Genomic DNA, 129477 nt, shown 5'->3' on the forward strand with positions numbered 1-129477 from the left:
CTTGGACCAGACAAACCCTTTTCTGCTGTATGCAAAGTCTATTGTGAAGCTGTAAAAGCTATTTACCCTAAAAATGCAGTACCATCTGAGATACAAAACTGGAATCTGTAGTTGAGGTTTTCACAGTCGCTTAATGGATTTAGACCTTTATGTCTTACATTGCAACAAATAGAGTGAGGGGTGCCAACTCCTGTGCCTTGATTATTAGTCTCTTGCTATTTGGTGTCTCCTAGGAGCCAAGCAAACGTGAGAAGATAAGCTTTCATCTAAATTTACAATTATATATTATATATAGGTACTTACAGCCAAGAGGGCCACAGATTTAAATGTGAATAAAACCTTGAAAGGGGAAACCCACATCTATCATTTAGGTAGACAGAGAACATTTGGTGAGATAACCGTCTTAATGCTGAATTGTGTTTTGCATTGGTTTTATTGTATGCCTTCCTTGCTGTCTTAGTAGAGAAAGCTAATCTGCTCTGAGCTCTGTCCTGCCACGTCTAGACCATCATTGGTAGCTACATTTTCTACTTGTAACAATACCTTGAATATCTTTATCTTCTGGTATGGTTTCTTCCGTGACTCCAGTGTCTACATCAGCTGTTCCTCATTGACAGTCCCCTCTCTAGGTGTTACTATTTGGTACCATCGTGCCTCCCAGAAACAGGGGAGCTCTCAGAAGTTTTAATGCAGGATTTGTTTTCCAGCAAAATCACTGAGTGCTCAAGTACCTTCAGGTACAGGAAGGAATTTGTTCTTTTTCTGCCCTTTTTTCAGATAAACAAAGACCCCAGTGAGAACCATTGTCTCTCTCTGGAACTGTTCTTTCATGATCCAGAATTTCTCTATTTTCTGCAAATGAAAGCTTTTACTTATCAAACCCCCCAAAATCTCTAAGGATAGGACCCAGGTAAAACAATTCAGAAATGTCTGAGTTTTCAGTGAGCCTAATGCAATAGCTTAAAGTATAGACAGCCCAGTTTATTTTCAGTGAAGTTTCTTTTAATCTTTAAAAATATCCTGTGCATTGTGTGACCCCTATTGAGTATAAACTCAAAGGAGTTGAATGCACTACTCTGGTATCACAAATCTGGCTGATTATCACAAACCCAATTATAACCAACAGCTGACCTGACAGTCAAGATGAACACTAGTCTGACCAGCAAAGCCTCAGAATATCCACTTACTGACAGTGCACGTTGATGTCTAAATAAATGTGATGCTGCGACGTGGTCAGATGACACTAAAGCATCTTAAACTCAGATATCCTGGTAAGTGCTCCCAGGGAGGCTTGAAGTGGCTAAAAGGGAAAAAGATGTAAGTAAGTAGGCAGAAGAGAACTGTTCCCTAGATAGTGGTTTTTTTCAATGCAATGCTACTTGGAAAGCATCATGGATAGATTAAAGTGAACCTTTCAAAACCACTCTCCTCCTGTTTTCCATCTAAGAATAAAGTTGAACTCGTGAAAGATGCTAACTTGCAGGTGAACGCTCAGCTGTAAGTCAGCATCAGCAGTCCTGACTGCCAACCAGCTGCTCTACTGGCTTGCAGGGAAATGCTTCTAGCAAGGGGCCTTATCCCAAATCATGCAAGAGGCAACATGAAGTAGGTTATAGGGAATATTGATTCTATTACCATCATGAGGAAGTTGAGTGCTTTACTGTTAAATCTCAGCAAAACTTGATTGAGCAGCTTACTCATCTAAAAATTAGTCAGGGAAATTCCTGTGGTGCATACTGAGAGTGAGAATTGGGGATTCCTGTTGCAAAGAGCTCTCGTGACATATATTTTGATACTACATTTATTGCCATTGTTGACTGTGGGATGGGAGTAAAAGGAACAGTGAGGAGTTGCTTAATTATAATTAATGAATACATGACTAATGTCATACAATCGTGTTACGTTCTCATTAATTCCTTGGTTAAAATTATTTCTTCCACTGGAAATTACCAAGGATAAGATATGAGTCACAATCAGCACAGCAGAAATAAACTAAGGAGAAAATACCCATTGCTGCAATGGCCTTTTGCCTACACAAACAAGAATAATATGGTATTTCTGTGCATCAGTTGTTCCCAGAACAGCAAACCTTGCTGCCTGAAGATGCACACTCCGCACCTGATACGCTGTGCCCGCGTACCACCCAAACTTTGAAGTTCTCCTCATCCGGTGCGCTCAGAGCATGAGAAGAAAGGGTCATTTTCCTCATTGACTGGTAACGTTGTGCCCTTGTCACGAACTGAACCCCCAGGACGGGGACGCACCTGCCGGGGGAAGGGCGGGAAAGGGGCAGCGATGCTCCCCGGCCGCTCCCGTTACATGGCGGGGGCCGGTCCTCGGGCAGGAGCCGGAGAAAGCAAATCCGTCCCCCTGGTAGCGAAACGCAGCCACATAAACAAGGAGAACACCCCCGAGGCGAGGCCCTTCCTTCCCATCCGTTACCACTGACAGAAGCGGTGGCGCTAACGCCTTCTCCCTACTAAGGACGCGCACGGATACAGCGTCCCGCCGGGCCCTCAGCGCGGGGCGGCGGGGGAAACCGCCGGTTACATAACGCCTGCAGGGGAAGCGCAAGAGCGCGGAGCCGCGGCCGCCACAGCGGAAAACTCCGCCGGTCCCCACTCGGTCACGTCTTCCCCCCTCTCTGACGCTGTGGGAGCGGGGGGCGGCGGGTTAGCTTCGGGAAGCTCGGCTCGGCCCGGCCGCCTCCCGCTCCCACAGCGTCCCCGCCTCCGGCGGGAGGCGAGGGCAGAGAACGGGCAGCGGCTTGGCGCCAGCCTCGCCGCCTCAATGGGCATGCGCAGCCGCAGGGAGCGCATGCGCCCCCCGGGCCCCCGCCAGAGCGCCGAGCATGCGCAGAGGCGCCGGGCAGCGTCTGAGGGAGGGCGGTTGGCGGCGGCGGGCGCTGGCGGAGCCCGTGGGGCGGCGGGCGGGTGGCGGGGCGCCCCGTGCCCCGCCGCGGCGCAGCCCAGCGGGGGCTCCAGCGGCGGCCGAAGCGGTGTCTGGGGCCGCCGCGCGGCCGGGCCGGCAGCGCCCGAGCCAGGCTGTGCCCCAGTTTGTGTCCAATCAGAGAGTGAAGTGCGTGCACCGAGCGGGGCGGCAATGCGTAAACAAGCCCCGGGAAACTCCTCCGCCCCCCGCTCTCCCCTCCGCGCCGCTCCCGCCCGCTCCCCGCGCCGCCCCGCAGCCTCCCCCGCCGCCCGCCAACAACTCCGGCGAGGCGCGCGCTCCCGCCGCCTCAACCGCCCTCCCCTCCCCCCGCCCGCCCGCCCGCCCAGCCGGCGCCGCCCGCGCTGCCACACGCACCCCACTCCCGCACACGCCCGCGGGTGCCCGTGGCCTCTCGAGGGGGAAGGTAAGGGGCCCGCCGAGCCGGCCGGCGGCAGGGGCGGGCGGGGGCCGCCGAGCAGGCAAGGCGGCGGCGGGGTGTGGATGCGTGCGGGAGGGGGGGGGAATCATGTGTCATAACAAGTTGTTGAACGTGACATTGCTCTTGAACTGCGCTGCGGCGGCGGCGGCGATCGGGGCCGCGAGGGGCAGGGGCCGCCGAGTAACTTTCTCCTCAAATTTGCCGCTAAGGAGGGAGGCGGCTGCGGCGCGGGCAGGGCGGCGGTGCTGGCTGCCGGCGGGGACCGCGGAATGCGCTCGGGAGAGGCTGATGCCGTTCGCGATGCTTGTAGCTTCCTGAGGGGGACGGCGCGCAGCGCGGCTGGGTGACGAGCGCTTCGCGTCTGGCTGCTGCGGGAGCCGTTTCCACCCCTGCGAGGATTTTTCTAGCAAGGCGCCTGGGCGGCTAGTTAGCGAGGAGTAGGTTCTGGTCCAAGGCGTCTGTTCCTGCGGGTAATTAGCTCTGGCTAATGCTCCGTGGCAGTTTGGCTCGCTTCCGTCGTGATTAGCTTGGCTTATTACATAAGATGTCACCGGAGGAGGAGAGGCACAAGTCCTCTGCGTGGCGGGGGCGGGGGACACACCGGTCCGCCGTGCCTTCCCCGCACCAGGTACCGGAGGAGAGGGAGCAGCCCTGGCCCGGAGCGGGCGGCCCGGGCAGGGCGGGGAGCTCACCTCGCATCCCGCCGGTGAAATACGGCAGCTCGTTTTACACGTGGGTTGGGTGTGTTTCCCAAACCTTGCCTTTGAGCAGAAACATAACCTGTTCTGGTTCCCCTCCGCATGTTTGATTTCTTCTTTTCTCTCTCAAAAAAAAATGAACATTTGAGCATAACAAAGTTTAAGAACTCGATTTTTGCTTCCTTTATGTGCACGTTTAGTATGTTAACGTGATCTGGAGACGATTGAATGAATCATCAGTTCCATGGAATAAAAGCAAGTGAATCATCTCTCATACACACACACACAACTGTGAGGGAGCATAGTTGTTACTGTAGACAGCGAAAGGTTAGTGTCGGTTTCTGATATGCAGTGGGACGTAAGAAGTATAGACAGTGCTCAGAAACCCAGCAGGTTTCCTGGGGCTAGTTTGTGAACTGTGAAAGTTTTGCAACACTCAATTGCAGTTTTTCTGGCTCAGTGGTTGAATAGTAACCTCTTTCTGTATCAACTTGCTACCCTTTACTTTAGCCAAATTCTCAAAAGGGGGATGTTAATGGTAAGATTTAAGTAACTGTGTTATTCAAAGTGTATTAATTTTAAAATAAAATTTAAACACACCCACCCCCCACCCCCCCAAATGGTATTGCACTATGTCCATACCCTGAAGCCAGAGACAGATCCCAGATGCTTTTAATCTGGGATTTGTTTTGCTTAGTTTTGTTAAGCAAAAAGAGTTAGTGTCTGTTAGAGTACAAATATATAAATACATATTTGGAAAACAAGTTAAGCCAGTTTATTTAATAAACACATTAGAGTTGTACCTAGATAGACCTCTGTTCCTGATCTTCTTGCCTGTTGCTGTTTTAAATGGGATTGAGGCTGGGCCCTATATATAGGTTTTCTTTCAACTCAACTTGGTTCCAAAGTGGAATTTCCATCCTCCACGGTTTCTTGACACGTCTCTCCCTGTACAGAGGCAGAACTATGAATTTTACAAGATTAATTCCTCTTTTTTTCTCAGCATACCTGCCACTGTCGAGAAATGAAGTCACTGTTTACAACAGGGAGGTAGTGCTTTACACATACAAGCACTTAGTTGTACGTTATAAAAGTACGGGAAGATCTTTGTATGTCTTACTGGTAAACCATTCTGTCTCCTTTGGCATCAGGTATCCTTTATCTCTCTGCCCATGTTTTGTACCTCTGGTCATTCTCCAAACAGGAATGGAGGAATAAATCAGTCATGGAAAGGGTTGGTTTGGGTATTTGTTACTGTTGGGGAGAAAGGCCATGTTACCATTTTTGTTTGTCTGGAACCGAGTGCACTGGCACTTCAAAAACAATTTTATAGCCTTAATTACAGGATTGGAGCAGCTAAGTGTGGGAAAACTGTATTATTTCAGGGTTCATTGTGGGGTTTTTAACACCTCACTATCAGAAGATTCTGAAGTTAACCAAGTTAAGACTGCATGTGACTGTGAACACACTGTTTGTAATAGAGATTCTCTTAAGTTAGGTATATTGGGTGGTCAAGTTAACAAACAGGAAAAAATACTATTTTATTTGTGCATTTAAATCAACAGTCAAATAGCATTCACCCTTTTTTATTTAATTTCCTTACGAAGAAGATAGAAACATACAGTGTGTATGGCATTCTATGTGCCCAGAGCTCAGCTGAAAGCAGTAAAGCAAATAGTACTGAACGTGGACTCACCACTCTGCTCCAGCCGTTTTCCCCTGCTCTATGTGCGCTCTAGGCTTCAAAGTAGAAATGAAAAATTCTAGGTTTCACTTTCAAGCCTGCAGAATGTGCAAAATAAAGCGAGATAAAATGGATTGGTTTAAGGTTGCTTCTGTGCAGTTCCATTTTTAGGATTGATAAACAGATTACTGTAGGATGCACAGCAGAACTTTGAGAACAGCGGAGGGCAATGCAGGTAAAAGTGGAGTGTCTGAACTTTGTATCTTGGTTTTTGCTATGTTGGGATACATAGGCCTTGTTCTTAACATGATAAATTTATGGATATATATCAATTCTTACATTGCCTTTTATCAAAAAGAAAAAAAAAGAGATGAAGTTATAATGTTTATTTGAAATGAAGAGTACTTTGCTCAAAAAATAGTTCAAGTTATCACCTGCTCTGCAGATTCTGTGCTCTGAAAGACTGGTGCCAACAGCACCTTCATATGTCGTTCCAGCTATCTCAACTGGAAACGAATGGTTAACATCCCAATGGAAAAAAAAAAAGAAAAAAAAGATTCTTTCCTTTTTGCAGTTTTTGCTTTAAAGACCCTTTCTAGGCAGATGCAGCAGTCGCAAGCAAAGTTTTGAACTATTCCTGTAGAAGACATACTGCTGGTGTTGAAAAAGAGAATCCTTTCTTCAACTATTGAAAACTTTGCACCAAGTGCGCATTGGCCTGGGGGTCGTTTGCTCCCCAAATCCTCAGTTAAAAACATTTGTTGCAGTTGTCTGGGAAGAAGTTTAATTTCTATTACTAGTCTCAATATTTAAAATGTTAAGAAAATAGTTAGAAAAAGTTGTACTATACCAAGGTGTATCACTTTCTATCGCTTTGTATATTAGAGTTGTAGCTAATCTGTTCTTGAATGTTGGCAGATAGTGCATTAGACATTTCCTACAATGAAGCTTATTTCCCTGATTATTGTGTTTTTCTCTTTACATTTTTCCAGTAAGTGTAGTGCCACGAAAAGTAACAGCTTGACAGACTTTGAGACTGAAGCCCATAATGAGCAGAGCAGGTGTAGCACTGGCAGCAAGCTCCACCACGCTATGACAAGACTGTGTATATCTAGCTGCATGCGTGCATGAGGAAGTATCAGTGTTACTGTCTCTATCTTAACTATTGCTTATAAAATAATTTTTTTCTGCTGCCAAGTGTAGGACACTTCTGGAATGAAAGATATATAGTGTTACTTGAGCACTATGGTCTCAAGAATTGTCACTATTAGTTCTTACATGTGAAACAAATAATTTTGACTGGTCACCTAAAGCTGAAACCACTTATCCTATTATTAATAGTTGAATTCATGTGTGTGTCAGCAGTTTTCCTAACGTCTGGCCAAACTGTTCATTTGCTACTGTGCATTGGTCATTTCTTTCCTGTTATGGAATAATTTTCTTCCTTTGTTTGTCATTGTTTTATATGTGTTGTGAGGTTTGGCTGAAATTAAAAAAATAGCCTGCTGATTTGCCATAATAATCCTATTTTCATAAAAGACCTAACTAGGAAAAAATGAGAAGACTTACTTTCTCAGAAGAGGTTAAAGATGAGAGTAAAAGTTATTGGGAGGATCTTCACTTCCTTAAGATACTGGTTTTTATATATATATATATATATACACACACACACACACACTGACTGATGCATGGCAAAGAGGGATGAAGCAGCAGGCTTCAAGTTGTTGCAGTCTGTTATGGTTCAAGAACTGCTTTCCCACGTTGAATCTTCACTGGCAGTTGAGTTTGCACTAGTTGTTTTAAAGAGTATACCACATGGACATGGAGCAATGACTGCTGAAGAACCAGGTATCCACACTGCAAATGGGGTGCCTTTGGTGACCCCTTGTGCACAGCTTCAGTATTGGTTCTTCTACAAGGAGGAAAACCACTTTGTAGTTATACCACTTCTATTCAAAGCAAATTCTTATCAAAAAGAACCCCTCCTACACACTAAATCACTAACGGAGATGTACCAAGAAATAGTGTTGGGACCTAAATGGTGAAGCTGTGGGTTTTTTCCTGATTCATGGGCATGATTCATTCTATGCATATTATTGATGGCAGTGTTACAAAATTATTTTCTGACAAAGATACATTGTTTCTGGCAACTTTCTGGCAATTCTCTGCTTCCTCAGAAAAATCTATGGCTCTGTGCTTATGGGTAGCAGACAGCTGAATCAGTGAGGTCAGTCTGATTCCAGCAGGGAGGGTCGTAGTTTGCAATTGCCGTAGAATTGCTTGCAGCCAATTTATTATTCCCATCTTCCAAACTCCACCCTGCCCACTTGTTTAGCTCACCTGTTACAGATTAGTTTTTGTATTATGAGCTCTTGGGGAACACTTTGTCATTCATTCTGTATTTGTAAAATTTGCAGCACTTCAGTATCCTGGCTGATTTGGCTTCAGGTCTCTATGGAAATAAGTAATAAATAATAGCTTTCATTTTAGATGTTTTTGCCTGAATCTTTACTGTGTTTCTATCCCAGTGCAAAGAAAAACCAAAACAATTCTTCTGCAGTTTTAATAGAACATCTGTCCACAGACCAACACTATAAGTAAAATATGACAACAGTACGAATGAAAGAGAATAACAAATCTAAATCCGCATTTTTGTGACTCCTGTGAAGCTCCAGTGAGGGAGACCATGAATACCACCAAGAGCAAAATTAAGCCCTAAGAAAAAAGTAAGACTTCAGTTTTGTTTTAATATAGTTCAGCAGGAAGAATCTCACAGGAATTTTCAAATGTGATGAACTTCTGCAAGGGGCAGATTGGTTGTAATTTTCATAGTATCTTCTTGTCCTTCTTAAAAAAATAAATAAATTATTTGTGATTTTTCTCATGTAGCCAAAACACCCTGTGGTACCCTGAGTAGAGGTTTGTTCAGTTATGGACTTGGAATCACAAAGTTCTTCTTGTACCTGAGCTATCCTGGTTCCCTTCACAGAGATGTGGAGTTAGAGACTGCTTACACTGATTATATACAGATGAAATTGCTACAATTGACTTCTTCCATGAGGAACCAAGTGCTGTGGTTATAACTTGATGACAGAGAGGCAATTTATCTTCACCTTGTAATTACAAGGGTGATTTCACATTGGCGGTGTGTCAGAATATAGGAAATATATGGATTTTCAAGGTAGTGTTACCTGGTACATTTATATTAATTTCTCTTTGCAGTGGTCTTTAAAAGTGTTAATGTTCATGGATTGCTTTTTCAGGACTAATATAATTGTTCTGTAGCAGTTTCAGTCAGTACTAATGAATTCCATTTTACCAAACAAAACAAGAAAATACTCAACTTGGTTTGCAACAACTGTGAACTCTAGTAGTTGTATGATCATATAGATGATTTTATGACTTTTTATGAGACAGTAACATAAATTTCCCAGTGGCTGCAGCTGACAAACTAATTTGCAGAAGTAGAATATCCGAGATTTCTCTTCAGAACTATAAACCGGAACATGTTGCTATACATTAACATTTACATTTTTTGAAAGAGTTTCTACCATCATATAAGAAATCAAAGTATTTTAATATGTATTGATACAGATAGTGCGGATGTATGAGAACACTTGGATTAATTCTTATGTTTTCATCTGTCTATAGATGTTTCATTTTTGTTTTCAATCATTTTAAAATGGGGATAATTTATGTAAATAAGACCTTTAAAAAAAAAGCCCTAAAATAAGACAAGAACATAGGCTGTAATGTGTATTGTGCCCCAGTTGTTTTGTAGCTTTCACGGGGCATCCTAACCCACAAAAAAAGTTCCTGTCATGGAACAGGCTCAATTTCCAGTCTTGGCATACTCCACTGCATTTTTTGTAGTCTGTGAATTTGTGATGCAGAAAGGAGGTACCTGCAGACTGAAATTACTTGTATGGTCATAATTCCCATTTTAGCTTTGCCAGTACAGTGATAGCGCTTACTGGCCTTGATCAATAGCAGGGCTTGATTCATAGAAGCAGCTCTCCAAGACTTAACACTGAGTCTCCTTAGCAGTTGCTGACGTAATAGTACAATGTAAAACTGATGATATGACCTATAACAAGATATTAATTTCCTGAATCTGAAGCTCTGTGTAGAAGAAAGAAAAAGCACTGGAGTCCCTTTCAGTAGCAGAAGACTTCGCATTGTGCTTCCTAGTTCTGGTTCTTCTTTTTATCGATACTGGTAAAATATTATAGCCTTATTAATTTAATTTGGATTGGAAAGTCTGTCTGTTAGATTATTCCAGTATGTGTTCAAAGTCCCCGGAAGAGAAATTACCACTTTTCTTTGGGATGTAAAATGTGCCAGGATTATCTGTTTACATAAGTTTCTTAGATAGAATTTTTCAGATGACTTTTTGCATTGTGTTACATCTATTAAAATCTTTGTGTACTAACAAAGCACATTAAAGTAATAGAATCCACAATTAAATATTTTGAAGATAGATTTCAGTGCTAGTTACTACTGATCAGATCTGACAGACAGATAAATTCTCTCTGCCACAAAAAGTAGTTGATCTTGAGATAAAAGTCTTGAGTGATTCTTAGAGAAGCATCACCACTAATTAAAGCAAATGCAATTATATTCATTTTCTCCCTCAAGAAGAAGAATGGAATATGTAAGAAACCAGGCTCTTGATTAATTTCATAATGAAAACACAGTTCTTTTTTCAGATGGAAGATCAGCTCTTAAATAGCCAATGTGTGGATTGAATGAAGTTAAAGATGTTTCTTTCTTTCATGGTTTTATAAAATTGTTATTTACTTTTTTGAAGAATCATCAGTACTAGCTGCAGAGACAAAAGATCCTTTATATGATATAAATGATATTTTGTCTAAGTACTCTTGCTTGATTCTGGCTGTAGAATTTCCCTGCATACAAAGTGATTTTGAAGAGCTGCTTAATCAAACCAATATTTTTCAGCTTTCCATCTTAACTCTTTTAATATATCATAGATAAAGTAAATTTTCATGCTTTCATCCCAAATACATATTTACCAAATTTGCAAGTGTTTTGTGCGGACAGTGATCACAGAATGCAAGTGGATTTATTTGAAATAATGTACTCGGCGACAGTTGGTGCCTCATACAGGCAAGTGTTTAAAATCTACTATTAATGTGTAACTTTTGTGTATTCATTGCTGAAAATTTAGAACGTAAATTTACGTGGGATTAGTCTACAATTCAAGATTTCCATTAATTGCAGAGGAGCTTTTCCAGTGAATTCAGTGTGAAGCTGGATGAAACCAGTGACAAACTTGTAACAGAGGAGCTTTTCTATAACATCTGGCTTCTCAAGGTATAATAGCTCTTATTACATCAACTAATACAATAGGGAAAACCACACAAACTATTGGGGATACAAGCCCTTCTTCAAGTCTCAAACAATAGCAGCAAACCTTGAACTAAGGGTGCGGTTCCAGAAGCCATCTACAGGCACTGCTATTGAATGAGGGAAGTGCTGCTGATACTATCTCTTATGCTGTCTGAGCCCTGGCAGTCATTGAACCCCCAAATAAATTAAGTTTAACTAACCCAGCAAGAAACTAATAAAAACAAGTTTTCTGCTGGGCTAGTGTGAAATGGACTTACAGGTGGATCAACAAGCTCCAGAGTGGTGCTTCCCTTTTTTGGTACAACTGGTCCATTAGATCAGCTCTGCTGTTCAGTTAACTGTAGATTTAGGACAAGCTGGGAATAGTTGCTTTGAGTTTATTGTAATTATGGCAATGAAATAGCTAATTTGAGGGAAAAGCGTGGTTATCACCTGTAAAACAAAGAGGATATTAGTGTAGGGAGAAATTGTGTGGTAGTGCTCCATCATGGGCAGAAAAAAAACGGGTCGTTACCACCAGAACACCGAAGGCTTTAGCTGGAGTGTCATCATGTGGTAGAGGCAGCATCTCCAGTAAGTCTGTCATTTTTGATATCTATAAGATCTATGAATCCTCGTTTCCAGGTTTGACTTGGTGATCAAGACTGAGAAGTGAGAGGTGGAATTTTCTGATGAAAAACGTTCTCATGGAATTCGTTCTGGCACCTGGAGGTCTTGCTAATATGTGTGTAATTACATTGACAGAAGAACAGCGTGAATAGAACAGCATTCCTTAAGAAATTAGTTCTTTAATATTTATTTAAGGTAATCTCTGGTCTTCCTTTCCTGGATACTCACTAGGCTGCTGCACTAGAAGTGGGTTTGGGTCACATAGACATGAGTTGCTGGAGCAAGTTCAATGTTCTCTGGTTCTGGACTACTAGGTGCAGACTCTGCATCTAACTTCTTTCTTGGCAGTGGAGAACCCTCCCCGCTTCCCCCATCTAGCTGTCCTATACCTAGATTTCTCAAGCACCTCTGATACATAAAGAATATTTGCAAAGATCTGCCAAACACTGGGCCTTTGGATTTACAGTTTCCATCTTTTTTTGGGGGTAATATGTGATAACATTGAGAGGTGATGTGCTGACTGAAATTTCCTGTATTTCCTACCAGTGATGATAGCTGCTTACCGTGTCATTTTTACTGTATGATTTCAAAGGAAGTGTCTTGGGTCTCATGAATCCAAGGTAGAATCCATAAAAACACAAACAATTTAGAACTTTAGCCTTAGCTGATGAAAACTGCTGTAACTTAAACTTCAGTTGATCCATTTGACTTTATGCCAATATTGAATATGCCTGTAGATAGAGGAAAGCCTAACCACAAGTACTGCTTGTACTTACCATAGTTAAGTTACCATAGACCTTGCCTTGAATTGCTTATAAAATTGTCAGTTATTAAATAATTCCAAGAACAAGATTAGGGAAAAGTTGTCATTTTGCCCAGTTAAACAAATTTTTGTAACCTTTTCATTAAGCCAGGACTTCAAATTTGGCTTAATTATTGCCCTTCTATTATTAATGTATTTTTTTCCTGTTCTTGTGAAAATAGAACAGTGTTTGATCTAAGTATAAGCCTTTGAAAAAAAAAAAAAATCTAAGTTTATATATGTTCTTAGAAGAGGCTGGTGAGAGTTTGGCAGCAACATTTTCCAATGACAGCATCTGCAGCCAAGTAGTTGAGTAGAACTTTCCCTGTCATTGTTCCTCCTTGAATCCCAATGTAGACTCCGATACAAGTATTAAAAAGGAGGAGATTAACTCTGCTTTGACTGTTAGAGGCACAGACACATGAAGGAGAAAGAAGAGGTGACTGCTCTGCAGAGGAGTGAGAATTGCAAGTGGCTTCTGTTTGCAAGTATCAGAGGGTAAAGGAAGTTAGAAAACCATTAGGAGGGTCTAGGCACAGGGAAATGTGGAGATGCATGTTGAGTGATCTGGAAGAGTCCCCTGCTCAGGGGAGGGTAGGGGGTCCAAAACCAGTAGAAAGCATATTTCCTAAGCCTCCTCTTTCCTCTGCTATCGGCAAATAGCAGAGAGAACAACAGGCAAAGAATGTCTCTTTCCTTCAGTGCTTGCTGGTTTGGTATCAATTCTGTTTATTTATACACGTGAGGCCTGTTCGGCGGGTGCAGAAGTCAAGCTGCTGACAAGTCACACTGCATGAAGTGGTTCATCTTGAGGGTGCTCACAAGGCATGTGCGGGACAACCAGGGGATCGGGCCCATCCAGCACGAGTTCATGAGAGGCAGGTCCTGCTTGACCAACCTGATCTCCTTCTATGACCAGGTGACCCGCTTAGTGGATGAGGGAAAGGCTGTGGATGTGGTCTACCTAGACTTTAATAAAGCCTTTGACACCATTTCCCACAGCATTCTCGTGGAGAAACTGGCTGCTCATGGCTTAGACAGGTGGACTCTGCGCTGGGTCAAAAACTGGCTGGACGGCCGGGCCCAGAGAGTTGTGGTGAATGGAGTTCAATCCAGTTGGCGGCCGGTCACGAGCGGTGTTCCCCAGGGCTCGGTTTTGGGGCCGGTCTTGTTCAATATCTTTATCAATGATCTGGATGAGGGGATCGAGTGCACCCTCAGTCAGTTTGCAGACGACACCAAGTTGGGCGGGAGTGTTGATCTGCTCGAGGGTAGGAAGGCTCTGCAGAGGGACCTGGACAGGCTGGATCGATGGGCCCAGGCCAACTGTATGAGGTTCAACAAGGCCAAGTGCCGGGTCCTGCACTTTGGCCACAACAACCCCATGTAGCGCTACAGGCTTGGGGAAGAGTGGCTGGAAAGCTGCCTGTCGGAAAAGGACCTGGGGGTGCTGGTCGACAGCCGGCTGAACATGAGCCGGCAGTGTGCCCAGGCGGCCAAGAAGGCCAATGGCATCCTGGTCTGTATCAGAAATCGTGTGGCCAGCAGGAGTAGGGAAGTGATCGTGCCCCTGTGCTCGGCCCTGGTGAGGCCGCACCTCGAATACTGTGTTCAGTTTTGGGCCCCTCACTACAAGAAGGACACTGAGGTGCTGGAGCATGTCCAGAGAAGGGCAATGAGGCTGGTGAGGGGTCTGGAGAACAAGTCTTATGAGGAGCGGCTGAGGGAACTGGGGTTGTTCAGCCTGGAGAAGAGGACGCTCAGGGGAAACCTCATCGCTCTCTACAACTCCCTGAAAGGAGGTTGTAGCGAGGTGGGTGTCGGTCTCTTCTCCCAAGTAACAAGCGACAGGACGAGAGGAAATGGCCTCAAGTTGCGCCAGGGGAGGTTTAGGTTGGACATGAGGAAAAATGTCTTTACTGAAAGAGTGGTTAAACATTGGAAGAGGCTGCCCAGGGAAGTGGTGGAGTCCCCATCCCTGGAGGTATTTAAAAGACAAGTAGATGAGGCACTTAGGGACATGGTTTAGTGGGCATGGTGGTGTTGGGTTGATGGTTGGACTTGATGATCTTAGAGGTCTTTTCCAACCTTAATGATTCTATGATTCTATGAGTCATACTGACTGCAGTAGAATTCCTGTATTTTGGGCATGGTTAAGTATAAAAATTAGACTGTTCCAATATAGCTATTTTAAGGATAAAGGGCTAAAATGTTAGGACATTTCTTATTTTAGGCTGTTGGTGTGATCATAATTTATCCATTGTAGTGCTCTTCAATTCTGTTCTTAAAAGGCTTTCTCCCCAGCACCCCCTTATTCACTGCAGAGTTGTAAAGTGTTTGGGGATTTATCAGTAGGAGTTGTCTGCAGTAGAGTGTGGAATGGGCACAGAGGAATACGGGAAGACAAAGAATGGTCTCAGCTTAGGGAAGTTGAATGCTGGCTTGGAGGACTGGTTTCTTCCCATCTTGGATGCTAAATGACTATTTTATGCTGGGTAGGTAATATAGGTCAGGGGTTCACAGGTGGCCATTCATTTTTTAACATTTGTGAGACACATAGCCAAATTTGTTGGTGTTCTGACATCACCAGTACAGCTAAAATCATGTGAAACTGAGCTGTTCACTGAGCACTGAGTCCCGAGTGTCCTGAAAAATTGAACCTTGAAACTTATATCAGCTGTATGGAACTAAAGAGTACTTGGGACAGTTTGACCTAGACTTCTGTGCCTCCTGTTTCTGTATCTGTAAATTATGGCTAGCAGTGTTGTCTTGTTGAATAGGTTGTGGAGAAGATTCTTTTTTTTACTGTTTGGGGAGCATTGAAGTACTAGAGGAATGAGTGGGTATGCATGTGTATGATATCAAACACCTGGGAGTAAGATTATAAAAAAAGCATAACTACCTTTTCTACTGGGTTGTTTGGTAGGAAATGTACATTCATAGTATTAAAACCAGTGTTACAGTTCATATATGCAAAGGCACAGATTTTTTTTCTTCAACTCTTTTGGAGTCTGTAATTTTTACTGACGTTATACTAATCTTGGAAGGCCCCATCTAGATATGGAGTTCTGTTGAGTTTGGTTTCACGGAGATGTATAAGAGATTGTTTTTGCCTAAAGGTTGTGTATTTAGACAAAGGAATGTAATAGACATATTGGGTTCAGGGAGAGGCACTAGTCATACAGATATATTGTTCCATAACGTACTTGGGTGTGCTGCTTGGAGGTACAGAGGTGCTATTTTATTCCTTAAACTAAATATGCACTGGGGCACATCTATGTGATATTAAGTATTTGTAAACTCCTGCTGCCTGAGCTTGAAGAAACTGAGAAAATACCTGCCTATGGTTAGTGTAATATCAAGACAGAGTATATTAGCTGTGGCTCAGTGCCATGGTAACACCAGAACATGGTTTCTAGTCAGCTTACAATACAGACATATCTGACTGCTAGTAGACCCAGCTTGCAACTTTTCTTGTCATTAAAACAAACAAAATTCATAAAACAAACAAACTGTTTTTTAGGAAGCTGTGACAGTGATCTTATGGATGAGTTCTGGATGTGGTATTTGCAGGAAGAGACAGGCAGAGTTTAGGAAAGAACTAGTGTAGCTGTAGAATAATAGAGAAGCCCACAATACTTAAACGTGGACAATGCAGAACCTTCTCTTCTTTTATACCTCAGTGAGTGGGATGTTATTGATCCTGCTTATTGGAGTGGGTGAGATTTACCTTGTTCACAGCAATAAACCTACGCATTCCTTCAAAGTGGCGGTTGACAGTTAAATGTTGATTCCTGTGCTTTCCTACCAGTAAGAAAAGCATAAACACTGCTGAGCGTCCTGTATTGATAGATGTCTCAGGAGCTTGTGCTGCAGGAGCTCTTTGTAGATCAGAGTAGACCAGACAACTTAGTGTGGTATTGCTCTAAAAGTGAGTGGTAAAACGTTGGCCTTAATGATTGTGACTGTTCAGTCAATATCTGACAGGAGTGTTAAATGAAGTGTTACATTGCATCCCATATGTTAATTTAGCTGCTGAACTATAGTAACTCTTACTTTTAATCACTCATTTCTATGTATCTAGTAGGCTGCACAGGTTTTAAATAGTGGCTAAAAAACCTGATACTCCATCATTGCTCATTTTATCATGTTATCATGAGCAACACTCATTTGGAAGTCATCAGCTCTGCATGGATCAGTCCCTGGACCTATACCAAATACAGGAAAGCAGTGATTCCATATAAGCTATATAGCTAAACAGGGCAGGGAAATCCAACTGCTGACTGTGCAGTTGCTGCTCTTGTCTCACCATGTACCAAAATTAATATACCCAGAAACAGAGCATAGAGCAGGAGCTCCAGAACTTTTTTGAGTGCTACTAACACAGAAAGAGAACTCTGTGATAGAATAGTTGCTTTAGCAGCTTGTACTTTTTTTTGGACCATGCACAGATGCAGGAGGAGATGTTTAGGCTGTATTCCTTCTCTAGAGGAAAGGCAGTAGATCAGATCTGTGCGGGATATCAGTTTGAAGTACCTTCATAGTTAGGAGGTCCCTGCAGGAGTGAACTGCATTTCAATTACCTGCACTACTGGGCTTAACGACTTAAGAGTCTTTTTCAAAGTTGTTTTCCTGTGAGCAAGTAGGTGCTAAATATTTTCTGTTTGGGGGGCTGGAGTTGCTGTCTATGTAAACATACATTTGCATTCTTTTGGTTTTTAGGTCTTATGCTTTTTTCTGCAACACTTCTGTTTCTGAGTTAGCAAGGTTTCCTATTCAGGGTTTTATTTCTTTCATTGTCTCTTTTTTTTTTTTTTCCTTTGCATGTTCCTGCTTATCTCACAAGCACAAGGAAGTGATTGAAACTCCAGGTAGAAGATAAATTTCAGAATAAGAAGAAACTTGCATACACTGAAAAGAAATCACAGAAGGATTGTGGAGAAGAATCTAGAGTACAAGTTCTGGTATGAAATTCTAAATATTTTCCTTGGACTTCAGGTCACTTGTCTGCTCTGGAAGACAAACCTCACTTAATATAGAGTATAGCATGTAAAATAGTTCCACTGAGTCTGTGCTGGCCAGGCAAAGCTTACTTCTTACCAGTAAAACTATGTTTAAATGGATTCAGACTAGCATAGTTCCTACTCTGTTGTATATGGTATCCACTAAGATATTTTTCATGCTTTATCCAAATGTTGAAGTGTCTTATATGTAAGAAAACTTGTTTGTATGAAAACTAGCCACAAAGTCAGGACAACTTTCTAGTACTAGATTTTTTTGCCACTGTTAAAAATGTTTTGAGTATGATTTTTTTCCTCCTTAAGATATCAGAAGGAAAACCATATGTAAATACTCTTGATATGCATTCTTCCATCTCCACAATATGAAATCAAAAGGCAATTCATTTTCTTAACACTGAAAATGTTGAAATCTTCCACGCATTTAAATAATGCTGTATCAGTATTCACCTAGAGAATACCTTGGTCTATTTCTGACTCCATATTTCCACTGAAGGCACTGGCAAGCATTCCTGCTAATTTAAGGGGCCACAATTTGAATCCTTTGTACTTATTGTGGAAATTCTGAATTTAGACCTGTGAATTTGCACAAAGCAAGAAAAAAAAGGTCTTTCCCTTGAAATCAGATTATGTTTAAAACCCAAGAAAGCTTATTTAAATTTAGAAAACCTTAATTGCTCTTTTTTCACTTCTGTAGCATTAAATTTGCATTTTTTTTGACAAGTAATTATTTCCAGAATTTGGCTGTGTAAAAGCTTGTCAGGCTAAAACCAGGTATACTTGCATTACAAGTTGACTGGCTGGAATCAGTCACCTAATCCTAGAGAAATGGCTTGATTATTTTTAGTCTTATGTAGATGGACTTACTGGTACAATTTCAAAAGCTTTCTCTTTGTAAGTGCAAGACAGAAGCCTGGAAGGTTGCCATGTATGTTTTCTAGGCCCATATCCTAGGTGCTGTTATATAAAAACACCCATTTAGTGCCCACTGAACTGAAATTCAAGTTATGATCTCACTGTTGCTAAGTACCGACTTCAGCTGGTATAAAATGCTGCAGCTAGAAGTTCGTTAGTTCTATGTTCAGGGCGACCAGAAGAAAGGACAGGGAGCAGAGAGAGGAGAAACTCATTACAAAAGTAGTTTAACTAGCTGACACAAGACCTTGAATAAGGACCAGTGCATCAGCAGAAATGAAATGGAGATATAATCTGGCAATATTCTTAAGGTAATATAATCATGATTTCCCTACGATAGACATTTGATTCAAATGTTAGATTAGAGTACAGCTTAACTGTGAATCAGAAAAGCACCACAAAGGAGATGGAAGCCAAAGAATGAATATGGGGGGGCTAGGCATTCATATCCTACTAACTCTTTCCTTGCTTGAAACTGCAGCAATAAGTATGCAGTGTTTAGGTGTTCATGAGGGAAACAGCAGAAGAAAACCCTTGGGGGTAATTCTAAAATCGATATATTCCATATAAATGTAATAAAGCTCCCTGACATTAGATGAGTTCAAATAGAAGTCTCATACACTTCCATGGGCATATTCCAGATCTCTTGAAGATCTGAGATAGTAAAATAGAAGAATAGGATAAATAGCAAAAGAGAAATCACTATGTAGAAACTATTTGTAGGTTCTATTTACAGAGTGCCTTATTCCTCCCACACAAAGCACAGACTTCTAAAAGAGTTTTGAAGGGTCATGGTATAATCAGCTGCCAGTGTCAAGGGGAGACAAAAGAATGAAGGTAGTCTTGGATGAATGGGCAAGGGGAATATCAAGCAGTTGTCAAATTACATTGCTTCTGTGGTTGTTAATGCTGTGATCACTACTCAAATACGGATCTTGGTTCTGGCAATTGCACTTCAAGGAGGATGCAGAAGAATTGAAAAGGGTATATAGAAGACCTAAAAGAATGATACAGGGCTTGGGACACATGCTTTATTATGAAAGACCGGAGGCACAGCTTAGTAAAAGTAAAGCTAAGGTGGCGCTTCCAGCCAGTAATCAAACCATACCTTAATATTATCTTTGGTAAACTAAATGGAAACATTTGAGATAAAGTAACTGATATTCAAAACCAGATTGTTCAGTCTTGCAGATTAAAAGAAAATCAAATGACTGTAGCTTAGCAAATGAGGTAATAAAAACCAGACTAATTCAGACTACAATTAAGGATTTTTTTTTTTTTTTTTTTTACTAATTGGAACTACTAATGATTGTGGTAGATTCCTCGGCGCTGGTAATCTTGAAAATTAAGAAAGATGATTTAGTCAAAGTAATCTGTTGAACTTCAGATGGGAATTAATAGAAGTAAGTCCTATGGTTTGTGGGGTTTTTTAATGCAGCTCAGACTAGATGATCACAGTGGTCTTTTTTGACTTAATATGTATTACCGTAAAGGTTGTGCAGTCAGTCTTAACATCCAAATGTTACAGTAATATGCAGCCCTGGCAGAGAAAGTTCTGCATGCGATTACCTGAAATTCTCCAGAATTCAGATTGCTAATTCAGTAAAAACAGAATAGAGGGACATGTATATCGAGAAGGCGGTAGGATGCTATTAGACAGACGAGACGTTTTAAAAAACAGCATATCTAGTGTGGTTTGTCAGCACTTTATAAAGGCATGACAGGGTCCCTTGTAAAATGCCTGGCTATTTAAATTTTAAATGACCTTTTATCTTCCTTTGTGGTGGGTAGTATTCAAAAAGTATATGGAAAGTAAAGCAACAGCTAGCCCTGTAGCTCTGCAAAAGATAGCCCTTGGATACAAGGGAGAGCTATGTACTGTATTTGCATAATGTTAGTCTCAAAGTAGGTTAGATATCTGCTTGGCCATTTGGTTTTCTGTAAAAATACTGTTCCCTATTTGTTCTGTATTAAACCCTTCTCCATTTGTATTTTTATGTTCTTTAAAAATAAACATAGAAAAGATGTGTTGTTTTAACAACTGGTAAAAGCAAACCAGCTAAGGTGCAGAATGGTCCAATATCAGCGTTCCAGAAGAGTTCTTTATGAAAGAAGAAAGCCAGACTTGAGTGAAGGTCTCATATTTATTTTGCAAATAATAAGGTTAGAGAAAATAAATACGGTGTGGAAGAGTATGCCCGAGCTTCCCTGAGGTAATACAGGGGTGTATGTTGTGTAAGTAGAACTAACAGATGCTTAGGAATCCTAACAAATCAGGATTCCTATCTTTCAGGCTTCTTGCCTTCATTTCGGCAGATTTTTTCATACCACTGCTAGAAAATAAATATTTTGTTATCATTGATAAACATCCTTGTTAATAACCACATTCTTTAAGTCATCTTTGTACTATATTCCAGTGGTGTGCAAGAAAGAGCTTTGCTTCAGATGTACAGTAATCTTTAAGCCCCTGTAAGAGATATTCAGTTTGCTATAACAAGTAGATGACACTAGTTCTGCAGTACACTTCAGTGTTCATAGCATTTTTTGTATGTGTGACAGTGATGCAGTGTTTATTTTAAGAGTCAAAAGCCCCTAAAGTCAATAGGGAAAATTGTTTGCAATGACTTCTAACTTATAGCCCATACATTTTGATTTCTATTTTACCCATAAAATTTCTGTATGAAAATCTACTGCTAAGAGGTTTTTTATTTTTGATGTAATACAGCATTTCGTGCTCAGTGAGAGGACGTTAAGAATATTCGGTAATACAAATGGTGCTTTACTATGAATGCAGTAAAAGTAACAAGTATCAGAGAGATGGCACCCAAAAATACTGTCATGTGTATCTAGTATATTCCCATTCTAAAAAAAAAGGTCAATATCTTGATATAAATATGTATCTGTTATGAGATGATGCCAGTATTCTGTAGGGCTTCTTACACTGTGTTTATTGCCATATAAATGAAACATCTTCCAGCAGTGTATTAAACAATGTGCCTAACGTCTGTCACATGCTTTTAATACAGCCTCTCCCCAAGGAGAGAAGCACATGCAGTAGATGGCCATGTTTTGGTAGACTTTTTGTGTTTATTTTGGGGTGTATGTTGAAACATTTATGTTGACAACATATAACCAATGTATAGCGTTACACAAAATTATTCTTATATAGCTGATTGACCTATAGGCAAACTACAGGCTGAGCTGGATACTGCCTGGGTAAGTAGTTCATCTGGCACCCAGCCCACTCCCACATTCTTTCCATCACTCAGAGGTGTTGGTCATGTCATACAATGCACATCTGTATCTGGCCATGGAGAAATGGGACAGCATACATCTGGTTGTAACACAAATACAGGCTTAGTCATGTCACAAATGTGCATAAACCCTCAATACCTACTCACACATCACCAGACAACACAACACAAAGGTTGGATGTCACTAATTTTGTCGATTATTTTATTTTTGTGGGTTAACCCCAGTAGGCAGCTAAGCACCACGAGCTGCTTGCTCACTCACCCCCCGACCCCTTGTGTGACGGGGGAAGAGTAAAAGCAAGAAAACTTGGGGGTTGAGATAAAAAAAAAAAATAATTGTTTAATAAGTGAAGGATAAGTGGAAGATGAGAGAAAGGAAAGAAAACAAAACAAGTGAGGCAAAGGCAACCACTCTCCACCTCCCACAGGCAGACTGATGCCCAGCCAGTTCCCAAGAAAAAGAGAGCTAACCTCCCTAAACCCCCCTCTCTTCCCTTTTTAATCACCAAGCATGACGTTATAAGGTGTGGAATATCTCTTTGGTTAGTTCAGGTCATCTGCCTGGTTGTGTCCTCTCCCAACCTATTGTGCACCCCCCAATCTTCATTTCAGTGTGTAGTGAGAAAGATAGAAGGCCTTGATGCTGTGCAAACACTGTTCAGCAATAGCTAGAACATTAATGTGTTATCAGACTCAATTCTTTCTGGGGTGCCATGTCGCCATAGGACTTGCTTTTCAAGGCCCAGGATAGTGTTCCGGGCAGTGGCATAGGGCACGGGATATGTTTCCAGCCATCCAGTGGTTGCCTCCACCATTGTAAGCACGTGGCGCTTGCCTTGGCGAGTTTGTGGGAGTGTGATATAATCAATCTGCCAGGCCTCACCGTATTTGTATTTCAGCCATCGTCCTCCATACCACAGAGGCTTTAACCGCTTGGCTTGCTTGATTGCAGCGCATGTTTCACATTCATGGATAACCTGTGCAATAGTGTCCATGGTCAAGTCCACCCCTTGATCACGAGCCCATCTGTATGTTGCATCTCTTCCTTGGTGACCTGAGGTGTCATGGGCCCACCGAGCTAGAAATAATTCACCCTTATGTTGCCAGTCCAGATCCACCTGAGCCACTTCAATCTTAGCAGCCTGATCCACCCGCTGGTTGTTTTGATGTTCTTCAGTGGCCCGACTCTTGGGTACGTGAGCATCTACGTGACGGACTTTTACAACCAGGTTCTCCACCCGGGCAGCAATATCTTGCCACAATGTGGCAGCTCAGATGGGTTTGCCTCTGCACTGCCAATTGCTCCGCTTCCATTGCTGTAACCGCCCCCACAGGGCATTTGCCACCATCCATGAGTCAGTCTAGAGATAGAGCACTGGCCACTTTTCTCAGTCAGCAATGTCTAAAGCCAGCTGGATGGCCTTTACTTCTGCAAATCAGCTTGATTCACCTTCTCCTTCAGCAGTTTCTACAACTTGTCGCGTAGGACTCCATACAGCAGCTTTCCACCTCCGATGCTTTCCCACAATACGACAGGATCCATCAGTGAACAGGGCATATTGCTTTTCATTTTCTGGTAGTTTATTATACATTGGGGCCTCCTCAGCACGTGTCGCCTCCTCCTCTGCTACTTAGACCATGGGACTCGCTTTGAGAAACCTGGTCTACTGGGGGCTGACGGGGTCCATCTGTCAGAGAAGGGGAAGAGCATCTTCGGTCATAGGCTTGCCAAGCTGGTGAAGAGGGCTTTAAACTAGAGATGCCAGGGGAGGGGAACCTCAATCCATCCCACTCCTACCAGTTTGATGCCAGGGCCAGCAATAGATGCCCAGAGCCTGGAGAAGGAACACAGGTCAGAAAGAGAGTGCCTGAAGAGCAGCACAAAGGAACTCCAGCCAGTAAGACAGCTTCATCGGGGGCCCAACTTAAATGCCTCTATGCAAACGCACGTGGCATGGGGAATAAACAAGAGGAGTTAGAGACGTGCACACACCTGCAGGGCTACGACCTTATTGGCATCACAGAGACGTGGTGGGATGGAGGGATACAGGCTCTTTAGGAAGGACAGGCAGGGGAGACGAGGAGGGGGTGTCACCCTCTATGTCAATGACCAGCTGGAGTGCATGGAGCTCTGCCTGGGGATGGATGAGGAGCCGACCGAGAGCTTATAGGTCAGAATTAATGTCACCCGTCCCTGCCTTCCCTTTACGGTCGGGGTCTGCTACAGGCCACCTGACCAGGAAGATGGAGCAGATGAGGCCCTCTGTAGACAGATAGGAGCAGCCTCACGCTCACAAGCCCTGGTCCTCATGGGGGACTTCAACCACCCCGATATCTGTTGGAGGGACAACATGGCAGGGCATAAGCAATCCGGGAGGTTCCTGGAGAAAGAGCAGACTTTGGCCTCTTCAGGGATCTGCTTGGTAGAGTGCCATGGGACAAAGCCCTGGAGGGAAGAGGGGCCCAGGAAAGCTGGGTAATATTCAAGGATCACCTCCTTCAAGCTCAGGAGCGATGCGTCCCAACAAAGAGGAAGTCAGGCAAAAACGCCAGGAGGCCTCCATGGATGAACAAGGAGCTCCTGGACAAACTCCAACACAAAAAGGAAGCCTACAGAGGGTAGAAGCAAGGACAGGTAGCCTGGGAGGAATACAGAGAAATTGGAGAGACTGGTAGAATGAGGAGCCACCCACTGTGGGAGAAGATCAGGTTTGAGGCCATCTAAGGCACCTGAAGGTGCACAAGTCCATGGGACCCGATGAGATCCATCCGCGGGTCCTGAAGGAACTGGCGGATGAAGTTGCTAAGCCACTATCCATCGTATTTGAGAAGTCGTGGCAGTCCAGTGAAGTTCCCACTGACTGGAAAAGGGGAAACATAACCCCTATTTTTAAAAAGGGAAAACAGGAAGACCCGGGGAACTACAGGCCAGTCAGTCTCACCTCTGTGCCTGGGAAGATCATGGAACAGATCCTCCTGGAAGCTATGCTAAGGCACATGGAGGACAGGGAGGTGATTCGAGACAGCCAGCATGGCTTCGCCAAGGGCAAGTCCTGCCTGACTAACCTCGTGGCCTTCTATGACGGAGTGACTACATCAGTGGATATGGGAAGGGCTACAGATGTCGTCTATCTGGACCTCTGTAAGGCCTTTGACACGGTCCCCCACAACATCCTTCTCTCTAAACTGGAGAGGTATGGATTTGATGGGTGGACTGTCTGGAGGGTGAAGAATTGGTTAGATGGTCGCATCCAGAGGGTAGTGCTCAACGGCTCAATGTCCAGATGGAGATTGGTGATGAGTGGCGTCCCGCAGAGGTTCATATTGGGACCGGTACTGTTTAATATCTTCATCAATGACATAGACAGTGGGATCGAGTGCACCCTCAGCAAGTTTGCAGATGACACCAAGCCGAGTGGTGCAGTCGACACGCCAGAGGGATGGGATGCCATCCAGAGGGACCTGGACAAGCTGGAGAAGTGGGCCTGTGTGAACCTCATGGGGTTTAAGAAGGCCAAGTGCAAGGTCCTGCACCTGGGTCAGGGCAACCCCCGGTATCAGTAGAGGCTGGGGGATGAAGGGATTGAGAGCAGCCCTGCCGAGAAGGACTCGGGGGTACTGGTGGATGAAAAGCTGGACATGAGCCAGCAATGTGCGCTCACAGCCCAGAAGGCCAATCGTATCCTGGGCTGCATCCAAAGAAGCGTGGCCAGCAGGTCGAGGGAGGTGATTCTGCCCCTTTGCTCTGCTCTGGTGAGACCCCACCTGGAGTACTGCGTCCAGCTCTGGAGCCCTCAGCATAAGAAAGACATGGACCTGTTGGAGCAGGTCCAGAGGAGGGTCACAAAAATGATCAGGGGGATTGTACACCTCTCCTATGAAGAAAGACTGAGAGAGTCGGGGCTTCGGGGAGACCTTCTTGCAGCCTATCAGTACTTAAAGGGGGCTTATAAAAAAGATGGCAGCAAACGTTTTAGCAGGGCCTGTTGCGACAGGACAAGGGGGAATGGCTTTAAACTAAAAGAGGGTAGATTTAGACTAGATATAAGGAAGAAATTTTTTACGCTGTGGGTGGTGAAACACTGGCACAGGTTGCCCAGAGAGGTGGTGGATGCCCCATCCCTGGAAACATTCAAGGTCAGGCTGGACAGGGCTCTGAGCAACCTGATCTGGTTGAAGATGTCCCTGCCCACGGCAGGGGGGTTGGACTAGATGACCTTTAGAGGTTCCTTCCAACCCAAACTATTCTATGATATTCAAGGTAGTATTTAAGCAGTGTCCCACTGAAGTTGTTGAAGATTTGAATGAGTTGAAAAATAAGAATTTAGGTTTGTCTTGGACACAAATTTGTACTTAGGTCAGTAAGTGTTCTGTGTTGTTCCTTTTACTGCCGAAAACGGACTACTTATATAGTTATGTGTCTTGCATAATGCTCAACTTTCTCAAACTAGAGTGTTTATTTTCTTGTGCAGGAGTCTTTTGGATGTTTTGCCTAAATGTCTTATGTTTCCACCTACTCCTGTCTAACATAATGCATTCCTTTTATAGAGAAATGAGATCTGAAAGATCATATTTGGCATTAGTCTCTAGTGAAACTGAAATTTTTGCTGGAATCTACTGAGAGTTTTGCAGGTTTACTAGCAATGCTGTTTTGGGAATAAAGCAGAAAGGTTGCTGTTATTTTTGTTGACATAGAGTCTGTAGGGATGTAAGCAGTCTAGCATTCCTCATGTGAGCGGTTTTCTTTCCATAACAATGTTTGAATATTGTGTGAAAACGTTATTCTTTCCTCATCTCTGCTCACATGTCATTAGTGAAATGAGTCACTGACTCCACTGTGAAGTAAAGAGCTCACTCGAATGCTTATAAAGTATGGAAGTACTTTAGAGAGCGTAGAAGGTACTTATAGTATCTAACCATCCTGGGTTTGGGAGGTGTGAGGAAGAGACTAGAAAAAAGAATGGAAATTTGGCATTTTCATATGACCAGTTTCTGCCTGTGCAGTGGTCATCACAACCTAACCAAAGATAACAAAACATCTATGGGATTATAATGCAGTCTTTGTGGCTTCAAGGCTAAGAGGTGTAACAGAGCAGTAGACCAGAGGACTGCTCCAGTTCTTAATAGTGTCCACATGCTTCCAGCACATTTTTTTATTAGATACTGTAGTGCTGGAATTTTCTCATATAGGAATGCTTACAGGAGTTAGAAGGAGAACTTTGTTCTCCCAGAGTTATCAATGCACTGTGGACACCGGTGGTATCCTTTATTTGACATCTTCCCTCCCAGTTATTGGGAGATTGTGGTATTTATGCATGTGTGGAATAAGAGTAGTTTACAAGTACACTTCTAACCGTGCTGCAAGGAGTGCAGTGAAGGAGATGTTATCTTTAAACCTCGCTGCAGAGTATAATATGTGTGTGCGCTTGAATCTGTAATGACATTCTTTTATTTGCAACCAAAAATACTTTCAGTTAATTACAAATATAAAGTGAGACAGTATTTCTGTTTCAGCGATTGTTATATTAACTGTTGCCTTGGAAATTAGCATAACTGTGCATTTTTATTTCCTTTTTAATAATGAATGTGTAGCTGTAAAACACTCTATCAGTACTAGATGTGTATTAACCAACAACATCTTCATCACAGCAGAGGTAAAAGTACATTTAATTACAACATAGAGACATAAAAATAACTTGTTTCAGGAAGTCATGGAGGTATTGTGTGGGATTAGGCTCTGTAAACAGTGATATTCACATTCATGAGATATTTGTTAATATGAAAAAGAAAGATGAGTCGATGGGTCTGATTCTTTGTCATCTTAAGTGGTCATTTACTCTTGCTTAAAACTGGATGCAAAAATGCAATTAAAACGCAATGTTCTGTTTCACTCCCATTTTGCAAGTGTGTAAAATTATATATCTATAAATACACAGACACATACTATATAAGGTGTGAAAGTCTGAAGAATCCAGCTTTTTATCTTCAAATGTTTTAGCTTGCAAAATGTTATACTTGCCTCCATATGCTGAAAATTTGAGACTTACCTTTTAATTCCTTACCAATCCTGTTCTAAAACTAACTGCACATATCTTGATTGTTTTCAGGAGCTAGTATCAATAGCAATATGAGGCAATATGTAGGTTAAGGGTTCAACATGGCTATTTTTTTCAAAATAAAATCTCTCACCTCAGAGGTTAGGTGTCTGGCTTAAATGCATGTCAAATGAACATTCAGATAAAGAATAATGTGGTGATCAACACATTGTCTTGGAATTTGAGAGTTGGAAGTTTAATTCCCAGGCAGTCATGTCTCTCTGTGTGGCTGACATCAGAAATTTATTAGGAAACCAGCTAGAAATATTTTACTCTTTGTGTAAAACAGGCTCAGTAATGCATTCTTTTCTTTACACAGTTTAGACTGGAGATTCTTTAGACCAGATGGACTCTCAAAGGGTATGTTTCCACTGAGTGTAATCTAGCCAGCTTTGTTAAATAGCAGTAAAAATAGTGTCAGGTGTTTCAGTAAATGGGACCCAGCTTGCCCTGGACCCTTGTGTGGCTAGGTTATGCTGATGTACGTTCTATATGTTCACTTCCATAATTACTGCAGTTAGCTAGATTAAAGAGTAGATCTGCTTTTCCCTTTCAAAAATTTTGTTTTATTTTGATCAGCTTTTGTTTTACTCCTTTACTAAATTCTGCAGTCAACCTTTAGATTTTCGTCTGATTTATTCTCCTGTAGAAGCAAGCTTTTTCCATCCTCTATCTTCCCTTGGCCCTCCCTGCCCCATAATACACAGATTCTTCCTTTACCCACAGAAGACCAGAAGGCATGCCTCTGTGGCTGCTTTGCTCAACAAAGCTGTTTTGCTGGGGAATACTAGTTGACAGTTGCCCCAGAATTCCCAAGAAGTATGATTTCCTTGGTGCTTGAAGAAAAGCAAGAAATAAACATAATTAAAGCTTGAGTCAATACAGATTTGCACAGGTTTCCCTAGGGCTGGATAGTGGTAATACATAGCCCAGACCCTAAATGTAGTTACCCTCATTCTCGTCCTGAACCACCTCTAACAGAGAGCCCATTTCCTGCATGAATTACCCACTTCTGAAATTACGTTCTCCTCTATGACAATTGGGCGATAGGTGTTCAAAAGCCAAGTAGTGCACTGAATATAAAACTTAGTTGATTGAATAGATTTCTATACTATGGAAGGGCATATTCTACAGTTTGAGATTGTTGAGTTTTCCTCTTCAAGAAGGATTTAGACTCCTGTTACATAAGTAACATGGAGTAACACCTCTACCCCAAAGCTATAATATTTTGAAAACACAATTATTTTTCTGGAAGCTAACAGGTAAATTTGTTCATCAGATTTTGAGTTAAAATTTGGTGCCTCTAAGAAACGTAGCAACCCATAGAAGCAGAGGAATGCAGAAGGGACGAGAGAAAGGGAAAAACTTAAATGAAGGGAAAGAAGAGGGAAGTTGGGACATGGGAAGCAGCTATTAACCCAGTTTAACAGGGCTGTGTATTTTGCTGTTATGCACTATTCCAGGAAGCTTGCTATAATGGTAAATCTGTCCTTAAATTATTTAGCATGTACAGTAGCTTCTTCATAACTTGAAGTTTTTAGACATGTCGTGGAGCAAATGAGAATGGACACAGAGCTGCTGTGTAATATAATGATACTGATATGTAATGATTTTTAGGAAAACCCAGTAGCTTTTGTTTAGTTTACATTATGGTGCTCACCGCAGTGGATCCCATAGGAAATGAAGACAAGGAGGTGACAGAGCCAGTGCATGCTTGGGTGTATCCCTAGTATCCATGCTGCACACTCACGAGGGACCAATGTCATGGCTGTGAGACAAGACCCCAGCATTCACCATGGCATACACCTCTGATACAGTTCAGACTCAACTGGAATGACTAACACTTTCTGTTCACAGGTTGCCTAGAACTGCATGTAGTGAGCATATTCCAAACCTTTTGAGTAATTCTGGTTAGTATTTCACAGAATCACAGAATCATTGAGGTTGGAAAGGATCTCTAGAGGTCATCTATTCCACTGCCCCTGCTTAAAGCAGGGTCAACTAGAGCAGGTTGCTTAGGACCTTATCCGGTTGGGTTTTGAAAATCTCTGAGGATGGAGACTCCACAACCTTTCTGGGCAAACAATTCCAGTGTTCAACCAACCTCACAGTAAAAAAAAAATTTTTCTGATGTTTAAATGGAATTTCCTGTGTTTCAATATGTGTCCATTGCCTCTTGTCCTTTCACTGGGCACCACTAAGAATACTCTTGCTCAGTGTTCTTTACTTCTCCCTCCGTCCTCCATCAAGAATTTATAGATAATGATAAGATCTCCCCTAAGCCTTCTTTCCTGCAGGCTAAACACTCCCAGCTCTCTCAGTCTGTCCTCATGTGATAGATGTCAATCCCCCAGTCATCTTTGTGGCTCTTCACCAAACTCACTCCAATATGTCCATGCCTCTCTTACTGGGGAATCCACAACTGGACATAGCATTCCAGATGTGTCTCACCACCTCTCATGACCTGCTGGTAATACACTTCATAATGCAGCCCAGGTGGCTGTTGGCCTTCTTTACTGTGAGGATGCATTGCTGGCTCATGTTTAATTTCATGTCCACCAGGACACCCAGGTCCTCTTCTGCAAACCTGCTTTCAAGCCTGTCAGTCCCCAGCATGTACTCATGCAGGGGCCATTCCTTGCAAGTACAAGACTTTGCATTTCCCTTTGTTGAACTTCATAAGACTCCTGTAGGCCCATTTCTCAAGCCTTTTGTGGTCCCTGCGGGTGGTGGCACAACCATCTGGTGTATTAACTACTCCTCTCAGTTTTGCATCACCTGAAAAATTGCTGAGTGTGCACTCTGTCCCATCACCAGCTCATTAATGGTGATGTTAAGCAGTATTGGCCCCACTATCAACCCTTGGGGTACTCCAGTAGTGACTGACCTCCAGCGGGACTTTGTGTTGCTGATCATAACCTTTTGAGACTGGCAGTTCAGCCAGTTTTCAGTCTACCTCATTGTCTGTTTGTCTAGTCCAGCCCCTGTATTCAAAGCAGGGTCAACTAGACAAATTGCCAAGGGTGGAGACTCCACAGCCTCACCAAGCAAACAATTCCAGCGTTTGTCCACCTTCACAGTGGATTTTTTTTCCTTATGTTTAAATGGGATTTCCCATGTTTCAATTTGTGTCCACTGCCTCTTGTCCTGGCACTGGACAATATTGAGAAGTCTCTTGCTCTGTCTTATTTACTTCCCCCGTCAGGTACTTATACACATTGATAAGAACTCCCCTGAGCAAGGCTAAAAAACCTCAGTTCTCTCAGCCTCTTCTCATATGACAGATGCTCCAATCCCTAATCATCTTAGTGGCTTTTCAGGCACTTTGTATGGTAAAATTGTAAACAGAGGGAGAAAATTATGTGGTAGAGTAGCAGTTACCTTTCACTCTTTATTGTCAATATTTGCATCTTTTCTGATTAACGTTACTGTATTCTGTGGCTCTGAAGAAGAGACACTTGTCAAAGAAGTAGGGGTTGTCATCATCTTTTGTCTATGCTAAATAAATTACTTACAGTATTCTTGTAAGTGGTTACAAGTTTATTATTCTTTGGGCACTAAGTACCATTTAAATTGGCTCCTGTTTACATCAGTGCCAGTGGTTTGGACAATAATATAATTGAGAGGTCGTGTTCACAGTGAGGATATTTGCTCTAAAATTAATATTATTAACCTTGTGACTAAGTAAAAATCATGTTTCTAAAGATTTGGACAGGTGGTCCTAGACTCTAGACAAACTATGGAGCTACTTCTTCCTTCATCGAAAAAGTGACTATGTAATCTATCTGCAGCAAAACAGTATACTTTCCATTTCTCTTCTTGATAACAATCTTTGTTATGTGGTTTTGTTAGCACCACATTAATTGTACCAAAAATCGTAGTTTTCAGGAATATTATTGAGTCTCTCTGTAGTAAAATTCATTAGTTTGTCCTTATTGAATGAGGGACACTAATATAAAATAGCATTATTAGGAAGCAGTTTCAATACCTCACCTTGAGGGTTTTCAACTGTTCTTGCATTTTTTACACTCTTCACTGATTTTTTTTTTAAAAAGAAGCAAGGGGTGGAATTGCTTCACTGGTACAAATGTGGAGACCAACAGATGCAATGAAGAAATTTATACAATAGATGTAAAATATATTGGATAAAAGTGTGAATTGGCAGTCTGTGTTTGAAGGTATCTCTTTTTGATGTATTTTGTAACAATGGTTTCCTCTCATGATTTTGGTAAGTTGCTGCTTAGTGGAAGACATAGCCCCGAAATACATATTTTAGTTCCTGACTGATGGAGGGTTATGATGGCACCAGTGTTTCTGACAAGTTTAAAAGACACAAGGATAAAACACTAGACAGCATTCCAGATTTCTCAGCAGGAAAATGTAAATCTCCTTAATTTTATTCCTACTGAGCTGTGGCAACTAAGGTCTTGTATTTAAGTATGAATTATTAAATAGACAGCATGATGATGATAGGAGCAGGCTATGTGTTATTTGTATCAACAAGTTCTCATAAGCCAAATACCTTGTCAAAAATTCATATTCCCATCTATGCATTTGAGATAAAGGGAAATAATTTTAAGAGTATTATGCCTTTTATTCTTAAAAGCCTACCAAGGATATTAGATTAGGGAATGGAGTGAGATTTACCATGTAAATTGACAGGTGAAACCTTCTAGCTTTAAGCCGCTAGAACCTAAACTTATCACAGTGCTGAAGAAAATAGTCACATCTAAAAAAACTCAGCGCTGAAGAAAATAGTCACATCTAAAAAAACTCAGCAAAGTGTATACAGGATGTAGTAATGTAGAAAGGTCAGATATTGTATGATAACTTTAGCATAGTTTATCATTTACTTTAGAAAAACATTGTGGAAGTGTATTTAACGGGCAGCTCGGTTCATTACCAATTGTGAAAAATTTTGAAAGTGAAAAGGTTTTAGGTTTGTTTTGGTTTTTTTTTAAAAATGTGTTGATACTATAAAAAAAAAAAGGCAGCTGGCAACCTCAAGCTGAGGCATTACATCTGAGATTCTCTTAGAATCTCTTAGTGTTTGACAGCGACTATAGGATTTGGAACTCTTGCAATACAGATTAGAAATAGCAGTGAGGTATGAAACAATAGTGAAGAATGATGCATGCTCTCTGCTGATTTTATACACCTTTGTAAAATATAAGGAGGTGACTGTTACATATATATGTACACTGCTGCATGGACTTACATACTAAGCTTGATGCAAGTGAATAGTCACCCAGTTTAATGAGCGGGACTCTAGACTTGCATGGACTATGGGCACGCATAGTGAAGCATGAATGGTAGTGTTTATAGAATCAGGGCCTAAATATGAAATATAAACATAGTTCACTTGCCATTTAAGTATAGATACCCCTGCAGGAGAATGTAGTGAATTTAGCAAGAATGTGATTCTTGCTGAATGATGGCTTTTTGAAGAGGAAATAAAGATCTGTTTTTCTAAATATAAAGCAAGAATCTTAATAGAATGATCCAATCTTGAGTATTTGTCAGACCTTTTCAGTAAGTGCCATTAGATATTTAAGGACCAAAACAGACATTATTTTGTTTTATTCAAACAACTGCATCTCTAGAAGGGCTTTGCCTGCACTAGCGTGCTTAAGAACTGATTTCTTAGACTCAAAAGCATGTAATCTCCTGAAGTATTACCTACATTTCTTCCCATCATTTTCTTCCTACAGAATTTTCTAGCAAAGTAGTTCATGATCCTGTCTAGTTGATGAGATTGGACAAGTTAGTAATGTGAGAATGAACTTCTGCAGACAGTACAGCTTTTTAAAAGCAGGATTGTGTATATTCTTTGTATTCTGGGAAGGACTCAGCCGTGCTCTGTCCAGAGCCTAAAAAGAGAGTCGAAACTGCCATAGCCTACTCAGCTAAAAGCCACGTGATCTCATTAGCACGGTGCTGAACCCAAACTTCCAAGCATTACAAAAAGGAAGCTCAAGATGCAGGGATGGTAAACATAGTCTCACAGCTTTTGGTTGATTTTGTGCTCAATCTGATTAAATGCACATTCAACCCAGAATATGCTGTTTACATGTAGGCAGAGTCTGAAGGCCATGATTTTGTAATTGCAAAAAAAATTCAAACATTTCTTTGCATACTTGAGAATTGTTTTAGACACCTTTTCTTTAGAAAACTCAGTGATGATAATGTCAGACATAGACACCACTTATGCAAACTTTTCTGCTTTACTGCAGTCATGGGACTAAAGTTGGGAAACCAGCACTGTCAACTTCCTAAGCTAATGTGACTGCAGAACTGGCACATGATGCCAAGTTATGGGCTGAGGAGTGATTGCTCACTTGAGAATAGCTTCTGGCTAGAATCCTGAGCTTGTCTCTCCCTAAAACTGAAGAATCAATTAAAAGTATCAGTTTTGCTTAATCTTTTTCCATTAGTATATTGGATAAAAATTATTAATATTTCAAGATAATGCTTTCAGTAAAATGTTATTTGGAGTGACTCTCATTTGTTAATGTGAACTGTAACAAACGTCCCAAATACGTAAAGGACTTCTATTTTTGCTTGTTCTTAGGGAAAGGCGGAGATAATGTATTTTATCTCAGTAGGCTAAATTCAGCTGTGACTATGGTCATATGATTGATGGACTGGATCACGTGGAACACGTTGCTGCACAGAGTTTGACTCTATATATATGCTAAATTGCTGTCAAAAAGGATCATAGGAGGATGGATGTGAAGCTAAGGTTGGAGTATCTTGGTCTGCCTGCTATTTTCTCTTAATTTATCCAGAAAAAACATTCTCTCTTTATTTTACAAGTTAAAAATGAAATTCACAAGTATCTCTATTAGGTTTCCTCCAATGAAGCCTACTGTTTTAATTGGCAGACAAAGTGACGGTTCCCATGAATGAGAGTCTTCCCATGCAGTTCAAATGAAATAGAGTCCATCCAACGTTGTGTTGTTAAGTTAAAGGTTTTATTCTTGAGAGAGCTGGAAACAGAACTCCTGTTGAAAATTGATTGAAGTATGGTAGTTAACTCCCTAAGACACTGTGAATGTCATTAATTTGTCTTGTAAAAGATGAGGCAATGCGGTTGCTACTTCTCTATTTCCTTTCAAGCCTCTTTGTTTGCTGGTTCTGCCATCATAACAGGCATGAGTAGATTTCTTGAGGATTGCTTTTGCTGAGCTTATTGGAGTTTTAAATTTGTTTTGACTTAAGATCTAGTAGCAAGTCTTGTTTTTAATTTGCAGTGCAAGTTGATTGCATAATTATGAAGCTGTTTGACATGTGTGATACAATTTGATTTGCATTCCTGCCAGTTTTTGACTGTAAGAAACAAAATCTGTTAGTAACAATTTTAGCAGGAGTCATTGGAGGGTTCTTACAGTTTACTTTCCATTTCCCAGAGATTGAAAGATGACACTCTTATAAAACTATTTGAACACTTCACATTATTGTTCAGCTGAACTCTCTATGTTGATGTTAAGTGGCTTTGATATTTTCAGGGAAAAAAGAGTGAAAAAAAAATATATAATATATTTATATTATACATATATAAAACGCAGTATAGAATGGAAGAAGCAATATAATGCTGACAGAAACAAGGATTTAAAAAAAAAAAAGTAATTTAATTATAGCAAATAGCCATTAGGATGTCTTGTGGAAAAGCATAGACTTCATTGAGACCCGACTAGAAACTTGAAACCTGTGATTATACTGGTATAGAGGTACTTTTCCCCTGGAAGGATACATGCATAGAGTTGGCAAAGTGTTTGCCCCATGACCAACAGATCCTGGAAATCTATGAAGGAGACATAGTCTTGCCCATGCAGACAACAGCTATATTCAGGCTGGCCTGTGCATGTTACACCACTGGAGTTTTTCTGATAATGTGGCTCTGATTGTCACTGATTGATTTATTTTTTTCCATTGTGCAGTAGCAGGGAGACTTGAAATAGCATTAATTCCCAAGTAGATTTTCTCTGGAAAAACCACAGAATAAGCAGGTGATACTATTGTAGAGAGCAGAGTAAAAGGAAACTGAACTGGCAGAAGCATATAATCAGATAGCAATACAGGTAAAGTAGTTAAGAAGTATTAGAGATTATACAATAATAGAAATGGCAACACAGGTGTGATTTCCATGAGTTCAGAGGAAGTCTAACAAACTATGCAGTGGAAGTGAAGTAACTGGCCAGAGACCAAAAAAGTAATTCTGAAGATGCAAGATCTTTGTGGTGCGTGGAGAGCAGCTGATTTAGAGCCAAGGTGGGTTGTTTCAAATTATGCATCTTCTTTAAGCTGTTACCAAAATGTGTAACCGTTCCTTGCTCTATGTACTTATACAGAATTGCTATAAATTTACATAAAACATAGGACTGTAAAAGACTACTTTGGTCATTCTCTGTGGTTCCCCACAATTGCAGGCAACTGTGAAATAATGCCTACTCCATTTCAGCCTACAGAACATACCATGAACCACAATGTTGTTTTCAATACCGTATAAAAAACTAAAGACAATATAGTACAGGAGACCAAAGTTCATGGAAACTACAGTGTGCCATAAGACAAAACCAGGAGAGGTTGAGGATACCACCAGTATTTTAGTTGCCTACAGATCCTAACTCCACCGCAGATCATTGTTTTGAAACCAAACACACAGGCAAATGGAGGCACAGAAGCCTCTGGATTGCACGTCTTGTATACTTCCTGCTGTTTCATCACTCCCTGTGAGCGATCTCTGATGCTTCAAAGGCAAACCCCTTTTCACCATGTCACCAAAAATCAACTGCGTATGAAGAAAAGAAAAAAAAATTGTTGTGGCACAATGCAAGGCTCTATACCATAATGAAGAATTTTTGCCTTTGAAGCCAAAATAATGTCAATTAGGTCATTCTCACATGAGGAACCAGCTTGGCTACATGGCAGCTTATACTGTACCTTTACTGTGCTTAAAAAACCAAAACAAAACAGAAAGCAACAGCTGATCACAGTTCGCACAGTTGGACACTAGAGTAACTGAATAGAGAATTTGGTCACTAATATTTTGGAAGTTTGTCCCACTTTCTCTGGGAAGTTTCTGGAGATGTTTGTGTCTGATGTGTACAATCATGCTTATTAAAACTATTCTTCAAAAGAAAAATACAAAGCAGTGACAAAATAATCAAGGCAACACAAGGAAAAGACTTTTTAAAAATATGTCCATCATGCTTAATTCTTAAATCTACAGCTGCTTTCAGCTGAATAGTTTGAATTCTGCTGCGATAGATTGGTATTTTTAAATTTGCAATAGCCCTGAAGACTGTAACCACAGTTCTTAAATCTGTTATTTACAGGGAGGTATGTCAAGCTGGTCACAAGATCTTCCCTCAGTGTGTTTAATGGTCAGCTAATAATATGTTCAAAACCAGGTATTTTTTCACTTCAACCTCTGCGTACAAGTGGCTAAAGTTAAATTGTCTCCTTCATGCTAGTGACAATTTCTAGTCAATTTTATTTCACAGTTGTGGTTTTGTTTTTTTTTTTTTCCTTGCAGTGGCAATCTCCCTCTCCCACTGCTATGGCCTTGTTCTTTACTTGTTTTCTGTGTTTCTCTAGCTGGGAAGAGACTGTGTGTGCTATGGCTGATCAGCATTTTAGTGTGCCAAGGAAATGTTTAACAGTACAGATCTGCTCATCTTTCCCTTGGTAGAGTCACTAATTTGAATCCCTCTCCTTTACTAGCAGCCAATTATTATAAAATCTGTAGGAACTTACTTTACAATTTCTCTTACTTTTTAAAATTTGCTTGAAATTAGTTCAACAAAGTTGGGACACGTTGTGACACAATTTTACCTTACTCTTGAAATGTATCTTGAATGCATTTGTCTTGTTTACTTATTTGTCAATGACATAATAATACAGATGTTAGCATTTTGCAACCTGCTTTGCTACTTTACACTATAAAAGAAGAGTAAGCATAAGGAAAGAAATGTTATAGGTATCCCAGAAGTGCTATTATGTGCTAATATACAGCATCTCATATAGAGCTCAGTAGGAATGAAGAAAAGCCCTCACTGTAGAAATGCAAAACCTCATTGCTGATCATTTTCGCGAATAAGAGATGGGATAAGAATAGCCTAATTCCTATCGTTTCCTATCAGATCAAAGTGAGTCTTCATACTGAGCATGGTAATATTGTTTATACGATAAACAATGTTACTACTCTTTGCCTAAAAAGCAAAGAAATATGATGCATGATCCCAGGATAATGGCAAAGACAGTGATAATGACAGTAAGTGTTAAGTTTACTTGCTGCTAGTAAATTATTCATATATATGGGAAAGTACACAAGATGCAGCAAGGAAAATTCCAACTGGACCTAAGGAAAAAAATCCACAATGAGGACTGCCAAGGGTTGCGACAGGTTGCCCAGAGAGGCTGTAGAATTGCCATCGTTGGATATATTCAAACTTTATTTGGATAAAGCCCTGAGCAATCTGATTTAACTTTAACGTTAGACCTGCTTTGAGCAGGGGCATTGGACCAGATGGTGTCCAAAGGTCCCTCCAACCCAATTAGTGTATGGTTCTATTCCGGATACTGTTCTAGTGGATAGGGAATTTAACACTGGAAATAAAAGATCCAAAAGTGGTTATATTTGGTCTGTTTTTCATACCTGAATAAATATGCAGTAATTTCAGGTAAGTTGCCAGCAGTTTGAGGGAGGTGATCTTCCTCACTAGTCAGCACTGATGAGGTGACATCTGGAGTGCTGTGTCCAGTTCTGGGCTTCTCAGTACAAGAAAGATATGAAGCGAGTCCAGCACAGGGCCACAAAGATGATTAAGGGACTGGAGCATCGTTCATATGAGGAGAGGCTGAGAGTGCGGGGACTGCTCAGCTGGGAGACAAGAAGGCTCGAGGGGATCTTGCCAGCATGTATAAATACTGGATGGGAGTGAATGAAGATGAGGAAGTCAAACTGTTCTCAGTAGCGCACACTGACAGGACAAGAGGTAATGGGCACAAATTGAAAGACATGAAACCCCATCTAATCACCAGAAAACATTTTTTTACTATGAGGGTGGTCAAAACTGGAACAGATTGCCCAGAGAGGTGGTGCAGTCCCCATCTGTGGAGATACTCAAAACCCAACTGGACACTGTCATGGATAACCTGCTCTAGCTGGCCCTGCTTGAGCAGAGGGGTTGGACTAGATCATCTCAGGAGGTCTCTTCCAGCCTAAGCAATTCTGTGAAGTTTTCAAGATTTTAAAAGCCATAAAATGGCATTTCCATCAGATGTCTAGAGACTCAGTATTCAGTGAAGGTGAATGCTGTGGCTTCCCTCTAAATATCATTCAGATTGTTCCACAATGTCTATTAAGAAAAGTAGGGATTTTTTTTCATTTTTTTCCCAGTCCAGATGTGTCCCGGTAATTCTTCCATCTACAAAATACAAGTAACTCTTAGGATAACTGGAGGGTAATTGGAGACTTGCCTAGAAACAGACTCCAGTGTAGCTCTATAGGGATATAAGGTTGTACTCATGTGGATCTACTTGCAGAATTAGAATTATTCACTCATTTCAAATGTTACTGAGAACTTGGCTGTATTGACCAATATTTATTTTCTCTCTGGAATTTACTTGAGAACTGACATCAAACACTGGTATTTTTAAAAAATGTTGGAGCTGCATTAATGAGTAAAATTAATGAAATGCGTGGAGTTCACAAGTTCTTATGTGTCCTGGCTGTTCCTTTAAAAAGATACATTTTATTCGTATTAAATGTAAAGAATTACTCTGTTTCCCATTAGGATGATCCAGTAGTTCTTCAGGGATTTCAACAAACTGCTCCTCTGCTTTGATAATGCTTAGAAAGCAGTCTTTATTTTCTGTGTATTAAATGAGCTCATATATGTAAAAAAGGACTTAGTTTTAAAAAGATGTAAGTACTGTGTTAGAGGATACTCTGAGAACTGCTGAGTACAAGTCATTCGATAGGAGAGTCAGAAGTTTAAGAAACATGGCAAAATGAGAGCAGCTGTATTTTCATCACTGAGTTGAGGGCTATAATCACCCTCTCTGTAATACCACGTTTGCTGTCACTAATTCACGATATATATTTACTCTGACTAGCTCAGTTTATTTTGTTAATTCTGTTTCTCTCACAATATGAAAATGACCGCCTTGTTTGATTCAAACACTATTCCTCTGTTACCTTTTAACTGCTATAAGTAAATCAAAATGCTCACATCACTTATATGGCCCTATATTTTTAAATAAACCTGTTGTATGCAATGCTAGGGGTTAACTACCTTTGAAATTATAATTAATTCATAAGCATTTATTAACATAATTTGCTTCCTCATGATATAAAGTAGGAGTAAGTATTTAAGGATCTTTGTTATACTACTGTCCTCTGATAATGAAAGGAGAGCTGCTTCTGCGCTGCTTCTCATTTGTTCCTTATGTTGTGGTCTTGAAAGGTGCTGAATGCCTCAACTTTCATCGTGTTCAGTGAGAGTTAAGGGCACTCAGCATCTCATAAAGACAGCTTGGTTCCAGCAGGACCCAGCTCCTACATTGTGGAGAGATGAGGCGAGAATTTGTCATGTACGCTGTCACTTACCCGGCGTGGGGCTGGTAGTTCTTAACAGAGGGACTTCAGTATGGCTTGTGGGAATCTACACCCGTTGCGCATGTTTGCAAGTATCACTACTGCTATGCAATTATTACTGTATGGGGCTACGCAGTATAATAAATGATGTAACTGTGTTTTTAATGTGCTTGAATAGAACGTTGTGTATCCATTATTGTGTAAACTTGAGCCTAGCTGATAAATTTGTTTAGAAAATGTTTTGGGGTTTGGGGTTTTTTTCCCCCAATAGGGACACTTGATAAACTATGCTTTGAAATCTCGCTTAGAATCCAGTTTATTTTTAAAACAAATCTTACCAGACGCAGTCATTTTGAAACAGCCAGGAGAGCATCAGCAGTTGCTTGTTTTAAATACATGTATGTAAGTTTAATACCGCTGTATCATGCTTAGTCTACATTCAAGCAGGGCCACTCTCACGCTCATTCTGAAAAACATCGACTTCTGCTAAACTGACAGAATGTGACTATCTCACGGGACTATTTTAATTAGTATATATAGTCTATGTTGTCTACTTTCTCTGTTAGAGTTTAGTGTTCTCTAACCTTTGACTCGGCAGTGTGTGCTTTGTGGTATAATAATGCAAACAACGGTTAACAACAGAAGGCCAAAACCATCAAAACACAACTTTTTGTTAAACTATACCACATGCTGCTTCGAAAGATTTTTAGCTTTATAAACTTTTGTTCATGTTGTGGAGAAATAACCTCATACAAGAGGAACACTTCGTCAGGAAAAATTATGTGCATTCTGTTGAATTACGAATTCATATGAATTCTATGTCAGGTTTACCATGCATTCACCACTGCACTGTAACTTTAATTGTAATAGTTTTTAATGCACCTGAGTCAGCCTGGCCATTGAATTGATGTAAATGGAGATCTACTGGAGGGGAAATATTCTGGAAGTAGGAATGGATGGCAGAAGCAGGCCTCAGTTATTAAAGCCTCCTGCTGTTGCAGCACATACCCAAAGGGAGACTGCACTGGAGGCCCAATGCAAAATGAGAATTTATTTCAAATGCAGAATGGAAAAGCAAAGACCTAGCGCAGTCACAGGTAATGTGCAGCTAATATAGGAAATGCCTCCTTATATTTTTGTTATTATTGTTAAAAGGAGTATAGAAGAAACTTTCTAGAAATAGCGCAATTGAAAACTACCATTAAGAGAGCTTTAGTTTTATGGATCCTTTCCTGGTAATACGGCGCATTTCTGTGAATAGGGGAGCAATAAGCAGCTGCGCTGAACCACGGAGACAGCCTTCACTCCTGCTTAATGGCTCTCCAGCTAGTTGGTCCCGGTTAGAGGGAAGCACATGTATAACATGTGTAACTGTTTACAGGATTTGGGCCTAACTTAGTCCAGCGGTTTAGTATTTCCTCTTGAGGGATGGAAAAATGGGGTTCAGCTTCACCCTTCCACGGGCAGAAGCTGAAGTTATTTTTAAGAAACGGTGTAAGGGCCGAAGTGGGGCGATGGGGCGAGCGACGTGCCGCTGGCAGCGGGCTAGGGGCGCGGGCTGCGCTGCGGCCGCTCCCGCGCTTACCTGTGGCCGGCAGCGCCTCCGCTCCGCTCCCCTCCCGCCCGCGCCCGCCCTCCACCTCACCTCCGCGGCCACCCGCTCCCAATCCCCTCCGCCCGCCCCGGTGCCCGGGCGGCGGGGCCGCTCAGGGGCGCCCGGCGGCTCGCCCCGAAGCGGCGCTGCGGGCCCTGGCGCAGCAGGGCTCGGCCGGGGAGCAGCGCCTGCGCGCCCGTCCCGCCCGCCCTGGGACCGGCCGCGGCAGCCTGGCGGGGAGGGGAGGAGGGAGGGCTCGAAGGGGGTGGGAGGTGCGCGCCGTTTCCCTTTCTCTTTCGCTGGGCGGCCGCCCGCCCGAGGCCGCTGGGCTGCGCCAGGTACGGCGGGGGGCCGAGGCGGGGGCGGGAGGCGCCGCAGGTGCGCGGGGGGGGGGGGGAGGGACGGGAGGCAGGCGGGCGAGGGGAGAGCCCGGCCGCCGCCGCGCTGCCCCGCCCGCCGCCCTCTCCTGCCGGCGGGCTCCCGCGGGGCTGGGGCGGTGGGGAGGGCTCTTCCCTGCGGGGGCCCTGCGAGGCCTGCGAACCGCGGCGCGCCTCGGCGGGGGTGTGCCGGGCGAGCAGCGGGGCGCCCGCGGACCCCGCCGGGGCTGGCCAGCGGCCCCCGCACCTGTCACCGCTGCCCCGCGGCGCCCGGCAACTTGTCCCGCTGGCGGCCGGAGCCTGGCGGGGGCAGGGGTAGGGGCAGGGGCGCTGCCTCGGAGCTCGGCTGCCGAGCGCCGGGCACACAGCTGCTGTTATGTAAATAATAACCCGGGTGGCCTTGCCAAGTTTATGGCGACACTTGTCCTCCGGGGCACAGTCACCGGTGTTGTGCTGCCAGGCTTACACACCTTTCTCTTTCCACGTGTGTTACAGGTAGGAAAATGACTCGCCTGGCACAGGAGCAGGCGTTACGAGCCATGTCTCTGTGAGACCTCCAGAATTAAGAGCAAATGCCTGGAGAAGTCCAGTTGCGCAGAGCAGCGCCGCAGCTCTTGTGAACCGCGGGCATCGACGCCTCTCAGACTTGCTCCTCTGGCCCGAGCTCTCTGCCAGCGTTTCCTACCCCACGAATGGCTACTCAGAGGAAGCACTTGGTGAAAGATTTCAATCCTCATATCACCTGCTATATCTGTAAAGGCTATCTCATCAAGCCAACTACAGTAACTGAGTGCCTCCATACCTGTAAGTAGTGCTTTGCAAAATATCCCCCCTTCGTAAGTGATAACTTCCTTGAAGTGTAACGTGTTTAATATGATCTGTGTGCCGGTTTTTGTTTATTTCTGAAGTGTTGCATGAAATGCTATCCAGTTTCTGGTGGGGTTTCCTAGACACTGGTCTGCCATTTGGGCCATCTTGAGGGCATGTCGACTCTGCTTAACACCTTGCAGAGTAAAGATATCCCTTTTCTTTCCCCCAAGCTAGTGGTGGTTGTGCAGGCTCTAGCACCAAACATTTATCGCTGTTGCCTGGCTGATCTAAAGTAAGATGATTAGGTTGGGTGTGGTATTTTGATAATACAACTATGCTTTTGAAACTTAAGCAAGTGTGTCTGTTGGCAGTGTGCATGATGGATACACCAGTTTGGTCAATACTGGCTCACATCTCTCTGTAATGTGTTCCATGGCACAATGCAAAGAAACACTTGAAAGTTGGCAAAATATTTATTTAGGGAGTAGATCTCTTTGAATGAAACTCACTCGGGAAAAATTATTCAGGTTGTCTTACGCTCCTAATACTTCTAAAACATTGGTGTATATGAATTATATTAAACATATGAATGGTCCTATCAAACTCAGTTGTCTTCCACAAGCTAAATTACTTACACACTTGATTTTTTTACATTTATTCCTGAATAGAAGATAGTTTGTGTGGACCTTCTTGAGAATTTGGCATCTTTCCAAATAAAATTTGAATTCTTCTAAAAGAGAGTAAGGGGAACTATATGTTTTTTGGTAGATTTCCCATTTTTAAACCTTTAATAAATATCAGTTAAAAGCCTTGTCTTAGCATTTCCTGTCACTTCTGTGCGGTGGTGTTCTTGCAGTTGTTATTGTCTTCACTGTTAATTTTTACCTTATGGTGTTACGTCCCTAGAATATCAAGCACATAGAGAATTAAAACATCTCATTCCCATATGTTGTTCATAGTACAAAGATAATATTGTTTACCATTATAATAATATTATTTTTAGTTTAGTTTTTGAGAAAAAATAATGTCGAATGAAAACCCACTCCATGTGGATACCAGTCTCTTGATTTAGGTGTAACACATCCCTCTTTTAAGCCTGTGGGGAACAACATGGGGAGCTGGTGTGTTTTTACAGAAGAGCAGTGATGACCAAGGGAGTCACAGCCCCCTTATATTAGACTTTTTCCAAGTCTAATATCAGCTAAGGATTATAATGTGTTTTGTGGTATTATTCTTCTGGTTTGGGTTACTTGGTAAAGGAATTTAAGTTCAGGAGGAGAGAAGTTAAGCAAAGTGTCCTTATAAGAACTTGAAATAAAACGGGAGGGAGAGAGGTATATTAGCTATTATTAAATTATCCTTCCCTTTAAAGAAAATGGAAAAGTTCCAACATTAGTTAATTTTTTTATGGTTGAAGATTAATGAACAGTAGTAACTTTTAAAAGGTTGGGGTGAGGGGGAAAAAAAGTTGCATCAGAAATCAGCTCAGACTTAGAAGAAAAAATTGGTTTTATTATGGTATCTTTCTGTTTAGATAATTTATTTGTTTATTTACTTTCGCTCCCATTACAAAACAATGATGGCAGAAGGAGCATTTCTTTCTCAGCAGCACCTGTTTCTTTTGTTCACTTGTAGATTGTGAGCTCTTCACTGACACAGCTCTGTTACTGCCTAGTCCCCAGATGAGCGCACGTGAATTTTACTGAGCTTCCACATAGTTGCACAGGTCTCCTCACAGAAAAGCTGCCACGTGTTTGGGTCATTAAGTAGAACTGCAGGAAAGAAGGTGGTGTTTCTTTAAAGCAAAGTTTAGTTGCCAAAATATGAAGCTTACAGTGATGGAAAGGAAAACAAAAAACTTCAAGTGGTGATATGGAAGCCTTATGTCTGTAGAGGAAAAGGTGATCTGTATGTGGCAGAATTCAGGAAGGTACTCTGATAAATTATTTTACGCTTTGGCTTTTCGAAAATATTTAATAATTTTTTTTTTTTTTAAAGTACAGGTATGGTTCTTCAGTCATATCCAAATAGTTACTGCAAACTACAACAATTTTAACTGTCCTTTGGTATTTGTTTTGTACTACTAATTGCCGTAATTCAAAAGTGTTGCACAAATCATCAAAATCTGCAGATATTAACGGTTTAAGAAGCAGCATAAATTCATTAGATACTGGGAATACAGTGTATTGCTCCGGACAAGAGGAAAAGCGTGCATTGACATAGATGTTCTCCAGTGATCATAGAGGAACTAACGTGATCAATAATAACTAAATCAGTTAGTGGTTAATTCACATCATCTGTGTTTGCTGAAAAATGTTAAGTAGTAAAGTTCTGCTCTGAGAAATGTGTGCCTTTTTAATAAGATGTGTTTCTGGTGGGGTTTTGGAAATGTTGGACAGACAACTCCATCATTTACTGAGAAGAGTAAGTGCAACTTGGGCATCAGCAGTACAAACTTTCCTATCTCTGTTGGGAAGGAAATGCTTATATTACTGCAAAATAATTATTCTGCAAATTCAGTACTTCATTTCTTTTTTGCTACTTGCAACAGAATGGTTTTGTCTTATGGACTGAGACCTTTCTTTCTAGTCTGTTACACAGTTGTCAAGGATGTTTAAGAACTACCAGTTGAGGCAGGCTAGATGTGAGATAAAGGGTATGTCCCATTATCTGTCTCCTGAGTCCCTCCGTTGTTTAGTACAGTGTGCGCTTACAAAACTTGGAAAATAAACTTTCCTCAGGAACATTCTTTAGTGTCCTAAAAATATCAGACTGTTTACACAATCCTAGAAATGTTGGTTGGAAGGGACATCTGCAGGTTGTCTAGGCCAACTTCATGCATGAGGCAGGTTAGTTGCCAACACTATACCAGGTCAAGCCATGGCTCTGTAAAGCTGAGCTGTGAATTTCCAGCCTCTCTCAATAACCATTTCCAGTGCTATGCTATTTACCTAGTGAAGACGTTTCTCTGAATGTCCTACCAAACAACAACTTGTGACCATTGCTCCTTGTGGTACTATTTGCCACTACCAAGAAGAGCTGGGCTCCGTCACTCCTGTAACTGCTGTTCAAATCATATAGGCTGTTCTTAGATCACCTGTTAGCCTCAACCATAATTCGCTTTTCGTAAATCGATATTGCCTATTCCTGATTACGTTTTTGTCCCTCACGTAGTTGGAAATTGATTCCAAGGGACACGGCGTGATCTGCCATCTTTCCAGGGAGCTAGGGGAAACTGTTTAGCTACAGTTACCTGGGTCATCCTTCTTAAAGGTGGGCATAACACACTACCTTTTTCCAGTCATCAGGCACCTCCCATAATCACCATGATTATGGTGATAAGCTTTCAGCTTAGTGAATCCTACCTGGCCTATAGATTTGAATACATCCAGCTTTTCTCAGTAGGCCCTAACCTGCTGCTCCCTGGCTGCTGGTCATCCCTCTCCTTCCCAAATCATGCTGGTATGCATGGAGATCTGGGATCAGGCTCTGCCTGTGAAGACCAAGGCAAAAAAGATATTGAGGACTTCAAACCTTTCTATATAATCTATTCCTAAGTTGTTTCCCTCATTCATTAACAGACCCGCGTTTTGTCTGGACTTCCTTCAGCTACTAGCCTACTTGGACAATCTCCTTATGTCCCTCATCAGTTTTAGCTACAGCTGGGCTTTGGCCTTCCTAATTTTGTCCCTACGTGCCAGAGCAATGATTTTATTTTTTTGTTTTCCATCCTTGTTTCCACGTCTAATATGCTCCGGTTTTGCATATTAGTTAGGAAGCTTGTGCACCAAGCAGTTGTTCTGACAAAATTCCCTGTACAATGGGCTGGTTAGCTCTTGAGGTCTAAATAAATTTTCTTAAAAAAAAAAAAAAAAAAACCAGCCAGCTCTCCTAAGTACCTTTCTTTCCTTGGCAAATCTGACTAGCAGTTGGTTAAACAAGCTGAAGTCCCATCTCCTGAAGTTCAGAATCCTAACTCTGCTGTTTAACTTTGTATCCTTCCTCGAGATCCTGAACTCAGTCATCCTGTGGTCACTGCAAGGTAAGCTGCCATCTGCGGCTGTATTCATCACCAGTTTTTCCCTGTTTATGCACAGGAGATCAAGTGGTGCATTACTCCTAGTTGGTCTCTCTAGTATTTGCCTTAAGAAATTGTCAACCAATGCAGTCTAGGAACTTTCAGAGATGTCCTTCCATGCAGGAAAACGGCCAGAGATGTAATTTTCAATATCAAACCAATAATCTTGCAACCAGAGTGTTTTTCAGATTTTGCTAAAAACTTATGCTCTCACCAGGAGATCCCAAAAGAACTTTACTGCAGCAAAATTTCCCACCCTCAGACAAGCGAGCTGAGCTGCTTTCATACTCCTCCTCCTACAGAAGCTTCAGTCAATGGCATGTAGCAGGTCTTAAAGGTTAGCAGATCTGTCTTATTTTGAAATAGAAGATTTCAACCCAAAAAGTCTTTCTTGATCACCACATACTGAAATTATCTCTCCCTTTTAACAGAAGGGAATCCAGTCTGTCTGTGTCTGGTAATTGTAATTAACAGTGGAGTAGTCTCACATGTATAGTTTCTGAGAAGGGTGGTTAAGTACATTAAAGTTTTCTGTCCTGTTTTTATGCAGACACTTTCCCTAAAAGTAAGTGCTTTTAAAGCAGGTTTAAGGTAGCTAATTAAATACTTCATTAAACACACCAAATGACTTGTTACATCTCTGTGCCATCACTGAGATGGGTTTGATGTTCCACGAGCTGTGCGTATCCTGTGCCCCTCCTTTGCTCACTGGATCAAAGAGTGATTAACTTTGAGAAAGGAGATCCATGGAAGAATTCAAAGGATGAGTTCTGACAAAGAATTTGTCCCACAATTAACTAATTAAACTTTCTCTTGTAGAATATTTTGTTTGAAAAATGCAGTATGAAGTTTTATTTAGGCATCTTGTTAATCAGCATTTAAAAAAATAACCTACAAAGAGTCTTCTCATTGAACAGTATGTGTGCAGATACGCATAAGATATGTACTTTTTTTGTTTGCATAAGATGACATACAGCACAGTCCTGACAATTGTATCTGTATTTTTCTGCTGCTTACAAAGATCTGAAAGAATGTGTGAACCAGATATCTCTGTATTGGAAAACGTAGCATTGTGTAGTATGTTATGGTTGCCAGCCAATTAGCATATGTCACACAAGTACTTTTATCAGCTGTAGTAAATCATCTTATGTGAGTTTAACTTTTATTGTGGCTCATATGAAGTGTCATAGTACAACCATGAAATTCAGGTCCTCATTTCACTGGCATGTGTAGCGCATACCTCAAAATTCTGCAGACTGTGTACATTTTGGTTAAGCTGTTTTCTTTAGCCAGTTTGCTGCCACACCGTGACCTACAGTAAAGCAAGTGAAACCATGTCATTTTGTTAACCTGTACTGGAAGCATTAAAAGTTTTTGGTTTTGTTTTGGGTTTGGGTTTTTTTTCCTCTAAGGTGATGAATTAAATATAACCGTAATTTAATTGTGGTTAAAGATTCCCTTTTTCCCTACCCTTTTCACCCAATACTTAGACTTCATCCCATTCTCTGAAACGTCAAAGTGATAGGCTTTGAAAAATGTTCAGTGTTTTATGTTGAGAATAACAGAGGATGATTATACCTATCATACCTGAAAATACTGGTTGATGATCCTACTCCTACTAGAAGTATCACGTCAGTTCATTGAGTGCTAGAATTTATGTGTATTTTTTACATTGCCATCAGTAAATCACATTTAGTTTTGACAGGCAAATCCTCATAGCACCATAGCTTTACATGAGAAAAAGCAGAAGTTGTTTTAGATTACTGCAGTATTGATTTACAATTTCAGGGTTTTTTTCATGGTATAAGATGACCTCGTGATTTGAGCTGGCTGCACAAAGACTTGATCCAGATCTGTATGTTTGTTGGGGTAGGGAATACATCCATATAGGACTGGCTTAAGATTCTTGGTTCAAAACATTATGATGTTTTGTCTGTATATAGTCTACTCAAAGACCTCTCTTACACTGGAGATTAAGCTCTTCATTAATCATTAGTCCCTTTCTTGGACCATGCATGGTTTCCAAGGGTGCCATCTTCTCTCAAAAAAAGGTATAAAGAGAGCACATAAATATATTCAGACTGAGGAATTCAGTTCCTTTCCATAGATTGGTTTATATTATAAATATTTCTTCAAGTTACATTATTGTGGACTTTAGCAGGCTTTATGTTTAGCAGTTTTTAGTATTTGGAGGTTTTAGGGAGTCAATTGATCTGACTGTGTCTTGGTTATCTATCAAGCGGCGTAGAGTTCTTCTGAACAGTAATAATTTCAAATTTCTTCTAGGTGTAAATGAAAGCCATAGCTCAGGTAGGTCCTATTTGTCTTTAGTTTGGAAAACAAACAAAAAGGCTAGCAAAGCCAAGTTTAAAATATCTTTACAAGACAAATCAATGAGTCCTTTTCAAAGCAGTCAGATCAGTGTCATCTCATCACAGACTTCAAGAACTCTGACGTGAAGGGAGCAAAGATCCCAAGAGCAAGTGAAGGGAATTAAATACTCTTCACAGAATATCAGACATAGCTTTCTTAAAACACAGGGAAATGCTTTCTGAAGGAAGCTTGTACTAATTGCTTACAGAAAAAAAGAAACCACTCTGGTATTGATGTGAAGCCACTGGTGACCCTTTTGAAGAGTTTGGTGCTATTCGTCTTGGAGTCTCCATTGCTAAAAATTTCCCAAATAAGAGAAGGTTAGGGGTTAGGCTTATCAGTTCCAAAATTAATATTGACCAATACCAATTACATTTATACCATTTTTTCCAATTTTTTATTCTTTATCAATCATTTAAAATTGGTGTCAGTTACGAAGACTGACTCCATAGAGATGCTGCTGTTTCTACCAGACAGGAGGCTTACAAAAAAAAAAATTAAAGACCGACCCCTTCCTTTATTATAGGAGTTAGCAGAAGAGGAACTCCATCTCACTTGCAGTTCTCCATTGAAAAAGAGTTATCCCTAAGCTGCGTTTCTGTGAAGTCAAGTCAGAAAAGGTCTAAAGTAAACCAAACCCATATGTTACTTACCTCAGCGACTTTCAGCTGAATTTCCATATGGCCATTATTCACAACTGTGTTAGACTTCACAATTTCATGATCATACTGGCTTCTCAGCCTTTTTTTCCCCACACTCTTTAAATTGAGGTTCTCCAACTAATGGAATTTCTGAGGTAGCAGATGATTAACCTTGCAGTTCTCGTCAGTATTGTCATCACCCGCCACTAATCTGTACGCTGTCTCCTGACAGAAGTAGTGTATCATCTCCACCTTCAGCACAATACAGATACCAGGATTATGAGATATCAGGTGCTGCAGTTGACAAGCTCAATTGACAGTAGCATATTTCACAGATTCCTTGAGAAGCTTGTGCAGAATATGGTTATTTTCATTCTCACTGAAGTCATTCAAGAAGCGCTTATTCTAGGACTCGTTTCAGACTTTTTCCATATCTGACATCTGATTTAATAGGTTAATCCTACTTAGTCCTTTGGTTTACTTCACGCAGACCTAGTATCTCTACATTTAATTGCTTTTATGCTCTCTACTCCAGTAATACAGAAGAATCATGCCCCAAAAATGTCCTGGGGCTTTTGGTTTGTTTTTTTTTTTTTTTTGATAAATAGGAAGAAGACATTTCCTCCATTAATGAATGGGGAAGATACGATTTTCAATGTTAACCACTTCCATTCATGGTAATATTTCCTTTTCTAGATTATCTTCTTTCTCAAAATCTCTGGGTTGCTTAAATAAATAAATTTAAATGCAGTTTAGCCACTATGTCTGCATACAGTCTTCTGTTTGAAATATTTTTAATTTTTTACAGTGATTACAATACGTATTACTATCAATTAAAGAGCTTTATCCATCATGCTTTTGTGCCACATTGTCTTCTCTTGATTTTCCTGTCATGTGTTTAGAGTAGGACCTTGTTGTGGTTTAACTTCAGTCGGCAACTGAGTACCACACAGCCGCTCACAGTCCTCCCCCCCACCCCACCCCCGGTGGGATGCGGGAGAGAATCAGAAGGGTAAAAGTGAGAAAACTCGTGGGTTGAGATAAAGACAGTTTAATAGGTAAAGCAAAAGCTGCGCACATATAAGCAAAGCAAAACAAGGAATGCATTCACTCCTTCCCATCAGCAGGCAGGTGTTCAGCCATCTCCAGGAAAGCAGGGCTCCATCACCCGTAACGGTTACTTGGGAAGACAAACACCATCGCTCCGAACGTCCCCTCCTTCCTTCTTCTTCCCCCAGCTTTATATACTGAGCATGACGTCACATGGTGTGAGATATCCCTTGGGTCAGTTGGGGTCAGCTGTCCCGGCTGTGCCCCCTCCCAACTTCTTGTGCACCTCCAGCCTTCTCAGTCGGTAGAGCATGGGAAGCTGAAAAGTCCTTGACCAGCGTAAGCACTACTTAGCAACAACTAAAGCATCGGTGTGTTATCAACATTGTTCTCACCCTAAATCCAAAACGCAGCACTGTACCAGCTACTAGGAAGGAAATTAACTCTATCCCTGCCAAAACCAGGACAGACCTTTTTATGATCGGCTCATTTTTCACTTCTTGAGAAGAGCAAGATAAATGAATGACACGATACCAGGATGGCCTATTTCAGAAAGAAAAGCTCACTTCATCCTAGCTTTCTCATGAACACTGTATCAGAATTTCATATTAATTAGTGTTATTGGCTGTTGGGTTTTTTTCTATTCAAATGACATGGCATGCTCGTGATTTAGCTGGAGCCATTTTTTCGACAATCTTCAGGACTACTGGTAGTATCAAAAAAGTAAAGGTACAGTAATTAGAGTTTGAAGATAAGCAAGAACATTTTTTGAGACTATTACATTATGTTGTTTGGCCAGCTAATGAAATTCTGTCTGTGCACTCGAATGGTGTTGGTGGCTGCTTGCAAGTAATTCAGGTCTGGACACCCGTAGGGTTTCTATTTGTTCCTCAGTACGTGTTTTTACAGAGTATTATGTGTCATGGCAATGCCTGTTCAAAAAGCATAACTTTGGGAAAGTGATGCTGCTGCTTCATCTGTGACTCTGAGACCCACTTGTGACACGTCCTGACCTCAGGGGACCAAGCATGCACCCTGTTATCTAGCTACAGCTGAGAGGGCTTTTTGTTTATTACGTGTTACTATACAACACCCCTTCCTCTCCAGGGCTGTGTGCCTGAAATGAGGGTACACTCTGTTGCCTTTGAAGGTGCTGGAAGTTGTGCTTAGAATCAGGATATTTGTTTAAAGGGAGCACTGCAGAGCAGATGCATGACACCTTTTGGTGAGCAATGTCATGTTCTTATCTATTTACTCTAAAATCTTACAAAACTTAAACCATTTTAAGGTGAACTGCAAAAAAATTAATAATTGTGATATCTAAAGCAAACAACACAGTTAAAAATGTCTATAATAGATGTAGGTGAAGAAATGAAAAAAATCCCACATCTATTTAATCTTGGTATAGCTAGTTGAAATCAGAAAGCTCTAACCCTTATCCAGCTAGTGCATTAATTTAAGAAAAGAGAACGGTGATTGATATTCTTGGAGGGGTGATTTTTGTATATATTTTACTGTCTGTGCCTCTTCCCTATTATATCATTGTGTGTATGTGGCTGGGTTTTGGTTAGTGGTGGAACGGAACTATGCCTTCAGTTGCTCCCTGTGCTGCTTTGTATTTCAGGTGGGTGACAAAGGAAAGACAGTTCAGATAGTTACGGGAGCTGGGATGGCTGAGGAGCTACCGATCAGCTGAAGAATTCTACCTTGTGATGTTTGCCCCTGGGTTGAACGTGTGCTGACGCTACATCTTAAGAAAAACTTTGAGCTGAGAATCTTCCTATCTTTTCAATTGCAAGGATATCTTCTGTTATTTTCAGTTCTAGAGGAGATTCTCAGTCATATTAATGAGGAGAGATTATAGAAATCTTAACTACGTACATTTTAAAAGCTGTTTGGACTTGTGCTTTAATTTAAGCGTGTTCTTAAATGCACTGTTGGACTGGCACGAGGGCTTCTATGTGGGTGATTAAATTCTTTGTATTCTGTAAGTGTAGTAGCAAAATGTTTAGTTTTAGGAGTATTAGTTAGAAAAAGTATATAGAAAAGTGAAGAAATGTTGTAGGTACAGAACGTCACATTTGCTGCTTTGTACTGCTGCTTACCCTGTGGAAGTGTTAGGGAACGCGTGTGCAAAAATCAATTAAGTCTAGTAATTTAACAAATTATAAAAGATCTGTGATACAAGAAGAGTTCTGTGATCACAGGTTCTTGCATCTGTATGCCAGCGCTAAATACCTCACAACTTGAGGTTAAGAAAAAATTAACTCGTATCCTGAGGGCTGAACGGTGTTCTCATAGCATCGGCGTTCTCGGCTTTTTGGAGTCCCTGTGTGCAGAGGACAGCACTGCGCCCCACTTCCTGGGCTTGTTTGGCAGGACTCGTGGGCTTCCTCAGCTCGTTTTACCAGATCATCGGAAATCTGCCCTGCATCCAGCACTGCTAGAGCCATTTAGCTTGGGGAGAGCGCCAAGAGCCAGCCAGAGAGCTCTGAACTCTGTCCGTCAGACTTAAAGGGGAAAGGTCATTGTAATTTCAACCAAAGCTATGAAGTTAATGTCTTTACATTAGTGTTTTAAAGCAGTTGGAAAAAACACCTGCACAGAGGTTTAATGTGTGTGCGTTATCAGCGTCAGCTGATTTGTAGTAACTCTTCTGGCATACTAACGCAAAGATAAATGCAGGCTTCGCTTATTAGGTGACATTTGTTAAAGGAATTTCAAGATTCCTTAACGATTGTCATACAGTTAGGATTTACCAGCTTGTTTTAGAGGTACTCTTAGTTCTTTAGATAATTGATGAAAGAAATCACAGTGTTTCAGCAAGAAGCATATTGCAATTGCAGCAGTCCATTTATTTTTTCAGTCCATTTACTGATGAATTTGCAGTTCTCATTTCAGCTTAGGTGAAGTAATAATAAGCAGAGGATAGAGTTTATCTCCATCCAGAATGTTGTAACGCAATAATAATAGCAGGCATATTTGTTGTCATCAGCTTGGCTTCCATTTTCTTATTAATGGCAGTAAAATCTACAGTCTGCAATTAATCATTTGGAAGCAACAGTAGTGTAGCACCTTGTTTAGTTTAATTTCAGTTTATTGGATTTTAAATTCACATTGTTGTTGTTTTGGGTTTGTTTATACTTGCCATGGTCATGATCCTGATTTTTCATTGTAAGATTCGAGTATTAAATGTTTACTGTAAGTTCTGTCATTGCTTTTGAAGGCGCTGTGTGAAAAGGGAAACATAGCCACTTTGAACCTGTGTACAATTTCTGTGAACTTTTGTCTTACAAGAAGTATTTACAACAGTATTTTCAGTTGCCAGCAACACTGTCGGAAAGAAAATAACATGCATAAGTCATTTTCAAATCATCTGAAGCGATGATTGGCTCTGCTGGGCTAGAGCTCCCCAGCATGCACTTTCTCAGAACCTGTTCTTTACATGTGCTACGTGGTATGGGTTTTGCATTTTATGATGCTGGGAGAATTATATGTAGCAAAAATACTGCATACGTTAGAGCAGCACTTGTCTAACCTGTTCTGCTGAACTCGGTGCTGCTGAACTCAGTGTCTTGGCAGAGCAGAACTAGCTATGGCTTTGAGGAGCAAGAAGTGGATAAGGTACTTTGTAATTATTTGCTTAAAATAATACTCTTTTATCTTTGATGCATGAAGTAGTTAGCTGGTATCATTAGGTCATGTTCAAGCAATATATCTAGATCTTAATCTAAGGCTTTTTTAATCTCTCCTTTTTTTTTTTGTCCCTCAGTTTGTAAGACTTGTATTGTTCAACACTTTGAAGACAGCAATGACTGTCCCAGGTGTGGCAACCAAGTGCATGAGACCAATCCACTAGAAATGTTAAGGTAAGATGATATTGCACAATGTTTGCTGAAATACAAAAAATAAAGTCTTAATATATTTATCCTGAAAAGGAATTAAATTTTCTGCTTATTTGTAAAATACATATGTCAACTGGGTCTTGGATAGATTCTGTCAATTTTTCATCTCCCAATAAATTGATTTTTTTCAGATATAATAAAAGGAGGAAAGATAAGGGAAAGACACAGAAAGGCTGGGTATATTGTACAAATTAAAATAAATATTTTAATACCTCTATTAAACAAATAAATGCAGCAGATACCTTTTATTCTTTACATGAAATTAAAGTCTAGAGTTTCTTTTTTCAAACGATTTAGGGCATTCCAAACTGCATGCAACTTTTTTTCTTCTTAGAGCAAGGTAGAAAATGAATCATGCAAGTAACTGAATGTTTTTCAGGACGTAGATTTACCAATCTGAATTGAAATCTGCTGTCAGATTAATGAAAAGACACTCATGAAAGAAAGTTTTGACACCAAGAGTGCCCTTTCTTGAGAGTTTGCATTTTTTATATCACATCGTTGTTTAAACAATTATTTTTCTTGAAATTCTGGATTCTCTTTTTAGTGATGTTATGTTGAAACAAAGGTGATAGCCATCCTACAAGTATAGTACAGAGAAATCAAGAAATGTCATCATAAGTGGAAGAACTTCATGTTTTCCTAAAATGATGAAGCCACTCCTTGCCCTCACTCCCAACACTCCCTCCACCCCCCCTGCCCCCAATATTATTAGTCTGTAATACTGTTGTGAATTTAGGAAGAAATATTCTTACATCAATGTTAAAATAAATAATTACATCTGGAATTTACTAGGGTTGTTATTATTTCCTCATGTCATTGCGTTTGCTACAATTTGTTGTATTTTGCTTTGATTTTTGACCGATATGTGTGTGCAGAGCAATTCCCAGGCTTCAGTTGTATACCAAGAGGATAGGAGGGAGAGATTAAGTTCAGCAACTCTGGTGTTATTAACTCAAAGGGTGTTATTAGCTTAAGTCTTTATCATCTGAATGTTTTTTGGAAGGGTAGGGCTAAAAGGGTTTATGTAGATGTTTAAGTATTTTTCTCATCTCCTGTCAGTGTCTGAGGCGCTGTGTCAGCCTTAACGGAAGATGCTATACAGAGTGCATAAGGCTACTAATAAGCTGAAAACAAAAGCATTTTAGAAATGTTTCTTTTATTCTGACAGGACCATTTCATAGGAGCTGAAAAATGCATTTTCTGAAACATCTAGTAGATGTTTAGTAAAATAATAATATGCTTTAAGCAGGAAATGATAGAAGGGTGAGAAAAGTTGAGACCACAAGCCAGAAATGTGGGAAGAGCTATTTTCTTTGTGATTATTTCCTGAAACTCCTTTTAGAGTCTTTGCGTTTATTTGCCAACAAACTGCATATAGCTAGTAGTTTGCTGGTTGTATTTCATGAAACAGTTTTAAACATTTGCTAAACTAATAATCAGAAGAGCACATGAGCAGTGTAATGGAATTATCTTTTTTGGATGTTGCTTGCATAACTTAATACGTCTTGTACTCTGACTGTAGAGACCAGCCCAATCACTGCTCAAGAATGCAGTCATTTTCTGAGATACTCTAGATAGATAATATCTTTAACTGACATCTTTGAGATAAACTTTATAAACTACTTTATAAACTCAATTCTGAATAACTTCATAACCATGTGAGTTTTTTAGATGTATCTTTTAGTTGGTAGCACTTAGGGTCTGTTGAAACTATAAGCCTAAGTCTGAAATTCAACACTGAGCTCTAAAATGAAACTCTAGGAAGAGTGTTAAATTCTAGAATTCCCTTTCCTGATTTAGCAGAATTCTGCATCATCAGTGTTCAAATTCTGCGTTGGTTATGCCATGAAGGCAGGCTTCTTTTTTTCTTGGTAGCATGCACCTCAAATACTGTGTTCAGTTTTGGGCCCCTCACTACAAGAAGGACGTCAAGGTGTTAGAGCGTGTCCAGAGAAGGGCAACGAGGCTGGTGAGGGGTCTGGAGAACAAGTCTTATGAGGAGCGGCTGAGGGAACTGGGGTTGTTTAGCCTGGAGAAAAGGAGGCTGAGGGGAGACCTCATCGCTCTCTACAACTACCTGAAAGGAGGTTGTAGCGAGGTGGGGGTCGGTCTCTTCTCCCAAGTAACTAGTGATAGGACGAGAGGAAATGGCCTCAATTTGTGCCAGGGGAGGTTTAGATTGGACGTGAGGAAAAATTTCTTTACTGAAAGAGTGGTTAAACATTGGAAGAGGCTGCCCAGGGAAGTGGTGGAGTCCCCATCCCTGGAGGTATTTAAAAGACAAGTAGATGAGGCACTTAGGGACATGGTTTAGTGGGCGTGGTGGTGTTGGGTCGATGGTTGGACTCGATCTTAGAGGTCTTTTCCAACCTCAATGATTCTATGATTCTATGATGCAAGTTTTCCTGAGTGATAGTCTTCATTTGCTTCACTTCAGATAATTAGGAATTATCAGAGAGTAGCTTTGATCTTGTAAGTCATTCAATATCATAGAAGAGGTGAAAAAAGAAACTATACGAAGCTGACATAAATGCTTGGTTCTTCTTCCTATACATTCTGGTTTGGAGGTTGGAAGATATGGGGGTGGAAAGAGGTGTGTCTAAAATATTAATGTTCTAGTTTCAGCGTTAACAGGAAGTATCATATTAAATGACTGAGACCAACTTTGGTGTTACGTCAAGTAGTTTCATTTTGGAATGGGTTTGATGCGAGTCACAGAAATAAAAATCTTTGCTAGAGTGCTCATAGGCGTGGATAATAGGAACACTGTAAGATGCATCTGAAATTGAGAATCTTTTTATAATTTCCTATTTTTTCCCTATAGTTTAAGTTTAGTTTTCCTGTACTTAAAGATCAGAAAAGTGTTATTTTTTTCTGCATTTTTAAAGTATTTATTAGTATTTATGCTTCATAAGGACAAAATAGCTCTTTTTGTTTAGTTTTTGAAAGAAAATAAAGTCATTGACTGGAGTATGAAGCCAGTTCTTGCTGCTAGCATCGTAAGTTGGCCAAGTATACTGGTTTTCTTGCTATGTTAGCATTACCAGTGACTTTTGTTTTGGGCTATTGAAGATGAATTAGGAAGTGCTAAGTGGGAATTTTCAAGAATAAATGTAGAAAAAACAGCATGTATTATACCATCCTGAGAAATGGTTAATGGGATTTTGAATTAAGGTAGCGATGTTCTCTTTTGAAGTCCTTATTTCTTTTCTCTTAATGAGTAAGTTATGAAGATTGGAGCTTTCTTACAATGTGAAATGAAATCCATTTCCAAGACAGGTTCCCAAGTTCCCAGTGCTCTGCTGTGGGAACTTCATAGAAAGCAGTACCATCTAGTTGCATTAGATATTGAGAGGAGAGGCTAGAAGAGAGAACTTACCATTTGGAAAGGTAGACCTATATTGTCATCTGTCAGAAGTTAAGAGCTCAGACATCCCATGATTTTGGTTTCCTTCTTATCTGTGAGAAAGTATTCTCTATGCTGCTTTGTTTTAGGGGAGGTCTGTTTCACTTGCTGAAGATTTTTTTTTTTTTTTTTTGGTCCTTATAAGAAGAAGCAATTAAAAAATGGATCATGGCTGTAGTTTAAACATGAATATTCTTATGGTATGACTGTCTCCATGAACTGACGGATAACACAGGGAACTAGTCTCAGAAGAAGATGATTGGGTAATAGGTCTAATTGTAAACTTTCAATTACAAATACAAATTCTGTAAAGAGGAGAACCTGGAATGCTTATATATTTATTATGAGAAGATAATTGTTATTTATTAAAATGGCTTTTAGGTATTCCTCAACAATAAAATCATTCAGTCTTCTTCCTACTTTGCTGCTGCTAGTGAACAAAAGAGAGAGAACAGTCGTGTGTTTTATAACAGGCCTACAGTGTATTATTAATAACATGGAAACATACATGTATGTATATATGCAAATATATATGTATATCTAGAGAGATATATCATTATTGAGATGAAAAAATAAGGCAATTAAAAATATACTAAAGGCAATTACTGTATTGTAGCTTCTTACTGAATCTCAAGGTACTTAATTTCTCTGGCTGTATTACTTAGTACTTTGTTTTGTCATGGGTTTTTGTTTAGGCTGTGGACAGTGGGAGTTACTGTTCGCAAGAGAAGATGCAGAGGGCAGAGGAGAGGAAGGAAAAGGAAACGGAATGAGAGACAGAAGAAACCGAAGGATAAGTGAGACAGGGAGAGGAGAACTAGAAACTAGAACTAGGAAGTGGATGATAAATTAAACGGCTAGGAGAGTAGGTAAAATTCAGAGAAAGGGGAAGAAAAATATTTTAGCTGCAGCAACAAAGGTGAATGCACTGTGTCCTCTGGAAGGGACTGTAATAGCTATTTCTGGCACTAATATCAGGATATCAGAGGACATGCCTGTGCTGCGTAGTGTTGTCTGGTAGGCAAATTCATGGCAGATTGAAATAGTTTAAATGAATTACGTTGGGTACTGAGAACTGTCTAGCCAGAGCAGCATGGATACTCTGTGGCCTTCTTTGTCCTGCCAAGACTGGTTTGTCTGTGTTGTAATGAGTAGGGAATAGTCTGTTCAGTTTTTCATAACAGCCTTGTTACCAAAGCACTTGAACACTTAATATGACAATGGAGTTTATAATTTTCATGCTTTACTACTCACGACCTGGACCTTAAAATTGGATACTACTTTCCAGTTTGTTCCTTTTAGTAACACAATTGTTTGCATGTAACACAAATTAAAACAATGAAAATTTTAGAGTATAATGTTTTTTCTCTTTTGCTTCATTTTTGTCTTTATACATTAAAAAATACATTCCTTGGTTATTTCTAAAAGAAATCCATTCAAGAGGTGGTTGAGATAAGCTTTAATGCATGTTGTCTCTCAAGCTAAAAACAATTGGTTTTTGAAGGATGTATTATTTACCAGAAATATGCAATTCATTTTATTATTCAAAAGTGTTTGTTATTTAAAGGCTAAAAATATTTAAAATGCTAGTTTCTACATAATGTGAAATGTATTTTTTCCCTTTGAAAGGCTGGATAACACCTTAGAGGAAATTATATTTAAGCTGGTGCCTGGACTTCGAGAACGTAAGTTTCTCATTTGATTTTGGGTACCTGTTTGGGTTGATGGAGGGAGTATGGCTATTTCTAATGATATACCTGTAGTATTGATTTAAAAATTCACGTCACTGTTCTTTGATGTTAACTAGAGGAACTGCAGCGAGAGATCGAATTTTGGAAGAAAAACAAACCTCAAGAAAATGGACAAGGTGATGATTTTTTTCCTCTCTCATCTGTATGTTAAGTAACGTTGCTCATTAAGCCCTGTTTCTTCAAACAATTATGCATGCATATTGCTTTTGCTGAATTCAAAGATACTATAGAAACTCATAACAAATCTATGTAAATGTAATCTGGGAATTCATGTACTGCTGCTTATCTATTAACCAGTTGTTTTACAAACACTAGCTGTTTTACCATGATTTTTATTTGCATTTCCCGAAGCTCTCACTTTCAACACTCATGCGATTTTCTACTTGAATTCTTAATTTTCTTAATACAGCAAGATGCAGAACTACTTGAGTATTTTACAGATTATTTTCTGTTACTGAATTTGACCAGCTGTTAAGTAGGAGGTTGTCAAGAATTAGTTATGACAAGTAGTAAAACAGTTTTCCTCACCTGCTAAACAATTGTTTTATATAGATTCCAAAATGCTTTTTCTTTTTTTCTTTTTTTCTTTCTTTTTTTTTTTTTTGTAGTTGACCCATGAACTTTGAGAGCTCAGGCTTGAGGTGCTAAGTGAGGACTACATCCAACTGGTTTTATGCCCCTTTGATTTGACATCAAGGTTTTGATACCATAGCCTATTTGATTTGGGCATTTTTAAGAATTTTTGGAAGGCTCTGCTAAGCTAAAGAAATAGCTATTTTTAGTAAAGGATCACTGTCAAGTAAATGTCTTGCAATACTCTTCTGCACTCAATTGTTTATAATATCTTCTTTTCAACTTCATAACATTTCATTTTCTTTCTCACTAGTTTTGTTGATTTGCATTTGGCATCCATTTTAAGGGACAAGGTTCTTTTATCTGTTATATAATTAAATGAAGAACTGCAGGACAGTTTAGATGAAATTATATTAGTTTACTACAACATACGGTGTAGTGTATACCTATTCAGTTTTAAGAGTACTTAGAAAAGATTTTTATGAAATACAGACATTTGTTGACTGTTTAGAAAACTATTTTCTGCTATATACATAGATAGAAAAAAAACCATATAATTTGCAAATTTGTAGAATGTGACTTACTTCTAACCAATTTATTCTTCTGGTTCTTACCTTTGTCCCATAATTTAATGGTAAACCTAATGGAGATCAGTTACTACGTGTAATGAGTGATTGGATTGTTTTGTGAATCAGAGGAAGGCTCTAACTCTCAAAATATACTTTTAAGTAGCTACAGATGTATCCAGCTCTGTTAGTGACTGTGTCCTTGGGCTATGGAAATTTGACTCTACAAACCATTTGGAAGTCGTGATAACTCATTGAGACAAATTATGAGCATTTAAACTATTTTCTGCCATAAACAAGCATTTAGAGTCTTGCCTGAGAATAAATTATTCGGTGAGAATAATTTCAGTAAGAAGGGACTGTTTCAGCTGTCAAGACCATCCCCTGCAATCACATAGTCAGTCTGGTTTAAAAGAGTCCGTCAGTTATGTATTTACCACAGGTCACAACACAGTTCCCAGCCTTAGCATCCGAGATCTGTAAAAAAATCCCAAGACTTACAGTTTTCACATATCGGAAGAAGAAAAAACCCAAACAACAAGGCATATCTCAGGCATTGGTGGCCCCGCTAGGAGAGTGGTTACTAGAGAGAATTGATGGATGATGATAGGAAACATACTGTGGTACAGAGAAAAATACCTTTATTGGTCCTTTCCAGTCTGAACTGGAGAAGGAAGAGTGCAAACAGCTTTACATTGACTCGCTCTCTGGCGATCAGTTTTACGCTGAATATCTGAGAAAAGCACAGGGAGTAGACAATTTCCAAGGTTTGGAAGAAAGATGAGGAAAAAAATGAGGCACTAAATTATGCCTTACGGAAAGAGGAGTGGAAGTGGGGGAGTTGGTTTGTTTTTCCCGTCTTCTGTTCTTGGCTTGATGTTTTTGCCTTGGAGAATGCCGAGTCCATTTTGGTGCGATTAAAATTTCTTTTTTTTTCTTTTTTTCTTTTTTTTAAACTTGTATCATGTTGAACTTATCATGCCTCTAATGGACCATCACATTGATTTCTGGAGGCTGCCTGTACAAACATCATTAATTCTAATATCTACAAGGATTTTTTAGTAAATAGTCTGGTGCGATTTACACAGAGGAGCATTTGAGTTTCTATCAGAATATCTTGAAAGATGTGACATTTTTTGTGTGTGTGCTGTTTCTGGAATGATTTTGTGATTGGAAAGTTGCTAATTTCCCTACTTCTGTAGTTGGTTTGCCTTTCAGGACTTTTCAAACTGCATAACTAAATCTTTCTCCAGTACTCAGCAGTGGTAACTGTTGAAAGTTGTGTATGTGTTTGCATTGCCGAAGAATCTGTGAATTATAGGCAGACTCCTCAGACAAATGCTTGGGGACAGGTAGACCGTACCTGCTTGATTAAGAGAGTTTGCTTCCTGGACTTTCACAAAAGAAAAAAAAAATCTGTAGTTTGATACTGTAAATTCTGTTCATATCAAGATGATAGGAACAGAACATATGTATGATGCACATTCAATTAAATGTGTCAATAGCTACTAGGGACTTGTGGACAAATCTTTTGTAATTATAAAATACTTCAAAACAGCACAAAAGAAAAGTAATGAATGTAGCTTGAAGCTCATCTTGAATATGTAAACTAAATGAAGTGAACTAATTACTGTGTCTAGAAACTTAGGCATAGCTTGATATTTGTTAAAGTTTTCATTCTATCTTCTCATCTTAACTCTTCTAAATGATTTAAAGTTTGTGGTAAGTGTAGGAAAACAGCAGAATTTGACCTGAAAGTTTTTCAGGAAATGCAAAAGTAGCTTATTCAAGTCACTTGTGATAATGTTTTATTCCAACAGAGAGCAGCCTTTGTTTTAAATCAAAATAAATAAGTAACAGAAAAAAACAGATGTATATAATAGGGTTATTGTATACTGTGTTCCAAATCTGTAAAAATTACTCCATTTTATGGTTCATTGTATGGTTATTATTTACATACATTGGAGCCTTATCTAGATGTACTTGCTAGTCTTAGCATTTGAGTGTTCAACTATGCTAAACCTTTGAAAACTGTAGGAGATGGTACCTTTTCCAAAGAGTTAGATTTTTAAACCAGGAATCGATAGAACATGTAACAGCATCAGTGAAGAGAGGTAACATGATATATGTGATTATATAGGCTATATGTGCTCTGCCAAAAAATATGGGGACCATTCCTGTTTTCTTATATTTTTTTTGTTTTTAAAGGGGAATAAGTAAGTATATGGCTATTTAGTTACAAAATCCTTCTGGAGTTTTTACAATGACGTTACTTAGACCAGGTCAAAAGTGGATGAAAGTTAAGTTTTACCTTGCCTTAGTTTACTTCATGATAACATTTCAGGAACTTGTCTCCACTGGGTTATTGCGGCAGACAGTTAATATGAATTGATTACCCATGTTATTTCGATATACAAGTGTTGGGATTAGTTATTCCACTGTTTATTTAAAAACAATATTTTTTGGCAGTGAACTGCCACACCGTAGAGTAGGTTTATGTGGTTGAGTGATCTCGATGCATGCACAGTTGCAGTGTTTTAATCACTGGACGCAAATGGAAGTCGACAGCCATAAGCGTTAGTGGTCCATCTGCCTAATTATTTTCTGCCACATAGAAATCTGTTGTTTGCATATTACGTTAAAATTTCAATAGTAAAACTTTGTTTTCAGAGATCCGTAAACTGATCAATTTAAGAATGCACTGAATTAAAATTGTATAAAGTTAATTTGAAGAAAAAATATGCTCTTGAAAATGAAGTATTACTTTAAATATGTGTTTGTTGCTACTGTGACTTTTAATTATTTTACGCTTAAATAATATGATCTTCGCATTTTACAGATGAAAGCCCAAAAGCTGATAAACCCAAAGTAGATGAGGAGTGTGATGAAAATGAAGAAGATAAAGACTATCACAGGAGTGACCCACAGATTGCTATTTGCCTCGACTGTTTACGCAACAATGGGCAGTCAGGAGATAATGTAGTCAAAGTGAGTAGTAAAGATAATCTGTGCTGTTGTTATTGTCGGCAGAATAGCATCTTACAGGAACCAAATCCTTTTATAACCATTAACAATAAACTGTAATGTGGTGACCTGTCTCCACTTCCATGCTTATTTAGTCCTTTTGTTTGAAACATTTCAATGCATCTTGGAATTTTGTAAAAAACAGAATTCCATACAGAAATCCATCTGTGACAGTGGATTTTTTTTTTTTTAAGTGGATTATAGTTTCGTAGTCTACAGCCTTGATGGTATATAACTGCATTACACAACCAATTACAGCATACCACAGAGGTACTTAAAAAGCTAGCTGTAGGTGAGCTGCCTCACACTTTCAGGATTGCTGTCTTACCATGCCAGCATGAAGCTGCTTTTCAGATGCATTGTGCACGGAATGACTGGGATCCAGATCTTCTGCGCTGTAAACCTGATTCTGACAGTGGTGTGTCGCTTGTGGCCTTGGGCAGGTCACTTCCATCTGTAAAATGTGTAGGGTAATATGTGCTAACTGCTGTTTTAAGAATTACGGATATTTGGGTTCTATTCATGAAGAGAAGATTACCTAATGGTATCGAGGCTAGAAGAAAGTATTTAGAAATGCTCTTAGATTTTAATAACGTTTTCTTAAATTACAAAGACAAGAATTAAAGAAATATTAAAAATTTGTCTAATAAAACTCTACTTATATTTTCTGTGTGCTATGTTACCTGTTTAATTTTGGAAGTTCTTACACAGTAAGAAAGTTTTGATTCAGCAAGAAAACATATGTATGTGTTATCACTGTCTGTTTGTGCTATATACAGTATGAAATCTGTATCTCCATCACCATGTAGGAGTCTCAGGTTTCCAGCTTTCCTGTTGAATCAAAACTATTAGGTTCTGGATCACAGAATCTGTGATAACAGATCACGTCTCAGGTTTGTAGCTTCCCTGTATTTTACCTAGATTATTTCAGGATGTTTTTACTTCCTTTTTCTCTCAAGGACTGAAGAAATTCTAAGAAATTTAACATCTGTTTGACCCCCGATGTTACTAACACAGACACTTAGATTATTTAAGTTCTTCTGGGGCTTTTGGTGTTTTTGGTGGGGTTTTTTTCTTTTTCTTTCCTCCCTTCTGTATCTTTTGGAAATTTCTTTAGAACCAGAGATGGGTTAAATGAACTTGTTTGTCATCTTGTAAATTTTGCAAAAAAAGTGAACAAGAATGAACCTATGGTGCCATTATGAATTATAAGAGAGTGCAGTAAAATTGGTTACTGGTTGAAAAAAAAAATCAGTTACAGCTGTTCTTGCACTAAAGTTTGCTTACATGCTCCAAAATCTCTAACATGGTTTTTCTGTTGTGTTGCTCTTGCTTTAGGGTTTAATGAAGAAATTTATCCGCTGTTCTACTCGAGTGACCGTGGGAACTATCAAAAAGTTTCTCAGCTTAAAATTAAAACTTCCAAGTTCTTATGAGGTACATTTGAAAGAGCGATGCTTGTATTTTTATTTCCCTGCAAAGTATTAGGGTTTTGTGAAATTTAATCATATTTGAACTTGAAGAATATTTTTTTAGCCCAATCACTAAGTACCGTTCAATATTCCAAGTGATATTTTCTGCCCTTAAATGAGAAGCGATCGTTTTATCACAGTGACTAAAGTTGCTAATCAAGGAACTCGTACGTTTCTAGTAACTTCAGTTTGTTGCTCACCTGTGAAGGAACAGATACTTTAGGTTTTGATATTTTTATGTAAAAAGCAAATGCTTTCTCTTTCCATGTGGCTAATAAAAAAGTCACTTAATACAGTTTTGGGCTAGTAGCTACTGGGGAAAAGGAGAGATCAACTAGACATACACCAAATTACTCTGCAGTTTCATTTTCTTCATAATTACTGAAGAGTTTCTTACATCCAAAGAAGTGAGGAGCAATACCATTTGAATCTTTCAAAATGCAGATACTTTTTTTGCACCTTCTCGGGAATTAGGTGGAATTTGATGGAGAGAGGGTCTTTGCTCCATGAGTGATTTGATCTTGGCCAAGACTGTTCCCTGGGGGGACGTGCTAACATATAGAAGTTGTGATGCAGGGTGGAGTTGGGAAGTGTGAGACTCCTGCCTCTGCTTTCCCTCTTCCCAGGGATACAGGAATTTTGACCTCAGCACGACTATTTCTTCAGCCAGTTTTGTTACAGGAGTCAATGACCCCATGAACTGCAGGCTGCCTTTAGCGCAAATGGCAGCATCCCGGCTTTGGTCAGAGGTAGGGCTGAGTTAGGTTCGGTGCACAGGTTATTGCAGACCTATATGCAGGAGTTTGTCACAATATCATGACCTGCTGACCAGCCATTTTGATGTCATTTGGTTTTGTTAATTATGTTAATTTAATCTGTCTCTGGTACCTTAATGGCTTGTGTTACATAGTGTCTGCTTACTTCAAAATTTTGACATTTTTTTCCTCTAAAAAACAGAAAAGCATTATGGCTATAGTAATGAAAGAACTTTCAAACACTTTCAGTGGAGGGTAGAAGTTAGATGCTATAATACAGTTTAAACCAGTCGTTTTTCACAGTAAGATCCTAACTTTTTTTTTTTTATTTTGCTTTCAGTTAATGAAGAATCATGTTTGTATACTCAGAAGTGCATTTTCCTTGTAATTTATAGTTATTTTTAAAGGTTTTTTTTCAATTACTTTTATCATTTATTTTTAAAAAATGAAAACTACAGTACTCCTGTTTTGTATCTTTGGGTTTGAAAGAGCGTTGACATAGAAAGAAGGCCTTCAAAATACAGCACAAGGCTTTCTCTCAGGCAGGTAGCATGTAGTATTGGTAAATACAGGGAGTTTTTGTCTACTAGTGATTTCCTACCAAGTTTAGTAGGCTTTCTTCTGTCCACACCTTAATTGAAAACACAAAAGTGAAAAAATAAAGTGGAATTCTACCACTAAAAATAGCAGTATAGTTTATTGTCACTGTGTTGTATTTATCCAGGTTTGATATACATGTCTGATAGAATTATTGTATAATGATAGGAGTTGAGGGATTAACTCTGAGATTCATGTAAGAGTTCATTTAGACATCAAAATTTTGCATCCCTTTGTCTTACTGTTTGTTCTGTTGTATTTTAAGCTGGATGTACTATGCAATGGAGAAATCATGGGGAAGGATCATACTATGGAATTCATCTATATGACGAGATGGAGACTAAGAGGCGAAAACGTAAATGCTGTTACATTATTAATAAATGATGTTTTGGTATCTTTATTATAGAGAGTATACATGCTTTCACAGCTTGGTCCAAAATACGTTCTGTGACCCTTCAAAAAACCCTTATTTAAAAATGCATTTTGCATGTTTTCTGGATTTCTTATGTTAAACCCTATCAGTGAAACCCCGCAGCATGTATATTGTGCAGATTCTGAAACTTAAAAATAGCAGGTATACAAAGTTTACATGCAAGTTCTGCTCTGAGTTTTAAGTCGAGTATCTGAAAACCCAAGCACTTATTCTTTTTCTGCAGATTTGCTTTTAGTGACCTTTTGAGTTACAATAGTTGGGGAATCTGCATCCAGCAGCTCTTTATTAAGAGTCTGTTTTATTCAGTAGTAAACTGAAAGTGGCACTGAAAAATTATTGGAGAAATCTAATTGTTTTATTACTGCTTCTGTTAATACTACACCCATTTTTTTTTTAGATATGCTGTATAACACTAACATCCAGATAACACAGCTAAATGGATTTTCCTTGCCACATGTGTATATTTCAGAATTGCAATTTTTAACTTATTAAAAGACATTTCTTTTGGGTCCAATATTCAGTTTGATTTAGTAGCCCTTATATTGCCTTGTATATTTAATTTTTTTTGTTAAAAGTCATATTCCCATTTCTTCTCTTTCTTTTATACATTCGTTTGTGTGTGGCTGTTGATTGTTCTTCACTCTTTGTTGCTTTGTAGTATATGCAGATTTGTTGTCTATCACTACCGGCGGAGGCTATATTGGAGTGCAGCTAAGGTTAAGCACTTAACATATGTTAATGTATTGGTCTAGAAAATTCCAAACTTTCTGTACTCTTCTTTTTTTTTTTTTTCTTTTTAAGCTTCCTAGTACTCAGAATAAAAAGCACTGGGGCACAGACAGAGAAGACAGAGGATTAAGCACACTGAGAAGTTAACAATTCACAAGTTCCTTAAAATTTTAGCTTAATCTGAAGGGGGCAGGGGAGAGGATAGGTTTTGATGGGAATTAGGGAAGTAAATGTATATAGGCAAGTATTCATTAAATTTGAAAGTAATATTGCACTGAAATTTGATGACTGCTGAAACCCCAATATTGCACCAATAAGAGAGCTCTAAGTAGTATTTCTTCCAATACTGCCTTGAAACCAGTGGATGTTTGTTTGGCTTGCCGTCTTACATTTTTGTTAGCATTGGCTGTACTATTAGGAAATGTTAAGGCAACAACTTTAGTGATAATGGAATTCTTTCATGACATTTAATTCTGCAGCCCCTGCCTACAAATGGACTTTTGGCAGTTGCATTGCTTTGGAAGCAACAGTAACTATCATCTTGACAAAAAGGACGTTATTTGTTCTGGTTAAAATTTTTCAAAAATCTCGGAACTATAGTTTTTAACATTAAGTGAATATAAGAGTTGACAACTCTTGATTAAATTTGTAAGTTGTGTTTACATACACATAGTATAGTCAGGTATGTGTTCATCTTTTCCTTTATGTAGTTTTAAATCACTTCCCTGAAGTCAGAGATGACAAACTAAAACCTGTAAAAATTACATTGTGCTGGTAATAAATCCAGTAACATCTAGGCTTTTATGATTTTGTTTTCCCTAACTGTGTTGGGTCTTGTTATAAAACAGAAGTTGCGATGGTAATTAATTAACAATCTTTTCTTTTGGATGAAGATCAAGTAAATCCATATCTCCGTCTTTGGTACTATTCACCATGAGCTTTTACTGGCACACCTGTGGACCTTACAAGAGGTAGAGTAGTAAAGGGAAAATATCCATTTGTTCATTAGAGAATTCTTTCCTGTTTTAAATAAGTAAATTAATTTTAAGCTTTACATTTGAAAATTTAAAAAAACATTAAATGGTAAATGTATATGTCCAGTGGTGGATGCCTCTTATCTGATCAGAAAATCATCTCCTTCGCAGTTTCGGTGTCAGAACTGCTCATCTTCGCAAGTCTGCACACAGGATGGCACTTTTTATCAGGTAAGAGGCACTCACGACTGTACATACTACAGTAATTAAGGTCCTGTCAGGACTTCAATTGTAATCCAGGTTGTGGAGTTTTTATAATTCCTCGCTACAAAGTGCTAAAACGCTATGAGCAAGACCTGAGCATTTTCGTTCGTTCAGAGAAAGCTTTATTGAATGAATAAATAGAATCCATTCCAAAGTTTAGGCGTTTCTTTCCTTTTACATTAAGCCATTTATCTTTTTGTTAGATATCATTCCGTAGGCTGATACCTGCATCAGTCTGGAAGGATTATCCACCTCTTCCTATCTCATCCTTCTAACTAGTAGCATTGGGCAGTCACTGACAAGGGATCAAAACTGAAGAGGGTGAATCCAAAGAGACTACATTGGTTTCATCTCTTTATGGCAATTCATACGTTCATTTTAATGGAGTAAAGAAATGTTAGATTTTTCTACTACTGTATTCCTTTCACATCTTTTAAAATTAGAAATGGAATAATGCCTTATCTTTAGAACATAACAAACCAAAACCTGCAAACTGACGTGGATTTCTAAATTTCATTGATCAAACTGGCTCATACCTATGTGAAACAATATTTCAGTTTCTTCATTGAGAATTTTGATTTGAACTAATTTCTAAAAGTTACTTGGGAAGCTTGAAATAATATTTTTGCTTGAGCAAAAAATTGAAGTTAATAATAGAGGGTCACGCCCCACTATGGATGGGAGTGACCTACTGCAGTCATGCCTACTTCAATAATTAGAATTGCTCTGGCGTAGTGCATTTTATTTATACAGTTGGTTTGTAATTTCGCTTGCAAAAAACCACTGAGCCTCGCTGGTTTACATGGCAATTTCAGTAAGGTGACCGCTCTGTCTCTGCCTGTGTACACTTCCAATTAGAGTTGAGTACTTCTAGAGACAATTTATATAATCAAAGTAGAAAAACATGTGAAATAGCATTTAAATAATACGGTAGTCATATCCTGTGCAAAAAAAAATCGGAGACCAAGTAATTTATGATGCTACAAATATATGTTTGTTAATTGCACATGCAGACTACACGTGGTGCTCCCTGTCTTCTCTCCTAAATGGTCCTGCTACTGTTGAATACCTCTGGTTTTCTGTTTTGATTTCTCTGCACTCCAGTTTGTAAATCCCCAGCAAGTATGATCACATTTAGTTGTGGTGATCGTTTCACTACCATGGCATGGAAAGTTTATTAACCTGTATAGGTCTCTGCAGTGATATCTTTCTTTTTTGGTCACTGAAGTTCATCTGTATTGCATTTGAAGGATGCAGTAAAATATTTCTGGTTTTAATGATAGCTTCTGTAATAATTCTTTATAATTCCAAATTTGCAATAAAAAAAGACTTAAATTAGTAATGTTGTTCTGCCCTGTGGCAGAGGGGTAATTAAGCGCATACAGTTGCTGAGACAATAAGATTTTCCTGGGGTTTGTGCTATAGAAAACGTCCAGTATCCTAATGAAGTTAAGAGGAAAACATCAGACTTAAATGAAATGCTGACAGACTGAAAAAATAAGACATTTAATAAAACAGAACTTCCAGCAATGAGTGCCCGGGGATTCCACGGCACTTTCTGGAACCCCACCCACTCTTGCCTCCCGTTCCACAACAGTTTTGTCCAATTCAGGGATCCGAGCAGTTGATTTGCCACTTTTTTCCAGTAAGAACTAAGAAAAACGTGTCACTAGATCTGAAGTAGAGGAGTTTGGATTTGGGGGAGAAGTTAGCCCTCATCTCTCAGAAAATCAGCTGACAGCAATTTGACCTGATCTTTTTTCTTTTTCTTCTTTTTAATACCAGAGTAGCCTGGCTCCCATTAACTAGTGCTGACCACTAGTATAGCTATGGAACCTCTGTATATATAAAAATCAAACAAAGTACATCATCTATAAGTGGACTTTGTTTTAGAAAGTCTAAAATTTCAAGATTGCTTTTCCTCAAACACATCAACACAGAAATAAGAGGAGTTGTTTGACCACTTGTAGGATATATGTCGTAAAACATATAAATCATGAAATATATAAAAGCAGATACAGGAATTTTGTATTAATGACAAATAACTGCAACTAACTGACTTAGAGATTAAATATAGATTTGAAGTACAAGTATGGATTTAACTGTTGAAATGTATAGAATTATTTCATATAAATAAAACTGATTGCCATATACGTGTGTCTTAGGGATAAGCTCTGGCTATTCTTAAGGCAATCTTTAATTGCATTTTCTTTGTATTTTTTATGAATTATGTCTTCATGTTTTCTTGTCTGTTTTTGTTGTTGTTTTTCTCTTGCTTTTGTTTTTAGTCTTACCCTATGGTACTTCAGTATCGACCTAGAATTGACTTCGGTTAGACCAAAGGGCCAGATCCCACTGAGATGAATCCTGCACTATTTGTTTACCCATCGACAGATTGCACAATGAATGGATGTGCCTGGATTAGGGGGACACAACCAGATTTTCAGCATGCAAATAAGGACATTGTCATTCTTAAAATTGTCAGTTGCATCTCTGTTGTTTCTATTAGAGCAAGCCAAGTGCCATTCTGCTACTGAAATGTGCATAAGATATTTGTGTATCTTACGAGTGTGCTGCAAATCATAGCCAAAATCATGAAGTGTACAGTCAAGATTCAAAAACTATGGAATATTTTTGCTTGCGTGTTAGAAAATTTTTCTGGTCCTAATATTGATTACACTAGCAAAATGGCAGAGTGCTCATTCCATGTGGTGTTGCAGTTTCACACACTTACTATTTTACTGAATATTGTTGTTTAAATCATAGAGTACTGTACAAATAACTAAGGATTATACCTTGAAAATATTTTGTATAGAAAATATATTTAGAAAAGTGGTGATTGGGCCACTACCTTTTTCTTGATAAGCTTCTCATGGGTCCAGGTATAGCTCACTCATGAGTGTGCAACAGTCCTTTTGCAGTGAATGAAGATTAATTACCTTTAATGAGATGTAGAACATGGTAATTCAAAACAGTAATTTTAAGTCTTCTAAATAGATTCTGCTAATATTGCTTAAAAGCATCACAGTCTTTGTGATTGCACTTTTCTGTGGTTTCCCTAAAGATTGGAATTTGGGTTACTAGCTATTTTTGGAAAATGGCTTCTGGTCAGATTACATTTCTTCTAATAAAGCCTCCATAAAAAGGAAGTTAAAAATAATGTAAGTGTCTATGGAACAAACAAATTTCACTGTAAGATTCCAACCGAGGCAAAATTTTACATAATTATTGCCTTTCATAGTAAGCATTTCCTTTCAAGATTGGTTGGAGGTATATAATATGCTAAAACAAAAATAATATATAGCTTTAATTACATTATATCTCTCTCGTGACTATCTGGAGTTTAGAATTCATTATAGAAATTTTCATTCATACTTCCATAAAATTAGAGGTAATGCAATACTGAAGATAAGCAGTCTGACCAAAATAATTGTTTGGGTCTTCTTTTTCCTAAGACCTGGTAGTGCTGGATAAAAAGTGATTGTTGCCTTAGGTATTGCAAGCTTAACGGTTCTAGTATAGAATGTTTCTTGAGGTTTCTGGTAATGTTGCAGGGAGCATAGTAATGCATATGTTTTCTGTAGTCTTCCGTTGTCTTTGCTCTGCTTAAAAGTCAGTTGAGTTTTTCACTTCAAGTTCTGTGGAGATACTTAGAGTTCAGTACCTTTATGTAATTCCTACTTAATACACGCCTGCTAGTATTGTAGATAACTGTTTACTTTCTTATGCCTTTTGCATAAGGAACCAAATCAACTTTTCAGAAGCTACTATAGAGTGAACTAATCCTACTTAGATAAGACAAAGTGAAAATTCTATCTTGGGATCAAGTATAAAAGATAGATGCAAGGCTGTTACTCCTTTGTAAATTTTTTGTTCATGTACATTAGTATGTTTCTGTAGGAGAAAGAAGCATGTTGTGGATTAAATCTGGCCCCTTTAATGTTAGGAGGAGTTCTAACGTCGATGACTTGAGGAATCCACGTATAGTCAGGTTAACTTCTACCATTGCACTCCAAAGCCCATATGACGTGCAGAAATAAAGATGCTGTCAGTAGCAGTCTGTTTAGGAAACCTGCCATTGCAGGTCAAGGTTGCACATATTGTGCAGATGCCCGTGAACCTGGGGAAGCAAAACGTTTAGGAAGCTGCTGCTCCTTTCTGCAGGCATAGCGTGCTGACTGGTACAGGCACTGGTTTGCCCACGCTGTAGATGGGAAGGGGTGTACGTGCTGGCTGCAGGAAGCGGTCGTCTTTTAGCCCACCCGGTCTGTGATGTGCTACTCGACAGAAACAAGAAGATGCTCCATGTAGGGAGGGCCCTTCTCCTCTGCCGTCTCTAGGGAAAAACAGATTCTTTGTGTATATAGAGGTCCTCCTCACGGAGCAGCTTGGAAAAGCAGAGCATGCATTCTAATTGCAAATCATTCTTCTCTTTAGTATATACAGCTGTTTTCTACGGTAGAAATAGGATATTATTTGTAAATATTTACATGCACATACAAATGACACCTTACAGTTTTTATATATTTCACGTGTTTTTATACCAGAATTTTCACTGTAGATTCACTTGATGTAAAACGCCTGTTTCAGTTTATCACAAAACTAATGGTAGTAGACTTGAGCATAATTTCTGTTCGGTTCAGGGGACAATTTTTTTCTCAGCAGTTGCGCTTGCTGTTTTGACAAATTTGAACAGACTTGTTTTAAAAAGAGAACGCCGCGTTATTTTTAATCCATTTGAAGTTATCTTACACAGAAGTTTGCATCCACCTAACAGGACCCCTGAAATAGGACTGCTTTGTATTGGCTTCTGAATGGCAAGTAATAGAAGATTTTACTGTTTAATGACTTTCTGTATTCACAATTCAGAGCGCCATGAATCCACTTGATCAGAATAGGACATTGGTTTAATTCATGGTATTTTCTTGATGCAACTTAAAGCTGGATTACAGGAGGCAAATCTTCATTTTAAGCATGGAAAATACAGACGGATACGATTTAACGTTCCCAGCCGAGAATCATGGCATTAAATGCATGTGATCTAGCCACCTACACTTTATGCATTTCTGATTTGATGGCACGGTGCCTGAGTGCCGTTATAGTTTAATAGTTTTTGTAGCAGTGAAGTGCCAGTGAAATACATATCTTAACTGGGCAGCTTGTATAACACAGGCATAGCCTTCTTTACAGGAAATTTCTCTCCCGTATAGTACCTATGTGCCGTGTGTCTACAGATATGCGTATTTAATTCGTTTGTGCCAATTAAGATTATCTGAACAGCATAGGAATATGAGAATGCGTGTACAGATTCCTGTGTGCCAAAGATGGGGTAAAGTGAAATGAGTACCTAAGCATTCCATTAAAACTGCACAATATGCCATCCTAGAGCAGATTGCTGTGTACAGTCACACTTTCTGAGCATTTCCATGACAAAGTGTCACCACTGCGTGTTTGTAAAGAATAGGAATATAAAATAAGTGTTGCTGCCACTGTGTTTCTATGGCTTTCCCGTATCGGCAGTGCCTAGCTGCAGAGGAATAAGACCTAAAAAATTTCGCACTACTACCTAACCGTGTTGTTTCTTATTTAGCACATTTGGTGCCTTCCCCCCCCCGCCCCCAAAGTGAAAAATTTGTATCTGCTTTTAACTCTGGGGTAACTCAGTAATGAAAGTCATAAGCAACTTTTTGTTGAGCATAGCTGTATGCTGCATTTGTCTAGTAACAAACTGTAAGCTAGATTTTACAAGTGAGATCCTGTATCTCAAACAATATGGAATTAGATGATTAATCAAGAAATGTATCTTCCATCATGCATTACTACACTGCTCGTAGCTAAGGGCCTAGTCCTAAAGCATATTTTTATTTGGATGAAATACCAAATAAGATTATTACGATAATCTAAGTGACTCATCACTATAGTAGGTACTGTTCATATGAAAGCTTCTGGGATTTGGGTCCTAGGAATATGCAGTGCTGTAATATATTGTGCATACTCAGCTAGCTTGCAGTTGTTATGCAAAAAAAGTTTCTAAAAACTATTATTTTGACTTTACTGAAAATGTTATATAAAGCAAAGTGCCTGATTATTAATACAGAATACCTTTTAAGCCCATTATTTGCATTTGGCAGGGCAATATTTCCTTCTGTATTTTATCTACGGTCTTAATATTTTCAGCAAGCATATTTCATAAACATGCTGTATTGAGAAGCTTTCTTTCGTGGGAAACGCAGAAAAAGAAATGTGTTTTGTTAGATAATTTAAAACTGAAAAAAACTATCTCGGTAGAAACTATATGAAAAGAATTACTTTTATATTGAAATTATTTCATTTTCTGCGTGAGGAACCCTGGAATTCTGGATCTTGGTCTTTTTTCTCCTTAGGCTCCAACAATTTGACTTGACTTTTCTCTTCTGCAGTTATTGAAAACAGTTCCAGTATATCTGCAGGAGAAAAGAGATTGATCACAGTCCCTTTAGATATAAGCTAGGCTTTTGTTCTCCGCTGCAGACAAAGTGATGGTCCAGAGTTCCATCTCATCTCTCCCGTGTATAATTGTTAGATGTGACTTTGTGAGAGAAATAAACAATTTTCCTTCTCTGCTGTTTTCTGAAATAACAAAATAGGACAGTGTTTAGTCCTTTTAATTGAACCAATCACTGAGTTGTATTGTTCCATTTCTGGTTTTTTTTACATTTTCATATCACTGAAGATACCAAGAGGCATTCACTCCCCAGAAAAAATATTCTTGGCAGGACTTGCAACAAAAGGAATAGCATCCAGCTCAGCCAGGTACTATGTCTGGTAGAAATATTAGAGAACAGACAGTTGTTCAAAGCCAGTCTTAAGTCTCAAACAGATTGAGCCCCATTTATAGAGGGGCTAGATAAAATACTGGTCAATTACATGGACCGATCAAACTTATTTTTATCCTGGAAAAGACCAAAGGCAGTTAAGACTTATATGCCTATCCACAGCAAATACATAAACATAGAGATGCTCAAATCAAGAGCTTGGTCCAGTTTCTTCACTTAACCTAGGCAGGTTGAAGACATCTGTTTGATTCCATCGAAAATGCATATATCATGCAGGATATTCCCTTCTCATTTTACTTCATGCTATGTTGTTTTATCATTTATCTCAGTTAAAAAGTCTATTCAGGCACCCTGTGTCCTGTAATTAATCTAGGGTCTGACACATCCTTCGCCCATTCTCATACCCCGCCCCATTTCACGCCCAACAAGTAGAAACATTGAGGAGTTATAAAGGAGAAATTGCACATGCGGAATCAGCTCACAGGTTTGGTTTGTCAGGCAATCCATCTCGTGGATTTCAGTACAGTTTTCACCGTTCTGCATTCTGAATCCTTTATAGCCAGTTTGAACAAGGTAATGCTTCCACAAGGTGTTCAGCTAAAGACACTTGGTTGAGGAAGGATTGCAGTCTACTGGAGCATGTTCCAGGATGGATGCCAAGACACAAGGGGATTGATTCACCCTAAAGGAAATGTGAAAAGCTTCCAACTGCTCATTTACCACTAGTTTTATCACATATGGGTAGTCTGGCCTTCAGACCCCAACTGAAACATCTTTCTGTAGGAATGTCCTCCAAAAGATGATCTTAGAATGGTAATACATTTTTCTTCATAAGCAGTTCTACCTGTTGAATTCTTTTTTTAAACTACTGTCTACGCTGTCTGTAGATCAGATTAAAACATCAGATTCTAGAATAGGAAATCTATTAATTAATGAATTCCTGACACATTCTTCCATCCAAGGTATGTGCCATAAATCTTCTGGATTCAGGTAGCTTGCTCCTACAGTTCAGTAAGGACGTTGTTTCATTCTCTAGTAAGCAATTTAGGTCTGTGCAGTTCTGGAGTGTGGCAGTGAAACGGAGGAGCTCTATAGATGGACAGAAAGATCCAGGCTACCTTTTGTACTTGCAGAAAGAGACCAAGTTCTGTAGGCTCAGGATGGAGGAGACATTCTGGAATGAAAGATGTCTGCAAGTGGAAGTTTTTGTAATTACATTAATTTTAACCAAAGAGAGGCATTAGTTTGACTTTGCATGTTTATCTGAACCATTAGGCGTACTTTTCTTTGAAGTAACTTTTACGTGTATTTTTAGCAAACGCTTCTAACAAGGTTTAATAATGTGACAGTTGACAGGATGAGGTGAACAGAAGTAGTTACTGCGCATTTTCCTTTTTCCTCATGACAGTGAGTGGAAAGCAAAGTAAGAGTTGAGAGTAGGTTGCTATACAAAATTGCTGCAGCAGTAAAACTTTTGTGCTGCTAGTTAACATGCTGAGGTTTGTATTATAAATGAAGTTGTAATAAAGATGTTTATTATCAAAATGCGAGGCACATATTTTATGATGGTATTCTACTCCTAAAATTCTGGTTTGTATTATATTGAGTATAGTAGACATTGTTGCTGTTGTCTCATGAATTTCGATGCGGTAAAATGAAACATGCTCCCTTTTTACTGAAAAATACCACATACTAATTGATTTAAAATTACTCTTTGTTGTCAGATATTTAGTTTGTTCATAATTTTTTTTTTAAATAAACTATTTTTATGGATAATCTGATTGCCTAATAGTTTTAAGGGACCTATGTCATACCAAAGGTAAAGCCACTCAGAAACTGACTTGGAATAAGGCATTGACACTGTTCTGGAGTGCAGTGGTCAAGAGTTACACCTGGAATCAGTCAAGCAGAACTTAACTGGTGGTGGCTGTCTGTCACCAAGCTAAAGGGTTAGGCACACCCAGCAGTTTCCAAAACAAAACAGAAAAGGAAAAAAACCAGCAGGAGTAGCATAAAGGTTGAGTTAACAGACCTAGAGTAGCTCTTTCAGTCCTAGCTCATGTTCACGAAGAAAAGCACAAAGGCTTGCGTTACTGATGTGTCTGCTATACCTGGCCTGTGAACTAATAAAAAACTTCAGTGTGCTGTCAATCCTGTAAACCTTCCAAAGCACAAAATATTCACCAAGCTACTTTTGGGTTTTCTAGTTGTAGTTCAGTGATATTTTGGAGGGTGGAAAGGACAGACTTGGAGGATAATGAGAAGATATTAAGTACGTTTTACAGATTTTTATAGGTATTTTTTTAGCAAATGGCATTGCTGTCCTTGACGTGAGACCATTGATTAGCAAGAAGTCGATTATTTTACTTGTGCAGTATAAAATGGAAAGAATAAAGAAATCCAAATATCTTGATTTCCTTTTCCAGGATAGTGATTAACTAAACTGGAAAGTAATAGGACAATTTAATTATTTAGCTGACTGAAATATTTCATTCTAAAAACTTACTGATCGTATTTTTTTTTTCTCAAATCCAAGCTTCTTAGAATAAACATGAAGCAATGCGTCGGTTTTTTCCCTTATTGCAGACTTAACTATTGAAAGGAAAATATTTTGCATTTTTTAAAATTAATGCAAAGCCTGAATTGTTGGATGTTCCAGGCTGCTGAATAGATGATATAGAGTTACTCTCAATGGATTTTTTTTTTGGGATGGGGGCCTAAGTGTCCTTATATAAGCTGTGATCCAAGTTATGGTAAGAAAGGAGCCTATGGTGAGCAGTAATAATGTTCTAATGCTTCCTCGCATTTGATCAGTGGTTACCAGTTTTTAATATAACAGCCCTCACAGTACTTAGGAGCTCATAGAACATATTGTGATGTTATGTTGCTAATTTGTTTTAAAATATAAAATGTTTTAAGCTTTTTGTCAAAAGTGATAACATCATATTACAAATAAACCTTTTTGTGGTTGTAAAATTTAGCTTATAAATCATTCAAATTGAAGTGAAAAAAACACAGGTCATTGTTAATGACAGTCTATCCTACTATTAAGAATATATGTATTTTTGTAAAGGAAAAGCACTTGTAGATATTTAATCAGTCCAATATCTATCTATGTTAATGTTTTGAAAAAAAAGAAAACAAAATGCTGCTTAGAGAATCACTTACATATTTTTATTTTTTGTGCTCAAATGCATTTTCTGTTGATTTATGGAATGTTTATTCTGTGTGAAGCTGTATAGTTAGTACAGCTGGGCTAAATGCATTTCTTACCTTAACTTAATCAATTGTATCTGACTATGATAATATATTTTCTGTCCGATCAGAAAGATAATTGCAAAACGTAGACTGGTGGTGCTGGTTTTCATCTTTGATATTAGCTTCATCCTGCCTTATAACATTTCTACTTAATTATAAAAAATACTAATAATTTTTTTGTGATGTTTGTGTTTTAATGGATGTTTCAGGGTATATTTGGTTATTCAGTTGAATCTTATTCTACTTATAGACATTTTTATAAAATGGTGACAGTTTTATGTACGGTATTCTAAAAAGCCGTTCCCTGGATGAAAAAGTATGCCAGGTTAGTCAAGTTTAATACTTACTTTCCTCCAAAGGAATCTACTGCTGGGTACATGCATGGAACATGATTGCATCACTAAAGTTTCTGAGCATTTGTACAAATAGTATTTTTTAACTTCAGAGTAACTCATTTCTTGTTATATTTTGCAGCTGTTTGAAACCTCACTCTTAACTGTATGTTGATTCAACATGGTGCATTAACACAGTTTCAGGAGAAAAAAACAAACAGTAAAGCAAAGAATTTTATTAAAGTACGGTAAAGAGTGGTGACCACATTTGTAGTTATTAGCGTACAATCCAAAATCTATTTACTTATTTCAGTGGGATCCTACAGGGCTCTACTCCGTGGGCCTGATGCCGCGTTAAGCTCTTCAGCTTGCCCTCAGTGGAGCTACTTTCTTTAATTATCCTTGTAGCTAAAACTTGAAACGACCCAGAGTTCCCACTTCCTCACCGAATTTCCTTTCGTGGGTGGCTAATATTGTTTAAGTTGAATCTTATTATATTAACCTTCCCAGAAGTAAATAAGTTTTCCAACATTGAGTTGTGTACACTAGCAGTAGAATTCAGTGTTAAAACTCAGCCGAGTAAATACTTGCATAATTGTCAAATTGGGAGAGAATTTCACTCGGACTATGAACACTTGTAATGCCACTGTCTCATTAATACGCATGCTTCACAAAGATCTGCAAGTGATCAGGTTTGGATGTGTTTTCTTATTTGAATATTGTCTATTTTTATAATTTTTAAGAGCTAATTTCTGTATTAATTCATTGGGGGTCAACATCTCAGGGTCCACAAAGTAGCAGTTTAAAAACACAACTCCATTTGAGCTGAGTGCAATACCAGTATTGCAGTCTTGTATCTTTTAAAGAACCAAATATGTTGTGGTTTGAAGTATTTAAAAAAGCACTGTAAATTTCACCCAGTTCTACCAAAGGAATGGGGTTTTTTTAATCTGCGCTAAAATCCTTAGAAGCTGGGTGTGGCCCTGGAAAAATGAGACGCCTATAACTGAGTTAGCACTAGTGAGCAACTTTACAATTAGGTAAGGGAAGTGCTGGTACTAGGTTTTCTGGGTTTGGGGGGGGTTTGGGGGGGCTGTTTGGTTGGGGTTTTTTGCTTTGCTTTTTTTGCAAACCCCCATGGTCCTGCCTCTTGATGTAGAGTGAAGCATGCCTGTTCAAAGCTGCATCGACACTTGTAAGCAAGATGTGTTTTAGAACAACAGCTCATGCAAACCCTGTAAATGGACCTTTTAGAATCTTGCGTGTAAATATATCTGGTATGTAATGATATTTCTAATTATGTCACTACCTGTATGGCTCAGTACCGGTGATGTTAAATTGAGTGCTTCATGCTAATGTCAAGAATGTTCACAGCACCTTTGTAACAGCTGATAACAAATGACGATTTGGTCTGACCCGTATGCTGCAAGATGCCTCTAGCCCAGTTGGATTAATTTTATGACAAATCTAGATGAGCAAGAAGTATAACTAATCTGCTTACTAGCACTGAATTGCTCCTTTCTCAAAGCAATAAATATATTCATGTTGTAACATCTGTTGTGTAGCCTACAATACGAGTTGTTTTGTTGCATTGTTTCTATATAATTTATTTTGTGCAATAAAAAATCTCTGGTTTTATCTGACTTCTCTCTAGTTTGTAATAATATTTGGATTAAAACATTTACTAGCTTTATATCTTAATCATGCAAGCATACTGTCAACTCGCAGAAATGCAGAGTAGAAAATGGAATGCAGTGGTATTTTGCCTTATAGAAAAATCAGAAGGTACTTACGTGGCCTAATTTTGTTCTCGTTGATGTCATAGAGAGCGTTACCATTAATTTTCATGGGTGCAAAGCCGGCCTAACACTAAAGTTGACTGGATGTGGCACCCCATTTGTAAAACATAACCAGGTGGGTTACACAGCGTGACTGTGTGTTCGAGGCTTTTTTTAACAAGTGCATTTCGGTGCTTACAATCCCATAGAGCTTCTGCCACAGCTTTTTTAAACCTAATTTCACTGCTTTTTATCATGTCAGATTTATTTTTTTTCTTTTTGTTCTCTCCCTTTTTGATGTTTTTCTGAGTTAATATGATTTCAGTAGTATTTATTGTTCTGTGCACTTCCCTTCTGATTACCCTTTATTATGTTGTTGGGGCTTTTAACTCTAAGGTAACGTAAAATAAATGTGCATGCAAATTGGAAGCTAGAGGGTATCCTCATAAATGAGCCTTTGGCGTGAAGTAACAGTCTTCGTGCTATATACGGAGTTATTGCAAAGAGAAACAATGGAGGGAGAGCTGTTATTCAAGAAAACTCATACCTTTTCTCCGAGATGCTACTGTGAAACCTGCAATACCACCGCATGAGGTCTGAGATGTGGTTCAGATTTGGAAATGATAGAAAGGCTTGCCGATTAAACTAAAATGACCTGAGACAAACAGCATTTTGCATCCCCCTGTAAAATCCTTCTAGATGTTAGCAGAAGATGGTAACAATTGCTTGTGAACACAAAACGTGAAGGTATCTATAGTATATTGCAAATGTACATATGATTAAATGAAACATGTTTTCCATGGGATTCGTTAGTAACGTTGCAGTTTGCTGATACACAGGCAAAGAGCAGTTGTGGCGCCGTCGGCTGCTGCGTAACCCGTGCAGCAGAAGCAGTGCAGCCTCACTGGCTTGCTTTGACCCTTTTTCATGCTGAATATTTGACCCCCAGATTTGTCAAAGGTGGTAGGCTAATACTTTCCCGTCTTCTAAAAGTGTTCTTGAGACTTAGGGTCACTCAGTGGAGTGGAAAAAACCCCAAACTTTCCATAATGCGACTACATTCTTTATGAAACAGAAACTGAACCTTATTTAAGTGCAAAATTCTGCTCCTAAGTAGGGAGCAAAGTTTCCTCCAGCAAGATTTCCATTAAAAATCTTGGCGATTAAATTATTTTAAAGAATTACTTTGTTTCAGGTAGCTAAAAAGAGAATCATTGTGGGGAAAAAAACCATGCATAGGACTAGTAACAAATGCCTGATCAGTCATAAACCCGGATTATGTTTTATTGAAGGAGGAAGGTAGGTGGTGGACAAACAGCTATTTACATCAGGAGCACCGCGTATGAATTTCCCTGTTAGAACTGTGATTCAAATTGCTTTCTATCCTGATTATTTTTTTCTCTTTTATTCTAGAGGAGAATATGCTGTGCGACATCATTATAGGCAAGAGTAATGTTTTTCAAAAGAAAAGTGATTTAGTAATCTAGTTTTCATTAAAGAAACAGAAATTTGCTGGCAGTATGTAATATGAGCACCTCGCTCCGCTGGCAGACTTCCAACATCTTCATTTGGAAAGACTGCTGCATTCATAATTCATAAAAGCATTGGCATCTATCCCATTAAACTAACACAGGAAGAGAAAACGTTCTTACACTCAAAAACACTCTGTCCATCTTTTCTAAACTATTTATAGGTGAAGTTTCTGCAGTACGCAAATAACTACAGTAAGTACATTTATAGATACGGAAAATAATGACAATAATGAACCTATTCTTAAGAAAAGCTGTACTTAATACTAGTTTTGGAGACACTTTAAATTCCTTGGATTTAATGTCATCCTTTGGTGATTGAAGATGCACATGCATGTGTCAGTGCCCCTGCAGACTTCCAGTCCTGCTGCCAGTAGCCTCTACAGATTTTAATGTCCTAGTACATCTGTAGAACTGGTAGAGCTTGTTACTAGCCAGTATCCTTCCTTTAATTTTTCTGTCCGTGTCTTTCTCAAAGTGGTATGATTTTTGTCTTGACTACTTTCTAAAAGGTGTTTTATTCCCATGCTCCTCCCTGTAAACCACTAAAAGTGACCCAGACGTAAAGAGACTACTCTCTGCGCTCATCTTGTCCTTCTGCTGCACCCAACATCAAGATTTCAGAAGGTCTTAAAAAGTGGGCCCGGGAAGTTCGCTGCTGTTCCTGCGCTGTGCTAGTTTATGATGTTGAATTTGTAAACCGCCTTATTACTCATGAAAAACTCCCAGCAGAAAAACGGCTTTGAACAGCAGATCTAATGGTCTCTTCTGAGAGAGATAATGCATGACTCATGTTAAGAAATAAATTATTTACTTGTGATATAAGCGGCTACTTGCCGAATTCCGCAGGGCTCACGAAAGTCAACACGGTAACTTGAATCTGGTTCATGTGAATAATTTGACTGTCACCAGCCTTGACGTAAAAGAACTTTATCATTGCAAAAAATGGCACTTGTTCTAGTGTACATTTAAGAAGTGCTAGCGTAGCTGAAAATAATGGATTTCTTACTATTTATTGTAAACCCTACTATATAGCATTGTGTATAGACTATGTCTTAGGTTTTATACTGCATATATTAAATAGTTCCATAGACTTTCTATGGTACGGCATCCAGAATCGGCTATCTGGACGGCATTCATTTTCTCTAAGCTCCAGAATGTATTTGAACCCATTAAAAAGGAAAGAGAAAGGGTTGTACTCCCAATGGGTACGCCTTGGAAGCAAACGGCATCCGGAATAGCACCTGTACTTCTATATGTATTCTTTCTTCATCGCCAGTGTTGATTGCATTATAATGTTAAAGAGCAATTTCACAGGCGGCTTCTAGACCCTTTCTCTTTCTGCAAACGTTCAGCTCAGATTGTTGTTCTCTGGTAATGAAAATCCCTGGAACAAGAGAAAAAAAGGCACGGATCTGTACTGGTAAATAGTTCTGTAACTTGCAGCAGTCAACCTACCCCTCTTTCATGTTCTGCTGATTGCCGGAATCTTTCTTCGTAGAGTGAAAAGGTGCTTCCAGAGTACCTTATAAATAAATGAAAGAACATTGCTAATCTGCTTGAGGTAAGCAATATGTAACTTGGTTTTCAATTTTTGAATAATTGCTATTTTGAAGAGCTCTCTGGCTAATATTTTGAGAGGATGAATGTGCATGTTCAGAGCATTACCCATCTAATTTGACTTTTTTGTATTTATTCACAGACGTAAAGTAAAAAATGTTTGGTCGTTGTGACAAGCTAGTGGAAATCTGTGTTAATACAAGAATAAATAAATAAATAATGCTATAGCTTATTTAGATAAGTTATGCTATGAAGGATAAATCTGCACTGTTCTTGTTTTTGACCAAAAGCTGCTATAATTTAATTTTCTATACTTGCTATGAAAACCACAAGGAATTATGTCGCAGCGTGGTAACAGCACGAAACCAAAGACATGTTATGTAAATGCTTGATCCTATAAAAAGGCATGTGCTTAAAGAGTACTCACATGTGTAACACACAACACGTGTACATAGGCTTTTAGTGATGCTGTTGTGGAAATAGGAACTGGCCTACCGGTAGCATGTTCTCCATGTGTTTTACAGATTGTATCTAAAACAAGAAAATCACCTGGAAAATAGATGCCTACCATGTCAAAGGAATCCAAAGTGCTTTGTAAGTTACGTATTTAAAACATACACGTGCAGGAGTGACTTTGCCATGGCAACGTGGCCATAGGTGAAAGTAGAATAGAGCAACTTCGCACAAGAAAGTAATTCAGCTGCAACTACAAGATAAATTTTCAAGGTAGCAGTAATGCGAAATCAGAATTCACACCTAAATCTATTCAGGTCTGTCCCCTGACTTTGGACAAAAGTGCCCAGCAAAACCCTTTCAGTGGCTGCACGTGGTGAGCTGCTTATCATCTGCATTCAGCCTCGAAACACTCTTATTCCTGCCTGCAGCTCCTGGCCAAGACCTATTCTACGGTAAACAGAATCTTGGGAGTAAAAAAATTCTTTCATCGGGAAACAGAGTAAGATGCTTTATCACTATGAACCTTAATACAGGTTCGTTTCCCAACCTGGGGAAACTACCACAATCACTGCTTAAAGAAGCTGAAGAGAAGCTAAATTCTTTTAAGTTCCTCGTAATATCTGCTGGATTTTGAGAAGGGGATGGATGTGGTAGAAGAGACTAGTTGTCTTTCCAAGGGAGAGGGCTGTGTACTACTTTTCTTTATTCTGATGTCATCTACTGCTAGTCACAGGAGGAGACCGGCTAAAGCCAAAGTTGAAGAGCCTGTAAGAAATTCAGTCTTCAGCTCTCGTAGTTCTCAGCTCTCTCAATTGCACAACAGCAGGTGGGGCCAAGAATTTCCAAAGATGTAGCATCGCAGATAGCACCATGCGGAGGAAATTGCTCAGCATGCCAACAGAAGGGAATACCAGGCAGCCGCCCCACAGAGCAGCAATGAGGCAACCAGTTGAGTGCAAGTACCGTAGCTGCGTTGGTAGAGCACTGCTCAAGCTATTGGCAGCGAGTCCAACGAGTGTGGAAACTGGCAGCAGATAGGCAGTGGCTGGGGGTTTTGAGCCGAGGTACCAGCTCGGGTCATTGCTAGCCAGGCTACCTTTACACCATGCTTCATTGTATACAATATGTTTGCCCATGGGGTATATATAAAAAACTGTATTTCAAAGTATATTACCTTTTGCCAACAAATACATTTTTAATCATCTTCTTAACTGCTGCCAAGCCATGCCTCAGGTTAAAATAGGTGACCAGCAGGTATGACTACGTTTCTTAAATGCCCTCATATGGTACTACTAGGAAGCTTAGACATAGTTCCAGCTACTGTTAGCGTTGAGTTACTAAAGAATTTGACCTTGGAAAAAGTAGAAGGGCATCCTAGAGCCTTACCACAGAAATACAGACAGAAAAAAAAGGTGTCCTAGCTATGGCAGAAGATAGGAGGCTTCTTGGTGTGGCCATCAGCCTGAGACCGAGGCTGTGGATTCACAGGTTTCTTGTCGCTAAATACTTTGGGAGCACAGGTCTCGGGAAAGGAAAGGCACCTGTTGTGAAGCAGCTACATTGTCTGGTCTGCTTTTATTTGCCCACAAACAACCACTGGAATAAGAATATTTATTTGGGAGTGGTAGTGGTGGAAAATAATATGGTAAGGAGTGCACAGTTGTGAATATAAATAAAACATTCCTGAGAGAAAGTAAGCTCTAGATAGTGCTTCATACTATTAATAGAAGTTCTAAGAAAAGATACCATGTCCCAAGAGCAAAAGTATAGTGGGTTGTAGCCTGCTGCTAAGAGAAGTTATTTAAATGTAGTCCACACAGAAGCTGACGATTGTTTCCATTTACTCTGTGAGTCAAATGAGTTTTCTTCCACTTCAGTATAGGATCTATTACACACATCTCTAAAAGCCTACAGGTACAAGCACCTCCAATGCAACAGACCACAAGGCACATACATTTCTAATTTGAGGAGCTGAAGCTGAACTGAATGTCTCTCTCTTCATGCATCCTCTCAGGAGGAAAAATCCAGCTTTGGTGAGTGATGACCCATGAAGGTTGCATTAAGAATACTCAAAGATCCCTTCCAAGCAGCACTTTAGATGCTCCAGTTGTGCTTCTACAAAATTCACAAAGAGAGGTGGCAAGAAGATTTTCCCTGACTTCCACGAATATGTGAGCAAGCCAGCAATGCCCAGATGCCGAAGTGATTCTGGGCAAGAACGGGGAGCAGCAACACAGCACACAGCTGATTGCTATCAGCAGAGCAATGTGGGTGTATGCAAGGCCCAGGTTCCAGAGTGGGACACGGAGAAAACAGAGGCGTCCGTCCCGAGGAATGGGAGGACAAGTTCCTCCGTGGCTCTCCAGAATCAGGTGGATCGAGGCTTGTTTAGCTTTCACCCACACCCAGTGCTTCTGTCAAGGGTGGCACGCATATGGAGAGTTTGTGCTTTGCATTCAAAGAAAAACTGCTTTTTGACAATTTCCCAAAAGCCCCAGGCATTTTTTTCTTTTTTTTCTAAATTTGACGGTAAAACCCAATACTGGAAGGCCAGAAAGCAAAGCTCCTCCCTTAGCACTGAGAGACCTTCAGTGGCACGGAGAGACTGCAAATGTGACAGCAGCAAAGGAAGAGGGTTCTGTGATTGGAAAATGTCTTATTAAATAGAAAAAACTACAGAAGATTTAAAAAATAACTCACTGGATTGTACATCAAAGTAGAAGCCAAGGAAAGCAGAATTTAAAAAAAAAAAAATTAAAAAAGCTGGTTTTATAGATGTTCTCCATGTTCATTAATATCTGGCCTTTTTCCTGTACAAAGACAATAGTTGAGCCCTAAGCTCTTAGCACAGAATTTACTGCTGTTAATGACCAGTTCAGAGCAGCCAGTCCCTGGGTTCAGATGTGTCCAAGTCAGGATTTTGAACCGTAAATAATACCTTTACAGTGGTTAGGCAAAAACTAAGCTTAAATGCAGGAGACAGCTGCTGTAGATCAGCTGTGGTAGCTGGGGAGGAGGTGTAGAGAGTTATCTTAAGGTCTGGAAACTCCATCTGTGTGCAGTCTGTCATCAGTCCTGACCTTTAGGAGTTTGGCGTTAGTTAAAGAGAGTGACTCCATATCCTGGCAGGATGAGACACCAAAGGCCGCTTTGCAGCTCTAGCTCTCTTATGTGGTAAAGATTTCTAAAAACATCCTTAATCTCCAGGATCTATTATTTTCAACAGGTGAGGCAGCTGGAGCTGGACTCTGCTGATAGCATTTGTGCTAGGTAGTTATGTAGAAAAACTAAGGCAAATTGATCTGATACTCTGCTGCCCTGGAATAAGCAGAACAAAGAGAGCAAAGCAGTTATTCATATTCAGGACCTGTTGGTAGGAATGTGCTGGACCTCCATGTTTTAAGCTCATTATATATGATACATGTCACAGGTACTTGTTTAAATGGCGGAAGGATTTTGCTCACCATCTTTTGTTACCAATTCTGTTCAAGCAGCCAATGGGCTTGTGAAGCCATGAGCTTTTGCCATTAATTTTACCAGCGACAGTGACTGTTCTGTTTGCTCTTTGCACCAGAAGTCCCATCTGAGAAGCCAGCTGCGTTGTGTTACCAGTTTCCATCCTTTCAGGTTGGATCTCCTATCAAATCAGGTGCTGACTTATCAGACCTTAGAGAAGATTTTCCTCTGTTCATCATTAAAACATATTCAAGCTCTGCTTGAAATTACAGCGGTTAATTTCTTTGCAACCGGCTCTCCTGGTGCTGGTTGTGTCAGCAGGATGGACATTGCTGCTAAACCAGCAGTCACAGGCATGTGCAGTTGTTAAGGTCTGACCACAAAGCTGTCTTAGTCCTCAACCGCTCCTTCCTTGCTAGCACAACACCAAAGCATGGGGCGTCCTCCCCAGGCCGCCCCTACTCCGGAAAATTCTGGTCCCGCCCGTGTGAAGTGGCACAAAGCCACGGGGGGGTCTCCCAGGCAGCCGCAGCATCACCCACCCGGCCTCTGCCCTGACTTACAGGTCACATTAGTTGATTTGCCCCCCTCTGCCTTCCAGCTCAGAAGACTCCCAGGAGATAAACCCCTGGGAGACGGGCTAATTTTGTCTCTTAAATGGCGACACCTGTAACATGAATAGTGCCCTGCAGTGCCTGGGGTAGTGAGACCCCCAACGCCGCAGAGACAGGGGAGTTATTTTAGGCATATGACTAGATCTACAAGTGCCCTGGTTAGCCACACTCGGTTAAGAATGCATTATTTTCTTTTTATCGTGGTAAATAGATAGTAGGTAGATAGATCAGTTTCTCTTTTCATTCTCTTTCCAGCTATCATTATTCATGGTGTTTTTCCTTGGTTTTAGCTTCATATCATAGGCTTACGATCGATGGTCCCAGTTCCTTCAAACCTCTCTTACGTTATGCTCTACATACTGCAAGGATGGATGCTCTACATTGGTATTGCATTTCTGAGTCGTTTCACCATGTTTGCTTTGCCCGTGAAATCCCCTTCTCCATAACCAAGTGCTTTTTCTTCTTTTTTTTCCCTGTGCCTCCTGCCTCTGTGGAGGTCTGCTTCAGTTGTTAACAACCTTTCTTGATATTATGCCTGAGAACAACTGTAATTTTTCTTTTTTTCTTAAACATTAAAATTAAACCTTCATTTTTCTGCCTTCTTCCAAATTTTATCTAGGGCCAGCTAGCGCACTCACTAAATCCTGCTTAAGGGTGCCAGTGCCCCTTCTACCCAAGTGTGACTCCCAGGGAAATTCAAACCGGGGCCGACTTCTCTGCTGCCTTTGCCAGCATGTTAGGATCACGGAGATTGCATGTGGCAAGGATTTGGACGAGGTAAGACCCTTCTGGAGGAGAACGTAATTCTAAGCTTTCTCAGTTTAAGTTTGGACTTGCTCCACGCACACCATGTTCATGTAAAGCAGATTAGATTAGATCCCAAGATCCTTTTTTTAGTATGCGCAATGTTGAACCTCATTTTTCTTATTGCAAACAAGAGAAATGTAAAAAGAGTCTTGTGTATTTTCCTCCTGTGATCAATGTTATCGTGCATTACTTGCCACGGGTTGCAGGTTTGCAAAAACAGACCCTACTCAAGAAGTTTTGAGGGTCTCCCCAGTGGCATCCATACCTAAGCTGAAGTAACGCAGCTGCAGGATTTCCTCAGGATCTCCAGGTAAGTCTTTGCTCCCTTTCCAACGTGGACCTCCTCCTGGGACGAAACAAGGCGGTGAGACTAGCTCCTCTGTCCCGCTGGGCCAATTGCAGAAGTGCGGTAATTTGTGCTGTACACGGGGGACACCGAGGTAGGGTTAATGTCACCTCTGAATTTGTTTCAACATGAAAACAATATTTAGAGTAGAAGTGGGTTGACTGTATACATAGTGAGAATGGACCAGAGCTCATCACTGCTGTTTATTAGTCTTTCAGTTAGCTAATTAAAGCAGCAGAACATGGGCTTGCTCTCTGCATTGCTTCCTACTATAGATAAAGTATTAATTTCAACCTTAGCTGCAGGAGGACATTGGCAAGAGATGTTTGGATCTGAGTAGGCTTCCGGCTTTGTTTTAGTCTGTTTCTGAACATCTGCTGGGGTGGGTGGCTGCTTCAGGGGGGAGTGAAAATTAACTTTATTGATTGAGTAATTTCCTTTATGAAGGATCTGAAGGGGATGGCTGCCTGCAGAAATAATATTTGTTAAATGGCCATATTTGGAAAATGAGTCAGTGAGAAAATAGCATGCAAATCCCCCAGCTTATCTCCAGCAGGGAAAGAACAGAGATGTGCTAAGGAAGGGGGAGAGATGCTGACTTGGAGATGCCAAGCTAAAATGACCCTAACGGGAATTTTGTTTAATTTTGAACTGAAAAATCAATTAGGAAAATGTTGGAACTGGCCATTTCAAATGTTAAAACTTTTTCCTAATGAAAAAATTTGCACTGAAATAATTGTCCACCTGCAAAATATTTTTAAGTTCACAAGTGTCCACTTACGCTGGGTATGTAAGGTTTTGCAGCTCTGTCCTTTACCTACCTTCACCTACTTTTTCTAGAAAAAAGACCTGACAGAGAACACAATGAGGCATTTAAGGTATGAATAATAAAGGAAAGGGAAAAGAAACATCTTCGTGCTGTACGAACTACATCGGCATAATACACAAGGCTGGCGAGGCCCCAGAAATTAAAATAAAACCTCTCGCAGACAAATCCTTGGGTTTCAGACAGCTAGGCAGCAGCCCATCTAATTAGCTACAGTTACGGCCTCTTTAGCAACTTTGTCACCGCTGACCTTTCTCATTTACTGTGAGTCTTTGTAGCGGACATTTTCCACAGTCTTTTGTCCTGCAGCTGGCTCTTTAAACCCAGAGGCAGACTGAAATCGTTTCTACCTTCTACCAGTTTGTGGGTGTCTTGGGTCTCATTTTCGCCTGTGTTCCCGAAGAGATGCCACAGCCTCGCCTGGCTTTGTGTTGAGGAGGGCTTGGAGTGACTGCTAGGGAAATGCTAATGCTTGTTATTTAGAAACCTTGGGAGAGGTGGAAGGGGAGAGGAGACCGGCAGCAATCTGAGCAGGAATGCAAAGTTACATCATTGCTTTTGTCCTTAGCCCTGAGACCGGGGTGGGAAATGTAGATGAAACAGTATGAAATCTGGTATTTACCAAGTAAGCTTTTAAAACTCATGCATTAGACTGGGAGGCTGCCTGTGGAAGAGAATAGCTCTGCACTGATGCAACAGAAACGTTCCCTGCCAGAGCTAAAACCAAAACAGCTCAGCACCAGAGAGGGGTTCGCAGTAAGATGCTGTGGGGTCGAGCAGCCACTCTGGGAGCGCTGCGGGGACCACTGTGGTCAGGACTGCCGCATCCTGGGCAGCCCCTGAGGCTACGCTAACAGCTGGGAAATGCTTCGAGGCCGTGGGCTGGAAGGTATAAAAGGTTTCCAGCAGTGTTACTTGCTTTCACTGCAAATCCCTCCCCACCTTACTCTGTGGTATAGACATCTCTAACATCGGTAATACTCCTCTTTTGAAAAAGCGTGCAGCAAGCAAAGCAAGCCTTCCGCGTATCTGGGGCTTTGCAGGGCAAATACGCAGCACCGGGAGGGACCAGCTGATCTGGCTGTGCCCCGGTGTCAGCACATGCCCTCCCCTTCTCTCTTGGTAGGCACGCCTGTGCTCCTCTCCATGAAACGGTTGTGCAATCGGGAGACAGTGGAACACAGTCTCTTAAAAATACTTTGATTTATCATCGTCTGATACCAACATTATTTTCTTTCCCCACTGATGCCAGAAAAAACACAGACTGCATTAAAGCAGATGAAAAACTCCTGCATCTCATCTGTGACAAGGAGTGTTTTCCAGCCCACCTGAAAACGCTTATCTCTGGAGCGGTTTTGCTGTATAATTTTTCAAAGATGTAAGTTCCAAAGGTTATTACAGGAAACCAGTTGATCAGAGCGGTATTGAGGAATGGTGCTGCAAGTATGACCAACAAAGGGAGGCTTGCAAGGTGTGACACATGCACAAAGCAAGCTGCAACACAGCAAACTATAAGGGGGCGTGTGCGGGATGGCCTTTCATTAGGGGATGGGGCTGTCAGGAAGACAAAACATTTTAAAAATATGACTCCCTACATGTCAGAGGGCATTAGCTCTGGCCAGTGAGGGTTTTGGCAACTCTTTAAAAGATGAGCCTTCTGAGAATAATATTTAAACCCTCTATTTACAGTAAGGGTTGTGTTCTGGCTCTGGACTGCAGAGCATTGTTATCCTTGTTGTGTTTGCTTTAATAAAGATGGGTGTATCACCCTCATGTCCCAGTGAAATATGAATTAGGTTATTTCCTTCTAGCTGAAGCTTCCTCTATGTCTTAATCGGATGTATTCTAACTCGCCTTGTGAGGTTGGGGAAGAGGAACATGCTGTGCAGAAAATTCTGCTCAGTCCTGGTCATGTAGGAGGTCTAATGAGCGGGCTGCTGAGGTTGTTCCATCAGCTCCCTCGATCTGCCCCGGAGCCCCCACTTCAGTACCCATCGGCTTGCAGAAGAGAAAATGATTAAGCATTGCATAAAAAGTTTGCACGGTACTTACAGATGGATGAAGATCTGCACTATTGTATGTAACGTAACACAACTATTTAAATGGCCGGCATGTTTAGAAATTCCTAAAGTGTTCCACCGACTTTTTTCCACAGGTAGCATATTCAGAGTTCAAAGTAGGTGTTGCTAGTGCCCTTTTTATTCTAGCCACATTACCTTGAGCTGCACTCTTTCTGTTAGACGCTAGCTATGTATTAGCTAGCTCCTGCGCTGGGGGTGTCTTAGGGAAGTCAGACAAGTATCAGTTCTGATCTCTGTTCCGAAATGGCAAACATTAATCTGCTTTGGCATTGGATTTGGTGTAGAGGACCGAGTCAGTTACACCTGTATGAAGAACAACGTCAAACAACGCTGGACTCACTGCATTTCCTGTAGGAGATTTACTCCAGCTTTGTATGGACTTCAACGGGGGCACAGATGACTCTTGTTGAGTTGACCACAACTGGTTCCATAGGCAAGAAGAAAATTCCCACCTTTAAAAAAAAACCACTTTAATGTCTTTCATCCTGCACGCTGGTGTATTTGGGCTTACTTCCAGTAGGAAGACCAGCAATACTTTTTTTTGTTTTAAACAAGTGCAGTTATTGACAAATAGAATAATTCAGCAGTGAGCCATTAAAATGGGGGGCTGTGGAGGAGGCTGAGCATATGACAGAGAAGAACAGAGCTAAGGGGGGTGGGTTTGTTTACCCTGGAGCAGAAACACTTGGGAGGATCTAACTGCCGCCTTCTGCTACCAAAAGGGGTGTTAGAGAGTTAAAAGAGGTAATTTCAGTAAACAGAAACTTCATTAAATACTAAAATGCTTTGTAGGCAGAGGAACAGGGACTGCCACTGAGGCTACACAGTACTGAGAATTAGCATATGCCTGCGTACTGGTAATACCTGTTCACTGCTAGAAGAAAGCCAGCTTAAGCAATGTTCATCACATATTCACTTCTCAGAAAATATCTGGGGTTTTCAGCGTTCTTGCAATTTCTGAACGTGTATGGCGTCCTCAGAGTTGCTGTCCTGACAGTGGGTGGGAAAAAATAAAAAATAAAAAGCTTCAAGTTAGAAGCCTGAGTTTCATGGGAATTGTAAATGTCTCAACGAATTTCAGTGGATCTTTAAGCAAGCAAAATGAGAGACTACTCCAATGCCTCTGTGTAGTCAGTTTCAACATTTATGACTCAGACTATGAAACATGCAACGCTGAATTATTCACTCTGGGCCAAGAAGAAAAATAAGGCAGTGAATCTTATCATACTGTGAAGTATTACTACAGGACAGCAGTGGTACGTTGAACTTCTAAAAATCCTGTTAGCATAAATAAACTGAAAAGTAGCAAAACATAACAGGCTTGGCTTTTGGACGTACACAATTTAATTTCATAGATTTTTTTTTTTAAATTGCACTTTTCTCAAAGCACAGGAAAAGCTGAAGTGAAAGTACGTATATTTGTGTATTGAATCAACATGACGTAACATGATAACTGTCATTTCAGTTGCTCTTGATCTTTTGCACACAAGACGGTAGGGCTTAAAGGACTGGCAGGGTCACGGCCTCTCCAGCCCCTAGGCCTTCGCTATGGATGCCTGAAGCGGTCATCGTTTGACACCTTCACAGTAGCCTACAAAACTCAGCACGTGATCTAAGCCCAGCTTGTGAATATCTGTTGGCATTTTTCCAGAAAGGTCATGCCCTGAGACAACCTTTTTGCAGTTTGGCTTAGCTGGAAGTAACCCAGACCTAATACTAACATTGCTTGAAAAAAGTTATGGGGGAAAAGCACTTTTCAGCCACAAAAGTAACTAAATCAGGTATAAGACCATTTCACCCAAACTGTAAGGTCTGTGGACTGCTTGTACGTATTGGCTCAATCTGGAAAGCGTCATTATTACCATACCAATTTTTAGACAAAATCACTGATTTTTTTCCCTAACATTTTAGATTAGCAGTCAGAAAGCCTGAGGAAAGGGTCCTGCAAAGTCTATATGCTCAGCAAGGAGTTGCCTGGATAATTACCTGAGTGAAATGTCCTACTACAGGCTTGAAGCTTCAGGGAGAAGCCTTCCCGCAGGAGCCTGGTCCTGGCTCTGCCCTGGGGACACTTCCAAGGTCCATTCCTTCAAGGAGCAGGGTATGCCTTGCTGGGTGTGTCAGATCTGCACCTTTCCCACCGCCCTTGCAGAGAAAGCAGGGGGTTTACATTCAGTTCCCTTCTCAACCTGAGAGAATTCAAATCCACGTGTTCTATTTTCAAGGCAACCGCTTATTCTGGAAGAACACCCTTCCCCTCTCCTTTTGAATGTGTGTGACCAAACTAAAATTAATCAAAAGGAGAGAAAGCATGAATACAAAGAAACAAAAAAGCTGCAGGACTGTAGGCTAATGCTTAGGGTACTCATGAGGAAGAGGGGAGATGTTAGCTGTGGTTCCTGCCCCCAAGATGGGTTGTGTTTGGCACTTGAACAGTAATCTATGCAAGCATTTCTGGCAGCAGAGAGAGTAACCAGAACTCCCTGCTTGCACTGGAGTGCCCTGAGCATGGTGAGTGCCTCCCTGAACAGTGTCGTGGCTTCAGCTGGTGGGATGGGGAGTGTTGCCTCATGGACAATGAAGCTGTCACCTAGTGACAAAGACATCCTGCTCAGAATCACAGCTTTCTTGCCCACAGGCAGAAGCAGCTAAGCATCAGACTGATAATGAATTAAGAGGACCCCACCTCATCCTCTGTTCTACAAGCAGACAGGAGCCACCATGGTATCTGTCTGCATCTCAGACTTGGAAACCAGCTGCACCATGACTGAGTGATTCCTGCCACCTGGCTGAGCTAAAGCACCTGCCTCTGGGTGTAGAGCAGGTTGAAGCAGAGCTGGATGCTGAGCTCCTCTGCTCTGTCTGAGCTGAGACAGTTCTGGATGTATAAAGTGATGCAGCTCAGGGCACCTGGGCATTGTGAAGTGGAAAAAGTAGGTATCTGTCAAATTGAGTTTTCTCCAGTGCTAGGAGGCAGCCAAGCAAAGGGAGTCTGGGATCAAGTACTTGAGTCCTGCATAAGTCCTTTTTGATGTTGCCTTGTATCCTTTTTTGTCTCTTTTTTTTTTTTTCCCCCGGGTCTGTTGGTTTGAATTCCCTCATTGCAAGGACCCTAACAGGCCTCTGAAAGGATAAGCATTTCAAGGGGTTAGCTACTATTAGTGCAACTAAGCGTAAGAAATGCCCTCCAGTATAAGGAAAAGCTAGCTTTAAACCTGCTTCCAATTTCTCCGTTAATCTAAAGGTTGCCTGTTCAAGAAGCTTCTGAAGACAGTGCTGTTCAGTTCAGTACTTAGTGATACTAGCTGCTTTTGAGGATGTGTAAGTTTGGCTGTAATGACTTTTTTAGTCTGGACATGTTCAGCCAGGACATGTTACTGGAAGAGGGATCAGCATTGGCTCGCTCCTGCTGCATTGGCAGGCGTTCCCCGTCCCTGATATCTGTTTTCTTTGCCACTGGAGCCAGAAAGAGGAGGCTGAAATGAAAGTTAGGATTGGCAAGGAAAGAGCGAGGTGTAAAAATGTGAATCTCAGCATTCTAATCACAACTATGGTTATAATTAGTGATACGGCAAGGATAAAATATGCGGCATGCCTGAGGGACCTATATATCCAACTGCTCCTGGATTGCTATCTGACAAGTTAATTAACCACAACAATGTTGAAATACATACTCAGAATGATTGCTTGGGACTGGACTCACCGTTCTCTCATCATAGTGACATGGAGAGAGCAGAGAGAAACTTTAAAGAAAGCAGTGAAATGAGGGAACTATTTCTCAACCAGAATGAAGGAGTTCAGTCTAGTAAACCTGCATTACAACTGATGTTAAAGATGAGTGAGCTCCCTCCCAAGCGCAGTCTGGACTCAGAGCATGCTCAGACAACTCAAGCAACATGGAGGAAGAGGAAAGAAGTTTTCCTCTATGGCCAGCCCACTTCAAAATAAACAACAAAAAAAAGACCTTTCCTGGTTTTAAGGAGGTTTCTTTTCTTGTACTTCCATTTTCTAGTGTCTTCCATTTTCTTTTGCCCAAAAGTTGGCACTTCTGAGTCACCAGGCTTTCTGTGGATGGCAGAACGAGAGTGTAAGCAGTGGAATGATGATAGAGCATTTCTTCAGGGTAAGCAGAATGAGGGTCCAAATCTGGCTTACTAAATGAATAGCTTGTTCAGCTGTAGGTGCTCAGGTGCATAGTGCTGAGTAACTACACTTAGATATGTCATTATTGTTTGGTGTGTGCTGACATTCTGGTGCAGAGGAATGAAATCCTTTATCCAAGGGAGAAACACGCAGAGGTGGACATAAATGGCAATTTCTGTCTTGTGTGAAACGCTGATGTGCCAGCATTTGTTCTTGTCCTGTCTGCTTGGGACAGAGAGGTGAAATAATGAACATTTTTTTTGACCTGTAGATGTCGGTCATGTGGAAACTGTTTTCTAGAAAATTTCAGATGGGTTTCTATACTGACTGCACGTACAAGGACTTGGCAGGGCACCCTGACGATGCTTCAGTGGCACTCTGCCACACCAGTGGCCTACGCTTGCTCACCTTTTGGTCTCTTTGCTGCGTGTGCTGCAATCCCCCTCTCTGTTGCTCCAATGGAGGTGGGCTGTTCCAAGATCTATAAGGTCAAATAACTGGGTCTGTCCATCTACTCAAATGTGGAAATTTGAACTGGAAACTGTAACTCCTGCAGGGAAGTTGCCCACTGTTGAAACCGTATGACTAGCAACTTGAAACTATTAAAGAATTACAAGTGAAATAGGAGGTCTTGTAAGTGAATTGTAGATCCCTAGTCAGACCCTTCTCTCCTGTGGCAGGTAGAGTTTGACGCGTGTGGTTTGTTGGTAGAAAAAAGGCATATCTGTAGGAGGTGGCACGTCAAAGAGATCCATCATAATTTTCCTTGGCTCTGTGTATATACATTCATTAGAAAGGTTTTTTAAAGTACCTTTCAAAATTTCAGCTTCTTTTCTGCTTTATTAGCTATAGAGGTGTATTTATGCTTGGTCTGATGCACCTCTTAAGTATCTTGTGTTTTTGCACAAGTTTGCTATTAAAGGAGCTGCTTACAGTAACTGGCAGGTCTGTGGTGGCGGCTCCTTTCTGCGTGTGAATGTCGGGGCTACCTTCATTTCCTGAGTAACTGACGAGCAAATGAGAGCATCTCTTCTGAACTGAAAATCAATTGTAACCAAACTTTAGGGAACCCCAATGATGATAAACAAAAACAAACCACCTCATAAAAATGCGACTCGAATAAGCTCATGCTTTCTTCTGCTCAGAGATAAACATCTCTGTTTAATCAAAGTCTTTTCAATTGTACTGTTTATTCACCCGAGAGCACCACAGCACGTTCTCCTACCCTCACCACAATTCCTTGTTCTCTTTCAAGCCACTAATACCCAATTCCAGGAAGAAATCTGGAAGGAGGGCATGGAGGGGGATTAGGAGGCCAGTAGAGCCATGCTTGATTATTGCAAGCGGTAGGAAAAGGTCACCGCTTGCTTTAACTTAGCTCCTTTGCAAAAGTACAAAATGTCACTGTGTTTTGGACAGATGTTTATAATTATTGAGAGAAAACAGTAAGATGTAGTAGATGTAGCTGAGTGTTCATTTTCATTTTAATCTATTGGGTACTTCTGATTGAATGAGAAAAGCCCATAACGCCGATAGACCAAAATGACGTTTTGGCACAAAAGCCACATCTTGCAGTCCTTAATCAAGCAAATCTCCTAATAATTCAGATGGAAATCTTGCTGCAGGAAGGATCATTTTTTGGCAACAAAACATAAGAGCTACAGTAAAACACGGATAATTTTGACATGATTTACTTACTTTCTCCTTTGTAAATGACTTTTTTCTTATTTGTGCTTGTAAAAGAAATCTCCTCCTTCCTGCACAGCCACAGAGCCTGCTTTAAAACCCAAAAATTGTTATTGGCCTGTTTTCAGCTGCTTCTCTTGACGTCAGTAGGGAGATCTGGCTCTCCCTGAAACGCAGTGAAGTAGTGGATACGAACGTTATAAATATATCAAGAAATAAAGACATTTCTTCAAAATAAGTGAGCAGCAGCTCCTACCTCAGCAGACACCCTGCCACCTCCACTCAGCAATAGGCAGAAGCATGGCTGTTTGGATAGATGCCCTTCTTCTGAGCTGTTGTCTTCTGTTCCAAAGCACATCTTTTATTTCTAAAGGATTCAGTCATATCAAGTTAAATCTAAACAAAGGAAGGTCCTGACAAGTCAAATTAAAAAGCAATATTGTTTTACTACAGGGTTAAAAAAAAATCAAATATTTGCTATAATTTTATATACCCTGTGCAGAAAAAATGCTTACTATTCAGGCATGACGACTGGTTTTTTTTTCACTGCGCTTTCATATTGAAGGAGATGCAGAGGGTAACCCAGGACATCGGTAAGTGGCTTTTCTTGTAACATGAGATTTTCACGCAGCACACATACGAGCAAAGCATTTGTGTGCAACTCGGCACGAATAATCCTGCAAAGATGATCATACTTTGTTATTGATGGAAAGATGATACGGCTCCTCAGCCGCACAGAAGCAGCTCTCCCGATGGTTTGCATTAGTTCATATAGAAGGCATCCAGACTATGTTGCTAGCAGACAGCTCTGCCTTATTAGGATGAGGCAGTTTTCTTCTCAGAGTCTGCACTTTCCTGGGTTGCACAGGAGCCTGATGAATGGGTAGATGTTATACCAATCTGACTCTCACTTTTTTCATGCCAAATTGACTACACTGTTTCGACATAAGCTAGAGTCCCTTTCCTTAAGCTATATGTTGGCATTTCTTCACGTCTAAATACGTAATTTTCTATCTTTGGGAAGGCATAGACTGTGTTCATCGCCATCTGCGGGTGAAAGCTATATTATTCACATGTTTAGGTCCACATAAAATCCTAAATATGTGTATGCAGGGGAGAGAATTCCTACCTGAACCTCTTCCCTCCTCAATCTGCCAGCAGTGGATTTTTCATGTGGGAACTTCCTGAGGAGCTGCTGTAATATTATTAAGCAATTATTATTATGACTACTTGGACCGGTCAGCTCTGTGGCTTAATGACGCTGTGAAGTAAACACGGATATAAAACATTGGGCACTGGAATTTTGGCACTAGGCACATGTCTGGTTTTTTACACCAATAAATTCTATACTTAAAAAAGCTGCAGCAGAAGAAGAAGCAGCTTCAAGGAGACTAATTCTAGTCTCCCTCTTCCCTAAAAAGACTTAACATGATAAACATGACTTTTTGCAAAATTGAGCAGAGCCCGGTGCTTTATGCAAGTGAAGGCGTTGGTCGCCACTTGCAGATGCTGAAGCTACACTTAAAACGTGTGTCTGCGGGGCAGCTGGTCACTCGCGCCCTTCTGCAGGCCTGTGGAGCAGAAACCTTGCCCGGGTGCAAGCACTGGAGTCTGACCATGGGGCAGCTCAGCCCAGAGTCAGATGTTCAGTTACTGGGAACTGGCAAAATAGTATTGTTGAACTTTACTCTGATTTCCACCATTTGATGTAGTCTGGCCCATAACGTTCAAGCAAGAAGGTATCCTGATATTTGCCTCCAGCTTCAAATATATAGTTTTGCTGAAGCTGACAAATTACTTTTGTTTGTTCTCTGGTCTGAATTTGCAAACAAAGCAGGACTTTCTGAATACTCAGAAAACAACCGACAATATTGTTCCAGAATAGACTTAACCAGGTAGCTTCTGCTTTCAGAAAAAGAAGTCAGACACGAGGCATGCGAGGCTGCGTGCCTACTTTGAACATTTTTCTGAAACCATGTTTGTCAGTAACGGCTCTTTCCAGAGTAAGCGTAGGCTTTCCCAGCACCACCTTAGGAGCGGCTCTGGGGTCAGCAGTGAGGAGGGCAAGATTTGGAGTCCCACTGCATTGAGTCCCACTCATTTTACCGAAATCACAAAAGAATAGTCAATCACAAAATCCCGACTACTTCCCCAAGTGGTTTAAAATCCTTTCTGTTGCTTAAATTGCCGTTACAGCCATAACTAACAAAATAGCAGAATAGAAAAAAAAAACTCCTCCGAGTGAGAGGTCCCAGAAACTGCTCTGGGGGAACCCATCATTGCTACAGCATTTCATTTCTTCTTCCACAATAAACTGTCAATTCCAGAAGGAAGATAATCCTCTTCTAGACTCTTAGTCCAATCGGAGATTCATTTCTCCTAAGGTTTTATATCAATTCTCTTGTCTAGATTTTTCCCTTGCTTTATAGCTTTTGTTTCTGTAAGTTTCCCCAGGGACATCCCACAATACTTCCTGCTCTAGACTTTCACCAAAGCCAAAGCGCGCTGCAGTTACACCCATAACTTCCTTAGACAGATTCCTGAGAGAATGCATAATCTTCCTTTTTTTTTTTGGCTTGCTGTAACATGCTTAAGTCTTATAAGCTTTAAACCTTTTAACACTTTCTAAACTCATGCCACCAAAGAGATGAGCAGTATATGAGCGCCCTAAATTGCATCTATTATGTTGCGCTCTGTTAAATATACTCGAGAAGGCAATGCCTCTCACCTCACGGAGATTCCACTTTGTATCAAAGACATGTACTTTTAATTAATAAAAGCTGAAAGAAGGCCTCAAGCAGAGGAGTTGTCTTGTAAATCGTTAAATTCTTAAGTCTCAATCTGCACAAAAAAAAGACAGGTTTAGACTATTACATTGTGCAGAACCTCACTACCTCCTCTCTCGAGGATTATAGACTTCAGCAAGAAAGAAATGTGCAAAGGGTGTGAAAAAAAGGAAATCAGAGGTGAAACGTAATGCTGACCTGGGTAATGCACTGTTTCTTTAAATATGTATGTTTTTATCAGCTACTAAAAGCTTATTTCTCCATCGTAAAATATTTACAGTAACAGCTTCATTACTGTGACAGAAGTCTGCTTTCAGTTAAATTTGCAACACTAACAAAAGCTCCTTATAGCCATTTTTACAATGATATCTCCTTAATATACGCTTGAAAACTGCCTAATGTTTCATCCTTCTTAAAGACCATTCCTTGGTTGTTCATTATACTTGTTCCCCAGCTCCTCTTTTCTTGGAATTTCTGTATAAAAGCAGAGTATTAGTTTTGAGTTCCTCATTGTGGGTTTTCCCTTAACAGTGTAAGGGAGAAATGACTTTTTTTTCTTTCTTAATCCTCTGCAATGTTGGTTGGAAAACTGTTTCAGTTTGAGAACGTCCATGTTTGGTCTGAAAAGAACAGATTATAACCAGAGAACCTGAAGACGTCTCAAATAGTTGCCAAAGTTTCAATGTCTTAGAAATAGTCAGAGTAGATCCACTACAAAGAGTCTTCCATCTGATATTTGCCTTCTTCAGCCTTGCAAAGGGTTTAATATACCCCCTCATGGTTCTCATGGAGCTGTACATGAGCTGTATCAAAGGAAGTGTTTTATAAATTATAGGGTTTGGGGTTTGTTTGGGGTTTTTGGTTGGTTGGTTGGCTTTGCTGTAAATAGGTTTGCATCTAATTTTGCTTCCATTGGTTTTAATGAAAGCAATGGCTGCTAGAGTTGACCAAATGACAGTAGTATAATTCCTACCATAACGGAAGTCAAGCATTAGAAAATATAAAAATTAAAATCTAGGGGTCCCTGAAAAATAAAGAGAGGTATTTAGCATAAGATAGGTTTGTGATCCTATCTGTTCATTTTTGTACTAAGCATCCAAATTCTCTAAATTCTATTTTAGGTAACCTTATTGTCACCTGGCAACTTAGCAGATTTCCCTAAACAAAGGCTTTCACATTTGGAAACACCTCCAGAATGGCCAGTTAAAAACAGTTTTGGTCGTGTTCATCTCTGAAGTGATTTCTACGGTATCAGACGCCTGGCTTCATAGCTTCGCAAATTTTATGTCTTGAAAGCAAGGGCTGAATTTGTTATTAATAATACCTTTCTTATTGTGTAAACCACAAAACTAACACCTCATAGGTAGTGAGATGAATGCTTCTGTCCTTGCATCGCTGCAGTTCTTGGCATAGGGTTTGCTGTGGTGGAGGTTCTCTGTTCCAGGAACAGTTCCCCAGGTCTCCATCACTGACTCATAACAGTTTGGTCACAGTCTGGTCCCACCCCATTCTTTGAATGTGTTTGGGGATCCAGCTGCCAAAACCCATCTAAGTCCCCTGTGTCTGAACAGTGACCGATGGCTGTTTTGTAAAGCCTGGGTGCATAAATGCAGTCTGATCTTTGCTGGAGCCATGGGACACTGCAGTTCAGCTCCCTGAGAGACAGAGCCACTGCCACCATGAGCTGCCCGGGCTTGCTCTGAAACCTTAGTCAAGTGATGTCTGTCTAATCCTCTGCAGGTGGCTGATAAAGCCATTAGCTGGCTTGTGGCTCAGCCTGACATGCAGCGAAGATGGGAACACAGGAAAGCAGAGAGAATCATGTCAGCCCTTCAGAGCTGCTGTGATATGAGATGCATGCTACCGCTCATGGTGCAAAGGCTGATGGAGCTCTGCTCCAGTGCACATCCATCACAGGAAGAAAGACATAACAGCAATAGTGCTAGTGTTGGCTGCCAACCTGAGAAATCCACTGACCACCATGGCCCTGCTCACCTTTGCCTCCCTCCAACACATGAACTACTCTGGTAATGGAAACAATTTACAAGGCAATAATTTTTAATTGCTGTCACTGATTAATGGCCACAAACCCAGAGGCAGAGCTGAAACTCATCTATTATTCTTCCAAGAAATAAATACCTCAACCATTTATTTGGCCTTACAGTAAAAAAGAGCCTGTTACAAAGATTTATCTGAAATTTTATGCTTGTCTGAGCAGATAGGTGCTATAAAAAGATCAACACTTTCTAACAGAACAGGGCAGGGCTTTCATTTTCATTTTCTAAAGACAAGAAAACTACCTTTGGCTTTGCAGAATGAAATGTAACAGGGAGAGGTGGGAATACTGCCTTTTCTGGGTCATTCTCTCAATATTTTCAGCCCATTTTCTGGCCCCTCCTAAACTGATTATTTTGCTATTTAGTGTAGTCATGATGGTGGGTAGGACTAGAGGACTAACTGGATGGCATCTTTCTGCCCCTACTGCATTTTTAAGACCCTTTAGAGAATTTTCAGAACATGTAATTACATGGAAATTGTACTTGTAACATGTAATTACATGGAAACATCTCATGTAATTTGAACAGATTTTTTTCTAGTAAGATTTATGACGTGCTCAATTTTAACTCTATTCCTTTTGCAAATAGCAAATTATTTCACTTTATTGAAAAGCAACATTAGAATCAGCACCAAACCCAAAAACAATCTGAGGTTTTCTGGCAACATGGGGAAAGCTGTAACATAAAACAGGGAAAAAAAGTTTTCCTATGTTACTGACCTGCTCAGGGCAGCTGAAGACTGGCATGGCCTCTGATGTAATTTTATCCCAGGCTTTGGATGGAAAGTGATGTCTCACTACACCCCGATGAAGCCTGAAGTGCCGTAGACTAAGCTAACCCATCACTTGGCCAGCTTTGCCTCTGCTGTGCTGGAAGGAGGGACAGGACCGACAGCTCCTTCACTGGGGGAATCCTTCATACTGTAGATACGGTAAATTTTCGTTGAAGTAAATACTGCTTTTTAACTGTGGCACTCCTCTACTTGTGGAGCTGCTGCGTGAGAATCTTAGCTGAGGCCAGAGTTAGTTCCTTTAGCTTTTGAACTTGACATTTTAACTTCATGTCTTTCTAACTCATTTAACTGTGAGCCACCAGTACTGGAATCAATTAAAGAAGGAGGTTTATTTGTGGTGTTGTTCATATCTATTGTGACGCTTCATTGGTTTTCTAGGCTGCATGACAGGAAGGGAGAGGTAAGGTCTGCCTTTCTCCTGCCTGAGTGTTAGCTATGCCAGGATGGAACTAACAGCACCCAAAATTATTGCTCCAATAATGTCTGCAAAACACTTTGTCATCATTGCTTGGATATGTTGGAAATTATTATGGGCTTGAAGCAGAGATTCAGGGCCTCGGTTTCCACTTCTTTTTTCTACATCTGCTACACAAAGTCCTTGTACTGTGAGAGTGAATAATCACCCCTAATGATCTCTGCAGACATGTTCCTACTTGCTGCCTATGTCCTTCTAATGTCATAGCCCAGTACTGGATTAGTGCCAGTATTAACATGCATCTACATGCATTACATCATTTATACCGACTACTACCCGCTGTTGGTTATACAGGCTGGCAGTGATGAGGTTCCGGAGAGAAGTCCTGCAGTGATCAAAAGGGACTTCAGGGCACTGGGGCGACTGGTTGAAGGATCGGGAGCACAGGTAGTTTTTCCTCTATCCCTACAGTGGCAGGGAAGGATACTGAAAGGAGCAGGAAAACACACCTGATCAACACGTGGCTCAGGGGCTGGTGCCATCAGAGGAATTTTGGCTTTTTTGATCACGGGGAGGTTTACATGGCACCGGGCCTGCTGGTGACAGATGGAGTCCAGCTATCTCACAGGGGGAAAAGGATCATTGCTCATGAATTGGCGGGGCTCATTGAGAGGGCTTTAAACTAGGTTCGAAGGGGGAAGGGGATAAAACCAGGCTCACTAGAAATGAGCCTAGGGGTGGCATGCCAATGCTGGGGGCGAAATCGATAGCCCAGCTCAAGTGCATCTACACCAATGCACGCAGCATGGGCGGCAAACAGGAGGAGCTGGAAGCCATTGTGCAGCGGGAGAGATATGACTTAGTCGCCATCACAGAAACATGGTGGGGTGACTCTCATGATTGAAGTGCTGCAATGGATGGCTATAGACTCTTCAGAAGGGACAGGCGAGGAAGGAGAGGCGGTGGGGTGGCCCTGTATGTTAAGGAGTGTTTCGATTGTATAGAGCTCAACGACTGTGATGATGGTACGGTTGAGTGTCTATGGGTAAGGATGAGGGGGAAGGCCAACGAGGCAGATATCCTGCTGGGAGTCTGTATAGACCACCCAACCAGGATGAAGGGGCGGATGAAGCGTTCTACAAGCGGCTGGCAGAAGTCTCACAATCGCTGGCCCTTGTTCTCGTGGGGGACTTCAACTTCCCGGACGTCTGCTGGAAATACAACACGGCAGAGAGGAAGCAGTCTAGGAGGTTCCTGGAGTGTGTGGAAGACAACTTCCTGACACAGCTGGTAAGTGAGCCTACCAGGGGAGGTGCCTCGCTCGACCTGCTGTTTACTAACAGAAAAGGACTCGTGGGAGATGTGGTGGTCGGAGGCCGTCTTGGGCTTAGCGACAATGAAATGGTAGAATTCTCAATTCTCGGTGAAGTAAGGAGGGGGGGCAGCAAAACCACAACCATGGACTTCCAGAGGGCGGACTTTGGCCTGTTCAGGACGCTGGTTGAGAGAGTCCCTTGGGAGACAGTCCTGAAGGGCAAAGGGGTCCAGGAAGGCTGGACGATCTTCAAGAAGGAAGTCTTAAAGGCGCAGGAGCAGGCTGTCCCTGTACGCCGTAAGAAGAATGGGCGGGGAAGACGACCGGCCTGGCTGAACGGGGAGCTCTTGCTGGGACTCAGGAAAAAAAGGAGAGTTTACCGCTTGTGGAAGAAGGGGCAGGCGACTCAAGAAGAGTACAGGGATCTCGTTAGGTCATGCAGAGAAGAAATGGGAAAGGCAAAAGCCCAGCTAGAACGCAATCTGGCCGCTGTCGTTAAAGACAACAAAAAAAGTTTTTACAAATATATTAATGACAAGAAGAGAGCCAAGGAGAATCTCCATCTTTCATTGGATGCGGGGGGGAACATTGTCACCGAGGATGAGGAAAAGGCTGAGGTACAGCAGAGGTATCTCTAGCATTCTCCTAGAGAAGCTGGCGGCTCACGGCTTAGACAGGTGTACTCTGCGCTGGGTCAAAAACTGGCTGGACGGCCGGGCCCAGAGAGTTGTGGTGAATGGAGTTACATCCAGTTGGTGGCCGGTCACAAGCGGTGTTCCCCAGGGCTCAGTTTTGGGGCCGGTCTTGTTCAGTATCTTTATCAATGATCTGGATGAGGGGATCGAGTGCTCCCTCAGTAAGTTTGCAGACGACACCAAGTTGGGCGGGAGTGTTGATCTGCTCGAGGGTAGGAAGGCTCTGCAGAGGGACCTGGACAGGCTGGATCGATGGGCCCAGGCCAACTGTATGAGGTTCAACAAGGACAAGTGCCGGGTCCTGCACTTTGGCCACAACAACCCCATGCAGCGCTACAGGCTTGGGGAAGAGTGGCTGGAAAGCTGCCTGGCAGAAAAGGACCTGGGGGTGCTGGTCGACAGCCGGCTGAACATGAGCCGGCAGTGTGCCCAGGTGGCCAAGAAGGCCAATGGCATCCTGGCCTGTATCAGAAATAGTGTGGCCAGCAGGACTAGGGAAGTGATCGTGCCGCTGTACTCGGCCCTGGTGAGGCCGCACCTCGAATACTGTGTTCAGTTTGGGGCCCCTCACTACAAGAAGGACGTCGAGGTGCTGGAGCGTGTCCAGAGAAGGGCAACGAGGCTGGTGAGGGGTCTGGAGAACAAGTCTTATGAGGAGCGGCTGAGGGAACTGGGGTTGTTTAGCCTGGAGAAAAGGAGGCTGAGGGGAGACCTCATCGCTCTCTACAACTCCCTGAAAGGAGGTTGTAGCGAGGTGGGTGTCGGTCTCTTCTCCCAAGTAACAAGCGACAGGACGAGAGGAAATGGCCTCAAGTTGCGCCAGGGGAGGTTTAGATTGGACGTGAGGAAAAATGTCTTTACTGAAAGAGTGGTGAAACATTGGAAGAGGCTGCCCAGGGAAGTGGAGTCCCCATCCCTGGAGGTATTTAAAAGACGAGTAGATGAGGCGCTTAGGGACATGGTTTAGTGGGCATGGTGGTGTTGGGTTGATGGTTGGACTCGATGATCTTAGAGGTCTTTTCCAACCTCAATGATTCTATGATTCTATGATTCTAAGCCTCTTCTCCTAGGTCCAGGAAAGTACCAAGCCAGAGTGGTGTTTCTTTGCAGGAAATACATGCACTTATCTCTCTACCATATTGCATTTCCTTAACATGGGGAAGTGAGACATCACATGAATATTATCTTTGAATTGCCTTTGGCTGTTTTCGCCAGCCATCTGTCCAAACTGTGCAACAACAATCATTTGTTTAGGCTGAATATGGTGCTCTGGTTCAGATCTGTATCACTGTTCCTTGCCATGGGATCCAACTTGCCCCCTCCACTCCAACCAGCACAACCCAGCACAGAGCTCCCTCAAAACGTGTGAAGTGCTTAAATCACGTTTTTGTTGTATGTCAGAAGGAGAAGGCTCTCACTCTGAGAGAGGCTTGCTCCAGAATGGCCAGCAGCCTAGTGCTTAAGGCTTAAGCACCACCAAGGCAGCAGACGCAGGGCAAAGCAAGGGCTCTGCCTGACAGGGAACAAGAACTTGGCCCAGGCATCCCACAAGTGCCTTGAATGCCAGGATGCTGTTGTTTAGAAAGTTTCTCTCTTTATTTATACCAAGTGGAGAAGCTTCTTCTCTCAAAGCTACTTTAAAAAACAACAAAAAAATAATCTACCTTTCTTTGGCAACTAGTACCTCAGAGCTTGGCAGTTTAAGTTCCCCTAATAACATCTATGGGAAGTAGGGAAGGTCTGTTTTGTCACCATTTTACAGACCAGGAGATGAGAACAATCGTCCTGCAAGGTAAAATAGCCCTAATAAAACAGAGCACTGACACAGCTCTTCTAGTTGAATGAGGCCACGCATCTCTTGGTCTTGTATCCTGAGCAACACAGGCTATAGGCAAGCATGCTAACCACTGAAACATTTATACCTAGTCCCCCTCTGTGGTACACCCTGTCTGGCTGGAAGACCTTTCTAACTTCTACCCCAGCCCATGTAACTGATGGAGTCTGGATCTGCCCTCTCATGTCTGAATATGGATTCAGAAGTCAGGCTTGTATATACATTTTGAAATGATACTTCTCAAAATCTTCTAGTAAGGCAAGCTAAAAAGGCTACAATTTCTACAGGAAACAACACACGAAGTATGCTTTTTAAAGGCCTAACTATAGTGAAGTATAGTAATTGCCAACATGTGTATCTTATTTTCAAACTGTAATCCAGCCAATTTCAGTTAATAAACTGGATCATGTATTTGTTTACAGTACTCTTTGTTTAAAAGAGAAGTCACATTTATAATAATCACATACACATGGAAGTCATTTTATTCATGCCTTATCAGTTGTTCATGCTTTTAGAATATTCCTTATTCTAGTTTCACTGAAGCAAGAATTATTTTAGTTCAGAATCTGATTAAAGAAAAATTAGTGAAACAAATTTGTTTGCTGAGCACTGCAGATGGAGTGAGAATTATTTCTGTCCAGTACCAGATCTATCCTGGGGTTGTCTGTTGATGTACAACATTGGTATACTCTTTGCCTGCCCAAAAACTCCGCCACGTGCCAGGTAAGACTTTGTAGCTGCAGCTGAGTGACCAATATCACCTTATTTTCCTCATTTATTCCAGTCCTTCCCAGAGTGAGCGCACGTTTCAGGTGTTTGACAGATTGAAGTGCTGCTGTCACCCAGCACAACCTTGCAAACAAGGTCTTTCAAACGCTGCTTTCCACGTTGTCCAGATTGCATCATTCCCATGCAAACTAAGCCACATTAATGACTTTTTAAAGTCCCTATTACAAAAGAGTAGAAAGCGTGTACATAGGAGTTTAAAGGAGCAAGGACTTGCTGCCAAAACCGATGGCGAACTTAACATCATATTCAATTGTTTGTAACAGTTACAAAACAGAATGTTCTCTTTTCCAGTTCATTTAAGTTTTACGATGGGCTTAGCCTAAATTATGATAGTATTAACAGAAGGAGGTAAATAGTGATGGATTTTCTGCTGGAATATATACTTTTTCATTGATGTGCTTCAACTTTCATGTGAAGAATCATATTCCTTAATCTAGTCTTTATTGAATTAATATATTAATGTTCTCTGTTTTCCTGTATTTCGCAATCCCAAAATAAATACTTAACCATACAAAAAGACTTTTTAATATTTCTGCCTGTCGTTGCTCCCCTAACTTCCACTAGCAAGCAGATCAACTGTGAAATACTCTTATTCCCTTTGAGTGGCGCCTTGCTTCACAAATAGCTTCACTGACATCAGTGGATGTTCTTGTTATATCTGGCAGCAGCTATCGAACTGCGATTTATCAGTCCACTGAGATTCTGGCAGTTCCAACAGGGTGAGCAGCCTGACAGAAGTACAATTGTTCATATAGTTTACATGGTCACAAGCCCAACAGAAGCGGGATAAAATGGAGGAAAATTTGGGAAGGGCTAGGGTAAAAGCTAAATAGCTGTGAACACAGATATTACAATCTGGCCCTCGATCATAAACAGTGCTGTCGAATGCTGTAGGACTACTGCAAATGTTTTGTGATGCAAAATAGAGACGCAATCTTTTGCATTTGAAGATCATCTGTGCATGCCAGGATGCTTCATACATACAAACATTAAGTTTGCACCCCAATGCCTATCTGCAGATACCATTTCAGCTTTGTTGCAGAAATTGTTGCAATAGCTTGTATGGACAAGTGGAAAATATTATGCCTTGGTTTTTTCAGCTACAATGTCATGAGGGATTTTTCTTTATAAGACTTAATCCTACTCACACCATGTCTCCCCAAATCATCCTACTTGTTTTGCTATTTCAAAAGAACCACCTTACAAGCATTTATCCTTGTGTTTGCTAAATAATATGCTCAGTTCAAATGCACAGCTAATCCCACAACATTTCTTTTCATTTCAGCTAGTTTATTGTTTCATCATGTTTATTAAGTGTGTAAGAGACCAAAGTCACTCTCGTAATAGTCAAGGAATGGGAGTTAGTCAAGATCCACATCTAAAACTAATAAACTTGTCAAAACCTATAGGGCCTGATAATAAACAGCAGGTTGTTTTGTGATGATAACTCCATCCTTGCAGAAATCTGCACTTCATAAAACCAGAGTTGAATTGTTAGTTTCGTATGTGTGATTACTGTGAATAAGGATGCTAGGCATCTGGGAGACTGGCTGTGGGAACAGGTAAGGGCATGCAAAGCCTTCCAGTTCTCCATCAGAAAACTTAGTGTGGATGAGTAAAGGCCATATGTAGGTATTGAGGGAAAAGCTGCCTCGAGTATTTGAAGTAAAGTGTAGTTCTTGTGAATACCAGTTTTAGAAAGTCAAAATTGATCTAGGTCAATCAGAAGTTGGAGGACCAACAGTGGAAATCTGAATCTGAAACTCTGGCTCTTTCCTCCTTTGAGGTGTTTCCCCAGCTTCGGGCTGCTCAGTGACACAAAGAATAGACTGGATAAATTATTGCCACTGTTGCTCATAGCGTTCACTGCTCTTCGGCTGCACTGGTCTTACTTTATGCTGCTCTGGCAACGCAGAGCAGCCATCAGCCCTTAGGGCTCTCACCTGGAGGATTATACCAGCAAGTGGCAGGCAGAATGCCACCGTGAGCCCCCGTGCTGTTCTCTTGTAGGCCATTCCCAGCAGCTTTTTTTATTCGAGTTCTCAATGTGAGGGTCCACCTGGACGCTCAGCTAGACTTCAAGAGTCAGGCAGAAGCCAGGACAAAGGAAGACTCTCTTTCCTAATTGCAGCTAATGAGAGATGGGCTGCTGAAGGTTGAGTATGAATAAAGGAAGAAGAGGGAACTTCAAAGGGTGAGATGAAGAGCCTGGACTTTGCCTTACACATATTTTCCTCAGTGTGCACAGTGCATGAAGGAACTGTGACAAGAGCCTCTGAAAGTGTGTCTGAAACACTGACACCCCAGGCGACAGGTTGTACGCAGGGTTGTCCTGACCTTGCCCAAGGTACACGGAAAAGATTTTTCAGCTTTGTACTGCACGTCTTTCCATTTGATCAAATTACATAAGTGTTGGGTTTGGGGGGTTATTTTATTACCTCTGGGCCCATCAGACTGTGAAATGAATAAACATGGAGGGTTGATTGTTTTCGGGGTTTTTTTTACTATGACAAGAGAAGTGAGGTCTAGTGGAAACTCTCTAAGTTTCTTAACTCCAAACATGTAGGTGTCTAAGCAGACCTTGCTTCCTTGCTCAGGCAGTAAATACTATTTCAAACTGACCTGGAGGGTTAAACATTACTTTGTTTATGGATACTGCTATGGGAATTTCCAGTGTAGAAATTGAAGGTGGCTTTGACTTGAAGAGAAAGGGAAGTAAGGATTAAATTTTAGCAGTCTTGCTTTTTTTTACTAATGAGGCCATAGCTGGTTAACTGCAGGGTTTCCAAACCCTGTGTCTCTTCAAACTGTGTCACTTCTTTATGTGGGAGACACTGCAAAGTGAAAATGAGGAAATACCAGAAACGAGAACTTTAACTGTCATACGAAGCTAGTTTTATAGTGTTGATGCAGACAATATAGAGAAGTGACAGGATCTGCCTTTAGTATAGGTCTTGTTGAAATAATTAGCACTAAAGAGACGAAGCTTTGAAGAACAGAGTCCTGATATGCCATGAAATATTCATTTCTAGTAAGTCATTTAAATTAGAAGTGTTGAAAAGGGAAATTGTTCCAAGATTTCTCACGAAGTCTGTTGAACAGTTAGGTGGGAATAAGGAGGGGGAGCGGGGAAGAAAGAGTTGTTTTGGTTTTGTTTTCTTTTTTAACTTAAAACCTGAGATGTAGCTTACTGCTTATATTATTGATGAATCCCTTGCTATTTCTCTTATGTAGTCATATGATGCTGACCAAAACTAGGAAGGAAATGTTTGAAATGTGTACCTAAGACCCTTCTCCTGTTTCAGCAATTTGTATTGTGGGATATGGAGTAATATGAACCAGCAAAACTGCCCGAGGTGTTGGTTAACACTGTTCTGGAAGATTTATTACCACCCAAAACATGAGAAATACTTCTCAGTTGACTGACTTTATAGTAGTAAGATCTCAACTGAGAAAAAAAACATGTACTGTGGCAACGTTAGAAAAATTTCCCTTTGTACTACTGTGTTGTAACAGGCTGCCAGCCAATGTCATCCACGTGTCTGCTTGGTAGCAAAAAAGATTTTCAACATTTCTTCTTACTAAAGTGAAACATTTTATATATATTTCAAAAGCATCCTGTCATTTTAAATTAGATCACATACATTTAGTCTTACTTTTAAAAGGAAAACAAGATTCACACCACTTACAGTTTGGCCTCACTTCCTATCGCTCACTTCTTTTTCAATCATCTTTCAGCAGAAACTCCTCTACACCAACCAGTTTTAAGCAGAATTCCTTGGATTAAATGGGCCCAAGTTTATACAGCAGAGAATAAAGGGCACAGCGCTACAACTCTACTTAAGGAAGTGCCATCAGTGAAGTTACTCCCACAGACTGGGAGTCTGGAGTCTGACTTACCACGTGAGCTGAGCTCACATGAACCCCGAGTTCATCACAGTTAATGCTTTGCCCACAAGACTAGAACAAGCCAAGAGAACAGTCAGATAGTCATTGGAAACATTTGCATCATGAGCAAATGGAAAACTACTGAGGCAAGGACGTCTTGTGTCCTTGACCTGTGTTTTCAGTTGTACAGCAGTCTGTTACCATTAATAATTCTTTCTTGTATCGTGGAGCTCCAGTTTGGATTGGGACTGTGTTATCCTTGGTGCAATACAAAGACCCAAGAGACTTTTTTCTGTTTCGGATGCATTCGTCATGACCCATGGACACTGGCAGCAGCCTGGTCTCCGGCTAATTCTCTTGATAAATCTACACCAGAGCCAGAGGTGCTGGATTTCTGACTGCCAAGCACCACCACAGTGTACAATGATGAACTCTGGTGGAACCAGATTCGCCTTAGGACAGACCACCTGTCCTTCCTTAATTCAGAGACTGCAGCTTTGTGGCCATCCAAGAGGGTTCCACAACAGTTCATCAAACATGTAAGAAGTATGAGATTAAATACTTCAAACTCACCAAACAGCCTTTAGCATCATGAGGAATTTCCAACCAGATTGTAAAAAGATATTGAGCAAAGCCCTTCTATTTTAGAAACAGCCTTTTTGCTAGAAAACAGGAAGTTTTTATCCCCTCTAGCCTTCCCTGCAAACCAATTCTTCAGATTGCTGAGCGGCCTATAACAGAATTATTTCCTTGTTTCCATCCATTAGCACTCATTTACTGTCTGTTGTATCACACGCAGATTGCCAGCTTCCTTTGGGCCTGCCTTTTTATTCCAGTTCTGTACAACACTCAGCACGACAGATTTAGGGGCTCCAGAAACAGGAGCATATTACAGGATGAATAACGCCTGTGCACAACTCTGCTAGCTTCTCAAGTGTGACTCTTGGAGGTGTGGATAACAGTCCAAATGAATATCATTTTACCCCACTTTTCCCCTTTCATAGGGCAGTAAAGTGAAATCCCTCCCTCCAGAGCTGTTGCACCGCTGAGCCAGTCGCCCTCTCAGTAAGGCTCCTGAGAAGAACGGGCAAAAAGGGAGTCTTCTGGAGTGTCACTTCTCATGGGCAGAATAAAAAACTGCCAGACACTTCCTAAATGTACTGTTGTTCAGGAAAGAGATGTTACCCACAACTTCATACAAAATTCTGCCAACTCATTTTCACGGTTTTTTTATAAGTATAGTACGTGTGCATATTAAAGATCATGATTTTTTAGCTAGCACTTGAACAGCATTAAGTACTTCATAAATAGTATAAAAGAAAAGAAAATACATAAAACAACTCTTTTAAAGAAAACTCGCTGCTCTAAGCCAATACATGCAATACCCCTTTATCTATGTAGCATAGAGGGTCATTATAAACATTAAAATGTGACAACATAAAAAATAAGGCAATATTAAAAAAAAATTCATAGAAGTCACTCAGTACTTTACTAAAATTGGTACTTACAGGATGAGAAAATGGAGAGTAACTTTGGCAAATTAAAGTTACAAAAGCTTTATCTTCATATGGGGTTTGGATTGTTAATTTTGGGACCGCACCTTTTAGATACAGTTATAAGGCACATCTGGTTTTATAGCAAATAAATGATTACTGTGTGCAAATCTGACCCCGCTGGTGTTTGCATGGTATTATGTTCAGCAAGACACGCAGTTCTGCGTGCTCAGCATCCCTCTTGCGCATATCAGATGTTGTCAACGTTTTGGCATGGAATTCACTCAGTCCCACTTTCTGGATCTACGCTCATGGCCCCGAGGTGCCGCATTGCTCCTGTGGGCAAAGTGAGCGGACGGTTGCATCATCCCACCCGTGCACCTGTTCTGGATGTATTTATTTTTCCTCTACCTCTTCTGTGGATGCTATATTGACCCTCAGACAGAAAAGGGAGATTGAGTGGTTTAACAGTAATGTGAAGAGTAGTTTGCAACACGAGAGTAGAAAAGCACAAGTTTTAATAGTTATGGCTAGAATTACTAAAACGCATCACAATAGAGAAGCAAAAGAAGAGGTTTAATTTATTGTATTATAACTGGCAATTTACTAAGAAGCAGATCGTTGTTAATGAAACTGCTCGTATGGGTAAAATGGGCAGGAGTTGGCTCTACAGCTCTCTAAGGCTCAAATCTAATCACTTCGGTTAATTTGTTATTTATCCAGAACATTTTGTTTATTACCTTATTGTCCTTCACAAGTAACTCTGTGTATAAATTTCCCTGCTCTTTCTCTTCTGATTATACGATTGTAGAACCTGAATGTATCAATTTAAATAATTCAGCAGATGCCACTGTCTGTAACCACACTTTCAAACAGGGTCATGGGTACTTTTTCTAAAAAGGTTGTCAGAACAACTCTTCTCTTCTGGCTGCTCTCTTAAAGCACAGTCATTGTGTGCCACCCAGAGTTGGGACAGCAGAGCCAGGGCACAGAGTGGGTTTGGAGGGGAGGATGAGTCACCACGGTCCTTGCGTGTCAAGCATCCCCTCCCACATTTCCCTAGAGATGAGTGACTTTAAATACAGCTAAAATATAAATGCGTCTTCCCATGACAAAACACAGGGAGGAAAACAACATCTTCAGTAGCTGCATAGATATGATGTGTGGCAGAAAACTGATACTTAATATGGTGCAAATGCTTACCTACGTATGTTTTATTTACCTGTGACCCACTTCTAAACAGATCATTTCTCATCCTACGAGAGACAGAGGGGAGAGAGGGAAAAAGAATGGTAACCCAGTCCTAGCTTATCTTGCTGGCAACACAAAAAGGCTCACCTTAAAGTGTTCAATGCTACATTTTCCCTCTTCTGTGGTGACTTCTACTGGGACTGACATTCCATCTCCCCCTCCGCATGCGATAACACCCTGCATTTCCATGCGCCCAACAGTATTTTTAGCACATATTGCAATTCCCTAGATGGGAAGCAAAACCACAATGTTGTATCTCAGTCCAATGGTATCACTTCAGACCGCTGCCATGAGCTGGTTCTTAAGTCATACAACCTTAATTATATCAGATGCATACTAGGATCACATTCTTTGCCCTGGAAGGTTGCTGTGGTATGTCATGTGTCAAACCACACCACAAGCAAAAAATATTCACTGTACTTTTTTTGGGCAGTTCTTGCAAAATATAACCTACGTGCACATTCCCCTTCTGTGCTGTAGGCAGACAGGCACCAGAAGTGAATCTGGACTCTGAATTCCAGGGGTTGATTCAGTCACCCTTTCCTGTACAGCACCTACATCAGTGTTGTGAGTTCCAGCCTGGGAGCTGGTGCCTGACCTTCAGGCCCTGCACTGAGCCACTGCTGAGCCCAGGCCCTGCTGCTGGCCCTCATCATCTTTTCGTGAATGATTTACCAACCTGTCTTGGTTTTTCCCTGGTTTAACCATAACCAGGTCTCCATGTGACCACAGAAAACGCTCCTGCAAACACCAGGGCAGGGGAGTGGTGGGATGACAGCAAGTAGCTGGAGGATGGGGAAGGGGGGACAACTTCTTTCAACACCAGAACTGGTTTACGCTACCTGAAAGCATTCAGGAAACTACAGCCACTGCTGACTATCAACAGGATGAGTAACCTACCAAAAAAACCCAGCTTCTATTAGTCTCACTTGGAGACGGGTACAGAAGAAACTCTTGGGAGACAGAAAGCTCTGGCATCAGCCATGGTGTTTCCTGAGGGGAAACGTTACAATGCGACCTGGGGTTCATGGAGGCTGAGGAGACACAAAAAGCTTCTGGCCAAGGTGTGCTCCTCCAGCCCGTTGCCTCCGACGGCTCGGCTCTGGGAGAGGCGTGGAGCTGCTGCTGCTGCATACCGCCTGGAGCACGTGCAGCGAGCACAGACCGCACACTCAGAGCTCTGGACTGAACCGAGGGAGCCATGCCGACCTCTGAGAGTGTGAGTGCCGGATGCCATGGCCATGCTGTGCCCCTCCCTAACCTGTGCCTAGGCTTCCTGAAACCTCTTTCAAAGGAGAGTACAGTGCTAAAGAAACACCATTTTATGCCCACACAGCAGCAGCAGATGATGTATGATGCGAAGATCCCAGCTCCAAGAGGTGGTGTAGGCAGACATTGACACAAACATGGATTCTTCTGCCTGTATCTTTCTGGGCTGTCTCATTTTTATGCACATTAGGAAAAAACGCAATCTCTAAATTTTCATAGATCTTTTCAATAGTAAAGGATTGATAAAGAAGAATCCATTGTGGGTTTGGGTTTTTTAATTTTTTTAATCTGTAAAATGGATTTAACATTTTGAAATTATTAAAAAAAGATTCAGATATGTACCACACTGAGGGTTGGGTTTTTTAACAAACATGATTTGGGTCAACCTCCATGCCTGTAGAGTTAAGAAAATGGACCCCTGAGTTTTCTGTAAATAAGCTTTTAGAGAAATAATTCACAGAGCACACAATGACCAGAAAACATGTTTGCTATTTTGCAAGGACAGCTGTAGCAGGAGGGGAGAAGACTTTCTGACGAGGTTCCCATCAAATGATGACGTGAGATATGTGACCTTCCTAATAGTATACTGGAGCATTCATTTGAAGCGCAACCTCCTGCTGGCATGATTTGAAAACCTGACCATAAATTAGTTCTTATCCACAGCTGTCTGAAACCCAACAAAATTAGCTCAGGTTCTTCACATTGCTTCATTCTGACAGAAAGACTAAAACATTTGCATGTCATGAGTCCTGTAGGTGTGTGTTGTTAAATCTCGGCTACTAAATAGAGCTCAATATGGTATCATTATCTATTATTTTGATACAGCTGAACATCATATGGAGTAAATTTTAGAGGAGAAATTACTGATGAAAAACCTCTAAAAAGAGGTATAGCCAATGAATGTTAAAATTCTACCATTCCTCAGAGGAAAAAAAAAACGCTTGAGTAGTGAATACATTGTATTATGTATGTGCAAACGCTTCAAGCTTATAATCTTGTGACTGGTCTTTATTCATATTTGGGTCTAGCTGGGTTCAGTGGAATGAAAGGATCTAAACTTTAAAATATTAGTCTGTAACCATTGTGGCAAATTCTCCTGGTTTTATAAACAGATGGAGCGTGCCTCCCCAAGAGGGTTAGAACAAAGAAGTGCATTAACTTGTATTGGCACAAGTGCTTCTACCAAGAGTAAATTGCTCACTGGAAAAATACAGTGGTGAATTTGAAGATCATATTAAATGAGTAAGTTCAGTTGAAACCTGATCGCAATCTTTGCATCCTGTAAGTCTTCTTAAAACTTAGAAAATTAACAAAACCCTCCGTATCATAATATGAGACACTCTTTATTTACATTTAAACATGCTTGCAAATAATTATGTGTATTTTGCCTCCATTTGTTACAAATGGAAACTTCTGCTGGAGACAGATCTCTGACTAGGCAGGACCTCCCTAGCTTTGTTCTCTCTCCCATCCTGTCTTTCAGGGTACTTACCTGAAAGAAAGAGAATGGGGTGTATGTCATGTTTACATTGATCTGCCCTCTCCTGCAGCTGTTGGCAGGACATTCTGCATGAAAGGCCCTGTGTTTTATAATCTCCTGGTTTTATTTTGTAGCCTACCAGAACTCAGGTTTATTAACTTCAGGATATGGCAGAGGGCATTTCTTTGCCTGTGCAAAATGGAGCAAATGGGTTCATCCGTGGATATATATTTGGGTTGGATTATTCTATGAGGGGCAGGTTTTTACCATGCAAACAGTGTTGTAGACCACCGAACATAAGTGATCTACACTTTCTTGTTTTCTGAATTGTGATGCCTTAGACTTTAATACACATACTCAATAAATATCACGGTGGATGTAAAGCTATCCTCTGCAGCGATTACTGCAGAGGACGAGGTCACTGTAATCACTGGGAGGAGTTTCTTCCTTGTCTAAATGTGAGTGTTAGGGACCCTCCACAGTGCTGAGGACTTTGTTTTCCCTTTCACTGTCATCATTTTGGGTAACATGTTCACTTCAGGTGTCTTCTCAATTTTTTTCTTTATGGTGACTCCATAAGGATAGTTCTGTTTCACCAAAAATGACTGTTACTTACGCTTGTTTCCAGGGCACACCGTCCTTGGATTACTACTCCAGTGCAATTACTTGTCTTCTTATTCCTCACTGTTTAGGACTGTAACACTGGAGAATGGAGGAGGGAGGGAGGGAGGGAGGCAATGCAGTAAACTTTTGTAGAGTTGAAAGAGCCACAAAACTAAAGCATCTGCAACCACTGCATAAATATGCCATTTGACACCTTTAAAAGCTTTAACATTCTCTATTTTTGGAATAAAACTAGGATCTGTGCTGACGGCTTACATGCCAAGTTTCAGCTTGATGCAAATTTGAAGAGTCCTGAATAAAAACTGCTAAAAACCAGGAGTGTATAAACACTACCTGATCCTAACTGACATTCAAAATAGACAGTAGCTAAGCTGCAGTATTTATATAGTACACGAGTTCATACCCTGGAAAGATAGAAAGTAATCTCCTTCTTTAGAAGTGCTTTACCAAGTATACGATTGGGTCACCTGAAAGGTTATTATAAATAGAACTACTTGGCTGAATACAAATGACGTTATAACTTGGCACCACTGTGTTGGGAAGGAGCCTGTACTCCTGCAGTGCTCTCCAGCAAATCAGACACCTCTATACTCAATAACAGTAAATTCTGCAATTTCAGCTGAAAATGTGGGAGACTGTGCTATAAGCACAGCCGGCTCCCTTGTTCCCCCGCTGCCAGCTCAGCCCCTTGCAGGGAGCGGGGCCATCCTTGCCCGCCTTCCCCTCTGCACCCTTCCGGAGCGGGCACCCCTGCTTGCCCCTATCCAGGGCAAGGAGGAGGATCTATACGCGTCTCTTTACTGCCTCTTCTGCTGGACAGAGGGTTCACAGGAAGCTCTGCAAGACCTTTCCTCTGCCCCTTTTCTTTTTCCAGAGAGGTCAGGTGGAGCGGTGCAGGGTGGAAGACCACGATAAGCCTATTTCATCACTCAGATTGAAAAGGAAAGTGATGTCCTGCTCACACTACCAGCACTGGCCAACAAAGCCAGGAGCTGAAGCCAGTCTCAAGAAATACGCTCCCAGATTTATTTTCAGCAGACAGAGTTTTCAGTTTAAAGAATTGTAATAATTTATACAGGGATCTGGTACAGCTGTTAGTTTTAATATCTCCTATTTATATATGAAAAGTGTTGTGTAACTACAGGATTCTCTACTGCCTTACTATGTGTCTCAGGGACTCCAGTGAGTGTGACCCTATTAGAGATTATGTAAAGGTGAAGATCTTTGTGAAATATGTTGGAATATTTATTTTTTTAAGGAGAATAAGTGCAGGAAAAGTGCAAAGGCGAAACATTTCTTAAAAGAGAATTATTCAGGAAGAAGTCAGATATATCAACCCTATTAGCTAGACCAATGCTTTGCTTTTACAAAGTTTCTACCACTAGAGTCAAACACTGTGGTGGGTTTTTTTATACAGGGATTCTGTGTGGGGCAAGGGCAGAAAATGTGATTATTAACCACTTGGTGAACATTTCCTCTGAAGATGACTGAAGCAAAACAACATTATTTGTTCATTTATTAAGTAAATTCAGTCGCCATTACATTAGTTGTGTTTGCATCACTCCTTCAGTTCCACACACACCGAGGGGAGGTTTTTTGTTGGAAAAGGAGGTTTTACTAGAAAAGACTTCGTTTAGGAATGAACCAGTTTTGGGTGAACATGAGTATTTCTGTGAAAGAAATATCCATAAAACACATCTAGATCTTATTTGCTTACATCTGTGCATTTTTTTAAAAGGCCGTTGGGGAGGATGCTGGTGAGACCTGTACCGGAGTGCCCTGTCTGCAGCCACATGCCAGCCGTTCAGGGTGTGCTCAGCACAGGGATGCCCTTGGCACCCATCTGATCCCATAAGCGCTTCTGGTGCTCTTGGAAAATTGTGAGTCATGGGTCCTGCTGCCTCTTGCTGGCACGCAGGGTGCTTCTGGTGTCAGAGTCCACGCTGATCGAGGGTATGATCTGAAGGCTGCTGTCTTCCCCCCAAGCTGCTGTGAAAACTCAGGTGTGCTCCTCAGAGGTATGGTGAACATCTCAGTACGTGTATGTGTGACGGGCCTATGCTGACACTACAGCACAGTTTGGGGTCTTGTTGGGAGTTTTTCTCTCCCTTCTGTGGTTTTGGTCTGTGGCTGCCATAGCACAGCACGGAGTTCCTTATCTCTACTCCCTCTCACAGCTACTCCGGGCAAGATGTTGAAAGGCAGCCAGCGGGTCTATAGCAGTGTCCAAGGGGAAATTTGCAACTGATAGCAATGCGGGAAATTTAAGAAAATCTTGTGAAAGTGGCAGTGTTGGGTTTGGAACTGACAGTGTTTATGGGAGGCAGGAGAGAAAGCCCTGGGACACATTTTGAAATGACTGATTTTCTCAAACAACTGTTACCCTGAGCAGGGAAGAAGGGGAAAATAAAGCAGCCCTGGAAGAGGGAAGGCTGAGCCTGGGAAAGCCAGGTACCTGCCTGTTTGACACAGCACCCAACAGCTACTGCTCGGCCAGGTGCTGAGCTGGGGCACATTGGGGCCCATGCTACAGATCTGCAGGTGGATCCATGCCCCGTGAGGTTTGGGATTTGGGGAGAATTGTCCTCAGGGCTCGCTCTGCTGTGGGAACAGCCCCACCAGCACCCAGCAGAAGGAGAGGTTCCTCCTCCACTTTGGGTTCCCATGGACTTGTAGCAACAGATTAAAAGCAGAGCTGGTTTATCTTACAGACCAACCTGAAAAGTGTGGCAGGAAAGGAGCAGATTCATCGGCAAGAAGAGCACCATTCAGTGGGTGGGGGCGGTAACTGCCCCAGCCCTCTGATTTTAGTTACTATTGTATGTCTGCCAGAGGCCTTTCCTCCTTGGGAGATTCAAGACCTCTATAAGTTGTTCAGACATCTCTCCTATTTATAAAAGTTAGCCGTCATCTTTGCAAGAAATAAGAAACAATGAGAATTAGCTAACCAAGGTACCGGAAGGAGCAAGCACTGTACCCATCCCATTTAGACATTACAAAGGGAATACCACATAGTGCATTAAAGACGTGAAATTCTCAACAGTCTTCAAAAATCCAGCTCTTAAGCCTGCCAAAACTGACATACGAGAGAAAGTTAATCTATGCCATTTGTCCTATCAGTTTCCAGGACACTCGTGAATTGTTGTATATGTGACCTGATCCCACATTTATTACTTATAAAGCTCAAAATCTAGGAATTTCTACGACGTCCATCATGTCTATGAGCTAATAAATAATTTCCACATGCTAGGAACCGGGAGTGCAGCCGTGTGCGATGCTGTTTCAGCCGAGGCCGGCTCCCTTCCCAGCGCGACTCCGCGGCTGGACGCGCCGCCGTGCCGGCGCTGGAGGGAGCTGCAGCCCCGGTTACCGCCGCCGTTACCGGCACTGCTCCTTTTGGCCAAGTCCTCTTAAGCAAAGAGGATGAGCATACCAAAATTATTTAAATTCTATCCCTCACTGTCACTTCAGTTCAAGTATCTTCTCTTTTTAAAGAAATCAGGCTAGTTCGTTAACCCTTAAGTAAGCAAAGATTTGCAAAGCCATGCTAAACAGAAATCTTAATTCTAACAGTATTTTACAATTTTACAGGTCATATGATAACAAAGGTACAGAACCAACTTTCTGAATTAAACATTGTATACTGCTTCCTCATTTGAACCTTCTTTAGCATGGCATACTTGTTTCTTATTTCCAGTTTGAATAGAAATTGGATAAAATTCTGTGTCTAATATCTGCCTCTGTCTCATTTAAAAATAATTTCCAGATCAGACATGACAAAGATAGAGGGTTATCTCCTACCCTTAACTTTTGTCCCTTGTTATACCTTGGGGAAGATCATGCTACTGTGATATCTTATGAGGGTTTAAGTGAAGTTACCTGAAGTTTAAAGATTGAATAACCAACACCAACTTTCTGGAGAGAAGAAATGGAAACCTTAGTAAAAGTTGCGTGGTCACTAAGTTCATTCTCTTCACTTTGTGAATTTTTCTCTTGCCGTGTCTCTCCTCTAGTGTTTGCATACACTGTGTTATCACAGATAACTCACTCTGGACATCACTAAAATAGTCACAGTGTTTCTAAAATAGAGGCTAATGAGTTCTTTCAACCCAAAGGTCCTGTTCCATGGCAAGGGGTAATATAATATTCAGCTTATTTGGGCAGACAAAAAAGAATCACTAACATAAAGAATCAGCTGTTGCCTAAGCACCAGTGTCCATGAGCCTTTTACAGTCAGCTGGTACAGATGTTGCATTGCACCAGTCAGTGATGACAAGGAACCCAAAATGCAAATGTAATGATGCAGATGAGACAAAACTGCTGATTACCTCTTCCTTCTCTGTACTAGGAATGCCTAAGCAGGATGCATTCCATCTGATGATATACCTTCAATCAAAAGTTTACCATTTGCCAAAGAGAAAGATATAATTGAGTATCTGCCAAGACAAAACAACATCTGGGTAACTTGTATGTAAGTGCCTCAGATGAATTAGCTGCTTTGCACCACTTTTCTAAATGTTTATAAACTCTTTAAAAAATGGGGCTTTCCAAGTATTGGAAGACAGCCAAAGGGTAAGTGAGAGCTACAGATTAGTTCATCTAGTCATAGGGGAAATAACGTGGACTTAGCTCAGGAGAGTTTGAGTGCACCTTGCACATGTGCTCCTGGAAAAGAGGGAGCTTTTCTCTCTCGCGGATGAAGGCATATGATCCAGGGACTGAAAGATAGAGTAAGACAAGCTCAAGTTTGACATAATTTCCTATTCCCAGCAAGAATAATAAACACCATTGGACTAGCTTGTCAGCAATGGCAGATGGATTCACAATCATTTGGATTCTTTAGGACAAAATACCCCAAATGTATACCTTAGTCCAACTTCAAGGGAAACAGATGGCTGCCAGTAGGGGAGGTCAGACGAGCCTGGGGTCATCCCTTACAAGCTCTGAGGCTGTGCAGTCTCAGAACAGTCATGACTTGTGGGCAGACATGAACTTCCATCTTCCCTAATGGGTGATGTGGGCAGGTGGCACAGGAGGGTAGAGCAGCTCGGGAGTTAGCTGGCCGGGGAGTCCAGAAGTCATGCAGTCTCCGATTTTGATGATTCACATGGCAAGTGTGGTGAGCTCTCCAACTGAGTCGGTAGAGTAATAGGTGGATTTCGGTGGCATCTTGCCTGAGTTCGCTAAAAGGTCACCGAAAAAGATGCTTCTTTGTAAAACATTTCCATTTCAAGGAACCAGGTCTTTCTGTTGAAACCGAAATGTTTTGCCGAAAACCTGTTGTGTTGGAAAACTCCCAACATTTATCTCTCTCCTACTCCCATAGAGAGGAAATGGGTTGTCTCCAGCCTTTGCTTCCCCTTTTGATGTTTCAGCCATCCTGTGCTTCCCCTTGTGCCCGCTCAGGGTCCATCTCACAAAGCACACATCTGTTAAATGGTACTGGGAAGTGTACGAGATCTTCAAACAGTGTGAAAAGAAAGAAACAGTACTACTCAATGAAAGAGAGAGACACAGTATAGCTGTGTGATGAGAGTGTATCACCAACTGAACAGGAAATTCAGCCTACCTTTTCTAAAGGACACAGACCACTTCAATTCCTGAAATGCCAGTTTGCACTAGGGATCTTTGATACTCTTTGATTGCAAATACTAGTAAAGCATTTGAGGGCCAGGGAAAAACCCATAATGGGCCAAAACCACCCCTAATGTTACTGAATTAAACCAGGGCTGATTTTGGCCATGGCTGCATTGTGACTTCTGATTGCAGAGGAACATGTGAGGTACACTCAATTATTTGTCATGAAAATACTGGCCAGGGAATTTAGCCCTTTTTATTTTTTTCATTTTTGCATCACTCCCAAATGCCAGTCTCCGCGAGTCTATCTATTACTTGTAAGCATTTACTAATCATTCGTGAACAAATGTTAGCATTTGGTTTGTTTCCATCTGTCATTCCTAGTGGCGGTCTGTGCCTGGCCACGTCATTGCACAGAGATGTGCCGTTGACTTTTTCCCCTTCCTGACAACTCAAACTCTTTGGGTAGAAGAAATATATTTGTGAAGAATTTTAAAATAAGTTGTCAAGAAGGTCGTTGTCTTCTGGTTGAAAGGATCAACACCCTGCTAAGGCAGGATTGTTCTCCCGTAAGCACAAGAAAATACGTTCAGGGTCACGTACTGCCTGTGTCCCCCCCGTAGTCATTCAGGGGTGTTACTGCAGTGTACGTATGCTTATCTGAGCCAGCAGCGTGGCATGCCAGCGTGGGGTCCAGCACAGGCTGCAAACTCATCCAGGAGCCAGGGTGAATGTGTAGGCCCGGGCAGGATGTACTTGGCATGAGCAACAGTTTTTGATTGAACTTTACCTTTCCCCCACTCACCAAAAAATACTGTGAAGTAGCTGGCACCATGCGATTTAAGATTTCTAAGCAGCTCAGAAGAGATTAAAAAAATCAAGGAAAGGGTCTTTGGAAGGAAAAAGGAGGGAACATAATTAACAGTTGAGGATGGAAAAGCAACCACCGAGGTAAGCAAAAGCATTATCAGCCTCAAAGAAAGAACTGGAAATATTATGAAAGGTGATCCAAACAAAAAGCCTGCAAACACTTTCAAAATAAAGGCATTGAGTGTGCATGGCCCTTTGTCAAGGCTCCCAGGCCATCTGGCCAACAAATTTGTGAAGTCTTGTAAAATGGCAGTTGCATACCTCTGTTTAGTTTTGCAAAATTTCGTACGTTGTATATCCCACAAATCTTGTCTGTTAGAAGACAGACTATCTTTATCCTGTTTTCTGACTGCTCCATTGCCCGCTACCCTGGTTTATCACTTTGGCAACAAACAATTGCAGGGTTTACATGCATTGCCTCATCACATGCAGCACTGCTGCACCCAGCTAGCATCCATACGTGCTAGCAAATTGAAAGCCAGTTTAGACATGCCTTTCCCAGCTGTGGTTACATCTTTGACTGCCTTGTGGATCTATGAATTATATTGAAATACTTTTAGTTACAAACCCTAGGCACCAGATGTATGTTACCTTTGTTAGAAGTAGGAAAATGCATTTGCTTCTCCTTCAGTATGTGGTCCTTTTACTCTCTTATAAAAATAGGAAGAAATTTTTTTAACAGTACTTTTGTGCCTATTTTCATAATTGTCATGGGTCAAAATAGTCACCTGAATTAATTTAGTTCAACAGAACACTTCAGCTTCAAATAGCACAGGGCAGTATGGATAGTAAAAATTTATGTCTTTGATGTTGCATTAGGTTTTTGTGAAATAATCTTGGTAGAAGGCTGTTTCAGTGTTTTTGAAATACATCTTTATAGCTCAATGGAATTGAAAAAAAAGCATTATGAATACATTTGTATACTTGCCTTCCTACATTTCTATTTCCCTTTGCTTTATCTCTCTCTGCAGGCTCAAGGGAGCAGATCCTTCCATGTTTCAAGTTGGCACAGCTCCACAAAACAGCTGTGCCAATTACTTCCAGTTGGGGACTGCCACTGGGTGTATAGCTGCTTGTACTGCAGTTGTTGCAATTACTATCATTATGTTATTTCTTGACACAGAAAGGAAAAAGATGAGTGAGTGTTTGGGGGGCTTTGTTTAAGTGCAGCAGGCCACTTATTCATGCAAACCACTGAGAGCAACTGAGAGGTAAGCACAGTGAGGAGTCAACTTTTTGGAAAACCAGCTCTCATATTTAACTTGGTAAGGAGACAAAGCGATTTCTTAATGAAACCTAATAAACTCCAGGTCTGCCAGTTCCTTCAAAAAGGGAAAGCATTTTTCAATGTGTTATATTAACACTGCCGTACCTATTATGCCCTTGCTTTTATGCAGCTTACAGAGATCTTTACCACAGCTCCAACCTGCAAGAGCTACTTGTGTAATGCCAATGCTGAGAAAAACTATCACGTGGTTTACCTCCATCTGAAAAACAATTTTGAAGATTTGTTTCAAGTGGTCGCTATTCACACTCCTTTGATCCTGAAGCTGGGAGGGGAACTCTTCTCCAGACACAAAAGTGGTCTGAAAGCAACTTGTTTTGTCTGGCAGCTAACGGTTTGAAGGGCTTAAATTTTATGTAGCTTAGCGTACACAAACATGGCACCCCTCACACGCCCAAGAACTCCCATTCCTTCTGCATACCGAGCCAAGTGGTAGGTCAGTACCCCACAGACAAATGCTGTATTACATCTAGTCTAGATGTTTTATTGCAACCAGTTCAACATAGCACGTCTTCTGAATATTTTTTTTAATATTATTACAGCAAAGCTTCAGCAAGCCCGGGCTACCACACAGAGGCTCTGACAGCAGGTATTACCTCAGGCCTCCCGAGACCTGTCCAAACGAAGGGCCAAGACCTGCCATCGCACAGGCCCTGGCACCGCTCTGGCTTTGCTGGTGAAAGAGAGACAGCACTAAGCTTTTACACTTCATTTCTGTATTTTCCTCGTAAGAGTGTGACTTGAAGCCGTGATGAAGGTACCGTGAGGTGACAGGGCAGTGCGAGAGGTGCCACTAACAGCACAGTCCCTGCCAGCGGTGCAATACGCAGCACCGGCCCGGTGTGACGGAAGAGCCGGAGCGCCGTGCCGGTACCCGCCCCGAGGTCCCTTCACCGCAGTTTTATATTTATTACTCGTTTTATACTTTACTACTCGTTGCCATGCCCCCGGCCCGGCCTGTCCCCCGCGGCCCGGCAGGAGGCCGCTCGCCGCTCGCGGGGGACGCGGGGGGGGACGACTTCGCTGGGAGGCGGGGGATCCCGGCCGGCGGAAGCAATGCTTCACGGGGATGCGGGAAGTGGGTGTTCAGGCCGCCCCCGCCACCCCCGGGGCCCGGCGGTGTCCCCCAGTCCTTCCACTCGGCCAGCGTTGCCCCTGCGGGGGCGCGGCCGCTGCGCAGCGCTCGCCCTTCGCCAGCGCGGCTGCGCAGAGCGCGGGGGACAGCCCCGATTCCCGTACGCCCGGCGCCGCCTGGCCGGCACCGCGGCTTTTCCTGCGCTACGGAGTTTCCGTAGCCGTGTCCTCCGCTGCCCCCGCGCGGCGCCCGCGGTCGCCAAGCGCGTTTCTATGAGCCGCCTATAAACAACATGGCGGCCGCGGACCCTCTTCCTGCCCGCGGTCTGTAGGTGGCGCGGTGGCTGAGAGGGCGCAAGGGTAGCGGGGTCCGGCGGCGCCGGCCGCCTCCGCTCCGCTGCGTCCCGCACTCCCCCTCCTCGCCGGGGCCGCGGCGGGGGCGGCAGGGCCGCGCTCCGCCCCGCCGTGCGGGGGTGTCTGAGCGCCCGGGAGCAGCCCGGC

At 41.0% G+C, this 129477-nt stretch overlaps 1 protein-coding gene across 4 annotated transcripts; it reads left to right on the forward strand.

Annotated features, from left to right (window-relative positions):
- The first annotated feature begins 3311 nt into the window (after window positions 1–3311).
- Window positions 3312–81842, forward strand: PCGF5 (polycomb group ring finger 5). 4 transcript variants are annotated; one of them, XM_076338744.1, is made up of 11 exons: window positions 3338–3355; window positions 17380–17497; window positions 42886–43194; window positions 55115–55211; window positions 60286–60341; window positions 60464–60523; window positions 64386–64534; window positions 65909–66007; window positions 67660–67749; window positions 69702–69761; window positions 72083–81842. In XM_076338744.1, the coding sequence occupies exons 3-11, from the start codon at window positions 43083–43085 to the stop codon at window positions 72128–72130; spliced, it is 771 nt and encodes a 256-aa protein (XP_076194859.1). In that variant the 5' UTR covers window positions 3338–3355; window positions 17380–17497; window positions 42886–43082; the 3' UTR covers window positions 72131–81842. The 4 variants fall into 4 exon arrangements, with proteins under 4 accessions (XP_076194860.1, XP_076194859.1, XP_076194857.1 ...); XM_076338745.1 differs by lacking the exon at window positions 17380–17497 and having other exon boundaries at window positions 3312–3355; XM_076338742.1 differs by lacking the exons at window positions 3338–3355; window positions 17380–17497 and adding an exon at window positions 42285–42351.
- Window positions 81843–129477: the final 47635 nt, after the last annotated feature.

This window comes from Aptenodytes patagonicus, chromosome 5 (assembly GCF_965638725.1).
Source record: "Aptenodytes patagonicus chromosome 5, bAptPat1.pri.cur, whole genome shotgun sequence".
Lineage (NCBI taxonomy): Eukaryota > Metazoa > Chordata > Aves > Sphenisciformes > Spheniscidae > Aptenodytes > Aptenodytes patagonicus.

Coding starts and splice junctions, on each gene's coding strand:
- PCGF5 (XM_076338745.1), top strand. CDS start 43,083: ATGGCTACTCAGAGGAAGCACTTGGTGAAAGATTTCAATCCTCATATC. Junction 55,212..60,285: donor AATCCACTAGAAATGTTAAG/GTAAGATGATAT, acceptor TCCCTTTGAAAG/GCTGGATAACACCTTAGAGG. Junction 60,524..64,385: donor ACCTCAAGAAAATGGACAAG/GTGATGATTTTT, acceptor CGCATTTTACAG/ATGAAAGCCCAAAAGCTGAT.